Consider the following 112,103-nt stretch of genomic DNA (forward strand, 5'->3'; position numbering starts at 1 on the left):
GCAGTAAGTTATATGAGAGTGGGGTCGCCGCAGTGAGTTATATGTGAGTGGGGTCGCCGCAGTGAGTTATATGTGAGTGGGTATGTGAGTGGGGTCGCCGCAGTGAGTTATATGTGAGTGGGGTCGCCGCAGTGAGTTATATGTGAGTGGGGTCGCCGCAGTGAGTTATATGTGAGTTGGGTCGCCACAGTGAGTTATATGTGAGTTGGGTCGCCGCAGTGAGTTATATGTGAGTGGGGTCGCCGCAGTGAGTTATATGTGAGTGGGGTCGCCGCAGTGAGTTATATGTGAGTGGGGTCGCCACAGTGAGTTATATGTGAGTTGGGTCACCGTGGTGAGTTATATGTGAGTGGGGTCGCCGCAGTGAGTTATATGTGAGTGGGGTCGCCGCAGTGAGTTATATGTGAGTGGGGTCGCCACAGTGAGTTATATGTGAGTGGGGTCGCCGTGGTGAGTTATATGTGAGTGGGGTCGCCGCAGTGAGTTATATGTGAGTTGGGTCGCCGCAGTGAGTTATATGTGAGTTGGGTCGCCACAGTGAGTTATATGTGAGTTGGGTCGCCACAGTGAGTTATATGTGAGTGGGGTCGCCACAGTGAGTTATATGTGAGTTGAATTATATGTGAGTGGGGTCGCCGCAGTGAGTTATATGTGAGTGGGGTCGCCGCAGTGAGTTATATGTGAGTGGGGTCGCCGCGGTGAGTTATATGTGAGTGGGGTCGCCACGGTGAGTTATATGTGAGTGGGGTCGCCGCAGTGAGTTATATGTGAGTTGGGTCGCCACAGTGAGTTATATGTGAGTGGGGTCGCCGCAGTGAGTTATATGTGAGTGGGGTCGCCGCAGTGAGTTATATGTGAGTTGGGTCGCCGCAGTGAGTTATATGTGAGTTGGGTCGCCGCAGTGAGTTATATGTGAGTGGGGTCGCCGCAGTGAGTTATATGTGAGTGGGGTCGCCGCAGTGAGTTATATGTGAGTGGGGTCGCCGCAGTGAGTTATATGTGAGTTGGGTCGCCGCAGTGAGTTATATGTGAGTTGGGTCGCCGCAGTGAGTTATATGTGAGTGGGGTCGCCGCAGTGAGTTATATGTGAGTGGGGTCGCCGCAGTGAGTTATATGTGAGTGGGTATGTGAGTGGGGTCGCCGCAGTGAGTTATATGTGAGTGGGGTCGCGGCAGTGAGTTATATGTGAGTTGGGTCGCCACAGTGAGTTATATGTGAGTTGGGTCGCCGCAGTGAGTTATATGTGAGTGGGGTCGCCGCAGTGAGTTATATGTGAGTGGGGTCGCCGCAGTGAGTTATATGTGAGTGGGGTCGCCACAGTGAGTTATATGTGAGTTGGGTCGCCGTGGTGAGTTATATGTGAGTGGGGTCGCCGCAGTGAGTTATATGTGAGTGGGGTCGCCACAGTGAGTTATATGTGAGTGGGGTCGCCGTGGTGAGTTATATGTGAGTGGGGTCGCCGCAGTGAGTTATATGTGAGTTGGGTCGCCGCAGTGAGTTATATGTGAGTTGGGTCGCCACAGTGAGTTATATGTGAGTGGGGTCGCCACAGTGAGTTATATGTGAGATGGGTCGCCGCAGTGAGTTATATGTGAGTTGGGTCGCCGCAGTGAGTTATATGTGAGTGGGGTCGCCGCAGTGAGTTATATGTGAGTGGGGTCGCCACAGTGAGTTATATGTAAGTGGGGTCGCCACAGTGAGTTATATGTGAGTTGGGTCGCCGCAGTGAGTTATATGTGAGTGGGGTCGCCGCAGTGAGTTATATGTGAGTTGGGTCGCCACAGTGAGTTATATGTGAGTTGGGTCGCCACAGTGAGTTATATGTGAGTTGGGTCGCCACAGTGAGTTATATGTGAGTTGGGTCGCCACAGTGAGTTATATGTGAGTTGGGTCGCCACAGTGAGTTATATGTGAGTGGGGTCGCCGCAGTGAGTTATATGTGAGTTGGGTCGCCACGGTGAGTTATATGTGAGTGGGGTCGCCGCAGTGAGTTATATGTGAGTTGGGTCGCCACAGTGAGTTATATGTGAGTGGGGTCGCCACAGTGAGTTATATGTGAGTGGGGTGGCCGCAGTGAGTTATATGTGAGTTGGGTCGCCGCAGTGAGTTATATGTGAGTTGGGTCGCCGCAGTGAGTTATATGTGAGTGGGGTCGCCGCAGTGAGTTATATGTGAGTGGGGTCGCCGCAGTGAGTTATATGTGAGTTGGGTCGCCGCAGTGAGTTATATGTGAGTTGGGTCGCCGCAGTGAGTTATATGTGAGTTGGGTCGCCGCAGTGAGTTATATGAGAGTGGGGTCGCCGCAGTGAGTTATATGTGAGTGGGGTCGCCGCAGTGAGTTATATGTGAGTGGGTATGTGAGTGGGGTCGCCGCAGTGAGTTATATGTGAGTGGGGTCGCCGCAGTGAGTTATATGTGAGTGGGGTCGCCGCAGTGAGTTATATGTGAGTTGGGTCGCCACAGTGAGTTATATGTGAGTTGGGTCGCCGCAGTGAGTTATATGTGAGTGGGGTCGCCGCAGTGAGTTATATGTGAGTGGGGTCGCCGCAGTGAGTTATATGTGAGTGGGGTCGCCACAGTGAGTTATATGTGAGTTGGGTCACCGTGGTGAGTTATATGTGAGTGGGGTCGCCGCAGTGAGTTATATGTGAGTGGGGTCGCCGCAGTGAGTTATATGTGAGTGGGGTCGCCACAGTGAGTTATATGTGAGTGGGGTCGCCGCGGTGAGTTATATGTGAGTGGGGTCGCCGCAGTGAGTTATATGTGAGTTGGGTCGCCGCAGTGAGTTATATGTGAGTTGGGTCGCCGCAGTGAGTTATATGTGAGTTGGGTCGCCACAGTGAGTTATATGTGAGTGGGGTCGCCACAGTGAGTTATATGTGAGTTGAATTATATGTGAGTGGGGTCGCCGCAGTGAGTTATATGTGAGTGGGGTCGCCGCAGTGAGTTATATGTGAGTGGGCTCGCCGCGGTGAGTTATATGTGAGTGGGGTCGCCGCAGTGAGTTATATGTGAGTGGGGTCGCCGCAGTGAGTTATATGTGAGTGGGGTCGCCACAGTGAGTTATATGTGAGTTGGGTCGCCACAGTGAGTTATATGTGAGTTGGGTCGCCGCAGTGAGTTATATGTGAGTGGGGTCACCGCAGTGAGTTATATGTGAGTTGGGTCGCCACAGTGAGTTATATGTGAGTTGGGTCGCCACAGTGAGTTATATGTGAGTTGGGTCGCCACAGTGAGTTATGTGTGAGTTGGGTCGCCACAGTGAGTTATATGTGAGTTGGGTCGCCACAGTGAGTTATATGTGAGTGGGGTCGCCGCAGTGAGTTATATGTGAGTTGGGTCGCCACGGTGAGTTATATGTGAGTGGGGTCGCCGCGGTGAGTTATATGTGAGTGGGGTCGCCGCAGTGAGTTATATGTGAGTTGGGTCGCCACAGTGAGTTATATGTGAGTGGGGTCGCCGCAGTGAGTTATATGTGAGTTGGGTCGCCACAGTGAGTTATATGTGAGTGGGGTCGCCGCAGTGAGTTATATGTGAGTGGGGTCGCCGCAGTGAGTTATATGTGAGTGGGGTCGCCGCAGTGAGTTATATGTGAGTTGGGTCGCCACAGTGAGTTATATGTGAGTGGGGTCGCCGCAGTGAGTTATATGTGAGTTCGGTCGCCACAGTGAGTTATATGTGAGTGGGGTCGCCGCGGTGAGTTATATGTGAGTGGGGTCACCGCGGTGAGTTATATGTGAGTGGGGTCACCGCGGTGAGTTATATGTGAGTTCGGTCGCCACAGTGAGTTATATGTGAGTTCGGTCGCCACAGTGAGTTATATGTGAGTGGGGTCACCGCGGTGAGTTATATGTGAGTGGGGTCGCCGCAGTGTGTTATATGTGAGTGGGGTCGCCGCAGTGAGTTATATGTGAGTGGGTTCGCCGCAGTGTGTTATATGTGAGTGGGGTCGCCGCAGTGAGTAATTCAATTCAATTCAATTCAAATTTATTTGTATAGCGCTTTTCACAATACATATTGTTTCAAAGCAGCTTTACAGAAAGTGCATTTCAGAAATGTACATAGAAGAATATAGTTAGTTAATCATCATGTATTAATTTAGGGCATAACATATCGCCGGCGTTGAGTCGTCTCTTCACAGCTGTCGAGTCGTCTCATCGCAGGTGTTAGTAATATGTGAGTTGGGTCGCCGCAGTGAGTTATATGTGAGTGGGGTCGCCGCAGTGAGTTATATGTGAGTGGGGTCGCCGCAGTGAGTTATATGTGAGTGGGGTCGCCGCAGTGAGTTATATGTGAGTGGGGTCGCCGCAATGATGTATATGTGAGAGTGATCTGTGGGTTCATTAAAACATCAGACGTTCTTCCTCGTGTGCAGAGCGGATCCTCTGCTCCCCTGACTCACAAATACTGCTAATAAAGGCACTTGAAAATATAGCTGACGCTTATTAGGTTTTTGTGAGTCGCTGTTTTTGTATTAGTTAAAGTGCCCCATTATGGTGTTTGGGATATGACTTTTCATGTATTGTGTAATAAGTTTATTTGTGAATGTAAAAGCTCTGCAAAGTTTTAAAGTACAGATAAAAGGAGTTTTTGTCTCCTGAAAGAAAGAAGTGATTCTGAACTGAAACGAGTCGTCAGTAATTCAGTCTCACTTCCTGCTGTAGGTTTGTAACTCATTTGCATAATGCCAGCCTGTGGTCCTGATTGGCTGAGCAGCGTCTCTTAGCTCCGCCCTCAAACACTGTAGTGTATCTGAGACTGGAAGAGTTCGGCTCTTGTTGTTCGTGTCGAGGAGACGCTGTTTTCTGAGATTGATACGGTGAAACCCACGCCATCGTCACTGTTCGTATCACTGTGATCAAGAGTTTCAGACACTGAGAGGAAAGAGCTGACGCTGCAGTGCAGATTATAAGGACATTACAGTGTTTTTGATCTTGGACGACTGAATCTGTTGTAGGAGACCTTTAGAACAACATTAGGGTATTGGAATAGCATAATAGTGGCACTTTAATATTTTGCTGTGTTATTTTTTTCTCCTCATATTTACATCAATAACATGTTTGAATCATGGTCATGACGTTGTGACTTCATTGACTTCTGTTATAAAGATCATCTAGTGAGAGTATCAGCACTGCGAGTGGCTCGATGGACGATCAGAGTCATTTGTAAATGATGAATGAGCGGCGTGACATATTTGAGCGAAAGCCTTCATGTATCACAGCTAACATTTCAATGAATCAATAAACTGGATTCAATTATGGCTCAGACACTTTGAATTGCACTTTGCACAATATCTAAATGCTTTCAAGCCTTTGAGACATTTCTGAAACTTCAACAATCTCGCTGTGATTTAACAGTCTTTGGAGAACAGCCGGGTGTCTAATGAACTTCTAATAACTTGGCCACTTTTAAGAAACTCAGATCAGTCCAAGCTGCCAAACTGAGACATCAGTGTTGATCCAGCGGCCGGTGTGCTGAGGTCTAATACAGACACATCTCTCTGACACACGTCTAAATGCAGCATTGCTCAACATTACGAACGAGCTCCGTATAACGCAGTGTCGCTGTAACATATGGTGTCGAGGTTCATGAATCTGAGCGGAAACACAATCGCACACTTCGTCATGTTCGCAGAAGCCCCTCTTATTGCTGACTCGGAGTATTTTCCATTGCAGTTTGTCATTCTGGAAGGAAGCGTTCCCAACAACACGACAAGAGTAATCCAATTTTCTTTTGCCAACGACTGGAGATCCGTCTCGCCTGAAGGAAGACAGAGAGCGGATCCTGAACATCAACATCACAGAAAACACAGGCTTTGCTTTGAGCTCTAATGCCTTCGAAGAGGCGTTCTTGCTTCAGTGTTCCTGTAGCTCAGCAGAGGGTCATGGGTTTGATTCCCAAAGCATGAACTGATCAAATCAATGCAATGTAAAAACAAAAGGTGTCTACTAAATGCATTCATGTAAATGTTACTGTTTTTCTACTCAATGCTGGGAAAGCCTGCAGAAACAGAAACATCTTTTAAAGCCTCTAAAATCCTAAAGATAATTCCTCAGCTAGCATTTTATACACCATAAAAACACAAAATTGAACAATATTTTCATGCATAATAATAACCAGTGTTTGGGGGAAGTTACTTTTAAAGGTAATGCATTGCAATATTATGTAACTAATAATGTGTCACTTACGCGTTAAATATAAAATATATGAAAAGGAAATACAGCCTCTGCTTAAAAAAACAAAACAAATCATTGTATTCTAGCTTCATCAGCACTCGAATGTGGGAAAGTTTCATTAAAAAAAAAAACATTTTGTACAAAACGCTGAGAAATGGGTTCAACATTTCATTCAATAACGTTGAGTTTTGATAGATCAGTTTGTGAGAGCTGTCAGTCAATGCATGGGAAAACTTGCGTTACTTATTTGAAAAAGTAACTATTTAAATATTTTGTTGTAAATGTAAAAGAAACGTGTTACTTTACTAGTGACTTTAAAAAGTAATCTGATTACTTGTATTGTGTTACCAATAACACTTTGCATAATTTTATTACATTTTTTTTATGAGGGTTACACTTTTTTCATATATATATATAAACAACATTTAGCTTGGACATTGAAACTTCCATTTGCTTTGGAAAGACAGACGGACTCTGTTCCAGTGATTCGGCTCATTACATCAAGCTCTTGTGTGACGACAGGAAACACAGAAACATTGAAGTGTTTTATGACACTCACGAGGGACATTAATATGTTAATGCAATTTCTAAAAGGACAGTATGTTAGCGTGAGCCGTTCAGCGGCTCCACAACAGGCACACTCTAAACAATGCTGCGATGTTTGGGTCAGTTATATGGACAAACCCAACCGTTGGGTTAAACATTTCATTTCAAAACGTAAACCAATGGTTGGGTTTGTCCATATTTGACCCAAACATGGGTTGAAACAACCGGGCATTTTATTAGAGCGCAGAATCTGCAGCTGAAAACGACATTATCGGATCAGGTGGAAATGATATTCAACAAGAGCTAATATTCTCCAGCAAGCGCAGTGTGGCCTCTGGACTGAAGCCTGGCGTGCGTTTAGTGAAGTGTTCAGATCTCAGAACAGTTCATATTCTGCATGTTCAGATGAAGAGAAACCCAATAGGGCTTGTGTTTTGACAGATGATGAGGAGCACTAATGGGTTTGTGGACTCGTCACGTCTGTCTCCTGTCCTGTAACACGGGTTATCAGTGTGTGTCCTGAGCAGCGTGTGTGTGTGTGTGTGTGTGTGTGTGAAGACTGGGTAATGTAATAACGAGAGCGCTGGGACGCTGTAATCGCATCAGGCTTCAGCGGCTCGATGTGGGGCAGTGGGTCTGTCTCTCTGCATTCTCTCTAACCAGCAGACATAATCAGATCCAGTGCCAGAGTCTGCTCGTGTGGTCACGTGTGTGTGTGTGTGTGGGGGGGGGGGGGGAGGGGGGGGTCAATTTTCGGTTTGACTGCATATTCTGTGAGTAGGAAAGCTAGTGTTCAGTCCTGAAGAGATTCATCGGACAGTTATACAGCTAATGTAGTTTATGGGTCTGGAGTGTCCTGTCACGAGAACACGGACCTGGCTTAAGTCAATTAGCTAAGAGGGCAGACCTGGCTTAAATCAGAGAGAGAGAGAGAGAGGGAGGGAGAGAGAGAGAGAAAGAGAGAAAGAGAGAGAGAGAGAAAGAACAGGAGGGGGAGAGAGATATAGATATAGAGAGAGAGGAGCTTCATATAAACCTCTTCAGTCGAGCTGCAAGACCCGTTTATTGTAGGATTTCTGTGTGTGTGTGTGTGTGTGTGTTTAATCACATCACACAGTTTATCAGGGGCCAGTGAACACTTACTTGACCGTAAATAGCTTTCTGGGGCTCATTTACATGTTTTCATAACTTAATGGGAACGTTAGCAAAACATTAGAACATATTTTTGTTAGCTGGGAAAACGTCTCCGGTTACTCACGTAACCTAGGTTCCCTGAGAGGCAAGGAACGAGACATTACGAATGTCGTATATGGGAACTCCTCTCATCCTTCACTTCCGCTGAAATCTTATAGGCTAATGCCAGCAGAGCTGGCCAATTGACGCAAATATGCAAATACTGACACTTCGTAGCAGTATAAAGCAAGTGCAGCGTCAATTCCTCTTCAGAATCGAACGAAAACGCTAAAATCAATAGCGAACACGGCGGCTAGGCTAGCGTAATGTCTCGTTCCTTGCCTCTCAGGGAACCGAGGTTACGTGAGTAACCGGAGACGTTCCCTATCAAGGCTACGGAACTTCGACATTACGAATGTCGTACATGGGAACAGTATAGAATCCCGCCGTGGCAGCCAAAACAAACCACTGATCACGGATCCAACCCAAGACCGCCCCCCCCCCCCCCCCCAGAATGCAAGCTTCCGAGAGGCTGAGATTGGCCAATAGCGAACCTCTAACCTCTGATAGGCTAAAAGGGACCTATCACACGCTTACAAAACACTGCCAGAATTTGCATATCCCGAGCAGTATAACCGGGGGAAAGTTCGCACTGACAATAGCAGGGCAACAACAACAGTAAGAGAAGTCCAACGCATAGCGACGGCAACAGTAAAAACACACAAAAGCACAGAACAACTCATGAGCACAGCGCAGAGCAGCTCTTCAATGCTGTGTACACATCAACTCACCGAAAGCACTCGCGACCCTACAGAGGGCAAATCCAACTTGTAAAACCTGGCAAACGTGTTCTGAGAAGACCAGCCAGCCGCAAGACATAAATCCTGAATAGACATCCCTTTAGTCCAGGCCCACGAGGAGGCAACCGCCCTAGTCGAATGAGCCTTGACGTTAAGGGGACATTCCTGCCCCAGGCAATCATAAGCCAAAACAATAGCGTCTACAATCCAGTGAGCAAGCCTCTGTTTAGAGCCTCCCCGTCCCTTGTTGCACCCGCCGAAGCACACAAACAGCTGGTCCGATACTCGAAAAGCAGCCGAGCGAGAAATGTATTCCCGAAGTGCTCTGACTGGGCAAACAGCACTCTGAGCGTCCAAACCCCGAGAGGTTGATGGCTCAGCAGACAGTGCCGGCAGAGAAACTATCTGCGCTCTGAACGGGGTATTAAGCGACTTAGGGACATAGCCCGGCCTCGGTCTGAGAGTTACATTACAGTTTCCCGGCCCAAAGCGAAAACAGTCTTCACTCACAGAGAAAGCCTGTAAATCCCCAACCCGCTTCGCCGACGCGAGAGCGAGAAGCAGCGCCGTTTTAACCGAAAGCTCCTTAATAGCAATAGAAGCTAAGGGCTCAAAAGGTGGTCGTGACAATGCCTCCAATACCAAGGCTAAATCCCACGGCGGCACCAAAGGCGGCCGTGCAGGACGTAATCTCCTAGCTCCCTTGAGGAACCGTGTCACCGACGCATGGCTGCCGAAAGACTGTCCGTCAACATGGGGGTGAAACGCTGCAATAGCGGCCACATATACCTTCAGAGTGGATGGAAGGCTCCCTTCATCCATCCTGTGCTGAAGAAAGCGCAGAATAACCGACACAGAGCAGTTCGCTGGGTCTACACCGTCATCCTGACACCATTTTGAGAAAACACTCCACTTTAGAGCGTACAGGCGCCTGGTGGACGGGGCTCTCGCCTCAGCGATGGTTTTCAAAACTCACGTGTGCAGCGCATCCCGTCCGCTCAGCGACCCTGCAGCGGCCACACATGAAGGCTCCACAATCTGGGGCTGTGATGCCAGATCGTTCCGCTCGCCTGAGACAGCAGGTCCTTCCTGAGCGGAATCTCTCATGGCTGCCCTGCCAGCAACTCCACCAAATCCGCGAACCAAGGCTGATTCTGCCAGTTCGGGGCTACCAGAGTCACCAACGCCCTCTCCTCCCTGATTTTGCACAACACCATGGGCAAGATTTTCACTGGAGAAAAAGCATAGAGACAGCCTCTCGGCCACCGTGCAGTTACCGCATCCATCTCCCGAGGGGAGCGGGACAGCGAAAAGAACATCTGACAATGCGTGTTCTCGCTCGTCGCAAAGAGGTCGACCTCCGCCCTGCCGAAACGATTCCATATCAGCTGAACCGTCCCGGGGTGAAGCCTCCATTCCCCTTGCGAAATCCCGCTCCTCGAGAGCATATCCGCCCCGCGATTTAGAACACCGGGGATGTGCGCCGCTCTCACCGAGAGGAAGAACCGGTCCGCCCACAGCAGAAGGGATTCCGCCTGCTTGAATAGGGCTCTGGAATGTACACCGCCTTGACGATTTATGTACGAGACCACGGAAGTGTTGTCGGTCCGAATCAACACATGCTGCTGCTCCAGCCGAGACCGAAAAGCTTTTAGAGCTAGGGAGACCGCTTCCAGCTCCAAGCGATTTATGTGCCACTCCATCTGACTCTCTGACCACCGACCTGAGGCGGGCTTGCCCAAGCAGACCGCTCCCCATCCGGTGGACGAAGCTTCCGTCAGGATCTCCACGCGCCGCGTCACTAAACCCATAGGGACGCCAGAATTGAAAAGATCTGGGTTCTTCCATGGGGTCAGGGCGCGGGCGCATCCGCGGGTGACCATAATGCGCTTGTGGCCTGAATACCACGGACTCGGGGGAACGCGTGTTTTCAGCCAGTGTTGAAGCGGTCTCATGTGCAGCACCCCCAGATGACACACTGAAGAAGCCGCTGCCATCCGTCCCAATAGCCTCTGAAATTCTTTCAGTGGGACGAGCCTGCCCGGTCTGAAGATACCGAGAGAAGAACTCAGCGCCTCCGTTCGCTCGGGGGAGAGGCGCGCTCTCATTCTCACCGAATCCAAGCATACTCCCAGGAAAGTGGAAGTCTGACTCGGTGTGAGCACACTTTTCTGGAAGTTCACCCTCAACCCGAGCATCTCCAAGTGACGAAGGAGGACTTCCACATGGCTGACTAGCGTTTCTTTCGACTGCGCGAGGACCAGCCAGTCGTCCAGATAATTCAAAACGCGCATCCCGCCCGATCTGAGGGGTGACAGTGCCGCGTCTATGCATTTTGAAAACCTTCGGGGAGCGAGGGCTAGCCCAAACGGAAGTACCGTGTATTGGTACACCGAATTCTCGAACGCAAACCTCAGGAATCGCCTGTGACGCTTTACTATCTGAATATGAAAGTAAGCGTCCTTTAAATCCACCGAAGCGAACCAATCCCCGGGGCGAATTTGCGCCAGGATCTGCTTCAGAGTAGTCATCCTGAAGGCGCGCTTGTGAAGCGCTCTGTTGACGGGTCTCAGGTCCAGTATAGGGCGAAGACCCCCTCCTTTCTTCGGCACTACGAAGTAGCGGCTGTAGAACCCGCTCTCCCGCTCGCTCGGGGGAACCGGTTCTATCGCTTCTTTCTCGAGCAGGCTGCACACTTCCTGCCTCAGTACGTGAGCGTTTTGGGGCAAAGTTAATGACTGAATTACGCCGCGAAAGTGGGGTGGTCTGCGTTTGAACTGAAGTGTGTACCCGTGCCGAATTACATTCAACACCCACGGCGAAATGCCCGGAATAGCTTCCCACGCTGTCAGGGAATGACTGAGTGTGGGCCGAACTAAACCTGCGGTCATCGCCGCTGTGTGTGGGCTGGGAATGGACACCTCGCGCTTCCCGCGAGGTGTCCTTATAGTGAATGACCGTGACTCTGCGCTGCTCGAAGGCAGGGCGGGTAACACAGTGTGTGGTGCAAGAGGAGAAAAAAGCTCTGTTTGTGAAGAAGTAATTTGCTTTATTTTTGAACAACAAACAACATTCACAACATAACTGCACGCGTCGCTCGCAGAACGCTGAGGGACCACGTGCTCTCGAGCTCGCCGCTTGGGCGCGGGGCCATCCTGGCGCTCTCCTCTCCTCTTGCTCGAGCGGTCAGGACGACTGCTTGGGCCTCGCCGGGGACGCGGTGGGCTTCCTGCGCGGGCTCCTCTGAGCCGGCCTCTTGTTTCCCGCTCCATGCCACTGTCCGCTCCGGCCCTTACGGGCATCCGGTCCCGGGCGGGGAGCTGACTGATGCCTGGCCGCAGCTTGAGGTTGGCGACCCGAGGCGGAAGACGAGCGAGAGCGGGGCTGCGGCGGCGGCATCGGCGCCCTCCGAGGGATCACGTGGCTCATCGCCTTCGCCTTTTTCTGCGTCTCGGAGTACCGCTCGGTTACCTTCTCCACGGCGTCTCCGAACAGGTCTGCAGGGGAGATCGGTGCATTCAGCAGCGTCTTCCTGTCCGCCTCTTGCACGTCCGACAGGGTGAGCCACAGGTGTCTGTGGAGGACCACCAGATACCCCATCGAACGGCCAATCGCCTGGGCCGAGCGCTTCGTGGCCAGGAGCGCGAGGTCCGTGGCCGAACGGAGATCCCGGATGGCGTCAGCGTCGACAGAGGCGGCGCCATCCAGAGACTTCAACTGCTTAGCCTGTAGCACCTGAAGAACAGCCATGGCGTGTAGTGCAGAAACCGCCTCCCCCGCGGCACCGTAGGCCTTGTTAGCCTGGTGAGCCGTAAACCTGCAAGCTTGGGACGGCAGGCTGCGGTCCGAGCCCAGGGCGGGAGCCGACGGGCAGAGATGTGCGGCGCCGATCTCTTCGACAGGGGGGATGCGGAGGTAACCATGGTCCCCGCCTCATCCACGGGGGCAAACATGGCCTGGGTTGAAGTGAGGGTGCGCGCCGATTGCGGGGCCACCCACGACTTCACCACGTGCTCATGCACGTCTGGAAAGAACGGTGTTCCCCTTCTCAAAGCGGCCTGACGGCGGCTCGATTGGAGGAACCACGTGTCCAGTTTGCTCTTGGATGGCTCATCGGGAGCTTTCCACGATAAATCCAGTTCCTCGACGGCCATCGAGAGGATGCGGAAGAGCTCTTCCTGCAGGTCCGCCGGGGTCTCTTGCTCCGCGTTTGCCAGAGGAGCGGCCTGCTCCGTACCCCAGTCGTTCTCGGAGGCCGACAAGGACATAGAGTCTTCCTCCTCACTCGCCCCGAAGGAAACGAAGTCAGCGACCTCGCGAGGTGGTTGAAAGGAGGGGTCGGGGAAGCTCACCGGGGTCGAACCTCGACCCGGTTGGGGGGGCCTGCCAGCGGCTTGGAGGCGGCAGCAGGCCCAATCCCCGCAGCAGCACGAGCTTCGTCCCGCCTGGCCTTGAGGGTTCGGAGGGACATGTCCGCACAGAAGTCGCAGGACCCTCCATCCCTGAGGGCTGATTCAGCATGGGCCAGCCCCATGCACGCGACACAAAACAGGTGCATGTCGGGGGGCACTATGGGGCCCGAACACAGGTTGCAAACGGTCGCCATCGGATGCTGGAGACAGTTCAGGTATCTCCGGCGCACCTTCAACGACAGCGAATAATCCAATGTAGGGTAGTATCAGCTTTCTAGCACACGATTTGAGCGTGAAGAGAGAGATTCTGAAGAGGAATTGACGCTGCACTTGCTTTATACTGCTACGAAGTGTCAGTATTTGCATATTTGCGTCAATTGGCCAGCTCTGCTGGCATTAGCCTATAAGATTTCAGCGGAAGTGAAGGATGAGAGGAGTTCCCATATAAGACATTCGTAATGTCGAAGTTCCGTAGCCTTGATAGGGAACTGCAGTTCAGAGTGATCGTGGGATTTCAATGTGCAAAAATGGCTGATAAATACAAAAATACAAACATGATTTGAAATGAATTACTGATAATTCGGTTATATAAATTTAAACCCTAGAAAATGCTGGGTTGTTTTAACCCAAATTTGGGTCAAATATGGACCAACCCAATTGGTAAAAATGTAATTGAAAACTTTAACCCAACGGCTGGGTTTGTTCATATTTGACCCCATTTTAGAGTGTGCATCAATACTGAGAAAATAGCAGTATATGACTATATAATAAGAGTATTTATTAACAAAAATAAGTTCTTACTGGTGTCTCTACTGAGGCTAGCTCTGATATAAAGAAACCAGTAGAATATTGTGTTCTTCTTGTTGGTTTTCTGAATCACTCAGGAAATACACTTCTGTGCCTGGGAGAAATAAATACATAAATGAAAACGTGAGTGTGTTTGAGATGAAACCTGTGTGTGTCTCTGTGTGTGTTTCACAGGAACGCTCCAGTAATGACAGATGGAGCCGGACTCTCAGAGACCAGGAGGATCCAATCACACACACACACACACACACACACACACATGGAGCCGGACTCTCAGAGACCAGGAGGATCCAATCACAAACACACACACACACTACACACACACGCACACACATACACACACACACACACACACAGATGGAGCCGGACTCTCAGAGATGAGGATGATCCAATCCAGATCCAATCACAGACACACACACACACACACACACAGATGGAGCCGGACTCTCAGAGACGAGGAGGATCCAATCACACACACACACACACACACGCACACACACAGAGAGAGAGATGGAGCCAGACTCTCAGAGACCAGGAGGATCCAATCACACACACACATGCACGCGCGCGCACACACACACACACAGAGAGAGAGAGAGACACTGGGATCTGCTGCTCGGACGCCCGCTGGCTCTGACCTTCTGAGTTAAAGGAACGATTGGAACTTTGGCACCATTGACTTCCATAGTATTTATTTATTTTTCTACTATGGAAGTCAATGGTGCCAAAGTTCCAATCGTTCTTCAAAATATCTTCCTTTGTGTCCATCAGAAGAAAGAAACTCATACAGGTTTGCAACAACTTGAGGGCGAGTAAATGATGACAGAATTTTCATTTTTGGGCGGAGTATCGCTTTAATGGAACGACATAAGACTCACAAATTTACAATTACCTAAACAAACAAAAAAATCTGTAAAAAACAACAAGACTGAATCATAATCAGAAAGAGCTTTAAAGAAAGAAAGAACCATTTCATTTGGAAAAAAAACTATCTAACAAATTATCAAATTCATCACTTTATATTATATAAAAATAGTATCTACATAATTTGCTGGGGGAAAAGATACTATTACAAGTTTAATGCTATAAATTCAATAACATTTCATATATATATATGGTAACATTTAACATTTATTAATACGTTATTACAATCAAAGGTTGTATTTGTTAACATTAGTTAATGCACTGTGAACTAACATGAACAAACAATGAACAGCTGGATTATTATTAACTAACACTGACAAAGATTAATAAATACTGTAACAAATGTATTGCTCATTGTTAGTTAATACATTAACTAATGTTAAATAATTAATTTTATTGTAAAGTTTTACCATATATATATAATTTATAATTGATAAAGATGATAAAAACTGTCTAAGCAGGTCCTGAACTTCAGTAAATGTAGCTCGCTGAAATTAATTTTACTGTAGATTAATGTTAAGTGGGAGATTTAGCAGTGATTAATGTTTTGTTATGCGAATTTAGAAGGTTTTCTGTTAATGTAATGAGTTACCATCAGTGTTGATGCACTCATACAGCAGTGCTACTGTATAACATACTATTGTTAATATGTTAACAAATTAGTATGTTAGCAAACTAATTAAAGCTAGCTAAGTTTATACTAATAAAAGTGTTCACATTGAGATTACATGAAAGTTTGAAGTTAAATGTATGAATTAGTGTATTCAAACATTTCAAGTTAAGAACAATTAAAATGTACAAGTACAAAATAAAAATCTGCCATTTCTGCTTACGTAAACTTTGAATTTGAAGATATTAAGGCTTGTTTTCTGAAACGTGTCAAAATCAATAGTTGCTTAAAACAAGAACAAATATCTGCCAGAAAATAATCTTGTTTTCCCTTTGAATTAAGATTATTTGTCTTGCCACGGATTAGTTCTTCAGCACAAACTCCCATAGTTTTGATTATTATTATTATTGTAAATAAAAGCGCTTGTTCTCCTCGAGTAAATGCCTCTTGATTGGGAATAACGCCTGTTTTGAAGTGTTTGAGCGGCTCAGTGTGTCACTGCGGGACAGATATGATGAGAAGAAGTGCGTCACACAAGCCCTCAGCCCCTCGGTCGGATCTCTTCCCTCGCACAGGTCCGGCCGGAGGAACAGGCACACTTCAGGACTGGACTCGGTCCAGGAGCGACACCTAACTCACCTCAAGATTGGAGAGACGAGACACCTCGAGCCCGGTCTGAGGGACGTTCCCTGACCCGACGCCGAGCTTCATTACCCTCCCCTAACGACATCCAGAAGATCAACATCAAGTCAAGATCGAGACTGGCGTGAAATATGCGGCGCATTAATATCTCACATTAATATCTCTGGTGTATTTTAGGCCTGTATGACAGAACAAATCCTTCACAAACCCATTCCTTTAAAGGATTAGCTCACTTCAGAATTAATTAGTTAATTAACTCTCCCTCACGTCATCCAAGATGTTCACGTCTCTCTTTCTTCAGTGGAAAAGAAATGAAGGTTTTTGAGGAACACACTCCAGGGTTTCTCCATATAGTGTCTTCAATGGGGTCCAACGGGTCGAAGGTCCAGATGTGAGTTTCAGTGCAGCTTCAAAGTCTCGACACGATCCAGCCGAGGAATAAGAGTCTCATCTAGACAAACCAGCCGACATTTATAACAAAATAAACATTTATATACTTTTATCCACTAATGCTGGTCTTGCACGAGCTGTGATGCGACACACATTACGTGATCAGGGTGAAAGGTCAAGCGTGACGTAGGCGTAAGAACAGACGCAGTGTTTAGAGCGAACGTGCAAAGACTGAATCAAACGCCTTTACAAAAAATAAAATAAAATAAAAGGTCAAACAACGATGATACTGTGAGAAACTTGACAGTAAACTGGCTGAAATGTTGCCAGTGGCGGTTCTAGAGGGGGGGCCAGGGGGGCCCGTGCCCCTGTGACAAAAAGCTTGGCCCCCCTTGTGGCCCCCCTAAATGTGGAGTTTGAAATAATTTTTACAAAACTGTTTTTTGCTATCGTTGTTATCGTTGTATGCGTATTATTTTTTATTATTCTATCTTTGTGGATTTGCATTTTCACGTGACAATTCACATCACATTCCCGGGAATCGCGGCAGAATAACGTCTGTCTCCTGCACGCGAGAGAGGAGAGAAGGAGAAAGCTGGTAAATGTCAGTTCAGTTGTAAGTTCATTCTTTATGTGCGAATGGGGTGATGTGTAGCCTATTGTCTATTATGATATTGTAATCATTGTTTTAACTATGTACGAGGCACTGTGAGGTGACATCGCATTTGTCTATCGTCCTTTCACTGCTGTGTGCAGTTCATAGGTAGAGCTGTCCCCAAATTAGTTTTTGTCTTATATTAATTTATATCATATTATGTTCTTATATTAGAATATCACATCAGCAAGAGTGCAGTTTTCCCGTGCACAATTGCAACTGTGATATTTATGTTATACAACAGTTAAATTAACAATAAGTTAACATTGGGAGAACTTTTTAGACACAATATTGTCAATATTGTTTGTTTTCCCTTTATTTCGCCGACTAGAATTTCATAATGAAACCGTAGCAGAGTCTCAATGCAACACAGCGATGATTTATTGACTAGTCTGAAATCCGCGTTTTGAACGAATCACTTGCTTCTTTCCCGAATGAATCAGCCGTTTGAACAAATCGGTTGAATGAATGAATCCCTCTTACAGGGACTTGCCGCCGCCTACTGGCGGTTTTAGTTTCATATTTAAAGTATCCTTTAATTAAAACGTTAAAATTAGAAATCATTTCATATTTAAATATTGATTTAAAAAAAATCTCATAGCTTTATTTATGCTATTGTAAATGGAGTGTAAATATATTAATGCCACTTCTGTGTCACCTCTGCACTGCAAAGATGGATTTTGATTGAATTAATTAATTTGACTGGTAGCAGTGGTACTGTATAATTATTGTATAATTAAGTATTATTGTATAAATAAGTATAATTATTGTATAATTTGAATGTTAGTATTTGAAATAAAAGGTGATGCATAACTCTAAATAAGTTTAGAAAAAATGTCCATATATAGGTGAAAATGCCCCTGGAAATCAATTTAAGGTGGGAAATATTGCCCCTTATTTAAAAAATGTATTTCTGTCACTGCTGTGAACTGACCATATAATATGAAAAATATGAATATCTTCGTGAGTCAGCTGTCAGCAACAGGCCTAAACCAGCCATGGCACCAGCACAAAAACACAATCAGTAAAATATCATCTAATTATTATCAACAAAACGTTGAAAATATTGAAATATATTTTTGTCAATATTGCACACCCCTAATGTACGGTATTAATTTTGATTTCTTTAGGTCTTAAAAAGCCTTAAATTTGACTTTAAAAAGTGTGCAGGAACCCTGTAAACGGTTAGACGTAGTTACCTAGAAAGTCAGTTATTTTCAGTAAATGAATTAATAAGCTTCTTGGTCCCCATTGCTTTTGCTCTATAGTTCTCAAAATGAAGAGAAAGAAGGACATCATGTCTATTACAGTTACTGTGACTAATACTGAATATGTAATGCAAATGTAAAAATATAATGGAAATGCAAATACATTGTTGAATGATTATAAACACGGTATTTTGCCTGTTAATGCCTGCAGCAGTGCAGAAAATGATAGGACAACAATAAGGTCTAAATGTAACTGGCCCCTCTAACAGTACAACTGGCCCCAGCTTGGCCCCCCCAGTTGAAATGGGCTAGAACCGCCACTGAATGTTGCTATAGTTTCAGAACGTTCAGAGAACATTCAAATGTAACGTTCACATAATGTTTGAAGAATAATACAAAGTAACATAACATTCAACATGTAGATTCTTGGAACATATATATAATAAATAAATAGAAAGAATAGATTTTGGAAAATGTTTGTAACCAAATAGTTTCAGTGAACATTGACTTCCACTGTATAGAGAATAAAAACTGAGACTTTTCTCTAAATATCTTCTTTGTCTTCCGGAGAAGAAAGAGAGGTTTGAATGGAGTGGGTTTGAGATGAACGCGAGGAGAAGCCGAGGTTACGAGTCAGTGATTTACAGCCGTGACTCTGGAATAAAGTCTCCGTTCATGCAGGGTTCATGGCCGGACCAACTCCCTTACTCAGTTCATTCTCTTTCATCGCTCAGGTTTGGATTCATTCATCATGTGCGAATGTTTTGTGATTAAATTACTCACAGTTAAATTGTTTAATTCATTCTTATAGATAATATTGTCCTTTTATTGTGCTGTAATATCACCTGATATTAGCCGAACATATGAGCTTCAGAGAGAAAAGCCAGGCTTCGTCTGAGAGGAACATTACAAACATGCTGTGATTATTGATCCGTCGTGTGACTTACACAAGGACACGAGTTCAGGACAGCCGATCCAGAAGCTCGTCAGACTCGTGTAAATCATTCTGTGCTTTGCCTTTATTCTCGGTTCCAGACAATTATGATTTTTATAGTGTTTTTAAGGCTGTCCTTGACCTCTGCTGTCTGCCGTCCCTGTAAAGCTGCACTTATACGTTACAACACTAACAGACTCCATTCTGGCATTTCCAAATCCAGCGAACTTGTAAAATGTTTCAGGTTGTATTCGGATGTAATCGGCTGACGCTGAAGCTCAGTGTTCTGCACCGTAACACACTCTCAGAACATCCTTAAAGACTGCAGATGTTCAACACCGTTTATGGGACATTTCTGACCTGGTCTAGAAAAGCTTAATTTCATTTAGAACAAAAAGAGAAGCAGAAGCAAATTCTCTTTAATTTTTAAAAGGACAGTTTATCCAAAAATCAGTCATTGGCTTCGTTTATTCACGCTAGTGTCGATCCAAACCCGTGTGACTGTCTTCTGTGAGCAACAAAACAAGAGGTTTGGTATGGAGAATGTCCAAACACACACACACACACACACACGTGTTTTACCCCTGTATTTGCTGAGAGATTGATTGAGGTCCAGTATGTCAGTTAATCTGCAGCAATGTAAAAACAGCACAGAATTATGTCCTATACAATACAATTTACAGGGCTGTTACAGTTTTTCTTGATTGCTTAAACACATTTCTTGAAACTATGCCTCGTATTCTCAAAACAGTAAACACAAATCCATAACGTCTCACCCAATTCCCCAAACATCCTATTTTCAGGTCAAAATGAAGCTCTACACTCAAAACCATCCACTCCAGCTGAAAAACCAAACTTTGCCCTCAGACAGGACACACAAGCCCTCAAAAATACACACACTACAACATAGTCTTACACACTGGTGCTATAAATTTAAAACAACATTTCCAAAACTGGTAAGTCATGTTGCTTGTGGTCCCCCCTCCCTCCCCATCCCCCCCATCTTTTTTTTTACTCTCTCCTACTCTTACGTAAGATGTGTGTGAGCATCATATGACAGTAAAAGACCACACACAAACCTTAATCAAATCTGGAATTGTATTGGAATGGTAAAGAGTGTTGGTACATGCCTCCACTCAAGGATACAATATGATGAACAAGTCTAAGAATGTTCCACATTTGGTTGAAATACCATCTTTGGCCTAGAAAGATAACATTCTGGGAGTCAAGACTATAAAGGAGAAAGGATGCCCTCCCTTCACTGTCACACTCTGCAGCCGCTCTGTGTGACTGTACGACTGCTGGCCTTTTCTTGCAAGAACATAAACCTCATCAAAGACAATTGGAAATGTTTGTCTCTTATTCAGTGATAGAAATCTGTTTGCCACCACACCTTCCTGAAGGTTCTGATGATGGAGGCGACGGTGAAGCGACTTAAATTTGGCTGTACTCTTTTCCCAGCCTCCCTCATAGTCATACCATGTACAAGTACATGGCCAACTAAAGTGGCTTGAATTTCATCCGAGACTGCTTGTCTTCTTGCCCTTGCCCTTCCTCCTCCTTCTCCTCCCCCTCCTCCTCTTCCTCTCCCTCTCCCTCCTCGACCTATTAATTTCTCTGTGGATCCATTGTTCCAAAACTCAGTAAACTGATTTTTATCTTTTATAAAAGATTGTATAACCTTTTATCTATATTGAAGGATCTGACTGATGTGTGTTCAATTTTGACTCTTAGTGTTTTCACCTGGGTAATTGTGTGCTAACTGAGCTGAAGCTGTGCTGACTTGAGTGAACAATATTGAATGCTAGTGCTTTCTAAATGACCACGTGGTGTAGGCAATGAGAAATGAAGGGATTTGTGTGTAGAGTTTTGCTGTGACAGTTCAACAAATCTGACTAATGTGTCAAAACAGGGGAATAGTGTTCATAGTTCAGTGAAATGGGTGTGCTTTTTGATAAATGGCATTATAGTTTTGAAATTTTAGTTCAAAAGCCTGGTTATAGTGTTTAAACAATCGAGAAAAACTGTAATATAAGAGAGTTTCCCGTGAATGATCTGTAACACACACACATAACAGACAGCAGGATCGCAGAAGGACCAGCACCTCCAACAAACCAGGGACAAAACAGGATCTTCTAGCCAGATAAAATCCTCTGCTAAATGATGACTTTAAAATGTCACAAATAACAGTTTCATAGAATCTACAGTTGCCCGACTTTTCCAGTATTACTGCAAAGCAATGCAATAAAATGCCATAAAATAAAATGCAATGCAATAAAATGCAATGCAATGCAATAAAATTAATTAAATAAATAAATAAAATAAAATAATAAATGACTAATTATGAATAAAACATGATTAAAAATATAGTATAAAATTATATAAAATATTTAAATCATTATGCAATTAAATTTGCAACCATTCAAAGGAGAATGCATGATCTCATGAACATGATTAAACATTTTTTATGTTTTAATTGCGCAAATAAAAAGATTTGAAATTCATCATTGATAAATTCACATTGTGTAGAATCTCAGGAGGTTCTTCGGGGGAATAAACACGTCATAGGGTTCATATGAGAGCGTCACACAGACCGAGAGTCCCGTCATCAGTGTGTTTCAGTAGCAATCTTTAAAACCTGTTAAAGGCCTAATGGCTCCATCCGTCTTCAGCGCTGAGGAAAGATGTAGATGAGAGCTTCATCATGATCAGACAGGTGAGAAGAGAGAGGAGTAATAGTGGACAGTGTTGGACCTCCAGAAATTACATTTTTATGTCAATGACATGAATGTAGGCTACTATATTTTAGTTCGGTAATGTTTTTCATTAAATATTTTGTATTTTTAGGGGATTTTATGGTACTAAATTATATTTATGCTGTATTTATAATCCATTTATTCACTTTTTAAAGATAGACCTGAAAATTACATTTCCAGCTTAAACTGTGGTAAATGTTGAACGCTTTAGAGCGACAGACTGAAGTTTGATCTCTTTTTAAAGACGACACTCGGCAGATTATTGCTGAAGTGAAAAAAGTTTTTAAAAAGTTCACTTAAAAAAAGTTACAGAATTTTACGTTTATTGTTATGAAAAATTTGCAAAAATACTATTTTAAATTTGTAGGAGACCAGGCAGTTGTAACAGGGGACGGTTGTAACACCTTGAATTCCTCCAATCAGAAACAACCTAGAGTGATGACACTCACTGTGCTCATGCTCAATTAGTTTCCCTCCATTTTTGCCAAAAAGGGAGCCACATTAGAAACTTCCTGACAGAGTTATAGACAAAAGGTTGTTTTTTAGGTAAAAAATTACTTTTCTTTATACTTTTTTGGATGCTGTTATAAGATAAAATGTTTATGAATTCAAACAAGTATTATTAGAATCACTGTTTTGTAAGCTAAAAATAGAAATGGCTAACAAGTGTCAAACTAGCAGTCAGGCTAGCTCACATGAGATGAAAACATGGTTGGTGATTCTGGGATGATTGTAACGCCCCGTTACAACTGTCCCAGAATCACCAACCAAGTTTCATTTATATTTTAAAAACTAATTAAGCTATAAAAAAAACTGCATAGTTTCCATTTAATGTGCAAATTAAAAGTAAAATATACACTGTGCATTGCGAATTAAATGTAAAATGTCATCAAATCACATTTTAAGGTAATTATCTTTTTTTTATAGAAAAATAGTCCGTGGAAACGTGATTGCTTACAGCATGCCAAATATAAGAAAGAGGAAGACAGACAGGGGGAGTCCCATTTCCTGTGCTGGAAAGGGTAATCATTAGGCTACTTAGAAATGTGAAATAAATAGTCACAATAACATCCTAGTGCGCATTTGATGTCAATTTAACATAAATATGACATCAAACATTGGTCAAAATGACGTGTCAAACAGTGTCTGAAGCAGTGTTAAAGTTAATGAGATAATTAAGTGATTAATTGAGTGATGATTGGTCTATTATTGATGAACACCTGATGTTAACAAGCAGAATCACTGAAGGAGAAAATCACAATTTTAAGTCACCATTTTGGTGATCAACGTTTGCTTTAGTTGGGCTCTTGACCCTAATGTTTTTAACTTTAGATTTTGTTTGGCTGCTGAAACTGAGTGGTGAACAGCCAGATGAACAAAAAGTAAAGGTGATCTGATGGTGTTGGTTATGTTTTGACATAATCATCAGAGGTCAAAATCTTGACATTAAATTGACCGACACTTTGACGTCAAAATGACTTTAATTTTTGACCTATTTCGTGATGTTATTTTGACATCAATGTTTGATGTCATATTGGTGTTAAATTGACGTCAAGGTGCCCGCTGGGATGACTGATAAATAATATTGTCCATTTTGAGTAGGCTATATGATTCATTCATTATGTAGCCTATATTTTAGACATGTGTTACAACCGTCCCTGTACACTGGGACGGTTGTAACAGTGGAGAGACTGTATTAAAATTAATTTTGCAACCTGTACATATTTCCTAAAACCACTTAAATACATTGTTTCAGCAGTTGACCGATTGAAGTTTATAATACAACAAATTGGTTATTCCAGTATAAATGGTTTTTGATGTATTGCTAAAAATTGCAAAAAGTGTTACAACTGTCCCTGGTCTCCCCCTATATGAAATCTAAATTTTAAAAAATGTGTTTTACTCTTAAACTGTGAGAAAATCAAAGCTATAAATCTACCAAGTGTGTGTTCCGCATGTGAGTCTGATCTGTCAGTAAAGGAGCGTTCAGTGAGAGTGTGTTCGGCTGCAGTTCCACACGCTTCCACTAGAGGAAACTCTCCATTCATTCACAATGCGCTCGTTCCTGACCGCGAGGAGCACAAGTGGGACTGCTTCTTTCGGGACCATTTAATCTGTTCGAATTGTTTGTGTGTTCACACAGAGGCGGAGCCAAAACCATTACCAAGTTTCGTACCATTCCGGTGAAGAAAAAAAATAACAAAAAACAAATGTAAGATTTTTCGGTCAAAAATGAGCGAAGACCGCCAGAGACCATCAGCTCACGGTCATCACTGCTGCTGTCCGCCGATTATGATCTGACTGTAATCCTACACACACGTGCTCATCCACCAGTTCAGTGTGTATATTGTCTTTATTGATCACATAATCTATTTTAACTCAATAAACACAGTCCCCCGGTCGAATCATGAGATGCGTGTGAATCTCTGAGCGAGGGCAGTGTGGATCCCGGGTCAGACGCTCAGGGTTTAATCAATACCTCAGTGTGTGCTATAGGAGCACTCGCGCTAATGAACTGCCCGTTTGATATATCTAGTGCTGAAACACACTCTGCTACAGCAGCAGATCTGAGATCAGTCGCTTCTCTTCCGTCGGCCTCACACATGCACTGTGAACGAGAAAACACATGCAAAACTTCCGTCGTGTGGCATTAACTCTGGTTATGATGTTATCCGGCCTTTAACATCGAGATCTGTGGTTTACTTCTTCTACCGTAACTTCGAGAACGTGTTCCCTGTCAGCTGGAATAAACATTTTGCAAATGTAAACTTTTGGCGTGGTAGATGATTGAAAATAAACACCGAAACTATTGATGAGTTTTGTCCAGTGAAAAGCAACGATAATGTCCCACTGAGAAGCAGCAGATCTCGGTTCTTCATGAGCTCCTCAGTTCACCGGACAGGAGAGTTTACAGTACTACTGTATAAATGACCACCAGCTCTCCGACTAACATGAAACTATAGAAGCTTCACTGTAAAAAATGATGCTGTGGTGAAAAACTGTTAAATGGTTATAACAAAAAGTTTCCGTATTACAGTAATACAGTGAATAACTGCAATAGCTGCAGTAACTGTAGCCTACATTTAATGTACATAAAAAATACTGTTAAATTTACAGTTTTTGTAAGTGCACATAAAAACAAGTCATTGTATAATTTACAGTGAAAAATGTAAATTGACAGTCCCAGAATTCCCTGCGTGACACTTCACATTTGATGTTTTTTGTTGAAATAACAACAGTTTTATGTTACATCTGATGTTGTTGAATTAATGTTTATTGCATTTTTTAAATGTCATCTGTGTTACCATGATAGTGTTTAGTGTGTGTGAATGACACTGTGCAGCTTCTGTACATTAGTATTAACTCACTAAATTTGTGGAAAAGCTGCTTGTGATGAGCTGTGATTGATCATGTGACTGTAAGTATAATCAACCCAGAAAACGTGAACAGTGAAACCCAGTAACTCTGTTCTGGTGAGGCTTTCTCTGCAAGCATGTCTAAAATAAGCTGATCAGATTTCGCTCCTTCTGGCGTATGAAGAGGATCTTATTATAATATTCCCGGCCCTTAATCTGCACGTTTACACACACCAGCGACATTGGGTTCGGCGAGCGCCAACAGAGACCAGTTCTAACGCACTGGAGAAGATCCAGCAAAGCCTGAAACTGTTCTGTGGTCGAGCACAGACGACACTGAACACTATTGACCAGAACAGCGCTGTCTTATAAACACCTCAGGAACTGTGGACACTTGTGGAAGAGTTCAACATGATGAGGAGATGATCAGTGTAACTCCACAACAACTACAGAAATGTCTCCGCTAACATTCAGAAACGTGTAAAAGTGAAGCTCTCCCTGAGTCTCTCCGTAAGGCTGCACTCGCTGCTGTTACTCCTGACTCTGGATCAGTGAGATCGGCCTGTGTTGTTATTGCCGGAGTCTCTGAAGCTCGTGTGAAGGCTCCGCCCTCTTCTGAACGGAGGCGGGGCTAAAGCTCATTTGCATTTAAAGGGACACACACAAAAACAGCGCGTTTTTACGCACACCCATAAAGGGGATACATTTGACAAGCTATAATAAATGATCTGGGGGGATTTTGACCTGAAATTTCACAGACACCTTATACTACATGTTGTGAAAAGGGGCGTAATATGTCACTTTTAAGGCTCTTATACGTTGTCAATGCAGCAGTTTCATCCACCCAGAAAACGAACCTCTCCTGCACGTCAGCATAACGTCAAACTCAACGTCAAATCCTCTGAGACTCGAGTCTCCTGTTCATTCAGTGCTGATCCTCAAAGCGATAAATCAGCCTGTGTGTGATTGGATGGAGCCGGAGACGACTGGACACGACAGAAGTGGTTTAAATCTCTCACACACACACCAAACCTCATGGGTGTCCTTAACCGGCTCTGATCACATGAGGAGATGTGCTGGGAGAACACGGGCTTCTGGCCGGAGCGAGGGAGATGAGGGATAGTGCAGGGATCTGAACACTGACAGAAGCGTCTTAAAGAGTTAACACACGTAACCTGAGAGTTATTCTTCCTAGTCTATAAAATGCTAAATATGAATCACTACACCCTCCAGATGCCCTAACACATATTTTTAAACCACTTACATTATAATTTGCGTAATGGACAGTTTATATTCTTCCACATGGCTTCTATTAGTAAAATTATTTTTGCCACTATTATGATTCATGGACCTCATTATAAGTTACTTTGCCTATGTCATATAACACTATAACAGCAATGCATTTTCACAAGTTTTATATATTTCACAGAGACTAATCATCATTATAACATCAGAAACATGTGCGCCGGACTCTTACAAACATCTGCACCTGAATCAGATTCAGGAAATCCTCTTACGGTCATTATAAATCAATCACAGCTCCATGACAAGTCATTAATGAATGATGATGATGTGATATTAATAACTACACCCTCCAGATGCCCCCATTTATCTGTAAATATTTTTAAATCACTTACATTATGATTTCCCAGACAGCAACACAGTGTGGTGTGCCAGATGTGGGCCGGATCTGGGCCGAACTACAGTATGCTGTGTGTGGGCATTAGGGATGTATTCTTCTATTCAGTTTTATAATATTGCAAGTAAAACTGGTATTTTTGCCACTAATATGACTTATGCACCTTATTACAAGTCACTTTGACACTAAACAGTCCATTTGTTCGCTGTGACACGTACTTTTGTTCTAACACTGCCACGATGTCCAGTTCAGAATATTACAAAGTGTTCCTGAACTCAGAATGTGAAGCGAGTGATGGAGAGAAGAGAAGAGGTGATGAAACGTCATCTGAGGAGGACAGGTGTGATGGATGGAGGTCAGAGGTCAGAGCCGTGACCTTTGACCCGCCCTGACCCCACACCTGCAGTAAAACACCAGCAGGATCAGGTTACGGTGTCACAAGTTTTAAAATGTTATGTTTATCCTTTACATTATTTTTTTTGTGTGCCAAAACAGTAGTTTTGAGATCTCTATTTGGACAATGCACCCCTTATAGCCTATTGCAGCTGGGGCATGTTGTCACAAAGGGTCACGTGCTCATTAACATTTGGTTAATTACGCTAGAAAATGTGTATTTTTGCAGCCGATATTTTTAAAGCATGACCCTTAAACGCAAAACTGACTTTAAAAAATAAAGCTAAAAACTGTGACAACTAGCCCCGGTGTCCTGAGCGGCGGAGACGCGCAGTGTGTGCGTGTGTGTGTGAGGCTGAAGCGGGAGAGAGTCTCTGGATGCCTCGCGCGAGACACACGCGCAGTCGGTCCCGTGGATCTTCATCTTCATCCTCTTTATCTTCATCAGTGTGTTGTGGACTTCTGCTCCTGGATCGCGATGTTTGAACGCGACGGAGGAGCCGCGACGCGTCTGGAGAACACGCGCTCGAGCATGACGCGCGCGCTGCCCGTTCTCCTGTGCGTGTTCACGCTCATCAGAAGTAAGTGAAACCGCGCATTAGTGCTTTACTTGAGTTACAGTGAAACGCGCTTGCTTTAGCTTTAGAAATGTCTTTTTCCTGATGTGTTGCTGTGTGTAGAATTGTGTGTCCGCGTGTTTGTCGCTTTACTGGGATGCCGAGATCATTCAAATGAATGTTCGCATGTGCTTTCTACTTAAAACACTCCGATTTCTGTTTGTTTGTTTGTTTGTTTGACTAAAACATTTAATAGACCTACAGCTGAACTATATTAAAGATATAAAATGTCAGTCAAATGTATTAAAGTCATTAAAATGATGTGCGCTCACTCTGGTGAGATGAAGACTCAGAGATGAAGAGTTTTAGAAGAATCTGTTTTTATTCTACACGGTCGCTCCCATATTGAGTCGAATATGTTCGATATATATGGTTCGATATATATGGAATATGGTCGATCCCATATTATACTTTATAAGTATAAATATAAAACCTAATGATAGACACAAAGTCCAGTGTTATAAAAATGTTATTTTTGACAGTTTTTAAAATATTTTAAACGGTGTAGGATTTTGCACTGCTTGCATGGCCCTGATCATAAATAAATATCAGCCGTATATCGAGTGAAACACTTCAGAACACATGTGGGCGGGGCTTGACTGTGTCTGTGGGGAACTGATTGGATGGTTGTGGTTTGCTATTGGCTGATCTGATGTGAGTGACAGGTTAAAGCCCCGCCCTCGTCATCAGAGAAGAGAAGAGATGCTGCTGTTATTCTGATTCAAGATTATTAACACAATAATGATGTGCACCCATAAATCATTTACAATAAACACCGCAATATTTCATAAAAAATGTGATTTCAGGGTGACTTTAAGATGCCAGTATGTTAAAGTGAAGTCACGGTTCAGGGCGACTGCACTGTAAACAATGTTATGTGATATTTAGGCTACTTTAAAAAAAAATTGGTAACACAATGAATTTAATATTTTTAGTGAAATTAGCTTTTTTAACATAAGTTGAATCTCAAAAGTATGTGATTTAGAGTGAATAGAAATTACCTGTTTATATTGACTTTGAGTTATACACGCATATTAACACTGCACTGGCATTAGCAAAGTTATTGCTCATTGAACGAAGCATCATGTTCCAGTGTTTTAATACATGCAGTTATTCACAATATAACCATAAGCTCTACTCTTCTGCACAATGGGAACAATCAAAACTTCAACGTAGCAGAAACTCTTCCAAATGTCCAAAATAACTCAACATTAAACATTAACAGTTTCCCTTTACTCAAAAACACATACAATAACACTTAATATTCTTAATATATACTTAATATTTATTCTCCTTTTCCAGCCATATGCAAAGCATGCTGGGAACTAACAAATGTGTCTCTAATTAAAACCGCATAATTAAACTAATTCTCTTAAAATAAATAGGTAGCATTTTTTCCTTAATTTTATCAGCTTAATCGGTTCCTCGAGCCTCAAAACTGCAAACCAAGCTACTTGGTTTTATTAGTGAAATGTTCTCAATATTTTCACTGAACCAACATTTTCATAATAAAATATACACAATATTTTTAATTATCACCTTAATTTTTTTTAATGAAAATTACAAGACCCATGATTGCATTTGTAAAGTGTGTGTGTGTGTGTGTGTGTGTGTGTGTGTGTGTGTGTGTGTGTGTGTGTGTGTGTGTGTGTGTGTGTGTTACTGAGCGGCGTGAGAAGTGTGTTTCATGTACAGCAACTGCTGTGTAAATCCCTGAAGTGTGATCACACACTGATGTTCAAACACACACACACACACACACACACACCGTTTATATGACTTTATATCTCTAAATATTGAATAAGATAAACATGGTAAAAAGAGTTGAGGATCTGGCATTTTGTATTCTTTTAGTTTGAGTTGTATAATAACTCTGCTTGGTAGTTGTGAAAAGTAAAACACACAAAATATGTGAGCATTATAGTGCTTTATCATGACTATGAGTTACAGCTAAAGTCAGCACGGGATCAAAATGTACAATTTATGTTTATTTTTTTTGTTTATTTTTTTAATGGAATATTGCAGTGTTTATTGTAAATGATTTATCGGTGCACATCATAATTGTGTTAATAATCTTGAATCAGAATAACAGCAGCATCTCTTCTCTTCTCTGATGACGAGGGCGGGGCAACCTGTCACTCACATGAGATCAGCCAATAGCAAACCACAACCATCCAATCAGTTCCTCACAGACACAATCAAGCCCCGCCCACATGTGTTCTAGTTCCAGAAGCGTAATTAGGGAGCCTGAAGGTTCGAGAAGGGTCTGGCTGCAGACTTGCACGCTCAGACACGAGCGCTTCCGCTGCAAGTGACGTCACTTGCAGTCGACACCTGCTCTCCGCTACCGGCTGTGGCGTCACTTGCAATCCCTTGTTCTCCGTGTTATTTCACAGAGTCGATTGATGCCAGATTTGAAGATAGCCAGCAAGTAGTGTTTGGATCAATCTAGTGCACTGCATGGTTCTGTTCATTTGCCCAAAGTAGTGTGTATGGAGGAACAAGACGTTGCGGAAGCCATTGAGAGATTAGAGAAGGCTGAGTTTCCACAGGACAGAATCGATGCTCTGGAACCCTTTTGCTTCATCTTTACTGTAATGAATGACATGCAAATGTTTCTTGAACATGTAGTCGATGTCATGAAATTAAAGGTAAACTGTCGAACTACACTAGAGCAAAGTGAATAATGTGCTAATGTGTTTTTATATATGTTGTATATTATCTATTTGTACCTTGTATTTGTCTGTTTTGCACATTAACTGTGTGTAATAACTGTAAATTGACATTTACAATAAAAAGAAAAAAAAATGCATCATCTTGATGTTTTTCATCTACAGACTGTTCCCACAAAGTTGGGATCATGAAATTGTCCAAAATGTCTTGAAAATAATTAAAAATAATTAAATATATTATAATAGTAAAAATAATTTCTTTCTTTCTCATAACTGAGTTTTGATTTCTAAGTGATCAATTTATGTACAAGTGTTTTCCCACATGATTATTGGCTGTAGGTCATCAGTAAATGTGGTAATTTGGTAATGTGGCATTTAAATGCCAGTGTTTCCCAGATGAAACACAAGAGCTGTTAGTTTTGAATGATGTGTGTAATGTAGAGAAATGTGTTTAGAGTTTTGCAAATAGTTTGTTTTTCAAATGCAAACTGAGTGCAAAGCATATAATGTCCTTGTATTTTTGCAGGCTTGGTCTAAAGATTGGGTACATGAGTGAATGGTTTCACTGAGTGAGCCTCAAATTCCATTTGTAGTGTTTTAGCAATTTGAAAAAAAAAACTGTCAACAAAATGACAAATGACACCTTAAGACGACCATAATGAGCGTGTCTACGCGTTCAAAAGAAACACGTAAAAATTGCCGCGGACAAACACTGCGTGTTGACGCGGTCAAATTTCACACGTTTCGTTTATCGCGTTCCGTAGAGAGCAGGCGTCGATTGCAAGTGACGTCACTTGCAGAGGAAGCGCTTGTGTCTGAGAGTGCAAGTGACGTCACTTGCAGCGGAAGCGCTCGTGTCTGAGCGTGCAAGTCCGAGAGTGCAAGTGACGTCACTTGTCTGCAGCCAGATGCTATTGGAAGGTTCTGGTTTCGCTGGTTCTGTCTCTTTAAACCAGTGTATCCCCTGTCTGTTCCTCTGGGTCTGCGGTTCATTTCTTCTGCTTTGAGTTTCATCAATCACATCACGAAGAGAGTGCTTACAGTGTGTGTTTCTAATGATTGCAGATCATTGCTCATTAATATTAATTAATCGTGATTAAAGCTTCCAGACTCAGCATTACACACACGTGTGTTTTATCCGCATTAACCGAGCGAGTTACACACACTCTCTTCAGTGATCCACGAGTGTAAAGCGCATCAGAAACTTCAGTGATCTCTAATAAATATTCATTTTATTAGAAGCTAATAAAAGCTGTTTGAGTTCCTGAGTCTGCAGAGCCAATCAGACGCTGCCAGAACACTGGCCTCAGCATTATTCATATGATTGTTATGGAAAGATGAAATTGTATATTTACAAAGAATCTGTTTGCACATGAGTTTTGAACTAGCCTACTAATGAATTGTTACAGTGATACACTGCAAGCATAAAACAAGATGAATTATTTTCATTTATTTTAGGGCTTTTTTGCTTTATTCAGAATGCAGACAATTTAGTATTATTATTATTAATAAAAAAAAAAAGTTATTCATGTCCATTATCCCAACTCACAGGCAACGTTCTGTCAAGGTCCTCTCAAAGTTATGAACAAACTTTCTTCCAGTAACATTAATATACATTGATTCATAATTATCTGGTCTTTAATAGCGTTCTCTAAACGTTTGCACAAAAACATTTATACATCGTTCATGCAACATTTTTTCTGAATAATTTTAGCTGGATGTTCGTCTAACGTTTTTTAAATGTTTTTTAAATGTTGCTACTTGTTTCAGAGAACATTCAAAAGTAGCGTTCCATAATGTTGGAAGAATGATAAAGTGGAATGTTTCCTTCATATTTTCTCTCATGTTCACATAACCAGAAAGAACATTTTCAAAGTTTTAGTGATGAATAATAAGCAGAAGTGGTTTATTCCTCCGTGTGTCGAGAGAGAGAGCATCATAACATGACATGATCCCACGATCAACATCTGGGGTTTCACACACACACACACACACACACACACACTCACACACACACACACACACACACACACACACACACACACACACACACACACACACACACACACACACACACACACACACACACACACACACACACACACACACACACACACACACACACACACACAGTGTCTTCAGAATCTTCTGGCATTGATGTGTGATGATGACGGTCGACTCGATGATTGTGTTATGCTCTTCATGTGTGTGTGTGTGTGTGTGTGTGTGTGTGTGTGAGGTTTGCCAGCTGATTCACTTCTGCCGACTCTGATCGAGTTTTTTTCATCTGCTTACACACATTTTCAAGACTTTGCCTCTTTTTTTCAGAACTTTACACACAAATCCAAGAATTGCACACAGAATGTAAAATGCCTCATAACTCTTGCTAAATGAAGCACTGCATTCAGAATATCACAAACATCTCAAAAGCAAACATTTGTCTTATGTTGCAAACACTTTTGCCATAATATTATATTTGTGTATATATCATGTACACACAGTTATTCAGAACGTAAAGCTCTTCTTGCAGAGCTCCTGTTTCTGTGAGATGTAAAGTGTCTGGCAGAGATGCTGGAGAGGTTCTGCTGACTCTGAACTCGGCGGGTAATAAACTATCGGCTGTTAAACCCTCCTCAAGCCGGCCTGATGCAGCGAGGTGTGTGTGTGTGTGTGTGTGTGTGTGTGTGTGTGCAGGTGGAGCGTGTGCAGACTCAGAGGAGCGTCTGATGAACTGGCTGCTGGGTAAAGATCGCTACAACAAGCTGATCCGGCCGGCGCTGAACCGCAGCGAGCGAGTGACGGTGGTCCTGCAGGTTTCCCTGGCGCAGCTCATCAGTGTGGTGAACTAAACACTCCTCACGCAACACTCCTCACGCAACACTCCTCACGCAACACTCCTCACGCAACACTCCTCACGCAACACTCCTCACCCAACACTCCTCACGCAACACTCCTCACGCAACACTCCTCCTCACGCAACACTCCTCACGCAACACTCCTCACCCAACACTCCTCCTCACGCAACACTCCTCACGCAACACTCCTCACGCAACACTCCTCACCCAACACTCCTCCTCACGCAACACTCCTCACGCAACACTCCTCACGCAACACTCCTCACGCAACACTCCTCACCCAACACTCCTCACGCAACACTCCTCACCCAACACTCCTCACGCAACACTCCTCACGCAACACTCCTCGCGCAACACTCCTCACGCAACACTCCTCCTCACCCAACACTCCTCCTCACGCAACACTCCTCCTCACCCAACACTCCTCCTCACGCAACACTCCTCTGGCAACACTCCTCCTCACGCAACACTCCTCACGCAACACTCCTCCTCACGCAACACTCCTCACGCAACACTCCTCACGCAACACTCCTCACGCAACACTCCTCCTCACGCAACACTCCTCCTCACACAACACTCCTCACGCAACACTCCTCCTCACGCAACACTCCTCACGCAACACTCCTCACCCAACACTCCTCACGCAACACTCCTCCTCATGCAACACTCCTCACGCAACACTCCTCCTCACGCAACACTCCTCACGCAACACTCCTCCTCACGCAACACTCCTCACGCAACACTCCTCACCCAACACTCCTCACGCAACACTCCTCCTCACGCAACACTCCTCACGCAACACTCCTCACGCAACACTCCTCACGCAACACTCCTCACGCAACACTCTTCACGCAACACTCCTCCTCACGCAACACTCCTCACGCAACACTCCTCCTCACGCAACACTCCTCACCCAACACTCCTCACGCAACACTCCTCCTCATGCAACACTCCTCACGCAATACTCCTCACGCAATACTCCTCACGCAACACTCCTCACGCAACACTCCTCGCGCAACACTCCTCACGCAACACTCCTCCTCATGCAACACTCCTCCTCACCCAACACTCCTCCTCACCCAACACTCCTCCTCACGCAACACTCCTCGCGCAACACTCCTCCTCACGCAACACTCCTCACGCAACACTCCTCACGGAACACTCCTCCTCACGCAACACTCCTCCTCACGCAACACTCCTCCTCATGCAACACTCCTCCTCACGCAACACTCCTCCTCACGCAACACTCCTCACGCAACACTCCTCCTCATGCAACACTCCTCACGCAATACTCCTCACGCAATACTCCTCACGCAACAGTCCTCACGCAACACTCCTCACGCAACACTCCTCACGCAACACTCCTCCTCACGCAACACTCCTCACGCAACACTCCTCCTCACGCAACACTCCTCCTCACCCAACACTCCTCCTCACGCAACACTCCTCACGCAACACTCCTCCTCAAGCAACACTCCTCCTCACGCAACACTCCTCCTCACGCAACACTCCTCACGCAACACTCCTCCTCACGCAACACTCCTCCTCACGCAACACTCCTCCTCACGCAACACTCATCACGCAACACTCCTCCTCACGCAACACTCCTCACGCAACACTCCTCACGCAACACTCCTCACGCAACACTCCTCACACAACACTCCTCACCCAACACTCCTCCTCACGCAACACTCCTCACGCAACACTCCTCACGCAACACTCCTCACACAACACTCCTCACCCAACACTCCTCCTCACCCAACACTCCTCCTCACCCAACACTCCTCACCCAACACTCCTCACGCAACACTCCTCACGCAACACTCCTCACGCAACACTCCTCCTCACGCAACACTCCTCCTCACGCAACACTCCTCACGCAACACTCCTTCTAAAGCAAACACTCCTCACGCAACACTCCTCACACAACACTCCTCACGCAACACTCCTCCTCACGCAACACTCCTCAGGCAATACTCCTCCTCACGCAACACTCCTCACGCAACACTCCTCCTCACGCAACACTCCTCCTCACGCAACACTCCTCACGCAATACTCCTCACGCAACAGTCCTCCTCACGCAACACTCCTCCTCACGCAACACTCCTCACGCAACACTCCTCACGCAACACTCCTCCTCACGCAACACTCCTCACGCAACACTCCTCACGCAACAGTCCTCCTCACGCAACACTCCTCCTCACGCAACACTCCTCACGCAACACTCCTCACGCAACACTCCTCACGCAACACTCCTCACGCAACACTCCTCACGCAATACTCCTCACGCAACACTCCTCACGCAACACTCCTCACACAACACTCCTCCTCACGCAACACTCCTCCTCACACAACACTCCTCCTCACACAACACTCCTCACGCAATACTCCTCCTCACGCAACACTCCTCCTCACGCAACACTCCTCACACAACACTCCTCACGCAACACTCCTCACACAACACTCCTCCTCACGCAACACTCCTCCTCACACAACACTCCTCCTCACACAACACTCCTCACGCAATACTCCTCCTCACGCAACACTCCTCACGCAACACTCGTCCTCACGCAACACTCCTCCTCACGCAACACTCCTCACGCAATACTCCTCACGCAACACTCCTCCTCACGCAACACTCCTCACGCAACACTCCTCACGCAACACTCCTCCTCACGCAATACTCCTCCTCACGCAACACTCCTCCTCACGCAACACTTCTTCTCACGCAACACTCCTCACGCAACACTCCTCCTCACGCAACACTCCTCACGCAATACTCCTCACGCAACACTCCTCCTCACGCAACACTCCTCCTCACGCAACACTCCTCACGCAACACTCCTCCTCACGCAACACTCCTCACGCAACACTCCTCCTCACGCAACACTCCTCACGCAATACTCCTCACGCAACACTCCTCCTCACGCAACACTCCTCCTCACGTAACACTCCTCCTCACGCAACACTCCTCACGCAATACTCCTCACGCAACACTCCTAACGCAGCACTCCTCCTCACACAACACTCCTCACGCAATACTCCTCACGCAACACTCCTCCTCACGCAACACTCCTCCTCACGCAACACTCCTCACGCAATACTCCTCACGCAACACTCCTCACGCAACACTCCTCCTCACGCAACACTCCTCACGCAACACTCCTCCTCACGCAATACTCCTCCTCACGCAACACTCCTCCTCACGCAACACTCCTCCTCACGCAACACTCCTCCTCACGCAACACTCCTCCTCACGCAACACTCCTCCTCACGCAACACTCCTCACGCAACACTCCTCACGCAACATTCCTCCTCACGCAACACTCCTCCTCACGCAACACCCCTCACGCAACACTCCTCCTCACGCAACACTCCTCCTCACGCAACACTCCTCCTCACGCAACACTCCTCACGCAACACTCCTCACGCAACACTCCTCCTCACGCAACACTCCTCCTCACGCAACACTCCTCCTCACGCAACACTCCTCCTCACGCAACACTCCTCACGCAACACTCCTCCTCACGCAACACCCCTCACGCAACACTCCTCCTCACGCAACACTCCTCCTCACGCAACACTCCTCCTCACGCAACACTCCTCACGCAACACTCCTCACGCAACACTCCTCCTCACGCAACACTCCTCCTCACGCAACACTCCTCACGCAACACTCCTCACGCAACACTCCTCACGCAACATTCCTCCTCACGCAACACTCCTCCTCACGCAACACCCCTCACGCAACACTCCTCCTCACGCAACACTCCTCAGGCAACACTCCTCACGCAACACGGGGATCGGGGATTTTTTTTAGTAATTTTGTTGTGTTTATTAGTTTTGTTATTAACATGTCTTTATAGTTTTTATTAATAGTTATTCATTAGTTTTAGTATTAGTTTTAGTTATTTGAGTATTTAACAGTGTTTTTTTAGAATAATTGTGATACAATTGTAGTTTTTATTAATATTTTTAATACATTTTTTATTTTAATATTCTCTAAAATACAAAATTTAACTATTTGTATTTCAGAACATCAGGTCATCAGAACATCAGGTTATAATAAATTAATTAATTATGATAAATTAAGTTTAAGTTTTTATATTTTATTTCAAGGAACAGTTAAGCTGAACAAAAATGAGAAATGTTGCCTTGGAATGTGATGGAAAAAAATAATTAAAATCTGAAATGAGTCCTAGTGTTTTCCATCTATAATCTAAATTCAGTTTTCACAACACATTAGTTGCAATCCAGGTTCAAATGTACGGTAATGATTTTGATGATATGATGATTATGTCTAAGCTGTCACTTATACAATTATTTCAAAAGTCATCTTTATTATTTCTTTGCCCTCAGAATGAAAGAGAGCAGATCATGACGACGAACGTCTGGCTCACTCAGGTCAGTGTCAGTCACATGTCAATCAAACTCAGGTCAGTGTCAGTCACATGTCAATCAAACTCAGGTCAGTGCCAGTCACATGTCAATCAAACTCAGGTCAGTGTCAGTCACATGTCAATCAGACTCAGGTCAGTGTCAGTCACATGTCAATCAAACTCATGTCAGTGTCAGTCACATGTCAATCAGACTCAGGTCAGTGTCAGTCACATGTCAATCAAACTCATGTCAGTGTCAGTCACATGTCAATCAAACTCAGGTCAGTGCCAGTCACATGTCAATCAAACTCAGGTCAGTGTCAGTCACATGTCAATCAAACTCATGTCAGTGTCAGTCACATGTCAATCAGACTCAGGTCAGTGTCAGTCACATGTCAATCAAACTCATGTCAGTGTCAGTCACATGTCAATCAAACTCAGGTCAGTGCCAGTCACATGTCAATCAAACTCAGGTCAGTGTCAGTCACATGTCAATCAGACTCAGGTCAGTGTCAGTCACATGTCAATCAAACTCATGTCAGTGTCAGTCACATGTCAATCAGACTCAGGTCAGTGTCAGTCACATGTCAATCAAACTCATGTCAGTGTCAGTCACATGTCAATCAAACTCATGTCAGTGCCAGTCACATGTCAATCAAACTCAGGTCAGTGCCAGTCACATGTCAATCAAACTCAGGTCAGTGTCAGTCACATGTCAATCAAACTCAGGTCAGTGTCAGTCACATGTCAATCAAACTCAGGTCAGTGTCAGTCACATGTCAATCAAACTCGTCAGTGTCAGTCACATGTCAATCAAACTCAGGTCAGTGTCAGTCACATGTCAATCAAACTCAGGTCAGTGTCAGTCACATGTCAATCAAACTCAGGTCAGTGTCAGTCACATGTCAATCAAACTCAGGTCAGTGTCAGTCACATGTCAATCAGACTCAGGTCAGTGCCAGTCACATGTCAATCAAACTCAGGTCAGTGTCAGTCACATGTCAATCAAACTCAGGTCAGTGTCAGTCACATGTCAATCAAACTCAGGTCAGTGTCAGTCACATGTCAATCAAACTCAGGTCAGTGCCAGTCACATGTCAATCAAACTCAGGTCAGTGTCAGTCACTCCTCAGCTACAGCCTGGTGAACTCGTGTCCTTCAGCTGGTCCGGGATCTGTCCTCTGTGTTCACTCACGTCCGCTCGCCAGACTCTATAACCGGCTGTGTAATTATGGCTAGTCTGAGCGAGGGAAAGCTCATATATGAAATAATAAGACTGATTATCACTGTAATCTGCAGAACTGGAATGATTATCGTCTGTCGTGGGACCCGGCTGAGTACGAGGGAATCGACAAGCTCCGGATCCCGTCCAGACACATCTGGCTCCCGGATATAGTCCTGTACAACAAGTGAGTGAAGACCTGAAGCTTATTGATTAGATCCTTACTGTCACTTTAGATCCGTCTATTGCATCCTTGCTAAATAAAATTATTATTAGGTGTTCAAGCACGAAGTGCTGAAAACCTATTGTAATTGTAAGGATTTTTATTATTATTATTATTCCGCCCTAAAACGCATCGTGCAGACCAAACCGTAAGAGCTAGAGACTTGATATTTGGGATTAAGGTAGCACAGAAATCGAGGAGAGGTTGAGAGAGTATGAGCCCGATTGGCCCATAGGTGGCGCTATAGCAACAAAAACGCGAAAGTGATCATAACTCCTAGACCCTATGTCGTAGACTCAAGTGTCGTATATCATTGGAAAGCTGGACTCTTGACTTAAAAAACGTATATCTCCGATTTCATTTCCGGTATGCAAATTTTTCCGCTATTTCCGGTTTTGTCCAAAACCTACTTTTACGAACTAGTCCCTGGTTTTTCGCCCGATCGGAACCAAACCAGTGCAGAAATGTTCTCTGGAGTCTGAATATCAATAATTATCAAAAAAAAGTTGAAATTTCGATTTCCGGTTGCTAGGGGGCGCAAAATGAACGTTGTGGGAGGAGCCTATTTTACTAAAACGTCTATAACTCAAGAAGTAAATGAGATATCTTCACCAAACTTGACACACTTGTGTATGAGGACAGTTTGGGGTCACAGTAAAAAAAACGCGTCGATCTAACACTAGGTGGCGCTATAACATTAAAAAAACATAAAAGGGGGTGTGGCCACCTGACCGTTTGTCCGATTGACTTGAAAATTGGTATGCAGTGTCTTGGTCCAAGGTGCCATGTATGTGTAAAAGGATATTGGCGTATCTCAAAAAACATGGCCGCCATCGGCCAATGAAGTTTGAGCACCTGTGAGACGAGGTTAACGGAGGCCAATCGGAACGAAACTCTATGGGCATGTTCGACTCATGGCCCAAGAGGTCTGTAAGAGTTTTGAAAGAAATCGGCCACTAGTTGGCGCTAACGAGTTTTACGGCTCTGTAATCACGTGGTGTTGCACACATCCCCACAATATGCATATCATTTGATAGATCTCCTCATGTTGAACAACTTTGCCTCTAGAACCATTGCTGTCAATCAAACCGTTCATTAAATATTCACGAATATGTTAAAAACCTACTTTTGCGAACTAGTCCCTGGTTTTTCGCCCGATTGGAACCAGACCAGTCTAGGACAATTCTCTGGACACTCTAGATCAATAATTATCGAAAAAAAGTTGAACTTTGCCCTTTGCTTCGCTATAACAGGGTCATTTATAAAAGGGGTGTGTCAAAACACACTCAAAAGCCTATAAATCATAAATAAAAACTCAGAACTTCACAAAAATTGATGAGCATATGTGTCATACCATGGTGAAGAAGCATGCAAAGTTTCATGGAGATCGGACAATAGGTGGCGCTATAACTGTTGAAAAGCTTTAAAACCATGTATTTCCTATGGTAAATTGCCTGTATTGGCTGTAAATGGTCTTTTCCATCTATGATCGTATAATTTTCATATCTTAATGTTTAAAACCAGTGCAGTACAATTATCTGGACTCTCTAGATCAATAATTATCAGAAAAGGTATAATTACTTCATTTGGATGGCTATAATAGAGTGTAAATCGGATGGCTATAACAGCTATAACAGCTTGGATGGCTATAACAGCCAATAAGTGGTATTTTACTGCCCCCTGCTGTCATTTCATCATACTACTCTCTAATATTTTTATATATAATTGATATTTAGACTTTATTAAATCATTATTTTAACATTTACAATCACATTTTGTCAAAATTCATCTATTGCTCTGTACTCTCTAGAACAATAATTATAGAAAAATGTATAACTTCTTCATTTGTATGACTATAATAGGGTCAATTCAATATGTAACCTTGACCGAAAGGCAATATCTTTTCAATAAATGCTCATAGCTTCTTAAAAAAAGGTCAAGAACAGCTATAACTGCTTGAAAAAAGGCTAACAGCCAATAAGTGGTATTTTACTGCCCCCTGCTGTTTAAAAAAAGTCATTTTGTCACACTACTCAACTATAATTAATATTTAGACTTTATAAATTCATTATTTTAACATTTACAATAACATTTAGTCAAAAATCGTCTATTGAAGTGACAATTGAGTCACATTGGCTCCTGAAGTTCCAAATGTCTCTATCTACATCAGAATGAGCGTGTGTAGATTAAATTATATGAAAACATGGCCTATTGTATAAGTAGGCTGTAATAGCACTGTTGTCCACTAGATGAAGCAGCAGCATTAGATATTTTTAATCTTTTTTTATATGATTTTCACAATAACATATCCCAAAAATGTGTGTGTGTGTGTGTGTGTGTGTGTGTGTAAGCAGGCATTATGGAGTTAACATGAAAAAAATGGTTTGCTTCAGTGGAGAATACTGGAGAAACAAAGTAGTTTAAAATGAAAGTGAGCCAATAAGTGGTCTTCTACTGCCCTCTGCTGGCCACTCTTCTTATTAATAGTCTTTTTTTGTATATAGACACTATAAAATCACTTATATAACAATTACTATTATAACACATTCTTATTTTGTCAGCGTTTATCACTTCAATTGTTCTTATGCTTCACATAATTGCTATCAACATGGTAAATCATGGTAAATAACGCCAGAAACATGGTAAATCATAGTAAAAAAGGTAAATCATGTTAGAATCCTGGTAAATTATTCTAGAATGTGCTATATCATGGTAAATCATCCTATAACATGGTATATCAAGGTAAACTATGGAAAAATCATGTTAGATTCATGGTAAATCATACTGGAACATGGTAAATCATGAAAAATCACACTGAAATGTAGTATATCATGGTAAATCATGCTTGCTACATAAAACTTAATGTATTTTGATGCTTTTGTGCTTAACGGCCTGAAAGGCCTTAACTGCTTGAACACCGCTAAAATGCTGCTTGCAGCTTTAATTATTATTATTATTAATAAAATCCCCAAACTTTTGAATGGTAGTGTATGATGGTTTCCCCAAAAATCTGATTGATAATAATCATAAATGTTTCTTGGGCATCAAATCATATTAGAGTGATTTCTGAAGGATCATGTGACACTGAAGACTGGAGTAATGATGCTGAAAATTCAGCTTTGATCACAGGAATAAATTACACTTATATACTATATATTCACATAGAGAACAGCTGATTACATTATAATAATTATTATATTATAATATAATAATGTGTGTATTTATATATACAAAATTATTATACACAGTACACACACACATAAATTATGTAAACACAAACTTTTATTTTGGATGCGATTAATCGCGATTACTTGTTGCGCAGCACTCATTTTAATATATGTAATAATATTGTAAGTAAAATGCCCGTTCAGTTGTAACACATCTGCTGTGTTGTGTGTGTTCCCCAGTGCTGACGGCACGTACGAGGTGACGGTCTTCACCAACGCAATCGTCCTGTTTAACGGCAGCATCGCATGGCTTCCCCCCGCCATATACAAGAGCGCCTGTAAGATCGAGGTCAAGCACTTTCCCTTCGACCAGCAGAACTGCACTCTGAAGTTCCGGTCCTGGACGTACGATCACACCGAGATCGACCTGGTCCTGAAGACCGCGGTGGCCAGTATGGACGACTTCACTCCCAGTGGAGAGTGGGATATTCTGGCTCTGCCGGGCCGGAGGACGGTCAGCGATCTGGACCCGACCTACGTGGACCTGACCTACGACTTCATCATCCGGCGCAAGCCTCTGTTCTACACGATCAACCTGATCATCCCCTGCGTGCTCATCACGTCGCTGGCCATCCTGGTGTTCTACCTTCCTTCAGACTGTGGAGAGAAGATGACGCTGTGCATCTCAGTTCTGCTGGCGCTCACCGTATTCCTCCTGCTGATCTCCAAGATCGTGCCGCCCACTTCACTGGACGTTCCTCTGATTGGGAAGTACCTGATGTTCACTATGGTGCTGGTCACGTTCTCCATCATCACGAGTGTGTGTGTGTTGAACGTGCACCATCGTTCCCCGAGCACACACAGCATGCCGGCGTGGGTCAAGCTGGTGTTCCTGGTCCGGCTCCCAGCGCTGCTCTTCATGCAGAGACCCCGAGGGACCGCGACTCGTGGGAGCCGGCGTCTGCCTGACCACACCCCGGTACAAACCAAAATATGCTAAATATACTTGCAGGCAGACTCATTCAGTATACTTCAAGATACGACGCCTATCACTGTGTTCATATATAAGCTCCTTCAGAATTATCCACAGCTATCGCGTTTCTCAGGAACTGATGACCTCCTCCTTCCCCAGCTCCACCTCTATACGTGCAGCCAGACTAATTCAGTTTACTTCAAGTGTGTTAATCAGGGTTTGAAATTAACACCCGCCAAATGCGGGTAACAATCAACAGTGGCGGGTAACGCTGTCAAATCACTAGGCAACTTATTATATTTACTCACTTTGCTGGGGAAGTTCGTGTAAGCCAAATCTGCGCAGATTTAGCACAAATACTCAATTCGTGAGTCATCATGATATATTAAACGCAGCGTATTGCGCAGAATCTGCTCATATCTGGCTTACTTGAACACACACGTCACTACGCAACAAATAACGGCGTGCTTATTCATTTGCATTGAAGCAATAGCGAAGATTAAAAAAATTTGGTTAACAGAAAAGACATTGTTATTTTACAAGCAATATACCATAAGTGTATTATATTTGAGTAAATATACATGGTCAGTAACTTTGTCTTCAATAACAAATGCACATTAATAAACAAATATTACTTAGCTATACTTCGTACAATATACTATTGTATACTATAATGTATTTTGAAATGATAATTTCCAACACACAGTTGTGTATATACAACAAAAATATACCTAAAATATGTTTTTTTTAAGTAAAGTGCAAATAAATACACTTTTTTTAAAATAAACAGAATTTTCACTTCAAGTATAAAATATATTTTTAGAAAATATACTAAAGTACAATTATTTTAAAGTGTTATTTTGAAAATCTGTAAAAGCATGATGCTAATATACTATTAATATATTTAAAGAGTAAAAATTTTTGTTAGTACATTTGCAATGTAGTCAAGTCACCTTCATTTATATAGCGCTTTTAACAATATAGATTGTTTCAAAGCAGCTTTACAGCGATAAAAGGAAATTTAAGTAACATAAATTGTTTTGGCTTTACAGCAGCTCTAGAATAAAGTTATTGTCCAGCTAAAGTAAGTTTTGAATGTACATACTTCCTGGTTCTGGTAAGAATTCGAGCGGCTGCGTTTTGGACCAGCTGTAGTTTGTTTATTAAGCGTGCAGGGCAACCACCCATTATAGCATTACAATAATCTAGTCTTGATGTCATGAACGCATGAACTAACTGTTCCGAATTTGTCATTAAAAGCATATGACGTCATTTAGATATATTTTCAAGATGGAAGAATGTGGTTTTATAGATACTAGAAACGTGACTTTCAAATTAAAGATTGGTATCAAACAGCACACCCATTTGCGACTCAATGTACTATTGAAAAAGGGAATTATTTCAAATACAATAAAGTATACTTTTGTTCCTCTAGGGCAGGTCTCTGTTGGGTCTCAGATACGCAGCTGCTGGTAAATCCGGCATGTCCTCGTCTGCGTCTGCGCTGCTGGCTTCGACTCTCTCGTCACCGGGACACTTTTACAACAAGGGCCCTCAAACGCACTACAGCTCCGGCTCTCGGAGAGGAGACCCGCGGGCCTGTGGACAACAGAACTGCTCACAGGACCTGAGGGGGAACAGGCCGGCTGCAGACTGGGGACAACAGAACTGCTCACAGGACCTGAGGGGGAACAGGCCGGCTGCAGACTGGGGACAACAGAACTGCTCACAGGACCTGAGGGGGAACAGGTCGGCTGCAGACTGGGGATCTGAGGTTCAGGAGGCTGTCGATGGCGTTCGCTACGTGGCCGATCACATGATGGGAAATGATGATGATCAAAGCGTGAGTGACTTTCTCTTCCCAGATACATTATTGTTTAAAGAAAGTCTCTTCTGCTCACCAGGCTGCATTTATTTGATCAAAAATGCTGTACATTTTTAAAAATATTATTAGAATGTAAAACAGCTGTTTTCTATGTGAATATATAAAGTAAATTATATAGAATTTATAGTAAATAGTAAATATATAGTCCAGTCTTCAGTGTCTAATATGATGATTTGATGCTCAAGAAACATTTATTATTATTATCGATGGTGAAAACTATGGAAGCTTGTTTCCGCCACAGAATGAAAAATAAAAAAGGTAATTGCAACTTTTTTCACACAATTGCGAGTTTACAGAATTGCGTGATATAAAGTCGCAATTGCGAGTTATAAAGTCAGAATTGCGTGATATAAAGTTGCAATTGTGTTATAAAGTCAAAAATGCGTGATATAAAGTCGCAATTGTGTGTTATAAAGTCAGAATTGCGTGATGTAAAGTCGCAATTGTTTGTTATAAAGTCAGAATTGCGTGATATAAAGTCGCAATTGCGAGTTATAAAGTCAGAATTGCGTGATGTAAAGTCGCAATTGTTTGTTATAAAGTCAGAATTGCGTGATGTAAAGTCGCAATTGTTTGTTATAAAGTCAGAATTGCGTGATATAAAGTCGCAATTGCGAGTTATAAAGTCAGAATTGCGTGATATAAAGTCGCAATTGTGTGTTATAAAGTCAGAATTGCGTGATGTAAAGTCGCAATTGTTTGTTATAAAGTCAGAATTGCGTGATATAAAGTCGCAATTGCGAGTTATAAAGTCAGAATTGCGTGATATAAAGTCGCAATTGTTATAAAGTCAGAATTGCGTGATATAAAGTCGCAATTGTGTGTTATAAAGTCAGAATTGCGTGATGTAAAGTCGCAATTGTTTGTTATAAAGTCAGAATTGCGTGATATAAAGTCGCAATTGCGAGTTATAAAGTCAGAATTGCGTGATATAAAGTCGCAATTGTGTGTTATAAAGTCAGAATTGCGTGATGTAAAGTCGCAATTGTGTGTTATAAAGTCAGAATTGCATGATGTAAAGTCGCAATTGTGTGTTATAAAGTAAAAAATGCGTGATATAAAGTCGCAATTGTTATAAAGTCAGAATTGCGTGATGTAAAGTCGCAATTGTGTGTTATAAAGTCAGAATTGCGTGATGTAAAGTCGCAATTGTTTGTTATAAAGTCAGAATTGCGTGATATAAAGTCGCAATTGCGAGTTATAAAGTCAGAATTGCGTGATATAAAGTCGCAATTGTGTGTTATAAAGTCAGAATTGCGTGATGTAAAGTCACAATTGTGTGTTATAAAGTCAGAATTGCGTGATGTAAAGTCGCAATTGTGTGTTATAAAGTCAAAAATGCGTGATATAAAGTCGTAATTGTTATAAAGTCAGAATTGCGTGATGTAAAGTCGCAATTGTGTTATAAAGTCAGAATTGTGTGATGTAAAGTCGCAATTGTGTGTTATAAAGTCAGAATTGCGTGATGTAAAGTCGCAATTGCGAGTTATAAAGTCAAAAATGCGTGATATAAAGTCGCAATTGTTATAAAGTCAGAATTGCGTGATGTAAAGTCGCAATTGTTTGTTATAAAGTCAGAATTGTGTGATGTAAAGTCGCAATTGTTTGTTATAAAGTCAGAATTGTGTGATGTAAAGTCGCAATTGTTTGTTATAAAGTCAGAATTGTGTGATGTAAAGTCGCAATTGTATGGTGGCCCAGTAGTGCACAACACAACGAAATTTAAAAAGCAAACATAAGTTCACAACACAACGAAATGAATCCACAACACAACGGAAATAAGCCACAACACAATGGAAAATGTACAACACAACGAAATAAAGCCGCAACACAACGGAAATGCTCCTCACCAGAGGGCTCTCGGAGCGCGATAAAGTTAGTTTTCCTTGCCACTGTTCTATAGAGTCAGCACTCAGTCAGCAGTCTAAAAAATATCAACACCACGATTAGTTTTAACAGTATAGCTAAACATTGTAACTACATTTATTAATTAAAAATCACCTACGTGCATTATAGCTGCATATTTACAATCTAATGCTTTGACGCGCTACCACAGCGTAACCCTAAGGGAACATCTGCCAATTCCTTCAAGTTGTTTAAACGTATCAGTTGTATTAATTAAAATTACTTTTAACATTCAAAAACATACATGTTCAAAATCCAAAGCTTGATTGTATTGGTAGTAGACTGACTTACTACAGCTGACTGTTTGTCCAATACCTCCCTTCATGTATATAGCCTACAGTAAACAAATATTGTTTTAGGAAATTTCTGTAAAAGTTTATTTTTCTTTTATCAGGTTTCAAAGGTTGTAGTTCCTATTAACCTTAAAACAGGTGAAATTGTGCCAATAGCTCCCTGCATGCACAGTACACAATTTGTTTTTTATAGAAACATTAGGCCTAATGTCCCAAAGCTTGTGTTAGGTTCCTAGTGACCTGACTGACTTATTACTGGTGAAATTGTGCCAATGCCTTCCTGTAATTCTGCAATTCACCAAATGTTTTTTATTTTTATTCATCAATTTATATTATAATAAATTATACGTTTTAACCACTTGGTGGAATTGCCAGCCGTTCCCTTAGGGATCATGCGCTGTGGTAGCGTGTCAAAGCATTCTCGAGTATAAATACGCTTGTGTAGGTGATTTTGAAGTATATTTTATGTCGATTTACAATGGTTACACACTGTTAAAACTAATCATGGTATTGATATATTAAGACTACTAACTCTATAACAATGGCAAAGAAAACTAACTTTATCGCGCTCCGAGAGCCCAGTGGTCGGGAGCATTTCCGTTGTGTTGCGGCTTTATTTCGTTGTGTTGTACATTTTCCGTTGTGTTGTGGCTTATTTCCGTTGTGTTGAACATTTTCCGTTGTGTTGTGGCTTAATTTCGTTGTGTTGTGAACTTATGTTTGCTTTTTAAATTTCGTTGTGTTGTGCACTACTGGGCCACCGTACAATTGTGTTATAAAGTCAAAAATTGCGTGATATAAAGTCGCAATTGTTTTAAAGTCAGAATTGCGTGATGTAAAGTCGCAATTGTTATAAAGTCAGAATTGCGTGATATAAAGTCGCAATTGTTATAAAGTCAGAATTGCGTGATGTAAAGTCGCAATTGTTATAAAGTCAGAATTGGGTGATATAAAGTCGCAGTTGTTATAAAGTCAGAATTGCGTGATATAAAGTCGCAATTGCGAGTTATAAAGTCAGAATTGGGTGATGTAAAGTCGCAATTGCGAGTTATAAAGTCAGAATTGGGTGATATAAAGTCGCAATTGTTATAAAGTCAGAATTGCGTGATATAAAGTCGCAATTGTTATAAAGTCAGAATTGCGTGATATAAAGTCGCAATTGTTATAAAGTCAGAATTGCGTGATGTAAAGTCGCAATTGTTATAAAGTCAGAATTGCGTGATATAAAGTCGCAATTGTTATAAAGTCAGAATTGCGTGATATAAAGTCGCAATTGTTATAAAGTCAGAATTGCGTGATGTAAAGTCGCAATTGTTATAAAGTCAGAATTGCGTTGTAATGATAGAAACTCGGAAGCAAGATGCAAGTAAAAACTCAGTATTTATTATAAAGCAATGATGAAGCAAGAAAGAGTCCAGTGGTAACAGGCTAGCGGCGCAGGGACTCCAATGGTCAGATGAATCCGGTGAGTGAGGTGACGGAGAGTGCTGAACAAACAAGACAAATCCAGATAACGACCACAGGAACACGAACAGGAACAACGAAGGCACGGGACTGGAACGCAGAGGGATCAACACAACCGGACATCACAAAACAACGATCTGACAATGGAGATGAGAAGTTGATGAGATATATACACAGGAATGGATAGACTGCAGCTGGTGATGAGGTAATGAGTGATTGCTGAACGAGCGCTGATGAGCGGCCACGCCCCTCTGATCAGCGCACACACATACAACAACAGAGACACGAGACAAGAAGACATATGATTTACCAACCGTGACAGTACCCCCTTCCCTAGGAACGCCTCCTGGCGTTCCCAGACTCCCTTACCTGCCGATTGTAATCATCGATAAGGGAGTGATCCAGGATGTCTCTAGCCGGTACCCAACTTCTCTCCTCCGGACCGTAACCTTCCCAGTCCACCAAGTACTGGAATCCGCGCCCCCTCTGCCTCGAGTCCAGAACACGATTGACCGAATAAGTGGGTTCCCCGTCTACGAGACGCGGCGGGGGGGGAACCAGGACTGGCGGATTAATGCGAGCAAAAAAAACGGGCTTAATTTTAGATACATGAAAGACGGGATGAATCCTCCTGTACACTGGAGGAAGATTCAGGCGGACTGTCACCGGAATAATGATTTTGGTGACAGAAAACGGGCCAATGAATTTAGGTGCGAGCTTATTTGAAACGGAGCGGAGAGGAATGTCCTTGGTAGAAAGCCACACTTTAGAACCGACGACGTACACGGGAGGCCTCCGCCGGTGGCGATCGGCTTTGGCCTTGGTGCGCGCCCCCACTTGGAGTAGAGTCTCACGGGCTCTAGTCCAAGTGCGGTGACACCTCTGGACGAAGGCGTGGGCGGAGGGGACCGCGACTTCGGATTCCAGACTAGGAAAAAATAGGTGGCTGGTAACCTACGCTACACTCAAATGGTGATAGGCCCGTGGATGACACTGGCAATGTGTTGTGGGCGTACTCGACCATAGACAGTTGCTGACTCCAAGAGGAAGGATTCTTGGACACTAAACATCGCAACGTTCGCTCCAAATCCTGGTTGGCTCGCTCAGTTTGACCATTGCTCTGGGGATGGAACCCAGAGGACAGACTGACAGTTGCCCCCAGAAGTTTACAAAACTCTCGCCAAAATTTGGACACAAATTGGGGTCCCCTGTCAGAAACCACGTCTGTCGGGAGGCCATGAATCCGAAAGACGTGATCAACGACAATCAACGCTGTCTCCTTGGCTGAAGGTAATTTGGGCAAGGGAATAAAGTGGGCAGCCTTCGAGAACCGGTCCACCACGGTCAAAACTACCGTGTGACCCTGGGAGGGTGGGAGGGCGGTGATAAAATCTAGTGCGATATGGGACCAGGGTCTCGAAGGTACCGGCAGCGGTTGGAGTAACCCATCTGGAGGTCGATTGGAAGTTTTACCTGTGGCACAAACTGAGCAGGCCAATACAAAATTGTGAACATCACGAGCCATGAGAGGCCACCAGAATCGTTGCTTGACTAAAAACATAGTACGATTAACTCCCGGATGACAAGCCACATTGGAACAGTGTCCCCACTGAATAACGCTGGACCGTAAACTCTCCGGCACAAACAACCGGTTCGGTGGGCAACGAGTCGGAGGCGTTACCCCTTCTAAGGCCTTCTTGACCTTCGATTCGACCTCCCATGTGAGTGTAGAGATAAATAGGGTCTCTGGTAAAATGCACTCGGGAGTAGACGGGCGATCGGAACGGTCAAAAATGCGCGATAAAGAATCGGGTTTGATGTTTTTAGAACCCGGGCGGTACGAGAGAGTAAAGTCAAAACGTCCGAAAAAAAGAGCCCACCGAGCCTGCCTGGAATTAAGTCTTTTAGCCGTACGAATGTATTCCAAATTTTTGTGATCGGTCCAGACGATAAAAGGTACCCCCGACCCTTCTAACCAGTGGCGCCACTCCTCCAATGCTAGCTTGACCGCCAACAACTCTCTGTTGCCAATGTCATAACTGCTTTCGGCAGGGGATAAACGATGAGACAAAAATGCGCAAGGGTGCATCTTGTCGTCTGAAGGAGAGCGCTGGGATAACACTGCACCTACCCCCACCTCTGACGCATCGACCTCCACCACAAACTGACGTGATGGATCAGGGGTTATCAGGATGGGGGCTGAAACAAAGCAACCCTTCAGTTTGGCAAACGCAGCTTCTGCTGCGTCTGACCACCTGAACGTCGTTCTGGGGGAGGTCAAGGCGGTCAGAGGCGCGGCTAGTCGGCTGAAATTGCGAATAAAACGCCGGTAAAAATTGGCAAACCCCAGAAACCTCAGTAGGGCCTTACGGGAATCTGGACTTGGCCAATTTACCACAGCCTTAACTTTGTCAGGATCCATGCATATTCCCTCAACCGAGATGATGTGACCTAGAAAAGGAACAGACTGTGCATGAAACACGCATTTCTCCGCCTTGACAAAAAGCCCATTCTCTAGCAACCTCTGAAGCACTTGTCGGACGTGTTGCACGTGTTCCTGGAGAGACGATGAAAAAATCAATATATCATCCAGGTAGACATATATGAATTGATCGACCATGTCTCTCAAAACGTCATTGACATGTGCTTGGAAGACCGCTGGGGAGTTGGAAAGGCCGAACGGCATAACCAAATATTCAAAGTGCCCCCTAGGGGTGTTAAAAGTGGTTTTCCACTCATCCCCCTCCCTGATGCGGACCAAATGATATGCATTTCTTAAATCCAATTTCGTGAAGATAGATGCTCCTTGCAACCTCTCGAAGGCTGAAGACATCAACGGCAAAGGATAAGTATTCTTTACCGTGATGTTGTTCAACCCCCGGTAATCAATACAAGGTCGCAACGATCCATCTTTCTTCCCCACAAAAAAGAACCCCGCCCCCGCTGGAGAAGAGGAAGGGCGGATGAATCCCGTTGCTAGAGAATCAGAAATGTATTTCTCCATGACCTCTCTCTCTGGGACAGAGAGTGAATATAATTTGCCCTTAGGCGGAGACGTACCTGGCAATAACTCTATAGCACAGTCATAGGGACGGTGTGGAGGAAGAGAATCAGCCCGAGACTTACTGAACACCTCCTTCAGGTCCCGATACTCCGTGGGCACGTTAGATAAATCCACTGTCTCCTCCTGCAACACATGAACAGAAACAGACGGACAGGCAGACACAAGACAGGACTTATGACAAAAACTGCTCCACGCCACTACTGATTTGAGCTGCCAGTCTATTTTGGGGTTGTGATGAGTGAGCCATGGGTGGCCAAGAACAATGGGTGCAAGCGGAGTGTCCAGGATATAAAAGGAGATGGTTTCTGAGTGGTTGCCTGACGTGATGAGGGTGATGTCTTCAGTGACCAGAGATATAGTGGGGAGTTCTTGGCCATTGAGGGCGTGTACTGCAATCTGATGGGTGAGGGGTTTGAGGGGAACTTGGTGGTTGAGTGCAAAGGTGTGGTCCATGAAGTTACCTTCGGCGCCCGAGTCCAGAAGTGCGTGACAGTCGTGACGATGGTTGTACCATCGGAGTCTAACCGGAAGGAGAGTCGATGTTGATGAGGTCTTCTCGGCGGAGATCCCACCCGACAGTAGCCTCATACTTACTGTCGGGCTGGGCCTTTTAAAGGACAGTTGTAGGCGAAGTGTCCAGCTCCTCCACAGTACATGCAGAGGCCCTGGGATCTCCGCCTTTCCTTCTCCTCCCGGGAAAGCCGTGCTCGACCCACCTGCCTGGGCTCGGGATCGTAGACGGGGCTGACCGCGTCCCCGCCTCCAGAACGTTGGCCTTCAAATCCTCCCGAAGGGCGGTTGAGCTGTGCTCGCTGTTCCACTCTGGACAGCCGTGCGTCCACTCTAAGCGCCAAAGCGATTAGGTCGTTGAGCTTGGTGGGAAGGTCCATGGCGTATATCTCCTTCTGGACGCGGTCAGCCAGCCCATGCAGGAACATGTCCCACTGCGCCTCCTCATTCCATTGGCTCTCCGCCGCCAGGGTCCGGAACTCGATAGAAAAATCCGCTACGGATCTCCTTCCTTGACGCAGGTCGGCTAACACTCTGGCTGCTTCTCTACCGGCCACAGCGCGGTCAAAGACTCGTTTCATTTCGGCGGAGAGCGCTTGGAACGAGGCGCAGCATTCGTCCTAGTTCTCCCACACCGCCGTTCCCCATAGTGCCACTCTCCCAGTCAGTAACGTCAAGACAAAAGCGACCTTGGTTCGTTCCTCACGGAAGGTTCGGGGCTGGAGAGAAAAATGCATTGAGCATCGTGTTAAGAAGGCTCGACAAAAGTTAGGTTCACCTGAATACGGCTCCGGAGCCGGTAGACGGGGCTCCGACTGGGAGGGGTCCGCTGGTGGTGGTTGGGGAATCGGCGGTCCAGGCGGCGCAGTGGGAGCTCGCAGAAGTTGGATTTGCTGGGTGAGCCCGGACACCTGCGCCACTAAAGCCTGAACAGCGCGAGCTGTGTCGTTGAGGTTCTTTTCTAGGTTATCCATCCGAAGTCTGCTGTTGTTCAGAAAGTCTTCCAGACTTTCTGACGGGTTTCTCGCTGCTTCCATTTGGGTCAGATCGTTCTGTAATGATAGAAACTCGGAAGTAAGATGCAAGTAAAAACTCAGTATTTATTATAAAGCAATGATGAAGCAAGAAAGAGTCCAGTGGTAACAGGCTAGCGGCGCAGGGACTCCAATGGTCAGATGAATCCGGTGAGTGAGGTGACGGAGAGTGCTGAACAAACAAGACGAATCCAGATAACGACCACAGGAACACGAACAGGAACACAAACAGGAACAACGAAGGCACGGGACTGGAACGCAGAGGGATCAATACAACCGGACATCACAAAACAACGATCTGACAATGGAGATGAGAAGTTGATGAGATATATACACAGGAATGGATAGACTGCAGCTGGTGATGAGGTAATGAGTGATTGCTGAACGAGCGCTGATGAGCGGCCACGCCCCTCTGATCAGCGCACACACATACAACAACAGAGACACGAGACAAGAAGAAGACATAGGATTTACCAACCGTGACATGCGTGATATAAAGTCGCAATTGTTATAAAGTCAGAATTGCGTGATGTAAAGTCGCAATTGTTATAAAGTCAGAATTGCGTGATGTAAAGTCGCAATTGTTATAAAGTCAGAATTGGGTGATATAAAGTCGCAATTGTTATAAAGTCAGAATTGCGTGATATAAAGTCGCAATTGTTATAAAGTCAGAATTGCGTGATGTAAAGTCGCAATTGTTATAAAGTCAGAATTGCGTGATGTAAAGTCGCAATTGTTATAAAGTCAGAATTGCGTGATGTAAAGTCGCAATTGTTATAAAGTCAGAATTGGGTGATATAAAGTCGCAATTGTTATAAAGTCAGAATTGCGTGATATAAAGTCGCAATTGTTATAAAGTCAGAATTGCGTGATATAAAGTCGCAATTGTTATAAAGTCAGAATTGCGTGATATAAAGTCGCAATTGTTATAAAGTCAGAATTGCGTGATGTAAAGTCGCAATTGTTATAAAGTCAGAATTGGGTGATATAAAGTCGCAATTGTTATAAAGTCAGAATTGCGTGATATAAAGTCGCAATTGTTATAAAGTCAGAATTGGGTGATGTAAAGTCGCAATTGTTATAAAGTCAGAATTGGGTGATATAAAGTCGCAATTGTTATAAAGTCAGAATTGCGTGATGTAAAGTCGCAATTGTTATAAAGTCAGAATTGCGTGATGTAAAGTCGCAATTGTTATAAAGTCAGAATTGGGTGATATAAAGTCGCAATTGTTATAAAGTCAGAATTGCGTGATATAAAGTCGCAATTGTTATAAAGTCAGAATTGCGTGATGTAAAGTCGCAATTGTTATAAAGTCAGAATTGGGTGATATAAAGTCGCAATTGTTATAAAGTCAGAATTGCGTGATATAAAGTCGCAATTGTTATAAAGTCAGAATTGCGTGATATAAAGTCGCAATTGTTATAAAGTCAGAATTGCGTGATATAAAGTCGCAATTGTTATAAAGTCAAAAATGCGTGATATAAAGTCGCAACACACAATGTATGTTACTTTTGCTGTAACGCTGTGCAACATATCGCTCGTCCTCACATTTCTGTGCATTTAAGATATTAACTAGACATTGTCTTCCATCGTTTTAAAACATTAAAATCTTGTTTTTCTATAAAGAACACTTGTATCAGATGCAACTCTTTTTATTGTTTCCACAGGCTTCTTAAATAAATCTGACAAAACACATGAATCGCATTAATAACAGCATGTTTGTGTATTGAATCTTACAGTAAAAGCTAAATGTCATTTAAATTTGACATTTCAAAGAACATTTTTTCAGTGGAAACACAATTAGCAAACAGAGGTTACATTCATGCTTTAGCCAAAGCACATCGATCGTGTCCTTAAATAAATGCTGGAGGAGAGAGAAAGTGTGTGTGTGTGTGTGAGAGAGAGAGTGAGATGCTTGTTCAATAGCAGTTGCTCAGCACTTGTTGACACACGCATTCTCATTCTCCTTGTTCTGTTTCCTCGTCCCTCATTAGAGGTCATTAACTGTATTAATGAGGTTTCCTCTGTCCAGGTCATCGAGGACTGGAAGTATGTGGCCATGGTGGTGGACCGCTTGTTTCTGTGGATCTTCGTGATCGTGTGTGTGGTGGGAACTCTGGGTCTGTTCCTCCAGCCACTCTTCCAGAACCAGGGCGTTCCCATCCAGGAGAACCCCAAACGGGACGGCGTATGACGAACACTCTCTGTGACTGAGACGTTATTCTGAGACTCTGAGAGGGAACTGATTTCCACTATTGTAATCTGTAGATCAGGAACCATCGGACCCAGAAGACGCTCAGATGCACTCGTGGCACTAAATGGAACTGCAGAAATTATTATTGTTTTCATACAGATTTCACTCCCCTTGTCTGCCATTGGTCAGATAAAGCATTTAACCCCACCCACCGACTCACTCTATTGGTTGAGCCATTGTTAGTCACTTTTTGTTTAACCTTTCAAGGAAATAAACCTACAAATGACCCATTTAGTCTCTGCATATTAAGCTGGGATAATATTATTTTAATGTGAACAGAAATTACACACTTTTAATTATCCTAAATGTGTTTACACTGAAAAAAAAATGTGTGTTTGTTTTTACTTAGAAATTGCTTGTTAATTTCACAAATAATTACAAAGAAACGGCAAGTAAGACATTGAATTAAATGGGCTTTTTTAAGTAGACTGACATCGTATTTTCCAATAGTCTTAATAGTCTTTAATTTACAATTTCGAAAAATCATTTTACAGTGTTGCAACTTGTAACTCTTTTTGTTCTATTAGAGCTCCTTTAGGCTTGAAATTAATTGTAAAAGTAGCAAAACAAAACACCAGAATCTCATCAATAACACTGTGTATTCACTGGGTTTATGAGACAAGGTTATTAAATAACCACACATACACACACACACACACACACACACACTCTCTCTCTCTCTTTCTGGGATCTCTTTTTGTTTTCAGAGGTGAGACTGTGTTTTGTTTTCTACAGACTTTTCATTTAATACCACACATTTTGTCTTATGGACCAAGTTATTCTTTATGTATTGTGATATGAAGGATGTGCACAGTTTGATTTTTGTTGTGTCCATAATGCATGCTGTAATTGATGAGATTCGTGTTTTTGTCAGATTTATTTGTGGAAGGTAACTTGTGCAATCCATTATAAACTTAAAAGAAGCCTGTGGACACGATAACACTTACAGAAAGAGTTGCATCTGATACAAGTATTCTTTATAGAAAAGCAAGATTGTCCATGTCCATTATGGGAAAGTCTTACTTAAATAAAACTAAAATCGTATTTATGTGTGGATGCTTTAGTTGGAAAGGAAGGATGACCTACTGTCCATCATTTAATCCCAGTGTCAGTGGGAGTGTGTTCTGCACACGCTTTTATCAGTTTTATTTCTCATTTTCTGTATTTGAGAGCTGTCCTGAAACGGACTCATGAGGTGACCAGTCCTGCATCATCAGTGTGTATAGCGCCACCTGTTGGCCAAGGCAGATCTCTGTCTGTCACACACTGTGTTTGAGTGTCATCTAACCCAATGCATCATTCACCGTGCAAAACACCACATCTCCTTATCCAGTGGCAGCTTACCACAGGTTACCACAGATTACCACAGGTTACTGTAAGTGTAGGAGATTGTTATATTTCCCGCAGCTCTTTGAAACACAAGGATGGAGAACATTAGCATAACTGTGATATGGAGGTTATCTCATATAATACTGAGACAGAGAGCAAATTGGCTTGAACAATACCCAGGTAATAAAGTTGTGACAGCCAGAGATTAGCTTAATATGTGTTCATCTATACACTGCTTTGCAGGATCATCTTCTGTTGGATTAGAGCCATTTCCATTTCCAGGTTTTTTGACAAATATAGTTGGACTTTGCTCTGAGGTAAAACATTCTCGAACAATATTAAATGTGTGTCTTCATGGTAAAACTATATAAAATCCTCCTCCATTCTCTTGAAGTCATAGTCTGGCGTTGCGTGTTTAAGATGGCATATCAAGTTACATTTAGTTTTAAAAACGCGCATTTTCGTTTCAACGAATATAATCGCTACTGGTGCATATAATCAATTGCCTTTACCTTTCTGATCAAACCTGACATTAAACCCAAAGAAAGAGCTCGTTTCCATTCTGGAGAGAGTGACTGACAGCTGCTCTGCACACACACACACACACGCACACGCACGCACTCTCTCTCTCTCTCTCTCTCTCTCTCTCTCTCTCTCTCTCTCTCTCTCTCTCTCTCTCTCTCTCTCTCTCTCTCTCTCGCTCTCTCTCACACACAGACACACACACACACACACACACACACACACTCTCTCGCTCTCTCCCTCTCTCTCTCACACACACACACACACACACACTCTCTCTCGCTCTCTCTCTCTCTCTCACACACACACACACTCTCTCTCTCTCGCTCTCTCTCTCTCACACACACACACACACACACACACACACACTCTCTCTCTTTCTCTCGCTCCCTCTCTCTCTATCTCTCTCTCTATCTATCTCTCTCTCTCTCTCTCTCTCTCTCTCTCTCTGCGCGCTCACGCTGCGCGCGCACTGGACTCTCCTGATTGTTATCAGCATTATTCTCCGGACTGTACGATGAAAGCCAGAGCGATCGTAATTTTCCACACTTGCTATTTTCTGTTTTCTCTTCTGTCAGGTGAGTAACACAACTAATGCCCTAATCCGAATTATCGGATACTTGTTGCTGTTTATTGGAATATATTGTGTATATGCTGTCTATGAGCGACTCAATGTTAGTTTCAAGAGAGCAAATGAGACAGATAATGACAGACTGACCAAATTAACGAGTCGGCTTATTTATTGAGCGTAATGGCCAAAGTGTGTGTGTTTCGTGTAGTTTGGACTTTTAACCATTAATTCCCGCTGGTCGCAGAAAAAAAAGAATTTCTCGAAATACACGTTTCCTTGTTTTTTGTGGCAACTTCCCCAATATGCTTCCACACTGTATGGGGTCAAATGTCACAATGAAAACAGTTTGTTTTTTGTTTTGTATTTGTTTACATCTTTTAGGCACAATAAAGATACTAAACTGGAAAAATATATTTTTTTATCATCAGATTTTTTTTAAAATTCTTTATCATTCACTATTCAAAGTGCAGTTTAACATTAGTAAAATTCAAAAAATATGTATGCGTGCATTTACGTCTCACAACAAATCAAATCTGAAGTTTTAACATTTGATTACTTGTAATCAGGATTATATGATTTTCAAGATAAAGGTTTCAAGACGCTGTCTTGTTATTAGTTATTAATAACTTTGTTATTGCTTACACAATATCAAGCGCTTTGCTGCATTCCTCATGTGTGAGCCAGATCTGCTAAATGAATGTAAGTTGATGAGTGTGTGTGTTCAGATCCTCAGATCCTGCAAGTAATGTAATGTAGTGGTGTGTGTGTTTCTCTGCTGGTCCTGCTGTCTCTGGGCAGATGCTGGGGTTTCCGGCTCTGATGCTGAGCACAGGCTGTTCTCCATCATCTTCTCCAGTTATAACCAGTACATCAGACCAGTGGAGAACGTGTCCGACCCGGTCGTGGTCCAGTTTGAGGTGTCCATGTCACAACTAGTCAAAGTGGTGAGTGTCTGCTTCTGTCAGTGTCCTCCTGTGAAGAGCTTCCATCAGTCATGATGAGTTCAAAGAGCAAGTGCTTTTCACTCCAGAAGCCTTGACCTCTAACCTCTGACCTCAGGCATGACTCAGTCGTGATTTAGCTAAAGCTCCTCATCTAACCTGTAGTGTGACCCCCACATCTCACTTCTTTTAATACAGTTTCTATCAAGCCTTTTCTCCTTTGTTCTTTCATGGTTTAATTCAACTTGATGAAGGTTTCTGTAATGTAGAATGGAGTAAGCTCGCCACAAAAAGAGGCATTTTCACTATTTCTGTGAATCCAATCATGTCTGTTCGATATGCTTTAAAGTTTTTAGGGAGGTAATTTCATAAATTTTGGGTTTGAAGGATAAACAACAACAACAATAAAAAGAATGAGTTGTGTAATATCGCAGAGGAAGTCTGCAGCAACATTACTGGACTGATGTTATACTTGGCATTCGAATGGATGAAACATTTTGGCTCCTATTGTAATAGATAGCACTAAAACGAAGTGTATCATGCACAAGTTGTCAGTTTGATTGGTCATAAATTAAGTTTCAACAAATCAAAATGGTTTCATTAGCTGTGTTTCCATCCAAAGTTGTGAATTTACCTTGTGCACAATATTAGAATATGGCATAACCACCAAACCAACATTTGAGATGCTGCGATGCGATTGGTCCGCTGGTTAGTCCAGTTGTCCAATCACAGCCTCTGCTGGGTTTCTTCTTGCACATCGAGGGATTGATTCAGTAAAGGTATTTCCATTGCAGTTTATGCATGTCTTCTTATCGGAAGAAAATGCCTCAATTGAGTGTGTACAGGCATTTCTAGAACTCCATCCAGTGTTTCTTTTTAGGCAATATCCCAAAATGTGCATTTAAATATGGACCATAGCATTTGATTGTGAGTGTCCAACTTATTTGAGCATTAAAGACTCCTGTAGAACTGATTTGAAGACTCCTGTAGAACTGATTTGAAGACTCCTGTAGAACTGATTTGAAGACTCCTGTAGAACTGATTTGAAGACTCCTGTAGAACTGATTTGAAGACTCCTGTAGAACTGATTTGAAGACTCCTGTAGAACTGATTTAAAGACTCCTGTAGAACTGATTTAAAGACTCCTGTAGAACTGATTTAAAGACTCCTGTAGAACTGATTTAAAGACTCCTGTAGAACTGATTTGAAGACTCCTGTAGAACTGATTTGAAGACTCCTGTAGAACTGATTTGAAGACTCCTGTAGAACTGATTTAAAGACTCCTGTAGAACTGATTTAAAGACTCCTGTAGAACTGATTTGAAGACTCCTGTAGAACTGATTTAAAGACTCCTGTAGAACTGATTTAAAGACTCCTGTAGAACTGATTTAAAGACTCCTGTAGAACTGATTTGAAGACTCCTGTAGAACTGATTTGAAGACTCCTGTAGAACTGATTTGAAGACTCCTGTAGAACTGATTTAAAGACTCCTGTAGAACTGATTTAAAGACTCCTGTAGAACTGATTTGAAGACTCCTGTAGAACTGATTTGAAGACTCCTGTAGAACTGATTTGAAGACTCCTGTAGAACTGATTTAAAGACTCCTGTAGAACTGATTTAAAGACTCCTGTAGAACTGATTTGAAGACTCCTGTAGAACTGATTTGAAGACTCCTGTAGAACTGATTTAAAGACTCCTGTAGAACTGATTTGAAGACTCCTGTAGAACTGATTTAAAGACTCCTGTAGAACTGATTTGAAGACTCCTGTAGAACTGATTTGAAGACTCCTGTAGAACTGATTTAAAGACTCCTGTAGAACTGATTTGAAGACTCCTGTAGAACTGATTTGAAGACTCCTGTAGAACTGATTTGAAGACTCCTGTAGAACTGATTTGAAGACTCCTGTAGAACTGATTTGAAGACTCCTGTAGAACTGATTTAAAGACTCCTGTAGAACTGATTTGAAGACTCCTGTAGAACTGATTTAAAGACTCCTGTAGAACTGATTTGAAGACTCCTGTAGAACTGATTTGAAGACTCCTGTAGAACTGATTTAAAGACTCCTGTAGAACTGATTTGAAGACTCCTGTAGAACTGATTTGAAGACTCCTGTAGAACTGATTTGAAGACTCCTGTAGAACTGATTTAAAGACTCCTGTAGAACTGATTTAAAGACTCCTGTAGAACTGATTTGAAGACTCCTGTAGAACTGATTTGAAGACTCCTGTAGAACTGATTTAAAGACTCCTGTAGAACTGATTTGAAGACTCCTGTAGAACTGATTTAAAGACTCCTGTAGAACTGATTTAAAGACTCCTGTAGAACTGATTTAAAGACTCCTGTAGAACTGATTTGAAGACTCCTGTAGAACTGATTTAAAGACTCCTGTAGAACTGATTTAAAGACTCCTGTAGAACTGATTTAAAGACTCCTGTAGAACTGATTTGAAGACTCCTGTAGAACTGATTTGAAGACTCCTGTAGAACTGATTTGAAGACTCTTGTAGAACTGATTTGAAGACTCCTGTAGAACTGATTTGAAGACTCCTGTAGAACTGATTTGAAGACTCCTGTAGAACTGATTTAAAGACTCCTGTAGAACTGATTTGAAGACTCCTGTAGAACTGATTTGAAGACTCCTGTAGAACTGATTTAAAGACTCCTGTAGAACTGATTTGAAGACTCCTGTAGAACTGATTTGAAGACTCCTGTAGAACTGATTTGAAGACTCCTGTAGAACTGATTTGAAGACTCCTGTAGAACTGATTTAAAGACTCCTGTAGAACTGATTTGAAGACTCCTGTAGAACTGATTTAAAGACTCCTGTAGAACTGATTTGAAGACTCCTGTAGAACTGATTTGAAGACTCCTGTAGAACTGATTTAAAGACTCCTGTAGAACTGATTTGAAGACTCCTGTAGAACTGATTTGAAGACTCCTGTAGAACTGATTTGAAGACTCTTGTAGAACTGATTTGAAGACTCCTGTAGAACTGATTTGAAGACTCCTGTAGAACTGATTTGAAGACTCCTGTAGAACTGATTTGAAGACTCCTGTAGAACTGATTTAAAGACTCCTGTAGAACTGATTTAAAGACTCCTGTAGAACTGATTTGAAGACTCCTGTAGAACTGATTTAAAGACTCCTGTAGAACTGATTTGAAGACTCCTGTAGAACTGATTTGAAGACTCCTGTAGAACTGATTTAAAGACTCCTGTAGAACTGATTTGAAGACTCCTGTAGAACTGATTTGAAGACTCCTGTAGAACTGATTTAAAGACTCCTGTAGAACTGATTTAAAGACTCCTGTAGAACTGATTTGAAGACTCCTGTAGAACTGATTTGAAGACTCCTGTAGAACTGATTTAAAGACTCCTGTAGAACTGATTTGAAGACTCCTGTAGAACTGATTTAAAGACTCCTGTAGAACTGATTTAAAGACTCCTGTAGAACTGATTTAAAGACTCCTGTAGAACTGATTTGAAGACTCCTGTAGAACTGATTTAAAGACTCCTGTAGAACTGATTTAAAGACTCCTGTAGAACTGATTTAAAGACTCCTGTAGAACTGATTTGAAGACTCCTGTAGAACTGATTTGAAGACTCCTGTAGAACTGATTTGAAGACTCTTGTAGAACTGATTTGAAGACTCCTGTAGAACTGATTTAAAGACTCCTGTAGAACTGATTTGAAGACTCCTGTAGAACTGATTTGAAGACTCCTGTAGAACTGATTTAAAGACTCCTGTAGAACTGATTTGAAGACTCCTGTAGAACTGATTTGAAGACTCCTGTAGAACTGATTTGAAGACTCCTGTAGAACTGATTTGAAGACTCCTGTAGAACTGATTTGAAGACTCCTGTAGAACTGATTTGAAGACTCCTGTAGAACTGATTTGAAGACTCCTGTAGAACTGATTTGAAGACTCCTGTAGAACTGATTTGAAGACTCCTGTAGAACTGATTTAAAGACTCCTGTAGAACTGATTTGAAGACTCCTGTAGAACTGATTTGAAGACTCCTGTAGAACTGATTTAAAGACTCCTGTAGAACTGATTTGAAGACTCCTGTAGAACTGATTTGAAGACTCCTGTAGAACTGATTTAAAGACTCCTGTAGAACTGATTTGAAGACTCCTGTAGAACTGATTTGAAGACTCCTGTAGAACTGATTTGAAGACTCCTGTAGAACTGATTTGAAGACTCCTGTAGAACTGATTTAAAGACTCCTGTAGAACTGATTTGAAGACTCCTGTAGAACTGATTTGAAGACTCCTGTAGAACTGATTTGAAGACTCCTGTAGAACTGATTTGAAGACTCCTGTAGAACTGATTTAAAGACTCCTGCACACCCAGCGTGTGTTCTCCGGCAGCTGGAGGTCTCGTGTGCGTCACGACGGGACTCAGGTGTTCCTCGAAGAGCCGCTCATCTGTGACACACGCCTGGAGAACGATTGCTCATGACAGCATGTTTCTTCTTTAAGCTGTAAATATGAATCTAGAGCCTCGGGCGATCTCTCTGAGACTCTGTGTTCCTCTCTCCACAGGACGAGGTGAACCAGATCATGGAGACCAATCTCTGGCTGCGACATGTAAGCTCATGCATTATTCATTATTCATGCACGTCGAAGGGTCATTGATTCACTTAGATAACTCAACACAGTTGTATTCGCTATATCTTTGCGGTCACGATTGTTACAGGAATAAAGATGCGAGCTTCTCCTGTAAAACTGACGGCTGTGAATGCTTTACCTGTTAAATATGAATCATGAACAGACCTTTAATAGATAATAATAAGTAAAACCATGTCTGTCCACTTTATTGATAATTCAGATTCAGATTGATAATGCATTTCAGATCAGCAATACAATGTGTTAGATTTACAAACCATGCATATATAGTAAAAACCGGAGATCTGTTTTTAAAAGTTCAAATGATGTTATTTGAATAAATAGGAAAACGAGGCTGCCGTCACTTTAAGAAGTGAGCAGTGATGTCGACAAGTAAAGCTGGCGAGAACTATGATTATGATTACCTAATGATGATTAACCTACAATTCTAGCATAGTTTCTGACAATAATTGTGTTCTGTGGCTTGGTTTAAAACATTGAAGATTGTGTGAAACCGAGTTGATTGGGGTTTTATAAAGTGTTGAGCTCTGAAAGATTTGGAAATATGCTTTGTGTTTATGTGCATCTTTAATATCGCTTTAGTTTGAAGATTGGCATAAAAAAGGCTGATGATGATGATGATGATGATGATGATGATGTAGCAGCTGTAATCATCGGAACTTAAATTGATTACATTTACACTGAATATGTTTAAAGAAAATATTTTAGTATGATGTTGAGATATCAAAAAAATTGTTGCAATGAATGTCATCAAATAAATGTTTTCAATTATATTATGATTCTAACCACTATTACATTTTAAATATGCAAACATATTAGTCCAAACTCATTATTACTGCTTTATAAGTAAACGTTCTCCAGGACACGAGGATTGTGATCTCAGTCATGTTGATTCCCTGATGTCTAATTGTCTATTATTTTTAATTAAATGAAGTTTAAACTTAAACAAGACAGCTTAAGATTGCCAGAAATAAAGGAAGTGCATCTCATCATTTGTTTATAGAGTGATTATGTGAAGAGGATTTCTTAAAAACTAGATGTACTACAGCAAAGATGGCCTGATCGAATGAAGCATCGTGATCTTCTGGAGAGAAGACAATTCATTCTCCTGGGTGCCAAGTCTTACAAAATATTTTAGCAACTGACCTAGAGAATAGAAATAACTATAAAACTCTGCATCTATTAACAGTGTCAGACGGGATCGGTGTATTATCACTGGATGTCCTTTCTGCAGAGACCGGGTTTGCTGTTGCTCTGAGACGATCTGGAGAATAATAAAGGAGAGGATGGCTTATGGCCATGTCTTTGAGACACACTTAATATCTTAATGTCAAACGCTCGTGCCAGAATCCAGCAGCCCTTCACAAACTGTGCTCAACTATATTACTCAGCAAATACTGAGGAAGGAATTTAAAATATAAAACATACTTAAAAATAACTTGTATATAGGTTTTTAAATTGCTATTTTACACTATTTCAACTTGTTTGCCGTTACCTTGGCATACTAAATGTAAATCAGCATTATACACTAGCCTGATGCAAATATAATGTTCTTCTAATGGTCAAAAGTTTTCTAAATGTTTTAAATAAGCTTTTTCTTGGTTATATGAAACATTGTATCATTCTTTTTGAATGTTCTCTGAACGCTCTGAAACAAGTAACATTTTAAAAAAAAAGATCCAACTAAAATGTTTCAGGAAAAAAACCTTCCATGAACGATGTATAAATAACGTTTTTGTTCTAACGTTTTGAGAGTGTTATTAAAGACCACATAACTGTTATATTAGCGTTACTGGAAGAACGTAGAGAACCTTCCCTGATATTGTGTGCATAACGCCTCTGAACTCTCGCTGATCTCCGTAGATCTGGAATGATTATAAGCTGAGGTGGAATCCCAAGGACTTCGGAGGGGTCGAGTTTATCCGTGTTCCCTCCAAGAAGATCTGGAAGCCGGACATTGTGTTGTACAACAAGTAAGTGTGCCGGATCCGTTCCGCTCCTCGTTTCATCATTACGGGTGTAGCGATTCCCTCGCGACACGACTCGACACACATCACGACACTGAACTCACCGTACCGGATCACTGCGATACTGCAAGAAAGGTTAACAAAAAAATATTAAAATGCCCAATTTGGTGTTACATTGAGTGTGTGAATGAACAGGCTTGGACTCAGTGCTGAAACCCAAAGCACAGGACAATAGACACACCAGAATAACAATAATCATGATTCTGAAGCTGAAAATACAGAATTATTTTAGACGAATATGCTTGATCTCTGTCACTGACTAGATATATTTACATTAATGTCGGACTTTTTACTGGTATCATCAGACATGTGGCATTATCAGGACACACAGATATGCATTATTATGCATTATATTCAACATTATACATAGCAGTTTAATGCAGTACTGACACTAAAACTCTTGAAAACTTGAATTTTTTCTCGCACAATCATTTTCATTTTGGTTGAACTATCCACGAGACATGTCGTTGCAGTTTTGTATGTCGGCTGTATTGTGCCGGCCCTCGTCCTCACGATCTGCCTCTGTTCCCGAAACCGCAGTGCTGTGGGAGATTTCCAGGTGGACGATAAAACGAAAGCTCTTCTGCGCTTCAACGGAGACGTGACCTGGATCCCACCGGCCATCTTCAAGAGCTCCTGCAAGATCGACGTCACATACTTCCCGTTCGACTACCAGAACTGCACCATGAAGTTCGGCTCGTGGACCTACGACAAGGCCAAGATCGACCTGGTGCTCATCGGCTCCACCATCAACCTCAGCGAGTTCTGGGAGAGCGGCGAGTGGACGATCATCGACGCGCCCGGATACAAACACGACATCAAGTATAACTGCTGCGAGGAGATCTACACGGACATCACGTACTCGCTCTACATCCGCCGGCTGCCCCTGTTCTACACCATCAACATGATCATCCCCTGTTTGCTGATCTCGTTCCTCACGGTCCTGGTGTTCTACCTGCCCTCGGACTGCGGCGAGAAGATCACGCTGTGCATCTCCGTGCTGCTCTCGCTCACGGTGTTCCTGCTGGTGATCACCGAAACCATCCCGTCCACGTCTCTCGTCATCCCTCTGATCGGAGAGTACCTCCTGTTCACCATGATCTTCGTCACGCTCTCCATCGTGATCACGGTGTTCGTGCTGAACGTGCACTACCGCACGCCGAAGACGCACACCATGCCGGGTTGGGTGAGGCGGGTCTTCCTCGGTCTGCTCCCGCGGGTCATGTTCATGACGAGGCCTGGGACCGACCCGGAGAGACCCGGGAGACCGTGTGCTCTTCACGCTCCAGCTTCCCCTGGTGAGAAACATGTATGCTAAGTATACCGAGGGTGCTTTCACATCTGCAGTTCGGTTAGTTTGGTCCGGACCAAGGGCGGAAAATGATACTTTCAGGCGTTTTGGTTCCTTTTCACACCGCACCGATTGCTCTGGTCCGAATCAGTTGATGAGTTGATGAAACAAACCAAAACGCAGTGGCGTGACAGCATCCACATCACTCGCTGGCCAGATGTGTCTCCACAACTGCACTCCGATTGGTCAGAATTAACGTGCGGGGAGATTCCACTTCATTTAACTTGAAGTGTGCTATTTTGAAACCACTAATTTTGTACTAAGTATATTTTAGTTGTAATTAAGTTGTTGTAAAGCATAACTTTAAGTGTATTTAGTGTGCTAAATTGGAACAACTTCAACTATACTTTAAGTATGTGCCTGTGTAGGGACTAATTACATGCTTGATTAGTGATATTAAAGTGTACTTTATTTGTGTTACAAGTACATTATAAATTCATTGCGAGTGTCTTTGAAACATACAAGCAATATACCATAAGTGTATTATATTTGAGTAAAGAGTATATGCTCAGTTATACTTTTGGCTTATTCCAAATACTACAAATTGCGCACATTGGGTCTCATTCATGAAACATTCGTAAATATACGAGTAAATATGCGAGTGATTTGCGCGTAAAGAGACATTCCTGAAAACTCATCTCCTGATTCACAAATACTTCATAAACGTCAGATGAGAGAGTGAAATGTGTGTGTTAATGAATTCCAATCAGTCGTAAATGGGACGCGCGTGCACGCTCATTCTCAATTACCATAAATCCCGCCCATTAAATCCGACTGACAACTATATGTGGGCATCTTATGACATGAATGCGAATGAAAAAAAATTCTCAGATGCAGAAATTGAAGTTTTATTATCAGAAGTTCATTCAAAACGCCACATTTTATTTTCAAGCGTACATAGTGGCGTATCGGGTCCTAAAAAAAAAGCAAGCTTGGCAGCATTACAGATGCAGTTACTGGAGTTTCATCTGTTAATCGAACTCTCCCAGAAGTGAGAAGAAAATGGTTCGACATTAAGCTTGAGAGCAAAAAACGAATTAATTCACTTCGGAAAAATAGTATTCAAACTGGAGAAGGACCACCATCGCAGATGCTATGGCTCTCATAATAAGAAAAACCGTATGTAATTACTATATATAATACTTTTTCAAAATGCTGTGCAAATATGTTCCCTGATGAAGGTGAATTAAAATGCAGCCTTATTAATGAGCAAAACGTTCGGGTGTTAAGCGCACTATTTACACGTGGCTGGGAGCAGGTGTAGATTTCTTTCGTACCAACTAACATTAGGAAAATACGAACATTTTAATGAATCCGAAAATTTACGCCAGAACCACTTTACACACGATTTACACAAAAATTCGTTCTGCTTGTGTTTCATGAATGAGACCCATTGTCTTCAATAACAAAGGCACATTAATAATATTACTTAGCTTTGTGCAATATACTATTGTATACTATAATGTATTTTAGAATATACTTTCAATGCATTGTTACAATGATCATTTCCAACACACAGTTAAAAATATACCTAAACTATATTTTTCAGTAAAGTTTAAATAAATACACTTTTAAAAAATAAACTGAATTTTCATTTCAAGTATATTTTTTCTAAATTATATTTTTAGAAAATATATTAAAGTACAATTATTTTAAAGTGTGTTAAAAGTTGTATTGTGAAAACAGGTAAAGCACGATGCTAATATACTTTTAATATGTAGTACAATTTTTGTTAATATATTTGCAATGTAATATTGAAAAAGGGAATATATTTCAAATATAATAAAGCAGTGTTACTCATCGCCAAGCTTTAATATGTGGCTTGCGTGGCGGTGAATAATACAGTGATATGATCATGCAGTCAATATTCAGATATTTCATATAAAAACAAGTAGGGTTATATATTCTGGGATGAATATATTCTAGAAATCCTGCTTTTTTTGTCATCTTGTCTCAGTTACAAATTTGACCGGTAAATCATAATGAATGATTTTTTTCCCTGCCGTTTTGTATTTATTGCATTGCATATTGTATGTTCATGGATGACAGATTGATAAGTGGACCTGGTGTTGATGTCTGGACGTAACTTTCGATACTCTCGCTCTGACTCTGAAGCAGGGAAGTGTCCTCTGTGCCCAGGCTCCAGCGCTCCGGGCCCGCTCCTGTGCTCGACCGAGCTCCACAGCCTGGCCGCCGCGGGGCTCCTGCGGGGAGAGTGCCGATGCTCCTGTTGCTGGAACCCTCACGGCACCAGCGGCGCGGGAGAAGACGGAGGAGCGAGTCCCAGCTCCAGCTCCCAGTCCTCGGATGGGCTTCTGTGCGCCTCCACTCTCTCGCCGCGGGTCAGAGAGGCCATCGAGAGCGTCAAGTACATCGCAGAGACCATGAGGCTTCAGAACGAGGCCGAGGAGGTGAGAGAGCCGCGCACATGTGGCCGAGCGAGCGCGCAAAATGACCCTAGGGGTTAATAACACACGGGTACAGAGTCCACCGTTCTCTAGTATATAGGGCATAGAGTAAGTCAAAATAAAAATGGCTAGTTAATACCACTAACAAGGCTCAAAATAGCCCCACACTAACACGGCAGCATAATGAGGGTCCCTATGCAAATCTCCGGAAGAGTCCATTATAGGGTTAGTTCACCCAAAAATGAAAATGATGTCATTAATGCCTCTCCCTCATGTCGTTCCAAGCCCGTCAGACCTCCGTTCATCTTCAGGACACAGTTTAAGATATTTTAGATTTAGTCCGAGAGCTTTCTGTCCCTCCATTGTAAATGTATGTACGGTATACTGTCCTTGTCCAGAAAGGAAATAAAGACATCATCAAAGTAGTCCATGTGACATCAGTGGGTTAGTTAGAGTGTGTTGAAGCATCGGAAATACATTTTGGTCCAAAAATAACAAAAACTAGGACTTTATTCAGCATTGTATTGTCTTCCGGTTCTGTTGTGGATCCGCGTTCAGTGCCGCTGCTGACGTGTGTCTGGTGTGTGTGTGTGTGTGTGTGTGTGTGTTCCGGTTCTGTTGTGGATCCGCGTTCAGTGCCGCTGCTGACGTGTGTCTGGTGTGTGTGTGTGTGTGTGTGTGTGTGTGTTCCGGTTCTGTTGTGGATCCGCGTTCAGTGCCGCCGCTGACGTGTGTCTACATTTGAAGTGGATCAACAAAAGTGAATCAAAGTTGCCCTAAAACAAGAACGGGTATTGTTCAAAATTCATGTATGACTTTGATGAAAGGTTTTGATCCACTTCAAATGTTGACTACTGTATTTATATATAGGCCTATTATATTAAATTTGTTTACACAAAAATTGATATTTGCCAGTAAGATGATATTTAATGATTAGTTTAATGATCAAAGCTCTGTAGTTTTAAAACTAATTCCTCAAAAGCCAGATGATCATATTTGAAATACTCATGATTTTTATAAGAAATGATGATGGATAATCAAGTAAACCTCAGTTGCTTCTGTCCAGTTGAAATATTACTAACAATATCAAAGTTATGTTTACCTTTACAGTGCAGTTTTGACCGCAGAAAGACACGTGAAGCACAAGCTGAAGGAGGACGTCTGTACAATTATACTAAAATACTTGATAAAGAGTCTAAAGAATCCATCAGACGACAGAAGGCCAGAATGAGATTGAGTGCGACGGGTTCTTCAGAGCTTTGCTGATGGATTATGTCTTGCTCTCCGGCTCTCGTCTCCGCAGGTCCAGGACGACTGGAAGTACGTTGCCATGGTGATCGACCGGATCTTCCTGTGGGTGTTTGTGCTGGTGTGTATTCTGGGAACGGCCGGGCTCTTTCTCCAGCCGCTGCTGTTGGCCGAGGACATGTGACGCACACTTTCAATCTCAACACTTTGATAGTCGGAATCAAATTTTAGCAACCCTAACAATGCATTTTTTACATATTTATATCATGCGTCGTTTAGAGCTGAATGCAAAGAGTCGCTGGACCTCGAAGGGTTAAATGGATCATCATCATCATGGACTTTAGGAAGGGTTCTCTGCACCCGTTAGTAGCCGTTACCTTAAACACGGCTAAAAACAGCGTCTTAACAGAATAATTCACCCAAAAGTGGACATTTATTTGCTCTCGAGTTGTTCATAAGACGGTGTCATTTTTTCTTTTCTGGTTCCAGAAATTTAGTATTTTGAAGAAATCTCACACAGGTCTTTTCCATAGTTCATATTACAACAGAATACAGAATCTTGTTTCCAACACGAAATAAAAAATAATTGCGACTTTTTATCTGACAATTCTGACTTTTTTTTTCAGAAACAGAATTGTGTTTTGTTGTGTTTTGTTTTTAAAGTCAGAATTGCCAGATAAAAAGTAGTATTTTTTTATTGTGGTAATAGGTTTCCATACCAAAATGGCAAAAAGGTAGTCTGTGCAACTCTGCTTTTGTCTTCCAGGGAAAAATAAAAGCATACAGCATTTTTTATATATTTATTATCCCTTTAAAGTGTATTCAAATGTGACAACTCGAGATATGGCTGCTGTTTTTTGTCATTTATGATCATTTTGTTACATTATAAAAAAAAATGATCTAACAAAAAAACCTGTTAGACTTTTTTTTCTTTTATAAAGACTTATAAAAAGTCCAATCTCTTTATGCTCACACTTGCTTCCAGCGCCACCTAGTGGTTACTTTGAGCAAGTCCCAGAGAGCTGGTCAGTAATGGGTTTCTAAAACTATCAATGCAATCCGATGTTGTTTTCCCAACATGTAATAATTGTCTGTTCACTGTACATGTTGATATATTCTTAATGTAAAACTTTGATGCACATTTCCAACCTTTCAAGCAATCCTGCAAATAAAAGAAACACTGAGAACTATGAACATCTTCTGTTCTTCTGTCCACGAAGAAAACGATTTATCTTTGTTCTCGTGAGAATTATGCATTTCACACTCATATCTGCCTTTGGCTGCATTGACATCGATCACATCTTTCTAACACACTGTAAAGTAGCGTCATACACCCGTCTCTGAAGACACGACAGAGAGTTCACAGCCCTCATAACACAGTAAACCAGATCTTCCTGGAAGTGGCATTTAGGCGGAATAAAGCAAACTGACATCCAGACAATATAAAGATCATATTCACAACTTTATAGCAACCTATTAATAATAGCAACAGTGTGTTGTATTGAATTACATCTTCATTTGTACATCTCTACCGAGGCTCATTCAAAGGTTTCTCAGTTCAGTTATTTTTCATCTGCTTACACACATTTAAAAAACTTTGCCTCTTTTTTCTCAAAACTTTACACACAAATCCAACAATTGCACACAGAATGTAAAATGCCTCACATCTCTTGCTAAATGAAGCACTGCATTCAGAAAATCACACACATCTCAAAAGCAAACATTTGTCTTGCGTTGCAAACACTTTTGCCATAATATTATATTTTGGGATATATCATACACACACAGTTATTCAAAACCTAAAGCTTTTCTTTCATGAGCTCCTGTTTCTGTTCAAGATTGAAAGTGTCTGGCAGAGATGTTGAAAAATTCACGGTAAACACGAAAGCAAGATTGAAACCAAACCTTTTGTTTTCTTACTGTAAGCATTTCTGGTTGTGAATACAGTATTACACAGTCCGAAAAACCCATAACTCGACCTTTGACCTTTTATAGGCCTATTCTAAAGCACTGATTGGTTGGGATTCAGTAAAGCAATGAGTGTTTGCACATGTGAGGAGTGTGTGTGTGTGAGGAGTGTGTGTGAGGCTCTGATGAATTACTGTGGTGTTTTGATAGGTTGTGTTTGAAAAAGGAAATCGAGAGACTTCCTGTTAGATTGTTGTGTTACAGAGAAGTGTGTGTTGTGGTTTGCAAAAAGTGTTTTATGAAATTGAAAACTGAGTCGAAGGCTGAGAATTATTGTATGGTTTTGCAGATTTGGTGTGTGTTTCTGGTGTTTGAGTGTCAGGTTTCAGAAATCGTGTGGCAAGTAAGGATTTTGTGTGTAAGGAGTTGAAAAAAACTGTAAAAATAAAAAGGGGTTATGATCACCTTCAGGCAATACACGCAAATGTTCTGCAAGATGAAGGTTTTACATGAAACATTGAATTTGCCTTTTAATATCAGATGTGAACATTTGCACACCGACAAAACAAGTTTTTCTCTCCCTTCAGTTGCTAATTTTATTATTCATCTTAGTATACTTATACTGGCATGTTGACAAGATTTGACTTAATAACCGACATCATGCTTGTGATGTAAACGACATTAGTTTCTCTCGGGCACATCAGATGGACTTTGAATTAGGCATTAAAGTACAAAACCTTATGCAATAATGTTGAAGCTGTTTTCAAGTCTGTGCTCTTGCTAACAGCGCAAACCCAGAGAACACAACCACTGAAGTGCCACAAATATAATCAAATCCAACAACAGCTTTATGTAACCTTTCCAGATGTTAAGCAAGTCTTATGCAAATTCATTAATTGAAACTAAATAGTCATAAACTGTTTGTGATATGGAGGAACTATAATGGGCTGCAAATGTTGTTAAAACACAAATTTAGTTAATTCTGTAATTGATATTTAGCCAAATGTATTGCTTGATTCTGATTAAGAAACATTCTTTGATTGAACTGTACAGTAAGTGCCACAAACCACATACCAGTTTACAGTGATTTTTAGTCAAGGAGTTTTATTGGAAATCCTTCTTAGATGAGATGTGTATGTGTAGAGCTTTACGAAAGAACAGTTTCCTGGATGCTGCCGTTCAAGCTTTTCACTTTATGAACTTATGAGAATTCTGCTGACTGAGCAAAGCATTTGATAGTCAAAATCACAGCTCTGCCCTCCGGCTGGAACCGGTCTGGTTAAAATGCTATATTGGTTCTGGTTCACATGCTATAAATTATACAACTGTCACACTCCTTCTTGAGATCATGTAACTACATTAATGAGCTGAACTAATCAATACATCGTTAACAACGAGGAGACACAACCTTGAAAAGATTTAACAATACTATTGTTCAGTAAAAAAAGCAGTAAATGCACGCTGTACTCGATGAACATTAGAGGACTGGAACTTTTAAGCAAAAACAAACATGGGTTTTGGCTTGATTACTATTCTTAAACATTGAATGATTGATGCATAATTCTAGGTTGGTGTGAAAACCGGCCAAGCTCAAGATGAAGAAACATGCATTATGATTGTTTTTATATTCTAACTTGCCAACCAGGAGCTCTGCTGTACAAGCTTAACATGTTGGATGTGTTAGGCCTTGCGAGGTAAACGTAGCCTAATGGACCTGACCCTGTCTATCACCAACTGCTCTTGATGTGGTTCATTTAGCAGTTTAATACAGTTTAATAAAATGTTAAAGAAAATGAAATATATATGTTCAGAAAGCCTTTCAGCTTTGTGCAATTCAGGGGACTTAATTATATACAGTTCCCCAAACACTAGTTTGAGAAATCCTGACATAATGTACTAAAAATCAAAAAAGGGGGACTCCAAGGCACTCTCAATTGAAAAAGTTAAAAAGCCTTTATTCTTATGGCTTGGTCAAATTAACCATCTACAAAAACTCCAACGCGTTTCGGCTACATGCCTTCTTCTGGGAGTCAAACTGACCTCACACAAACAGAGTAATGTACTGTTTAATGCACTTAATTTTTTCTTCATTTTAGATATTATTCAAATTAATGTTAGAAACAAGTTAGGTCAAAAGTAATCTAAAAGTAATAAAAGTAGTCTATTTATGTATATTACCTAAAATGTGTAATGTAATAGATTTTTATCATGTAATTTGTTTTCAGTAATGGACTACAATTTGTAGGTAATCTACCAAGAACTGCTTGCAGGCGAATGATCATTTCATGCAGAGATCTTTGAACGCTGGTGCACAATGTGGCTTTGGGCAAAACTGTTGCAAAAACCCAAATAATCCTGTCCATCATAGCTTGAAATTTTGCCTTTAGTTTGCTAAGATGAAATGAACCCATTATTTCTATTTTGAAATGCCTTGTGGCTAAAAGCGTCCTGAAGACTGAACCACTCCCACCCAGAGAGAGTATAAACCCAAGACCACCGCCTGCAACACTCATCCCGAATCGAGAACATCCACCAGTGCATCAGCTCATCTTCCCGAGTGGCCGACAACATGAGCTTTGAGTTTCAGTCAACGTTCCAGTCAAGCTTCGAGATGATCTCCGGCTTTGTGAGTGTTTCATGCACTCCTGACTTACACTTGCCTTTCTACATTGTTTTCTTTTGTGCATTTTCAGAGTATATTTGAGTCAGTTGCACATTGTGAACTTTACCATAACATACATAATTTTTACTATGCAGAGCGTCCCCTACGAGAGTCCTATCCCTGGAGGACTGAAAGCTGGCAAAGCCATCTTCATCCAGGGAACCGTTCCCTCTGGATCTAAAAGGTGAATCTTTCTTTTCAAGACTAGAGAAAAGAAATGCAATTTTGTTTGAGTAACTAGAAATGCAATTTTGTTTGAGTAACTAGTTCACTCCACATTGTCTATAATCATTGCAGCTTTGAGGTGAATCTGAAGTGTGGGAAGTCTGAAGGAGATGACATTGCCTTTCAAATCAGACCCCAGTTTAGTAGCAACTGCATAGTCCTAAACAGCCAGCAAAATGGATCTTGGGGAAAAGAGGAGAAACTGGAATTACCTTTAAAGCAGGGGAGCAGCTTTGATCTGATCATTGCCATAAATTCAGAAAATTATCAGGTGTGTTTTGATGTTTTGATCTATTCAATGAGTGCATCGTGCAAAGGCTGAAAGAAATAAGATAAGAAATCTGAACATGGTCATTTTCAATCTGAAGGTGTCTTTGAGTGGATGTGAAGTTGGCCGATTTCAGCATCGTATATCTCTGGAACGCGTCATCGCTCTGAGTGTTGGAGGAGAGGTTTCTTTAACCAACGTGGTGTTCACGGAGGTGAGTGATCCTCCTCTTTTTACAGAATTTAGTTGCCATTACTCAAGCACAGGCGTTTCTGTTATTTTGGTATTAGGGTATGATACCGAAGACAGAAAAATGCTTCAGTATGCTGATTGTTCAAGTTCAAGTTCACTTTAGTTGTATAATTTACAACAGCCAATAGGCTGACCAAAGTGCTTTACAGAACAACCAGATTAAAAGATAGAAAGGCCTGCATAACAACACATAAAACGCATGTGTCCTCATGTATGTGACTGTCACAGCAGTCCTGCAGTGTGACATGCGATACTCCATCAAAAAGGATTATAAATTGATTTGTAATATGCAAGAGTACTCTATAACTAGAATTGGATTTTTTAAAACCATGTCACTGCAGGACAACTTGAATAAGAGAAAGCAGTAGTTATTAAACGGTGTGGGGGGGAAAACACAATATCAGGTAGACATGATACAAATGTTTGTGTTATTCAACTCTTACAATCTTGCTCTTACAGAACAGGGCTGGATCCTCCATCTTTCAGCAGGGCGGAAGTTTGATCAACTTCCAGGATGGGACTATGACTTTTGATGAACAATCATCTGTGATAGATGGAAGCTGGTCTTTGATGGGCACCCAATACAATCAGTCATCTTTCCAAACAACGACTGAACTTTCATTGAGCAACCCAGTCCAAAATCCTGTGAGTAGCAAAAACTTTACAGGAACTCAGAAAACACAATAAAGTGCAAGCACTAAAAGATAAATCTGTGAATAAAAATGGTCAATCTCCCAGGACAAACTTTTAAATTAAAGTTTCGTTATTTTTGATGCCTCTTTAAAAGTTCAAAACCTAGCATAAGATTCTTGTCAATATAGGATATTTTCTTGTTCTTACTGCAGATCCTTCCTTATGTGGGCCCAATTTCAGGAGGACTGAGAGAAGGAATGGCATTGTACTTGCAGGGAGTTGTTCCTTCTAATGCTGGCCGGTAAGGAATCGTTTTGCTTGATAATTTGGACAAAACAAATCACTGTTATTTGGTGTTAAGGGTCGCTTTAACGCTTCGACTTCAATGCAGGTTTGCAATAAATTTCAAGACCGGGTCATCTGATACTGATGACATTGCTTTCCACTTCAATCCCCGAATGGGCTCAAATGTGATCTTGAACAGCTTCAGGAATGGGGGATGGGAGTCTGAGGAAAGTGTCTCTGACAACCCCTTTAAAAAGGGAGAAGCTTTTGAGATGTTCACTGTCATCAAATCCGAAGGATATCAGGTATGTGCTTTGAAACACAAAACTCACTGCGCACCCCTAAAAGAAATCTAGGAACTTGCCCTCACTCAGGTTGTGTTGTTTTGGATCATCAGATATACGTGAATGGCAAGGAGCAGTACACATTCAAGCACCGTATACCACTGGAAAAAGTGTCAGCATTAAATATCAAAGGAGATGTTGCTGTGAACCTTTTTGGATTCATACAAGTAACTTACATTTCCTACAGCTGTGGAAATATTAAAGCTTTACTGAAACTTTGTAAGAATCCAGTAAGAATTACGTTGAATGTAAAGAGCTTTCTAAATACACTCTCTCTCTCCCTGTGTTACCTCATTAGAACTGGAGCACATCTTCATTCCCTACAGAAGTTACAACAAAAATCATCAGTTTGGGCAGCTCACGTGGGGAGCGTTCCACCGTACAGTCAGAGATCTTGCAGCCAGTCCAAAACCCTGTGAGTGACCGTTCCATTCCAGTGACTTCTGAATGCACAACAAAGTGCAAACACTTAATGAAACAACAGTGCATGAGAACTGTTTCACCCAAAAGCAATTGTCTCACCATAGCTTCAGGATTATGATGATCCTTTTTTAAACAATGAAATTCTAAATGTCCCATTTCATTGAGTTCAAAAACCTGCCATAAGAATCTACTCAATATAGGATAATGCCTATTTTCTTGTTCTTACTGCAGATCCTTCCTTATGTGGGTCCAATTTCAGGAGGTCTGAGAGAAGGAATGGCTTTGTACTTGCAGGGAGTTGTTCCCACTAATGCTGACTGGTAAGGAATTGTTTTGTTGGACAATATGGACAAAAATAATCCAATGCTTTTTGGAATCAGTTGCTTTAACGCTTAAACTTCAATGCAGGTTTGCAATAAATTTCAAGACCGGGTCATCTGATACTGATGACATTGCTTTCCACTTCAACCCCCGAATGGGCTCAAATGTGACCATGAACAGCTTCAGGAATGGGGGATGGGAGTCTGAGGAAAGTGTCTCTGACAACCCCTTTAAAAAGGGAGAAGCTTTTGAGATGTTCACTGTCATCAAATCCGAAGGATATCAGGTATGTGCTTTGAAACACAAAACTCACTGCGCACCCCTAAAAGAAATCTAGGAACTTGCCCTCACTCAGGTTGTGTTGTTTTGGATCATCAGATATACGTGAATGGCAAGGAGCAGTACACATTCAAGCACCGTATACCACTGGAAAAAGTGTCAGCATTAAATATCAAAGGAGATGTTGCTGTGAACCTTTTTGGATTCATACAAGTAACTTACATTTCCTACAGCTGTGGAAATATTAAAGCTTTACTGAAACTTTGTAAGAATCCAGTAAGAATTACGTTGAATGTAAAGAGCTTTCTAAATACACTCTCTCTCTCCCTGTGTTACCTCATTAGAACTGGAGCACATCTTCATTCCCTACAGAAGTTACAACAAAAATCATCAGTTTGGGCAGCTCACGTGGGGAGCGTTCCACCGTACAGTCAGAGATCTTGCAGCCAGTCCAAAACCCTGTGAGTGACCGTTCCATTCCAGTGACTTCTGAATGCACAACAAAGTGCAAACACTTAATGAAACAACAGTGCATGAGAACTGTTTCACCCAAGAGCAATTGTCTCACCATAGCTTCAGGATTATGATGATCCTTTTTTAAACAATGAAATTCTAAATGTCCAATTTCATTGAGTTCAAAAACCTGCCATAAGAATCTACTCAATATAGGATAATGCCTATTTTCTTGTTTTTACTGCAGATCCTTCCTTATGTGGGCCCAATTTCAGGAGGTCTGAGAGAAGGAATGGCATTGTACTTGCAGGGAGTTGTTCCCACTAATGCTGACTGGTAAGGAATTGTTTTGTTGGACAATATGGACAAAAATAATCCAATGCTTTTTGGAATCAGTTGCTTTAACGCTTCAACTTCAATGCAGGTTTGCAATAAATTTCAAGACCGGGTCATCTGATACTGATGACATTGCTTTCCACTTCATTCCCCGAATGGGCTCAAATGTGACCATGAACAGCTTCAGGAATGGGGGATGGGAGTCTGAGGAAAGTGTCTCTGACAACCCCTTTAAAAAGGGAGAAGCTTTTGAGATGGTCACTGTCATCAAATCCGAAGGATATCAGGTATGTGCTTTGAAACACAAAACTCACTGCGCACCCCTAAAAGAAATCTAGGAACTTGTCCTCACTCAGGTTGTGTTGTTTTGGATCATCAGATATACGTGAATGGCAAAGAGCAGTACACATTCAAGCACCGTATACCACTGGAAAAAGTGTCAGCATTAAATATCAAAGGAGATGTTGCTGTGAAACTGCTTGGCTTCATACAAGTAACTTACATTTCCTACAGCTGTGGAAATATTAAAGCTTTACTGAAACTTTGTCAGAATCCAGTAAGAATTACATTGAATGTAAAGAGCTTTCTAAATACACTCTCTCTCTCCCTGTGTTACCTCATTAGAACTGGAGCACATCTTCATTCCCTACAGAAGTTACAACAAAAATCATCAGTTTGGGCAGCTCACGTGGGGAACGTTCCACCGTACAGTCAGAGATCTTGCAGCCAGTCCAAAACCCTGTGAGTTACCGTTCCATTCCAGTGACTCCTGAATGCACAACAAAGTGCAAACACTTAATGAAACAACAGTGCATGAGAACTGTTTCCCCCAAGAGCAATTGTCTCACCATAGCTTCAGGATTATGATGATCCTTTTTTAAACAATGAAATTCTAAATGTCCCATTTCATTGAGTTCAAAAACCTGCCATAAGAATCTACTCAATATAGGATAATGCCTATTTTCTTGTTCTTACTGCAGATCCTTCCTTATGTGGGTCCAATTTCAGGAGGTCTGAGAGAAGGAATGGCATTGTACTTGCAGGGAGTTGTTCCCACTAATACTGACTGGTAAGGAATTGTTTTGTTGGACAATATGGACAAAAATAATCCAATGCTTTTTGGAATCAGTTGCTTTAACGCTTCAACTTCAATGCAGGTTTGCAATAAATTTCAAGACCGGGTCATCTGATACTGATGACATTGCTTTCCACTTCATTCCCCGAATGGGCTCAAATGTGACCATGAACAGCTTCAGGAATGGGGGATGGGAGTCTGAGGAAAGTGTCTCTGACAACCCCTTTAAAAAGGGAGAAGCTTTTGAGATGTTCACTGTCATCAAATCTGAAGGATATCAGGTATGTGCTTTGAAACACAAATATCACTGCGCACCCCTAAAAGAAATCTAGGAACTTGTTCTCACTCAGGTTGTGTTGTTTTGGATCATCAGATATACGTGAATGGCAAGGAGCAGTACACATTCAAGCACCGTATACCACTGGAAAAAGTGTCAGCTTTAAATATCAAAGGAGATGTTGCTGTGAAACTTCTTGGCTTCATACAAGTAACTTAAATTTCCTACAGCTGTGGAAATATTAAAGCTTTACTGAAACTTTGTCAGAATCCAGTAAGAATTACGTTGAATGTAAAGAGCTTTCTAAATACACTCTCTCTCTCCCTGTGTTACCTCATTAGAACTGGAGCACATCTTCATTCCCTACAGAAGTTACAACAAAAATCATCAGTTGTGGCAGCTCACGTGGGGAACGTTCCACCGTACAGTCAGAGATCTTGCAGCCAGTCCAAAACCCTGTGAGTGACCATTCCATTCCAGTGACTTCTGAATGCACAACAAAGTGCAAACACTTAATGAAACAACCGTGCATGAGAACTGTTTCACCCAAGAGCAAGTGTCTCACCATAGCTTCAGGATTATGATGATCCTTTTTTAAACAATGAAATTCTAAATGTCCCATTTCATTGATTTCAAAAACCTGCCATAAGAATCTACTCAATATAGGATAATGCCTATTTTCTTGTTCTTACTGCAGATCCTTCCTTATGTGGGTCCAATTTCAGGAGGACTGAGAGAAGGAATGGCCTTGTACTTGCAGGGAGTTGTTCCCACTAATGCTGACTGGTAAGGAATTGTTTTGTTGGACAATATGGACAAAAATAATCCAATGCTTTTTGGAATCAGTTGCTTTAACGCTTCAACTTCAATGCAGGTTTGCAATAAATTTCAAGACCGGGTCATCTGATACTGATGACATTGCTTTCCACTTCATTCCCCGAATGGGCTCAAATGTGACCATGAACAGCTTCAGGAATGGAGGATGGGAGTCTGAGGAAAGTGTCTCTGACAACCCCTTTAAAAAGGGAGAAGCTTTTGAGATGTTCACTGTCATCAAATCCGAAGGATATCAGGTATGTGCTTTGAAACACAAAAATCACTGCGCACCCCTAAAAGAAATCTAGGAACTTGTCCTCACACAGGTTGTGTTGTTTTGGATCATCAGATATACGTGAATGGCAAGGAGCAGTACACATTCAAGCACCGTATACCACTGGAAAATGTGTCAGCATTAAATATCAAAGGAGATGTTGCTGTGAAACTTCTTGGCTTCATACAAGTAACTTACATTTCCTACAGCTGTGGAAATATGAAAGCTTTACTGAAACTTTGTCAGAATCCAGTAAGAATTACGTTGAATGTAAAGAGCTTTCTAAATACACTCTCTCTCTCCCTGTGTTACCTCATTAGAACTGGAGCATATCTTCATTCCCTACAAAAGTTACAACAAAAATCATCAGTTTGGGCAGCTCACGTGGGGAACGTTCCACCGTACAGTCAGAGATCTTGCAGCCAGTCCAAAACCCTGTGAGTGACCGTTCCATTCCAGTGACTTCTGAATGCACAACAAAGTGCAAACACTTAATGAAACAACAGTGCATGAGAACTGTTTCACCCAAGAGCAATTGTCTCACCATAGCTTCAGGATTATGATGATCCTTTTTTAAACAATGAAATCCTAAATGTCCCATTTCATTGAGTTCAAAAACCTGCCATAAGAATCTACTCAATATAGGATAATGCCTATTTTCTTGTTCTTACTGCAGATCCTTCCTTATGTGGGTCCAATTTCAGGAGGTCTGAGAGAAGGAATGGCATTGTACTTGCAGGGAGTTGTTCCCCCTAATGCTGACTGGTAAGGAATTGTTTTGTTGGACATTATGGACAAAAACAATCCAATGCTTTTTGGAATCAGTTGCTTTAACGCTTCAACTTCAATGCAGGTTTGCAATAAATTTCAAGACCGGGTCATCTGATACTGATGACATTGCTTTCCACTTCATTCCCCGAATGGGCTCAAATGTGACCATGAACAGCTTCAGGAATGGGGGATGGGAGTCTGAGGAAAGTGTCTCTGACAACCCCTTTAAAAAGGGAGAAGCTTTTGAGATGTTCACTGTCATCAAATCCGAAGGATATCAGGTATGTGCTTTGAAACACAAAAATCACTGCGCACCCCTAAAAGAAATCTAGGAACTTGTCCTCACTCAGGTTGTGTTGTTTTGGATCATCAGATATACATGAATGGCAAGGAGCAGTACACATTCAAGCACCGTATACCACTGGAAAAAGTGTCAGCATTAAATATCAAAGGAGATGTTGCTGTGAAACTTCTTGGCTTCATACAAGTAACTTACATTTCCTACAGCTGTGGAAATATTAAAGCTTTACTGAAACTTTGTCAGAATCCAGTAAGAATTACGTTGAATGTAAAGAGCTTTCTAAATACACTCTCTCTCTCTCCCTGTTACCTCATTAGAACTGGAGCACATCTTCATTCCCTACAGAAGCTACAACAAAAATCATCAGTTTGGGCAGCTCACGTGGGGAACGTTCCACCGTACAGTCAGAGATCTTGCAGCCAGTCCAAAACCCTGTGAGTGACCATTCCATTCCAGTGACTCCTGAATGCACAACAAAGTGCAAACACTTAATGAAACAACAGTGCATGAGAACTGTTTCACCAAAGAGCAATTGTCTCACCATAGCTTCAGGATTATGATGATCCTTTTTTAAACAATGAAATTCTAAATGTCCCATTTCATTGAGTTCAAAAACCTGCCATAAGAATCTACTCAATATAGGATAATGCCAATTTTCTTGTTCTTACTGCAGATCCTTCCTTATGTGGGTCCAATTTCAGGAGGTCTGAGAGAAGGAATGGCATTGTACTTGCAGGGAGTTGTTCCCACTAATGCTGACTGGTAAGGACTTGTTTTGTTGGACAATATGGACAAAAACAATCCAATGCTTTTTGGAATCAGTTGCTTTAATGCTTCAACTTCAATGCAGGTTTGCAATAAATTTCAAGACCGGGTCATCTGATACTGATGACATTGCTTTCCACTTCATTCCCCGAATGGGCTCAAATGTGACCATGAACAGCTTCAGGAATGGGGGATGGGAGTTTGAGGAAAGTGTCTCTGACAACCCCTTTAAAAAGGGAGAAGCTTTTGAGATGTTCACTGTCATCAAATCCGAAGGATATCAGGTATGTGCTTTGAAACATAAAACTCACTGCGCACCCCTAAAATAAATCTAGGAACTTGTCCTCACTCAGGTTGTGTTGTTTTGGATCATCAGATATACGTGAATGGCAAGGAGCAGTACACATTCAAGCACCGTATACCACTGGAAAAAGTGTCAGCATTAAATATCAAAGGAGATGTTGCTGTGAAACTTCTTGGCTTCATACAAGTAACTTACATTTCCTACAGCTGTGGAAATATTAAAGCTTTACTGAAACTTTGTCAGAATCCAGTAAGAATTACGTTGAATGTAAAGAGCTTTCTAAATACACTCTCTCTCTCTCCCTGTTACCTCATTAGAACTGGAGCACATCTTCATTCCCTACAAAAGTTACAACAAAAATCATCAGTTTGGGCAGCTCACGTGGGGAACGTTCCACCGTACAGTCAGAGATCTTGCAGCCAGTCCAAAACCCTGTGAGTGACCGTTCCATTTCAGTGACTTCTGAATGCACAACAAAGTGCAAACACTTAAAGGGGTCATATAATGGTACATGCACTTTTACAAGTTGATTGTACTGAAATGTGTGTTGGCAGTGCCTGTACACAACCATCATAAAATGATAAAAATCCATCCAGTGTTTTTGTTTTAATCTCCTTATATGTTTTCCCCTGCCTCAAATTGAGCCGTTCGATTTTGTGACGTCACGCGCTCGGAAGCCCCTCCCACGATTGTTGATTGACTGCTGCGTTTCAACACAGACCCGCCCTGAGCGAGCTGTCAATCATAGTCTGCGCGGACCGGCGCGGTCATTGTTGATATGCTGGAGCACTGTCTATGAGCAGAATGGCGTCTAAGCGATTGTGGTGTTCTGTTCTTGTGTGTAATAACGAACACAGCAGTCATTTTAATGTTCCTAAATCCGAACCGCTGAAGACGCAGTGGCTGAGTTTGTTTTCGAAGGGAATATTCCCCACGAGCAACGTCAATGCTTTCATGTTTGCGCGAATCATTTCTTACCAGACTGCTTTATAAACGAGGGTCAGTATGAGCCGGTTTTGCTAAGAAGTTGCTCCTGAATAAAGGATCGGTACCAGCTATTCATGTTCCTGCTGAACCTCTAGAACAACTGAAGTGAGTGCAACGTTTTATTAAACTTTATATTAATATTTATATTAATCTTTGCAAATCGCTAGCTGCACGCTTCACAATGAATGCGTCTAAGGTTTACACTCAGGGTACATTACGGCATGTTTTCTATGTATGACGTTCTCAATATAATTCATAATCCCACGTTTATACTGAACAACGCGTTATGGTTATTGTGTTATTGAGTTACAAATGGTGTAGGCAGAACAGAGAGGCGGGGTGAGCAAAGCTCATTATCATTTAAAGTCATATGCACTGAAACGGCGTGCTGAAAACAGAGCTGTTTTTGACCAAGTAAAATAAGTGTTTTCTTACAATACTAATGATAATTTTTAATTAAAGTATATTACAAACTTTTAATTTAGACCCTAAAGAATCATACTAGCTTGTACAAAAATGGCATTATATGACCCCTTTAATGAAACAACAGTGCATGAGAACTGTTTCACCCAAGAGCAATTGTCTCACCATAGCTTCAGGATTATGATGATCCTTTTTTAAACAATGAAATTCTAAATGTCCCATTTCATTGAGTTCAAAAAACCTGCCATAAGAATCTACTCAATATAGGATAATGCCTATTTTCTTGTTCTTACTGCAGATCCTTCCTTATGTGGGTCCAATTTCAGGAGGACTGAGAGAAGGAATGGCCTTGTACTTGCAGGGAGTTGTTCCCACTAATGCTGACTGGTAAGGAATTGTTTTGTTGGACAATATGGACAAAAACAATCCAATGCTTTTTGGAATCAGTTGCTTTAACGCTTCAACTTCAATGCAGGTTTGCAATAAATTTCAAGACCGGGTCATCTGATACTGATGACATTGCTTTCCACTTCATTCCCCGAATGGGCTCAAATGTGACCATGAACAGCTTCAGGAATGGAGGATGGGAGTCTGAGGAAAGTGTCTCTGACAACCCCTTTAAAAAGGGAGACGCTTTTGAGATGTTCACTGTCATCAAATCCGAAGGATATCAGGTATGTGCTTTGAAACACAAAAATCACTGCACACCCCTAAAAGAAATCTAGGAACTTGTCCTCACTCAGGTCGTGTTGTTTTGGATCATCAGATATACGTGAATGGCAAGGAGCAGTACACATTCAAGCACCGTATACCACTGGAAAAAGTGTCAGCATTAAATATCAAAGGAGATGTTGCTGTGAAACTTCTTGGCTTTATACAAGTAACTTACATTTCCTACAGCTGTGGAAATATTAAAGCTTTACTGAAACTTTGTCAGAATCCAGTAAGAATTACGTTGAATGTAAAGAGCTTTCTAAATACACTCTCTCTCTCCCTGTGTTACCTCATTAGAACTGGAGCACATCTTCATTCCCTACAAAAGTTACAACAAAAATCATCAGTTTGGGCAGGTCACGTGGGGAACGTTCCACCGTACAGTCAGAGATCTTGCAGCCAGTCCAAAACCCTGTGAGTGACCGTTCCATTCCAGTGACTTCTGAATGCACAACAAAGTGCAAACACTTAATGAAACAACAGTGCATGAGAACTGTTTCACCCAAGAGCAATTGTCTCACCATAGCTTCAGGATTATGATGATCCTTTTTTAAACAATGAAATTCTAAATGTCCCATTTCATTGAGTTCAAAAACCTGCCATAAGAATCTACTCAATATAGGATAATGCCTATTTTCTTGTTCTTACTGCAGATCCTTCCTTATGTGGGTCCAATTTCAGGAGGACTGAGAGAAGGAATGGCCTTGTACTTGCAGGGAGTTGTTCCCACTAATGCTGACCGGTAAGGAATTGTTTTTTTGGACAATATGATCAAAAACAATCCAATGCTTTTTGAAATCAGTTGCTTTAACGCTTCAAATTCAATGCAGGTTTGCAATAAATTTCAAGACCGGGTCATCTGATACTGATGACACTGCTTTCCACTTCAATCCCCGAATGGGCTCAAATGTGGCCATGAACAGCTTCAGGGATGGAAAATGGGAAAGTGCGGAAAGTGTCTCTGACAACCCTTTTAAAAAGGGAGAAGCTTTTGAGATGTTCACTGTCATCAAATCCGAAGGATATCAGGTATGTGCTTTGAAACACAAAAATCACTGCGCACCCCTAAAAGAAATCTAGGAACTTGTCCTCACTCAGGTCGTGTTGTTTTGGATCATCAGATATACGTGAATGGCAAAGAGCAGTACACATTCAAGCACCGTATACCACTGGAAAAAGTGTCAGCAATAAATATCAATGGAGATGTTGCTGTGAACCTTTTTGGCTTCATACAAGTAAGTTACATTTTCTACAGCTGTGGAAATATTGCAGCATTACTGAAACTTTATCAGAATCCAGTAAGAATGAAGTGGAATGTAAGCTTTCTAAATACACTCTCTCTGTGTTCCCCTAATTAGAACTGGAGCACATCTTCATTTCATACAGAAGTTACATCAAACATCATCAGTTTGGGCAGCTCACGTGGGGAACGTTCCACCGTACAGTCAGAGATCTTGCAGCCAGTCCAAAACCCTGTGAGTGACCGTTTCATTCCAGTGACTTCTGAATGCACAACAAAGTGCAAACACTTAATGAAACAACAGTGCATGAGAACTGTTTCACCTAAGAGCAATTGTCTCACCATAGCTTCAGGATTATGATGATCCTTTTTTAAACAAAGAAATTCTAAACGTCCCATTTCATTGAGTTCAAAAACCTGCCATAAGAATCTACTCAATATAGGATAATGCCTATTTTCTTGTTCTTACTGCAGATCCTTCCTTATGCGGGTCCAATTTCAGGAGGACTGAGAGAAGGAATGGCCTTGTACTTGCAGGGAGTTGTTCCTACTAATGCTGACCGGTAAGGAATTGTTTTTTTGGACAATATGATCAAAAACAATCCAATGCTTTTTGGAATCAGTTGCTTTAACGCTTCAACTTCAATGCAGGTTTGCAATAAATTTCAAGACCGGGTCATCTAAAACTGATGACACTGCTTTCCACTTCAATCCCCGAATGGGCTCAAATGTGGCCATGAACAGCTTCAGGGATGGAAAATGGGAAAGTGCAGAAAGTGTCTCTGACAACCCCTTTAAAAAGGGAGAAGCTTTTAAAATGTTCATGGTCATCAAATCCGAAGGATATCAGGTATGTGCTTTGAAACACAAAACTCACTGCGCACCCCTAAAAGAAATCTAGGAACTTGTCCTCACTCAGGTCGTGTTGTTTTGGATCATCAGATATACGTGAATGGCAAAGAGCAGTACACATTCAAGCACCGTATACCACTGGAAAAAGTGTCAGCAATAAATATCAATGGAGATGTTGCTGTGAACCTTTTTGGCTTCATACAAGTAAGTTACATTTTCTACAGCTGTGGAAATATTGCAGCATTACTGAAACTTTATCAGAATCCAGTAAGAATGAAGTGGAATGTAAGCTTTCTAAATACACTCTCTCTGTGTTCCCCTAATTAGAACTGGAGCACATCTTCATTTCATACAGAAGTTACATCAAACATCATCAGTTTGGGCAGCTCACGTGGGGAACGTTCCACCGTACAGTCAGAGATCTTGCAGCCAGTCCAAAACCCTGTGAGTGACCGTTCCATTCCAGTGACTTCTGAATGCACAACAAAGTGCAAACACTTAATGAAACAACAGTGCATGAGAACTGTTTCACCCAAGAGCAATTGTCTCACCATAGCTTCAGGATTATGATGATCCTTTTTTAAACAAAGAAATTCTAAACGTCCCATTTCATTGAGTTCAAAAACCTGCCATAAGAATCTACTCAATATAGGATAATGCCTATTTTCTTGTTCTTACTGCAGATCCTTCCTTATGCGGGTCCAATTTCAGGAGGACTGAGAGAAGGAATGGCCTTGTACTTGCAGGGAGTTGTTCCTACTAATGCTGACCGGTAAGGAATTGTTTTTTTGGACAATATGATCAAAAACAATCCAATGCTTTTTGGAATCAGTTGCTTTAACGCTTCAACTTCAATGCAGGTTTGCAATAAATTTCAAGACCGGGTCATCTAAAACTGATGACACTGCTTTCCACTTCAATCCCCGAATGGGCTCAAATGTGGCCATGAACAGCTTCAGGGATGGAAAATGGGAAAGTGCAGAAAGTGTCTCTGACAACCCCTTTAAAAAGGGAGAAGCTTTTAAAATGTTCATGGTCATCAAATCCGAAGGATATCAGGTATGTGCTTTGAAACACAAAACTCACTGCGCACCCCTAAAAGAAATCTAGGAACTTGTCCTCACTCAGGTCGTGTTGTTTTGGATCATCAGATATACGTGAATGGCAAAGAGCAGTACACATTCAAGCACCGTATACCACTGGAAAAAGTGTCAGCATTAAATATCAATGGAGATGTTGCTGTGAACCTTTTTGGCTTCATACAAGTAAGTTACATTTTCTACAGCTGTGGAAATATTGCAGCATTACTGAAACTTTATCAGAATCCAGTAAGAATGAAGTGGAATGTAAGCTTTCTAAATACACTCTCTCTATGTTCCCCTAATTAGAACTGGAGCACATCTTCATTTCATACAGAAGTTACATCAAACATCATCAGTTTGGGCAGCTCACGTGGGGAACGTTCCACCGTACAGTCAGAGATCTTGCAGCCAGTCCAAAACCCTGTGAGTGACCGTTCCATTCCAGTGACTCCTGAATGCACAACAAAGTGCAAACACTTAATGAAACAACAGTGCATGAAAACTGTTTCACCCAAGAGCAATTGTCTCACCATAGCTTCAGGATTATGATGATCTTTTTTTAAACAATGAAATTCTAAATGTCCCATTTCATTGAGTTCAAAAACCTGCCATAAGAATCTACTCAATATAGGATAATGCCTATTTTCTTGTTCTTACTGCAGATCCTTCCTTATGTGGGTCCAATTTCAGGAGGACTGAGAGAAGGAATGGCCTTGTACTTGCAGGGAGTTGTTCCTACTAATGCTGACCGGTAAGGAATTGTTTTTTTGGACAATATGATCAAAAACAATCCAATACTTTTTGGAATCAGTTGCTTTAACGCTTCAACTTCAATGCAGGTTTGCAATAAATTTCAAGACCGGGTCATCTAAAACTGATGACACTGCTTTCCACTTCAATCCCCGAATGGGCTCAAATGTGGCCATGAACAGCTTCAGGGATGGAAAATGGGAAAGTGCGGAAAGTGTCTCTGACAACCCCTTTAAAAAGGGAGAAGCTTTTAAAATGTTCATGGTCATCAAATCCGAAGGATATCAGGTATGTGCTTTGAAACACAAAACTCACTGCGCACCCCTAAAAGAAATCTAGGAACTTGTCCTCACTCAGGTCGTGTTGTTTTGGATCATCAGATATACGTGAATGGCAAAGAGCAGTACACATTCAAGCACCGTATACCACTGGAAAAAGTATCAGCAATAAATATCAATGGGGATGTTGATGTGAACCTTTTTGGCTTCATACAAGTAAGTTACATTTTTACAGCTGTGGAAACATTGCAGCATTACTGAAACTTTATCAGAATCCAGTAAGAATGAAGTGGAATGTAAAGAGCTTTCTAAATACACTCTCTCTGTGTTCCCCTAATTAGAACTGGAGCACATCTTCATTTCATACAGAAGTTACATCAAAAATCATCAGTTTGGGCAGCTCACGTGGGGAACGTTCCACCGTACAGTCAGAGATCTTGCAGCCAGTCCAAAACCCTGTGAGTGACCGTTCCATTCCAGTGACTTCTGAATGCACAACAAAGTGCAAACACTTAATGAAACAACAGTGCATGAGAACTGTTTCACCTAAGAGCAATTGTCTCACCATAGCTTCAGGATTATGATGATCCTTTTTTAAACAAAGAAATTCTAAACGTCCCATTTCATTGAGTTCAAAAACCTGCCATAAGAATCTACTCAATATAGGATAATGCCTATTTTCTTGTTCTTACTGCAGATCCTTCCTTATGCGGGTCCAATTTCAGGAGGACTGAGAGAAGGAATGGCCTTGTACTTGCAGGGAGTTGTTCCTACTAATGCTGACCGGTAAGGAATTGTTTTTTTGGACAATATGATCAAAAACAATCCAATGCTTTTTGGAATCAGTTGCTTTAACGCTTCAACTTCAATGCAGGTTTGCAGTAAATTTCAAGACCGGGTCATCTAAAACTGATGACACTGCTTTCCACTTCAATCCCCGAATGGGCTCAAATGTGGCCATGAACAGCTTCAGGGATGGAAAATGGGAAAGTGCAGAAAGTGTCTCTGACAACCCCTTTAAAAAGGGAGAAGCTTTTAAAATGTTCATGGTCATCAAATCCGAAGGATATCAGGTATGTGCTTTGAAACACAAAACTCACTGCGCACCCCTAAAAGAAATCTAGGAACTTGTCCTCACTCAGGTCGTGTTGTTTTGGATCATCAGATATACGTGAATGGCAAAGAGCAGTACACATTCAAGCACCGTATACCACTGGAAAAAGTGTCAGCATTAAATATCAATGGAGATGTTGCTGTGAACCTTTTTGGCTTCATACAAGTAAGTTACATTTTCTACAGCTGTGGAAATATTGCAGCATTACTGAAACTTTATCAGAATCCAGTAAGAATGAAGTGGAATGTAAAGAGCTTTCTAAAATACACTCTCTCTCTCCCTGTGTTACCTCATTAGAACTGGAGCACATCTTCATTTCATACAGAAGTTATATCAAAAATCATCAGTTTGGGCAGCTCACGTGGGGAACGTTCCACCGTACAGTCAGAGATCTTGCAGCCAGTCCAAAACCCTGTGAGTGACCGTTCCATTTCAGTGACTTCTGAATGCACAACAAAGTGCAAACACTTAATGAAACAACAGTGCATGAGAACTGTTTCACCCAAGAGCAATTGTCTCACCATAGCTTCAGGATTATGATGATCCTTTTTTAAACAATGACATTTTTAATGTCCCATTTCATTGAGTTCAAAAACCTGCCATAAGAATCTACTCAATATAGGATAATGCCTATTTTCTTGTTCTTAATGCAGATCCTTCCTTATGCGGGTCCAATTTCAGGAGGACTGAGAGAAGGAATGGCCTTGTACTTGCAGGGAGTTGTTCCTACTAATGCTGACCGGTAAGGAATTGTTTTTTTGGACAATATGATCAAAAACAATCCAATGCTTTTTGGAATCAGTTGCTTTAACGCTTCAACTTCAATGCAGGTTTGCAATAAATTTCAAGACCGGGTCATCTAAAACTGATGACACTGCTTTCCACTTCAATCCCCGAATGGGCTCAAATGTGACCATGAACAGCTTCAGGAATGGGGGATGGGAGTCTGAGGAAAGTGTGTCCGACAACCCCTTTAAAAAGGGAGAAGCTTTTGAGATGTTCATGGTCATCAAATCCGAAGGATATCAGGTATGTCATTTAAAACATAAAACTCACTGCACACCCCTAAAAGAAATCTAGGAACTTGTCCTCACTCAGGTTGTGTTGTTTTGGATCATCAGATATACGTGAATGGCAAAGAGCAGTACACATTCAAGCACCGTATACCACTGGAAAAAGTGTCAGCATTAAATATTAATGGAGATGTTGCTGTGAAACTTCTTGGCTTCATACAAGTAAGTTAATTTTTCATCAGCTGATACAGTATTGCAGAATGAATGAATGAGCTTTCTAAATACACTCTCTCTCTCTTCAGGACTGGAGTACATCCTCATTTGTTACTAAAGTCAAGTCAAAAATCATCAGTTTGGGCAGGTCACGTGGGGAACGTTCCACCATACAGTCAGAGATCTTGCAGCCAGTCCAAAACCCTGTGAGTGACCGTTCCATTCCAGTGACTTCTGAATGCACAACAAAGTGCAAACACTTAAAGTGATAGTTCACCCGGAAATGATGTAATTTACTCATCCTCATGTCATTCGATTTGAACTGATGCCTATTTTCTTGTTCTTACTGCAGAGCCTTCCTTATGTGGGCCCAATTTCTGGAGGACTGAGAGTAGGAATGGCCTTGTACGTGCAGGGAGTCGTTCCTACTAATGCTGACCGGTACGTGGCAGTTCCACGGGTAGTGTATGCAGGGCTCTAGAGTGCGACCAATTCAGTCGCACATGCGACCAAAATTTGTAAGGGTGCGACGAGAATTTTCCCTAGGTCGCACCAGTGCAACTAACGTTCTCGCATGATCGCATCCACTGCCTCTCCACAAACAAGTCTTTTGTTCTCCTTGCACGCATGGTTGGATCATATCGTGGTCTAAACCAATCAGAGATAGAGATTGGACGGGTCTTTGCCTCTGATTGGCTGTGGTTCAGATATTCCTGTAGGACTAAAATGCTCCGTGCTGTGTGATTGAAATAAATTGCGCCGTGAGCACCAGAGAATCAGTTACGGCAATCAGCAGCATCAGCTAAATAAACGCAAGAAAACAGACGACGAAGAAACTTTTAAAAATGATGAATGAATGGAACATTGTAGCGAGCATCCGATCCAATAAATCGCAATAATCTTTGTGCTTTGTTATTATTGATATGAAACAAAGTCTCAGATTTCAAATTAGGTCCATTTTCAAAAACATAAATATTGTTTTGACGCTGTTGCGTGAGATCGCTCTGGCTCAGCTCAGCTCAAGAGAAGCAGCAGCGCGGAGCGCATATGATCTCCTCTTATGCCTTAATAATACCAGTTACAACGCAAAATAAACATGAATGAACGTCTGAAAGTGTGTTAAAAGATAGAGTACAACTTATCGAAATCCGTATCTTTCACATGGAATCGCTCAATCAGTGTTTCAACCGTGAAAAGACGTCAGTAAAACACTTGTAAACAATGTAATGTGGCGTCACATTTACCTCAGAAAAAAACATATCCAGTGACCATAAACTCGTTAGTCAGCTAGAAAAATGAACTCTAGGGAGGAGCATTTTGCCAAATATATGCACCATATTACATATTTATTATAATTTTTAATGTTTTTCAATATTTAATGCATGTTGTTTGAAAAAATCTGGCAAGTTTTTATGCAGCCACCATTTAAATGTTTATATTTCATATAACTTTATTATTATAAAAATAAATAAAAGAGTAATTTAAGTGTTTGTGTACAAATCAGGTCATTTTTACCTTCAATATTATAGTAGGCTAATGAAGCATAGTGGGCTACAACTGACTCCCAGTTTACAGCATTAGTTGAGATTTGTTTTCCTTGAGAAAATTTGTCATATATTGTACCTGATATCCAAAATAATCAATATTGAATCGAATTGTGAAATTTGTGTCAATACCCTGCCCTAACGTGAACAATGCAAAAACAGCACTTTACATTTTTCAGTTTTTTTTTAAGATTTATATTTTTATATACAGTATAATTGTGCTTCAAAAAAAAAAAAAAAAAACTACACCGTATTCTTGTTTAAAAGCATTTACATAATATATATGAATTTATATGGAGCGTGATAAAAAAGGTGACCTTGAAATTGTAGCGTTAAAGGAGAACTCCGGCGCAAAATGAACCTTTGGTCTAATTACACATTGTTACCTAGTCAACCGTTATCTGAGATTTGTTTTCATGATTATCGAATGTAAATAGTTTTATCTCTAAAAACAGTTTAGCCTATAAAGCTAGTATAACGCTAGTATATTGGGCATAGTGTAATGACAAATAAAAATCGCTTGTTAATACCACTAACAAGGCTGAAAATAGCCCCACACTAGCACGGCAGCATAATGAGGGTCCCTACCTTCAAACCAAAGCATTGAGAACTTTGTAAGTGTACAGACAGTTTAATAAGAAGATATTTTAAACATACAGTCAACTTCGCGTATACAGGCAGAAGCCATCTTTGAAATACAGCCTTTACCAGTCGATCTACGAACGCCGATCCAAGTGCGCTGGTGAGATGTGAACGAGCTATAAGTTGTGATAAGGTGAGCGCGAACAGCAGGCTTGGATCGGCGTTCGTAGATCGACTGGTAAAGGCTGTATTTCAAAGATGGCTTCTGCCTGTATACGCGAAGTTGACTGTATGTTTAAAATATCTTCTTATTAAACTGTCTGTACACTTACAAAGTTCTCAATGCTTCGGTTTGAAGGTAGGGACCCTCATTATGCTGCCGTGCTAGTGTGGGGCTATTTTCAGCCTTGTTAGTGGTATTAACAAGCGATTTTTATTTGTCATTACACTATGCCCAATATACTAGCGTTATACTAGCTTTATAGGCTAAACTGTTTGTAGAGATAAAACTATTTACATTCGATAATCATGAAAACAAATCTCAGATAACGGTTGACTAGGTAACAATGTGTAATTAGACCAAAGGTTCATTTTGCGCCGGAGTTCTCCTTTAAAGGCGACGTGAGACGAGGAAAAATTTGAGTGCACCTAAATAAAAAAGTTAGGCGCACCAGTGCAACCAAGGCAAAAAGTTAGCCTGGAGCCCTGGTATGCAACCAATCCTCAGATATGCACTGAATAAGTGTTAGGTATCGCCAAACAGCACTAGATAAGATACGTATTGCAATAAATAGACCTAACACAATTTATGTCCATGCATCACAATATTATAATAATATTGATACCTCACCAAACATGCAAGAGGGGCCCAACCCTGCACTAAACATGAAATAATATTCCATTTGTTGTAGTTCTTACAATGTAGACTAATGCAATCTCATTAGGTTATTATTTAGATTCAGATAATTTAACATGTCTCAACTTCCATGCAGGTTTTCAATCAATTTCAAGACTGGGCCTACTGACAAGCATGACATTGCTTTCCATTTTAACCCCCGAATGGGCTGGAAGGTGGCCATGAACAGCTCTACCAATGGAAAATGGGGAGCTGAGGAAAGTGTCTCTAACAACCCATTTAAAAAGGGAGAAGATTTTGAGATGTTCTTCATCATCAAATCAGAAGGATATCAGGTATTTGTTTTGTGATTCTCACAGCCCCCTAAAGGAAAGCTCACATCTAGTTAATACAAAATAATTATCATAAATCCATGCATGAACAAACAATTAACCCAGATTTTAAAGGCTGTTTTTGCAACTGCCAAATGATGATATGCCCATAAGAAGCAAAGCTAATATTTATTAAAATGCTACCTAAATCTTAAAGCCTGATTTTGATTTGTCAGGTACAAATAAAAGGCCAACAACACAGCATGTTTAAGCACCGCATCCCTTTGGAAAAAGTTACTACAATCCACATTCATGGGAATGTCTCCATCAGCTTCCTTGGTTTTGTCATGGTGAGTGATACCAGTCCGCTTGTTCTTCACATATAATATACTGCAAATATAAAAATGCTGGATTGCATAATTTGTTTTGTATTTAATTCAATATAGCGGTTAAAGTTTATATAACCCTCTTTTGTTTTTACAGGGTATGTGAACAGGAGCATTTCTGTGGCTGCATTTTCAGAGAATAATTTTTAAATCATGCATGTCCTCATCTTGATATTTACTCATCAAGTATCATTGATTTCAATCTAATCCATTATACCACAAATCATGGTTACTGCTTATATTGCAATGAAAGAAAATAAATCAGATTTTCTTAAACCACACTGCTCTAATGTTGCAAGTTTTGGGTCACAGTACGAAACACATTTTAGAAAAAGCTCTGTCACCATATGGACATACAGTATATGGACACATGTAATGCATTATATTCATTGTTGGGTTTTTCTTTGAATTTTAAGAGAACTGAAGGCAATGTGAGTTGGTTTTTATGCAAATTCAATGACTGTTTTTCGCAAACCATCCTAAGAGTAAACCGTGAGATACAACAATAAAACCAAAGCTTTTCAGGTCATTTTCTTTAAACATCTTCCTAACTGCATGTTTCACACAGTGTCCAAAACAACTGAAAACTGACAGGTGGAGAGTTTTACATATGGCCACGAGGTGGAACTGTTTCCACAGTCTTGCGGACAGTGAGCAGAGCTTGTACACCCTTGACATCAGTAGGCTTTTGTCTGAAAGCATTAATGAACTGGGTACAACGTGTTATTATTACCCACTATAGCTATCATTACCAAAATACAAAGAAAGGATGATTCATGATTCTCCTGGAAATATGTCACTACATCAGAGTATAAGTGTGAGCCAAGTAAATTAACTAAATTGTATATTTTAAGATTAGTGTTGCTGACAGATGAGTCCACAAAGTATTTGGTCTGGTCCTTACAGTATTTTTTCTCTCTCTGGAGTAATAGGCCTAGTTATTGAATAGTGATATAAGTGAATACAACGTAAAGGTCCCTTTAAAAAAAAAAGTAAACTGTTTTTAAAAGTACATTTTCACATACTTATTTTATTTTATTATATTTTATATTTTTTTCACATAGAAATAATATACTTTAAAATAATATAATTAAGTGTGAACTGAAAGTAATGTTTTCAGACACTTAATTGCATATTTTTGACAATTAAATGAAAATGTATTATAGTTTATATTAAATGCAATTAGCTGAACTTTAAGGGGCTTTTTAGGACTTCAGTACATATTTAGGCCTATATGTAAATTCATAATTACTTCTAGTCTTTGAAATAGGGTTAAAGTGTACTGTTAAATGTACTGACAAGCATTTATGGTAAACTAAAATATACTTTAATGTAATTTCTATTGACACTTGTGTCATTTATTTGAATTGTATTTTGTTGCAATTTAGTACATTTAAAATATATTTACTGTAAATGTAATATTGTAGAACACACTACAGTTAAAGGTACACTACACAGGGGTTAAAGCAAAAACGAATCTTTTGACTGAAAATTTTACCTCGGCCAAACCCAATTGCACAGCCCGTCACACACAGTTTCAGAGCAGTTTGCTTTTTCTTGTAATTAGTGAGTACATGCTTTACCTTCACAAATGAAGAACATTTGCATTTAAAGAAAGGCCCTTTTGAACTGCATTTATATCATTTACACACTTTTATTAAATTTCAATGTTTTCAATCTAATGCTTTTACAAGACTTGACTCTTTGTGATGCAGTCATACAAATAATTAACCATTTGCATAACTTTAACACAAGTTTTTATTTCTAAAATAATAAAAGCCAACAGAGCTTTTGCTGCAAAGTGAGCTAATATCACAAACTATATATCACGTAATATCTGTTTTTAACCTAGCCATTATACCCTGGACATTATAATAATAATAATAAATTCAGTTTTAACCTGAGCATTATAATAAGAACTTATAACGCATGCTCTAACTCAACCTGTTAACACTGAACAGAAGAGGGAAACTAATAGCACCAGCATCAGAAGAATAAGGGCATTTATGGCAGGGATGGGCATCTCAAGCAAAAATAATATTCTCTGATCGCTGGGAATTATTCGATTATTACCGGTAAAACGCGATCGCTCAAATTTGCTCCGACATAAAATTTCTTTGTACTGTAGGCCTACTATACGTGTTGTAGCCATTCAAGAGAACGCATTTAGTTTCATATGTATGTTTAAATAATATAATGTTATTTTGTGATTTCCTCTATGTTGATTATATGAAAAGTGAACAGCATGAGTAAGATAGGATCATTAGATGCGCAACAGCCTACACTACAAACACAAGAATACTTTATATTCACAAAAGTGACAGCCCTAGTTTTTAGTCTAGCTTTGAACTGACAGAGTGTGTCTGTCACAGTGTCTGGTTGTGTTCCCTTGTTTGTCACTAGAGGTCCTCGTTATCACGGTGTCCTTCACTATTGACTTCATTTCCCAGCATTCTGTCTGTCACTGTCACTCATCAGTTCATTGCACTCAGCTGTTCCCCGTCATCATTGTTCCCAGCTGTTCATTGTTAGTCTTGTTAGATCTGTGTATATATGCCCTGTCTGTGTTAGTATGTGTACGGATTCGTTGTTATTTGTCACTACACTTCTGGTCTGTGTTCTAGCCTGTTTCTTGTTTTGTTTATTGTGTTTGGATTGCTAAAATGGACTTTGAACCCTGCCTGGATGACTATGAATTGGATTGCCCTTATAATAAATATGCTGCATTTGGATCTTCCTGTTTTCCCGTGTGTTCCCGTGACAGAACGAATCCGTCACAAACAAGATCCAGCGGTATGTTTTTTAATATCTCTTCCCGAGCCACCGAGCGGGAGAGAAGGGATTTGTTTGAGGGGACCCGGTTGGTCAAGTTTCGCGGGACCCGTGGAGGTTGCAGCGGAGGAGGTGGTCGAGAGGAATTCCAACACCATTTTCCACTCAGGCCACTCTTCGACCCTGGGCTGGGGCAATCCAGTCCAGAGTTTCATCCGGCGCCGTTTCCATCCAGCCCAGAGCACGCACTTCACCAGCGGAAACGGCGGAGGAAGAGGAAGACCCCTAGCCTCTCCAAAGATCCGGAGGCCGTGTCCCAGCAGCCCGCCGCTTTTCTGGAGGCTGATTCGGAGACTGTTCACGTTATGTCTGCCCAGCCAGAGACTGTTCACGTCACGTCTGCCCAGCCAGAGACTGTTCACGTCACGTCTGCCCAGCCAGAGACTGTTCACGTCACGTCTGCCCAGCCAGAGACTGTTCACGTCACGTCTGCCCAGCCAGAGACTGTTCACGTCACGTCTGCCCAGCCAGAGACTGTTCACGTCACGTCTGCCCAGTCAGAGATTGTTCACGTTCAGTCTGCCCAGCCAGAGATAGATCAAGAGATGCCCATTCGTGTGGCCGCCAAGGCTATGATGGATTATTTGGAGCATCTGGCTCGGATCCTGGAGATGCCACTGTCTGCCATTCCAGAGCCGGAGCCAGTGCCCGTTCCAGAGCCGGAGCCAGTGCCGGAGCCAGTGCCCGTTCCAGAGCCGGAGCCAGTGTTTGTTTCTGTGTTTGCGTCTGTTCTTGTGGCTGTTACAGTTTTAGTGTCTGTCCCTGAGCCGGAGCCAGTGTCTGTCCCTGAGCCGGAGCCAGTGTCTGTCCCTGAGCCGGAGCCAGTGTCTGTCCCTGAGCCGGAGCCAGTGTCTGTCCCTGAGCCGGAGCCAGTGTCTGTCCCTGAGCCGGAGCCAGTGTCTGTCCCTGAGCCGGAGCCAGTGTCTGTCCCTGAGCCGGAGCCAGTGTCTGTCCCTGAGCCGGAGCCAGTGTCTGTCCCTGAGCCGGAGCCAGTGTCTGTCCCTGAGCCGGAGCCAGTGTCTGTCCCTGAGCCGGAGCCAGTGTCTGTCCCTGAGCCGGAGCCAGTGTCTGTCCCTGAGCCTGTTCCAGTGCCCCCAGACAGGATAGCCGCCGCGGTGTCGGTTGCTGTTCCTGAGCCGGTGACGGTTGCTGTTCCTGAGCCGGTCTCGGTTGCTGTTCCTGAGCCGGTCTCGGTTGCTGTTCCTGAGCCGGTCTCGGTTGCTGTTCCTGAGCCGGTGTCGGTTGCTGTTCCTGAGCCGGTGTCGGTTGCTGTTCCTGAGCCGGTGCCGGTGTCTGTTCCAGAGCCTCTGCCATGGCCACCCGAGGGGTCTTCACCGCCCTGGCCGCCCGAGGGGTCTTCACCGCCCTGGCCGCCCGAGGGGTCTTCACCGCCCTGGCCGCCCGAGGGGTCTTCACCGCCCTGGCCGCCCGAGGGGTCTTCACCGCCCTGGCCGCCCGAGGGGTCTAGTGTTCTAGTGCCAGTGCCAGTGTTCTAGCCTGTTTCTTGTTTTGTTTATTGTGTTTGGATTGCTAAAATGGACTTTGAACCCTGCCTGGATGACTATGAATTGGATTGCCCTTATAATAAATATGCTGCATTTGGATCTTCCTGTTTTCCCGTGTGTTCCCGTGACAGTGTCTGCTTCCCGGACAATGGTAGGAAGACGTTCCAAAGTTTTGGTGCTAAATAGGAAAGGCATCTAGGATCTAGGAAAAGGATTCAAACGGGTAATTCCCCGGGAAAACCACTGCGTCAGGTCTAAAATATAAACACTTATAAGTGTGTACTTTAAAGCCTGACAAAAGATTATTAAAACAAAGATACTTTAAAGTAAACTGTTTTTAAAAGTGTACTTTATAAAACAGTCCTGAAAGAGTGCTCTTTAAGGCACCCTTAGTAGCCCTTTATTTCATTAATACTCTGCAATACAATACACTCATTACGGCTACAAATTATCAAAGCAATCTTTATGAAGAAAGATAAGATATATGGTGATCCACGTTACCTCTCACTAGCATAACTCTGTTCTTTACTCTCTCTCGGGCTTCCTCTAATGTGATGATATCTGTGGAAACTATTATATCGTGTTGCACAGCTAGGAGAGTGGATCATTAGTAATCAGTTTCTTCAAGAAGAAAGAGCTCTGCCGATACCAGGATAGATGCGGATAGAGAAAGAGGAAGACACTGGTGTTGCAGTACCAAGTCAGCCCACTAGGGCAGTGCCGTAGCCGTGACTGTGGCGTATCTGTGAGGATGATGTAACGAGTCTGCAGTAAATCCACACCGAGTGCAAGTCTCATCATAAATCTGATGTCTGCGCCCTCAGCGGCCTGAGACGCTGCAAACTGTTCACCTCATAAATTAGACTCGAGTTAAGTGGTTCAGTATCTGCCCTCCTGCGTAGAGACTGTACGGTGGCGTTTAGCCTTTCTGAGACACTGCACTGGCAAGAGTTTGATTTACAGAGATCTGTCATAGAGAGCAGAGACGTGCATCGTGAATGAGAAATACAACGGCTGCATCCGAAATCACATACTTCCCCACTATACTTGGGCGGAAAACAGTATGTGACAAAAGAAGCATGTCTGAATTCACAGCACTCATAAAAGAGTGGGCATTAAGACCCGGATGATCTACAGCTTCCGGTGAGATTCTGAAGTGATCATACGATGGACACTTCACTGTCCCATGAGGCCACGGGAGAGGATCGTGAATGACAGTGAAGCGACGCTGGGAGGTCACATGACAATGACATCATGACTACCCAGACAGCAAGCCAACATTGAAGAAATATTGATTTTCCATCTGAATCCTCATTATGGTTGATATTGAAATTTCAATGCAAAATAAATGTTGAATCACCATTACCATATCGATGAAACCTGACGTTATTAATGTTGATGGCAACAACATTAGAACAACATTGATCTTTATCTTAATGATTGATTAAGCATTGATATTTGGTTTACCGGGCGATTGCCAAATGTGTTGAAAAGTAATTGATTTAGAGTTGACCGGGAAACGACCTGTTGTTGAAAAGTCATCGATATATAGTTGACCGGGAAATATGAATGAAAATCTATCGATTTTTGGTTGACCGGGAGATCAACGGGTGGAAGACCAGACGTACTGCACCGGACACAGCTCATTCTGGACCATTGGGTCCTACACGATCAGGTAAGCTTGATTAATGTTCAATGAATTGTTACTGTTAGCCTACTCGTTAACATGATGGTTAGTGTAACGGACGCAGTGCTGCCGCCATTGAAATAGAGTTTGTTAAACCAATGTCAAAATCTGCCAAATTAATGTAACTGTGTGCTGATGGCTATCGTGGTTCGCTTCCAACTAGGGCTGTCACTTTACGTTCGAAAATCAATTGCACAATCGATCGGACCAACCAACACAAGTTTCGAAAACGAAAGTAGGGAATCGATTTTAACGGCCTTTTTTTTTTTCGTTTTTTCTTACCAAAAATGTGTTTTAGGTGGACAGATCAATACAGTATCAGAACATGTAGGATGCTGGAAAATAACAATGTCTTTTCTGTTAACCAAATTCGCTATTACTTCAATGCAAGTGAACAAGCGCGCCGTTATTTGTTGCTTAGTGACGTGTGTGTGTGTGTTCAAGTAAGCCAGAAATGCGCAGATTCTGTGCAATACGCTGTATTTAATATATCATGAGGATCACGAGTTGCGTATTTGCGCTAAATCTGCGCAGATTTGTTTTACACGAACTTCCCCAGCAAAGTGAGTAAACACAGAAACACGCCAGATTGGCTCGTGATTTGACAGTGTTTCCCGCCAAAGTTCATTTTTACCCGCATCTGGCGAGTCGGAGGGTGTTAATCTCAATCCCTGAAGTTTGCACTCCTGTTTATCATTGTGCTGAAACTTCATGCCAATAAATCATCAGAAATATTGCGACTTGTGCGCGTCTCAAGCGCCCTCTTTACGCTCGTCCTAACGCCTGATAGGTGTCCGTGGATTTGCCTGTATTTGGTGTTGAAAATGGATTGGATTTTACAATCGATTCAATGAATACTTATGTCTCAAAAATCGATCAGGATTTTTCCACAAAAGTGACAGCCCTACTTCCAACGGGTTACAAAGTTAGCAAAACCTCCGAGTCCAGTCTATTTTTTTTTCTATATAGCTCGAAATTCATGTCTGTACTAGGGGTGTAACGGTTCACAAAATTCACGGTTCGGTTCGATACAATACAGTGGTGTCACGGTTCGGTATGTTTTCGATACAGCAAAAAGAAAGAAATGCCAGGGAAATTTCCTATTTATTAAGACAAATTATTTTTAAATAAATATGAGTTTTCCTACATGTTGAAACTTTTATTTTTATAAATGGGGGTAATCTTTGAAGGATGAGCAAATAATGTATAATATTTGTTAAAACATAATATTTGAGTTCTGAAGTGCTGGAAAAAGATGTGTGGTATACTTGAAAGCATTTTCCTATTTCACCCAAACTTCCATGGTTACAGTGAGTGTTACTACAGTAAACCCATGGTGAATGTTGCTGATCTGTGGACTTACGGCCTATAACTAGATCATTCATGGCACGATGTTTCTCCTGGTTTGCACGTCAGCGCTGTTTGATCCGTTAATAACAGAGACATTTGAATGTTTGTCACTAGATCTCGCAGCGATGTTATTACTTCAGTGGGGAACTCAAATGCTTTCTTTACTGGATCTCTCAGCGCTGTGTAGTGACCATAGACAGGTAGTGGCAGTGTCGATTGATCGAGATCGGCTCGCGCTGCACTGACATTGATGGTCCAAACTGATAAACTCTCCGTGAAGCACAAAATAATGAGTTTCGTTCCGCTTTCATTACGTTTGCCATTTGATCCTGCGCAACGTTGTGGTAGTTTTGGGTGGGCAGGAAAAATGGTCCAACGAATCGTTCGGTTTGTAATGCGTATTGCGTACCGAACCGAAAGCCTCGTACCGAACGGTTCAATACGAATACGTGTATCGTTACACCCCTAGTCTGTACCAATTGCTAAATAGGCAGATACATTAGGGGAGGATGTAGCCTATGTCGTGAAATCTATTAACACAGCACCGCTATTTCTTCTGACCCTAGGTGAACACCAGCACCAACGCTAGCATAGTGCTGCACCTAGTGCAGATGTGACCGCGGCGGGCCAGAATTACACCAAAAACCTGATTTACCTTCCTTTATTCACTGCAGAACGTTAACGCAGCGGTAGAGTTACTCACAGGACACTGCACTTATTCGCAATCACAAAAGTTTATTATTTGCTCGTGCTTTAAAGCTTTGCCGGTTAGACATTTCATTGGCGTTCTGTTCTGACATGATGCACCTTTTCCGACCGCGTAGCCTAAGCCGAAGCGCGCGCACTGTCAAACAGCGCCTGAAAACTGGACTTTATCTTTTGAGTCTGAATTTGCTTTTGCCCAGGCTGTGCAAAAGTGTCTGCGCTATACGTCCGACCGGACAGCAGGGACTGGACAACAAACCATTCAGACGTCAGAGGACCATGAACTGTAAATAGGCTAAAGAGAACAAATAATGAAATAATATAGGCTAATAAAATGAATTTGTTTTTGCCTTAAATAGTGTGGTGTGGTCAGTGTTTTAGGCTAGGCTATACAAGCTTTCAAATGTTCCATCACTTTTTAACATCCTGGCTGTAGATGAAGCAGGATATTCATTATATGTTAGTTAGGGCATTATATTTTCGTATGCATAGCAATCATTTTCTATGGCTTAATAACGATTGAAATTCTATTGAAATCACGTTGATCCTTAGTTCAGTTGAAATGTCAACATTGTTTCAATATTCCTGATAATTGAAATACCATTGAAATTCCGTTGATCTATGGACAGGATTTCAACATTGTTTCAATATTAAAACAGGGTGCAAAATGATGTAGAATCCACATCAGAGTTCGATGTTGATTCAATGACTTAATGTTGACAAAGGAATGTTGATTTAACATATTTTTAATGACTATCAGGGATAATGTTTGTCCAGATTACATTCATTTAAAACTTACATTTTAGCGGTCGCAACCCTCTACAATATGAGTAAATCACTCGCATATGCGACTTAACCTTCACTCTGGGCGACTAAATAATGTCTATCATTAGCCATTAGCTAATATATTTGTAGAATTTTTTTTTTTTTTTTCAGAGAGAGAGAGAGAGAGAGAGAGAGAGAGAGAGAGAGAGAGAGGAAGAGAGAGAGAGAGAGAGAGAGAGAGAGAGAGAGAGAGAGAGAGAGAGAGAGAGAGAGAGAGAGAGAGAGAGAGAGAGAGAGAGAGAGAGAGAGAGAGAGAGAGAGAGAGAGTCGTACATACCACGCAGAATCGACGCGCTACATGTAACGATATTCTTTGTTGTATTTTCATGTCAAAATAATGCAGTTCATTTGGAATTATTCAGCTTTTAAGAACAAGCAGAAGATATGCCGGTTCCTCCAGTAGTGGGCGGAGCTAATGCGCAAACGGCGATCTCATTGACTGGAGCTCGTCTACTACCGTCCCTGTTTTGATTTCAGCAAATCAGTTCGAGGGAACGCTGACAACGTGATTAATATTCATGAACCCAGCAGCTCATTAATCCTTGGAGCATTGTATATTGTTATTAGTAGTAGAATTAGTAGTAGTACTATTAACTTGTAATAATAATTACAATCTATTTTTTTTACAGAAACTCTGAATGACCGACAATATCTTAAGCACCACCACCAGTCCTAAGTTACGTTAAAATGTCCAAATATACATTCAAACATGGTTACCAAGTTTTAGTTGTTATTACTAAAGTTCTATCATTAAATAGTGCTTGATTATCATAATATCATACTATAATGCTTGCTTGATTGACTGATGTTAAGAATGTATGTTCAGATACTTCAGAAAACTTCAGAAAGCTGTGTCATTTTACAAAGATAAGCTGATTTGGAGGAATCCTATATACATATTTATCTAAACGTCACTCGGGATGTTGCTATTTACAACTTTGAGGCCTTGAATCACGTTCCGCGTTCACGTGTTCACGAGCAGGAGTGCTGCTGCAGTTCCCTTCACGGCCACCGGTGGCGCTGATAACAAGGGTTTCTGAATTATACATATAGACCATTTTACAGTAACAATAGGTAATATTTGTAAATTAACATAGGTGACACTTTACACTAAGGATCCACTTGTTAATATTAGTTAACATGAACTATAACAATGAAAAAAGCTTCTAAATCATTTATTAAAGCTACAATATGTACTTTTTTTCGCCGCTAGAAGTCGCTAACCTCTTGCAATAACAAAGGCGTAGGTTAATGACGCATAAGCAGAATTATGGAAGTTGTCGTCATGCTGATGGATCTAATAAGGATGAGTGAACACATTGATGTTTATACACGCTGATATTGATTCTCGTTTTTATTTCTCCTTTTTTTCCCAAAGTCTGCTTGCCATGATCCATAATGTTTGAACGAAACATCAACAGCGTGAGTGTTGTTGAGGATATAGTAAGTACACAACTGCAGGAAATATATCACACTGTGCAAGTGATTTGTGGATATTTTATTACAAAAATCTTACATATTGTACCTTTAATCTTGGTTAATGTTAACTTCAACATGTAGTAGCCTATATGTTATTAAAATCAAAATTAATATTATTTAATGGATCTGAGTTAACATGAAATAACAATGAACAGTTGTATTTGTATTAACTAACCTTAACAAAGATTAATAAATGCTGTAATAGGCTAGATGTATTGCTCATTAATGTTAGTTACTGTAATGGGACCTTATACTGTAAAGTGTTAATAAATACGCAGTTCGTTGTTAGTTGATGAAACCTAATGCATTAACTAATGTTAATGAACTGAACCTTATGGTCAAGTGTTGCCCTTCTTAAGGACAGAACTAAAGTAGAATACACTGTTATTATGATCTCTTCTACTTTTAAAGGTTTATTAACTGAGGAACGGCTCCTCTCCGCTCTCTGTCTGTGTCCGGATCAAAGGCAAACACTGCTGGGCCAAAGGGCAGTGTGCCGTGAGTGTGTACTGTAAGAAGCCTTTATAGTCCTGAGTTAACATGTGACTGATCTGCAGCTGTGTGTGAGTGTGTGTGTGTGTGTGTGTGTGTGTGTGTGTGTGTGTGTGTGTGTGTGTGTGTGTGTGTGTGTGTGTGTGTGTGTGTGTGTGTCCCGTGTTTGGGTCGTCCCTCCGCTGGTCAATTTCTGTGCTATTTCCTGTCCGCCTCTGACCCAGACACACACACACACACACACACACACATTTGCTTGTTCACACGCGTGTGTGTCCGATACGCAGCAGCTTAAAAATGTTCCCACAAGCAAACATTCTCTTTCTGAAGACGTCTAATCACTAACACTATTGTAAAGATTAATGATTTGTAGATTCAGTCTAAAGTTAATGCTTCATTATAGACTTTGTCATATCAAATATCTATCTGTGTGTGTGTGTGTGTGTGTGTGTGTGTGTGTGTGTGTGTGTGTGTGTGTGTGTGTGTGTGTGTGTGTGTGTGTGTGTGTGTGTGTGTGTGTGTGTGTGTGTGTGTGTGTGTGTGTGTGTGTGTGTGAAACACTATCACACCTTATTTGGCCTGGAAACTCAATGTCTCGCACAAAGACCGTCACCTTAGATTTCTTTCAGGACTTTATATTTTTATTACAGAAAGGTTTGATCTGAGTGAACAAGCAAATGTTGATTTTGAACTAGTAGAAAGATGAAAAATGCCTGTCTAACTTCATTGACTAGTTGATTAATATTTATACTAAGGTATTTTACTTTTTAATATTTTAATTATTGTCAGTTTTATTTGAATTAATTAAATCAACAGTTTTTTTAATAACTGAAGAATATGTAAAAGTATTTGGGGTAAAATAAGGGACTTTTTAATTTGTTGACATAAAAATATGATATTATTAATCATATAATATATAATTTATTGTTGTGAAGTCATTAAATTACTGAGATCTCTCTCAAGCAAGAATTTTTCATGTGATTAATTATTTTTAAAAATAAGTTAATACAATTTTTTATTTAATCAAATGTACTAATTTAATCTGTATTTTTAAAATGAGCCCATTTAAATGACATTTATGGACTACAAGTAAATTCAATTATTTTATCAAAATAAACAGAATGTGGTCAAATCTTTGTTGAAGTGATTGTTTTGAACAGGAATTAATAAAGGTGTTATAAAGCATGCATTATGTGTTAAAAATGCATTATAAAGGTGTTCATAATGCACCATTATGTCTGTTCATTATGGTGCATTATAAAGGTGTTCATAATGCACCATTATGTCTGTTTATTAATAATTGCAACTAAAGTTGAAATACATTCTAATATTTTCAGACTCATTATCTTGTGTTCACATTCATTATACTCAAAGTGCACAATCAATGGAGAAGTATTATAAGGCTTTAAGTAAAAATTTTATGCAAAATAAATTACTTTAACTAAAGTCAATACTGCCACCTTATACATTAATATGATTTTTTAAACAAAATAAGCTAGTTTTATGATTTGTTTTCCCACAGAATGTGTTGCTCTATAACCCTCGTGCTGAAGTCCTGAGTGAACTTTATAATGAGGAGATTTTGGGTCAGCATTGAATTAATCTCTCGTACGCTCTTGTTTTTCTCAGTGGACTGTGGATTCTTAATGGAAAAATAAAAAGATGGAGTAAAATATGTTCATGGAGGTTGTGGTGGAGGGAATCATTCCTCTGGGCTCTGGGAGAGAGAGATTAGCCCATTAAGACACATGCAGTGAAACTCAGCGTTTTTACCCCGAGTAAAGCGCTTTAATGCACACCATTAACTCATGCTTCTGAATATTACATTACAAGCACACATTTCATACTGAGTTTTCACATCACTCACAGCTGTTTGGGTCGCCACAGATGAAACCACGGATGAGACCTTCTGACGTAAGATGCTTGTGTGTTTCATAAAAGCACAATATTGAGCAGAACCCATAACAGTTAAATATTAGTGAGTCTCTTACTCATAGACTGTAAAATAAATACGGACGTAGTGTCCCTGACGTCACCGTATGTTTCTGAAGAGCATTTTTGAAGCCTAAAGTGGGCGAAGCCGGTCGCCCGCCATCCCGGATAACAGAAAATGGGCAAAGAGGCGGGACGTGGGCGGAGCCGAGGAGCCTGGTGCTGAAACCACGCCCCCTAGCTCGATGTGAACGAGTTAGCTGAGGAGCTAATGCTATATGCTACTGGCCTCGTGCTAAAGTGACAGCTGACTTCAAGAAGTAAAACCAATAGTTAAATTCATGTTTTTGTTTTTGGCCTTCGAAATACTATATTAGTTAAAAGACATAGCTAAAAGCAGGGCTCGAATTTCGGCGCGGGATTGCGGGTATTGCGCATAATTCTAATCATTCCCGCAGGTCTCCCATTTATAATGCGGGAAATTCCCGCAATCGTAATCCACACAGATTATAAAATCAAATCATTCTTTTAACAACTCTCTGCCAGGCGCAATTTCACAAACAGCGTGAGTGTTCAGCGGTGCCGCGTCTTCTATCTCTTCTCTCAAAATGTGTTGGCAAGCATCAAGCGCTGCGGCGATAACACACACTCGCGTTTAGGAGTCGGGACATGACGGAATATTCACTTGGACAATCGGGCCAGCAGTGCATCGTGACTGAAGTTTACCATTTGCACGTCTTTTTAAGTCTTACCAGTTTAAACATTCAAGCGATTTTAAACTAATCAGTGCTCGCGCGCTCTGAGATGAATTTCTATGCGCACATTCATAGAAAATCCGCCTCAAAAACAGCTGGCCAGTAACAAAACTTATTTTTCGCGGATTATATTGCTTTAACACGCAAAAGTGTCAATTTCGGTCTTCGTGAGTATACTCAGAGACTATTTATATAGAGACATGCCACTTCCTCAATCCTCAGTACAACTATATAGGGAAAACCCATAACGCCAAAGATGGCGGCTGTCTGCACATGCCCCGCCCCTCCCGCTGGAAAGCCAATCGTCTGCTTTTAACAGTCAAGCCGGGAAACATGTAAGCCTATCGTCTGGTTCCACTGACGCATGCGCACAGTTGAGGTTTGCGACAGCGCAAAATACGTTACTGTTTGAAAAGACGGCAGATTTGATATGCAGTGTATGTGTGAGTTGTGTAATATCAGACATCAGAAGATTGATAGCGGCTCCCTGATGCCCGCAAATTAGTTCAAATCTCCCGGAATCTAGAGCGAGCGAGCAAGAGCGCGCACATACTGTGCTTCAAACTGTGTAGCGCGCGCACGACAGAGGGAGAGAACCCTTGCGCATGCGTAGTAAACGTATAACCTGTGTGGGGAAAAAGGCGTTTTAAACCTTATTTTGGGGGAAAGTCATCAAACTTTTTCAGCGATTTTTATCATATTTTACTGCTGTTTCTATACAAGCAGTTTTTATGTCCCGGTGACAAACTGCAGTTCTGACTCTCTGCCCATTCATTTAGATAGGAGCCTGGTCTTGTTAGTCCGAAATAGCTGCCCGGAGGCGTTGCCAAGATGGCGGCCGAGTGGCATGACTTGCCTAAAAGGACTTTGGTATACTCTAAACATTCGCTTTTGTCTTCAATAAGCATAAAACGCATGCCAGTATAAAGAACACAGGATCAGTGCACTAGCTCTTAAAGTGACGGCAGCCATATGTGTCTGTCATTAATTGTGTTGTCAAAACAACAAAAAATATAGCTTTAAGTTAAAGGAATCAGGATTAATAGCCTATGTATTTAATTTATTCAGGACTAAAATACTACCCAGTGTTATTTTCCATTTGATTACTTTATTCAGTTTCTGCATATGAATACTAGTGTTAGACCTATTCAAAAACTTTTTTCTTTATTTGTCTTTATTTGTATCTTTATTCTATTGTATTTATTTGTGCTACTTTTTTCAATTTAATTAAACCATTTAAATCAAGCTTCCTTGTGATGTGTAAATTCTTAACAACAATATTACCCCCCCCCCCCCCCCCCTCCCTTTCTCCCCCTCAAACAAAAAAAAAAAGGGGGGATTTCCCCCCATTTTCCAAAACGAAATTCAGGCCCTGTAAAAGTGAGACTATGTGTATCGTGATGCTGTGTTATTCTAGTTAAAAATGTATTATGTAGTAACTTACAACATTGCTGTGAGCTTATGATTCATGCGCATACATGTCAGCCAGCGCGGCATCGCACGCCAACTTCGGAGAGAGCTTTATTCATATTCAGTCCATTATAAATTCTGATTTTACCTAAGAAGTTCAAGTAAATGCGCTAGAAATCCACGGAGAGAAAGCACTGACACCTGCAGGACTTCATCTGACGGTACATAAGCATATATATTTATTACTCGACAACGGCGGAATACAACGGCAAGGGCAAAGGTATGCGTATATTAAATTGTATGAAATAATTGCGATAAAAAGCACAAACACGGCAGAGATGGCAAGTTCAGCGAGGCGGATTAGCTGAGGTGACGTGATGCTAACAGACAGCAGACAAACGGCTAGTAGTGACATCAGCGGCAATCCACCTGTCACTCAAGTGGCCACGCCCTTAATTATCCAGAATTTAAAGGCTTAATATGGTTGAAACGGATGAGTTATAAAAATATTCACCCCCCTCACAGTCGTCATGAAGGGAAAAATTAGCGATATAGACCAAAAGCACTTTTTGCACCAGACTGTAAACATGTTTTTTTCTGCTTTAAAGTTGGGCATTTTAACATGCAGGAGATACAGATTTGACTCACTTTTGCATCCAGCCTCTAGTGGCCAGTCGATGAACTGCAGTTTAAGTCACTTCAGTGTTGGTTTCAAGAGAGAGACCGGGAAGTTACCGCTTATTGCCACTTGCTCTTATTAACTATACCATGTTATAGTTATTTATCAGACGGTTAGTTCCAGTCCTTGATTCTGATTGGTCAATAGCTGTGTTTTATTCACGATAAAAC

At 41.6% G+C, this 112,103-nt stretch overlaps 6 protein-coding genes and 1 long non-coding RNA gene across 7 annotated transcripts; all 7 read left to right on the top strand.

Moving 5' to 3' along the window:
* The first annotated feature begins 27,849 nt into the window (after positions 1-27,849).
* Positions 27,850-56,334, top strand: chrnb4 (cholinergic receptor, nicotinic, beta 4 (neuronal)). Its single transcript, XM_056243991.1, has 7 exons — positions 27,850-28,002; positions 33,405-33,550; positions 37,925-37,969; positions 39,244-39,353; positions 42,797-43,535; positions 44,965-45,372; positions 55,718-56,334. Exons 1-7 carry the CDS (start codon positions 27,900-27,902, stop codon positions 55,877-55,879), a joined length of 1,713 nt encoding a protein of 570 aa, XP_056099966.1. The 5' UTR covers positions 27,850-27,899; the 3' UTR covers positions 55,880-56,334.
* A 1,961-nt stretch (positions 56,335-58,295) lies between these two features.
* On the top strand, positions 58,296-71,325 carry chrna3 (cholinergic receptor, nicotinic, alpha 3). Its single transcript, XM_056243992.1, has 7 exons — positions 58,296-58,368; positions 59,160-59,305; positions 63,848-63,892; positions 65,795-65,904; positions 66,499-67,256; positions 69,449-69,720; positions 71,021-71,325. Exons 1-7 carry the CDS (start codon positions 58,308-58,310, stop codon positions 71,147-71,149), a joined length of 1,521 nt encoding a protein of 506 aa, XP_056099967.1. The 5' UTR covers positions 58,296-58,307; the 3' UTR covers positions 71,150-71,325.
* A 4,074-nt stretch (positions 71,326-75,399) lies between these two features.
* LOC130078471 (uncharacterized) lies at positions 75,400-80,427 on the top strand. Its single transcript, XM_056243982.1, has 18 exons — positions 75,400-75,499; positions 75,631-75,719; positions 75,833-76,031; positions 76,129-76,242; positions 76,740-76,925; positions 77,126-77,214; positions 77,305-77,503; positions 77,596-77,709; positions 77,841-77,957; positions 78,197-78,285; positions 78,374-78,572; positions 78,665-78,778; positions 78,910-79,026; positions 79,266-79,354; positions 79,443-79,641; positions 79,734-79,847; positions 79,979-80,095; positions 80,335-80,427. The coding sequence occupies exons 1-18, from the start codon at positions 75,443-75,445 to the stop codon at positions 80,425-80,427; spliced, it is 2,295 nt and encodes a 764-aa protein (XP_056099957.1). The 5' UTR covers positions 75,400-75,442.
* Positions 80,428-80,516: 89 nt separating this feature from the next.
* lgals4 (galectin 4) lies at positions 80,517-88,202 on the top strand. The gene is made up of 25 exons (XM_056243983.1): positions 80,517-80,710; positions 80,803-80,916; positions 81,048-81,164; positions 81,404-81,492; positions 81,581-81,779; positions 81,872-81,985; positions 82,117-82,233; positions 82,473-82,561; positions 82,650-82,848; positions 82,941-83,054; positions 83,186-83,302; positions 83,542-83,630; positions 83,719-83,917; positions 84,010-84,123; positions 84,255-84,371; positions 85,646-85,734; positions 85,823-86,021; positions 86,114-86,227; positions 86,359-86,475; positions 86,715-86,803; positions 86,892-87,090; positions 87,183-87,296; positions 87,420-87,536; positions 87,776-87,864; positions 87,953-88,202. Exons 1-25 carry the CDS (start codon positions 80,579-80,581, stop codon positions 88,200-88,202), a joined length of 3,297 nt encoding a protein of 1,098 aa, XP_056099958.1. The 5' UTR covers positions 80,517-80,578.
* Positions 88,203-88,809: 607 nt separating this feature from the next.
* Positions 88,810-89,541, top strand: LOC130078474 (galectin-4-like). Its single transcript, XM_056243984.1, has 3 exons — positions 88,810-88,925; positions 89,014-89,212; positions 89,305-89,541. The coding sequence occupies exons 1-3, from the start codon at positions 88,810-88,812 to the stop codon at positions 89,539-89,541; spliced, it is 552 nt and encodes a 183-aa protein (XP_056099959.1).
* An 8-nt stretch (positions 89,542-89,549) lies between these two features.
* LOC130078485 (uncharacterized) lies at positions 89,550-90,271 on the top strand. Its single transcript, XR_008805930.1, has 3 exons — positions 89,550-89,658; positions 89,898-89,986; positions 90,075-90,271. It is a non-coding gene; the product is annotated as an uncharacterized LOC130078485 (long non-coding RNA).
* A 4-nt stretch (positions 90,272-90,275) lies between these two features.
* Positions 90,276-96,563, top strand: LOC130078475 (galectin-4-like). Its single transcript, XM_056243985.1, has 14 exons — positions 90,276-90,479; positions 90,605-90,721; positions 90,961-91,049; positions 91,138-91,336; positions 91,429-91,542; positions 91,675-91,791; positions 92,031-92,119; positions 92,208-92,406; positions 92,499-92,612; positions 92,693-92,809; positions 92,956-93,044; positions 95,722-95,920; positions 96,133-96,246; positions 96,380-96,563. Exons 1-14 carry the CDS (start codon positions 90,276-90,278, stop codon positions 96,386-96,388), a joined length of 1,770 nt encoding a protein of 589 aa, XP_056099960.1. The 3' UTR covers positions 96,389-96,563.
* The last annotated feature ends 15,540 nt before the right edge of the window (positions 96,564-112,103 follow it).

Source organism: Rhinichthys klamathensis, unplaced genomic scaffold (assembly GCF_029890125.1).
Source record: "Rhinichthys klamathensis goyatoka isolate OS25496 unplaced genomic scaffold, OSU_Roscu_1.1 h1tg000886l_1, whole genome shotgun sequence".
In the NCBI taxonomy this organism is placed as follows: Eukaryota; Metazoa; Chordata; class Actinopteri; order Cypriniformes; family Leuciscidae; genus Rhinichthys; species Rhinichthys klamathensis.

What these genes read in the sequence shown, in the direction of transcription:
- chrnb4 (XM_056243991.1), top strand. Translation starts at nt 27,900, where the DNA reads ATGTTTGAACGCGACGGAGGAGCCGCGACGCGTCTGGAGAACACGCGC. An exon ending in CGTGTTCACGCTCATCAGAA is followed by an intron (nt 28,003 to 33,404) that starts GTAAGTGAAACC and finishes GTGTGTGTGCAG; the next exon opens with GTGGAGCGTGTGCAGACTCA. An exon ending in GATATAGTCCTGTACAACAA is followed by an intron (nt 39,354 to 42,796) that starts GTGAGTGAAGAC and finishes TGTGTTCCCCAG; the next exon opens with TGCTGACGGCACGTACGAGG.
- chrna3 (XM_056243992.1), top strand. Translation starts at nt 58,308, where the DNA reads ATGAAAGCCAGAGCGATCGTAATTTTCCACACTTGCTATTTTCTGTTT. An exon ending in GACATTGTGTTGTACAACAA is followed by an intron (nt 65,905 to 66,498) that starts GTAAGTGTGCCG and finishes CCGAAACCGCAG; the next exon opens with TGCTGTGGGAGATTTCCAGG. An exon ending in TTCAGAACGAGGCCGAGGAG is followed by an intron (nt 69,721 to 71,020) that starts GTGAGAGAGCCG and finishes TCGTCTCCGCAG; the next exon opens with GTCCAGGACGACTGGAAGTA.
- LOC130078471 (XM_056243982.1), top strand. Translation starts at nt 75,443, where the DNA reads ATGAGCTTTGAGTTTCAGTCAACGTTCCAGTCAAGCTTCGAGATGATC. An exon ending in TGCAGCCAGTCCAAAACCCT is followed by an intron (nt 79,027 to 79,265) that starts GTGAGTGACCGT and finishes TTTTTACTGCAG; the next exon opens with ATCCTTCCTTATGTGGGCCC. An exon ending in GTTCCCACTAATGCTGACTG is followed by an intron (nt 79,355 to 79,442) that starts GTAAGGAATTGT and finishes ACTTCAATGCAG; the next exon opens with GTTTGCAATAAATTTCAAGA.
- lgals4 (XM_056243983.1), top strand. Translation starts at nt 80,579, where the DNA reads ATGGGCTCAAATGTGACCATGAACAGCTTCAGGAATGGGGGATGGGAG. An exon ending in TCAAATCCGAAGGATATCAG is followed by an intron (nt 82,849 to 82,940) that starts GTATGTGCTTTG and finishes TTGGATCATCAG; the next exon opens with ATATACATGAATGGCAAGGA. An exon ending in TGCAGCCAGTCCAAAACCCT is followed by an intron (nt 84,372 to 85,645) that starts GTGAGTGACCGT and finishes TTCTTACTGCAG; the next exon opens with ATCCTTCCTTATGTGGGTCC.
- LOC130078474 (XM_056243984.1), top strand. Translation starts at nt 88,810, where the DNA reads ATGCCTATTTTCTTGTTCTTACTGCAGATCCTTCCTTATGCGGGTCCA. An exon ending in GTTCCTACTAATGCTGACCG is followed by an intron (nt 88,926 to 89,013) that starts GTAAGGAATTGT and finishes ACTTCAATGCAG; the next exon opens with GTTTGCAATAAATTTCAAGA. An exon ending in TCAAATCCGAAGGATATCAG is followed by an intron (nt 89,213 to 89,304) that starts GTATGTGCTTTG and finishes TTGGATCATCAG; the next exon opens with ATATACGTGAATGGCAAAGA.
- LOC130078475 (XM_056243985.1), top strand. Translation starts at nt 90,276, where the DNA reads ATGTGCTTTGAAACACAAAACTCACTGCGCACCCCTAAAAGAAATCTA. An exon ending in TCAAATCCGAAGGATATCAG is followed by an intron (nt 92,407 to 92,498) that starts GTATGTCATTTA and finishes TTGGATCATCAG; the next exon opens with ATATACGTGAATGGCAAAGA. An exon ending in TCAAATCAGAAGGATATCAG is followed by an intron (nt 95,921 to 96,132) that starts GTATTTGTTTTG and finishes TTGATTTGTCAG; the next exon opens with GTACAAATAAAAGGCCAACA.